This window comes from Lytechinus pictus, chromosome 8 (assembly GCF_037042905.1).
Source record: "Lytechinus pictus isolate F3 Inbred chromosome 8, Lp3.0, whole genome shotgun sequence".
Taxonomy (NCBI): domain Eukaryota; kingdom Metazoa; phylum Echinodermata; class Echinoidea; order Temnopleuroida; family Toxopneustidae; genus Lytechinus; species Lytechinus pictus.
The window spans coordinates 15,073,891-15,196,615 of record NC_087252.1 but is presented as its reverse complement, the minus strand read 5'-3'; the positions used below and the strand labels follow the sequence as shown (position 1 = coordinate 15,196,615).

Here is a 122,725-nt window from a genome sequence, read left to right as displayed (position 1 = left end):
ACTGATCAAATGATGCGTGCCGAAGCGCGAGCTGAAAATTTTTGATATTTAGACCTAAAAAGGGACATAATAAGCAATTAAAAAATAAATAAATATACGTATCTGTCTCGCTAAACAAACAATGCGAGCGCGAAGCGCAAGCTGAATTTTTTGTATTCATTGACCCCAAACAGAGACAGTAAAAGGACTATTTTTAGAAATCAAATAAGAGAATACATATCTCACCATACTCATCTAATTTGAGTGCCAAGCGCTTGCTGATTTTGTTAGAAAACATGAAACACTTTTTGTAGTCATTGTAATCATGATTAAAAAACGCATCTCACTAATCAAATATTGCGAGCGCGAAGCGCGAGCTGAAAATTTAGGAAATTCAGACCTGAAGAGAAGCATTTTAAGGCTTGTTTGTTACGAAGACCATACGTATTTCACTAACAAAATGATGCCAGCGTGAAGCGCGAGCTGAAAATTTTGTATATATTGACCCCAAACAGGGACGATTTTAAGGACTATTTCTTTTTTGGAATCCATTAAGAGTATACGTATCTCACCATAGTCATCAATTGCGAGTGCCAAGCGATTGCTGATTTTGTTAGAATCACATCCAAACACATGAAGAGCTTTTTGAAGTCATAGTAATCATGATTATCATACTCATCTCACTAGCGCAAAGTGCGAGCTGAAAATATAGGAAATGCAGATCTGAAGAGGGGCATTCTAAGGCTTGTTTGTAGGAATCTATAAGACCATACGTATTTCACTAACCAAATGATGCGAGCGCGAAGCGCGAGCTGAAATTTTTTGATATTTAGATTAGAAAAAGAGACATTTTAAGGACTGATTTTATGACTTCATGAAGAGCAGACATATCTCATCAATCCACTAATTCGAACGTAAGCACGGACAGGAAATTTTTATATGCAGACCTTAAAATGGGGCAATCACTTCAAGTAGTCATGAAAAAGAAGCATATGTCACTACATAATTATAAAACAATAATAACTCGAAGTGCGATGAAATATATTTGGTGCATATTGACTTGAAAACAGGACGTTAAATAGTACAACATGATTATATTTTTCGTTAAACAGACAATGCGAGTACCAGGAATAATGAAATAGGCCCTGAGCAAATTATGTTTCATAAAGTTATGAAAAATATATATTTCTTATGTAATATAACATAACATATATAATATAATATAACATAATGTACAATAATTTCTTCTTTCCCACTACGTTTATTTCTTCTCCCTCTTTTTCTCCTTGTTCTCCCATTTTTTAATTTTTTTTTTGGCCAGCCGATGGGGGGGGGGGGGGGCACGTGCCCCCCGTAGTAACACCACTGGTTATGAAACAATGTGTTGAGAGATTTATATATACAGTGCGTCCCAGAAAAAACGAAACCGAGATTTATCGATGATTTATCATAACTTAATCACAAATACAATAGACAAATGACCTACCATTGTAAAGCTTAGAATCTCCTTTTTCATCTGAAATTACTTAGATTATTTCTCATTCACGCATGAGTGAGCAAAAACAATTTGAAGAGGGGATACCAAAAAGTCATTTGGCGGGCTGTATCTGGTTTTCAAAAAGAAAACCACATTTTTAAAAAGTTCAATATCTGCTCTTTAATTTGATACCTCAATTACAGAAAATGGTCAAGAAATAACAAAGTTCTGGTTATTTGAAATAAGGCTGGAATTTCAATAATTTCATAAAAGGAAGAGGCTTTACAGGCTAGCGTTCAAACTCACTCGACACTCCGTTTTGTTGACAATCAGCCATGCATTAGGTCTTTTGTTAACCATTCGATAGCTTCTGTGGGAAACCGGTGAAAACACGTTTATTTAATGAAATTATGGAAATACAAGCATTGTTTCGAGGGAACATAACTTTTTTACTTCTTGACCATTTTTTTGTGATTAAGGCATCAAATAAAAGAACAGATATTGAACTTTTTAGACATGTGATTTTCTTTTTGAAATTTTTGAGATACCCCCGCCAAATGAGTTTTGGTATCCTTTCTTCAAATTGTTTTTGCTCACTCATGCATGAATGAGGAATAATCTAAATAATATCAGATGAAAGAGGAGATTCTAAGCTTTACATTGGTAGGTCATTTGTCTATTTTATTTGTGATTAAGTTCTGATAAATCGTCGCTTAATCTCGGTTTCGTTTTTTCTGGGACGCACTGTATATATTTATATTTTTTCTAACCCTTTTAAAGTGCGTGGCGATGCATGGGCGACACCATAATTGATCTGCGCATGCGCACTACTACTACACGGGTACTGATTTCTGTGTGATTGCATGAGATCGTACAAAATGACACTTTTTCATTTTGGAAATTGTGTGGCTCTTGCCTATATTCCATACTTCATAGTCTACAAGTGTTCTGGATTGTAAGTTGCCTCATACTGTTTTAAATTTCTTGACTATTTGCGGATTTGTAGGCTTGTGATTGCTAAAATATTTTTTAGGCCCGGTTTTTACTAGGCGGCGCGGCCGAATCACAATAGATCTAGCTTACCCGTTTGCTCTAGCCGATCTCTGCCCGACGCGACGGCTGACAAGACCGATGGCGATGCGACTGTGGTGTGAAGAGGGCACACTAGCGTGTGCGTTTAGCCAGGAGGCTCCTACTAGTACTAGTATTTACGTATGCTTACCGGTACTCTCAACGGAGCCAGGAATTGCTGGCATTCATCTACAAACACCGCCAAAAAACCTGAAACTTTCGCCCCCGAGATTTCTACTTTCCTTCTGGTTCTAAAACTAAAAGATACTAGATCTTAGTATGGGCCATGAATTGGATACTACTTCAAGTTCATTTCCGACATTTCTCATGTTTCTACGAACGATATTCATATTGACTTCAATTTAAAGAAGAATTCATTAAAAAAAAGAGAAAAATGTTATGAAAAGACGGGGAAAAACTTGCCACCTTGTTTACGTCGCCATCTTGATTTCATTGTCTTTCGCTTGGCGACAGCACGCAAATTGCGGGATTTCTTCTTTCCTGGTTTCTTTCAAAATCAAAGAATGAAGGAAAAGTTTTTCTTTCCTTTGTTCTTTCTTTCTTCCTCTTTTCTTTTTCCTTTCTCTCCTTTATTTTTTCTTTCATGCATTCATTAATCTCACCTTTCTTTATTCATTTCAAAGAATGATGGAAACCTTTCTTCCTTTTATCCTTCTTTTACAGGGCATGACAAACCCGCTTGCCCGGGGCAAGTGAAAATGACGTGCGGGCAAGCATTTCTCAAAGTCAATTGCCCGATCGGGCAAGTGGTTGTTTTGAAAATGAACAAGATAAATTGACAGTAAAGCTTAATGATTTTTTGATAAATTGCAATTATCTCTCATACAATGTCATACCAGTAAAAAAACAGTGGAAACATGTCAAATCAGCGCCAATTTACCGACAAAAGGCGACAATTTATCGCCAGCGGTCCCGTTCGATGGAGGCTGCCATCTTTACTTTCTAAACTACAATGTGCGCATGCGCTACCAATCGACGAAGGAGCTAGCTGGGGAAACCCCTCTCTCGCGTCGCCCTCTGAGCGCATGTACGGACGTACACGAGCGATCGAGCCAGCCGAGTCTCGAGCTAGATCGCGCTGAATGCATGCAAGCTTCGGACTGACTCGGCCAGGACCAGACGTCCTGTATTTTATTCATTTCTAAAACATTTTATTTTATTTTTTTTTCAAAAATATATAAAAGAAACACCAAATATCATTAGGAATTTTGTTATATGATTGGATTGTTTTTTATTTGCTTGAAGTTTGAACTTTTTCCTATTTCTTTCTTTTCTATCCTTCTATCTTTCCTTCTTGCCCTTTTTTGTTACATATCTATTTTTATTTCCTGATCATTTCTCTCTCTCTCTCTCTGTTCATTTTCTTTCTTTTCTTCTTTCTCTTACTTGCCTTCTTTATTACATTTCCTTTTTTTATTTCCTTCATTCCTTCTCTCTTCCACTCGTTTTTATTTTCGTTCTATCTCTCCTTCCATTATTTTCTTTTTTTTTCATTCTGGCCTCCCTTCATTCTTTCCTCCCTCTCTTTCCTCCTTTCTTTCTTTCATTATTTATTTCATTTTGTCCTTATTCTTTTCCCTTATACTTTCTTTCCCTTTCTTCCTTCCTTCCTGTTTTCTTCTTTCTTTCCAAGAATGAAGGAAAATTTTCATTCTTTCTTTCCTCCTCCTTTTTTCTTACTTTCTTTTTGTCTTTCTCTTCTTTGTTTTGACTTTCACACATTTATTCATCTTCCCTTTTCTTTTTTTTTCTTTCTATATTCAATTCAAAGAATGACAAACCTTTTTATCTATTTTTATTCTCTCATCCTTCTTTTATTAGAACTTTCTTATATTTTTATTATTTCCTTCATTTTCCCCTTCATTTTTTCTTTCTTTCTTCTCAATTCATCTGTTTTCTTTCTCTCCTTCATTCTTTCGTTCACCCTCCCTTCCAATTCCAATTCTGTACTTTTTTCACAAGTCTAACACTGTGCAGCCTTCTTTCTTGATCTTTTTTTTTTGTCGATTGTCCCGTATTTCATTTTGTGAAATCTGGTCACCCTGGCCAGGACTCGGCTTCAACTTCAAACCAAATAAACAATGAGTCGTCAGACTAAATTAGGCGACTTTTGTCGTCGTGATCGGCGGCCATCAGAACAACTTGAACAAGAGTCAAGAAAAAGAAATGCCAAGGGCAGCGCCAGTAAATCAAGTTCAGCCAGGACAGAAAAGAATAATTAAGAGCAAAAGAATTTTTGAAAAAAAATCGGGCAAGCAGTTTTTTCTATCGGGCAAGCAAATTTTGATGAATTTTTTTTTTGTAGAGGCCTGTTTTATTCTAACTTTTTTTCTTTTTTCCTTCATTTTCCCCTTCATTTTTTTTTCTTTCCTCACACTTCATCTCTTTTCTTTCATTTTTCTTTCTCTCCTTCATTCTTTCGCTCACCTGTCCTTCCTTTTCTTTATAATTTTTTGACAAGTCTAACGTTGTGTAGCCGTCTTTGTTGATTTTTTTAAAGACCTTGCTCGGTCGATCGCTCGTGCCTTGTCGATTGTCCCGTATTTGATTTTGTGAAATCTGGTCACCCTGCGTGTACGTGAGGTCAAGACAATGGCGGCCAATGCCAATGGCAATTTAGGAAACAGACATTTTGGCCATGCCTCCAAAACGATGCCGAGTTGTCCCGACTAGCCAGGAGGCTCCTGGAGATTATTTCATTTACTACGTAGGTTAATCTCCACTGAGCCAGGGACGGCATGCCATTACAGTACACGCACCATCATTTTTGCCACGAGGCACGATTTAAAGCTCCTCATAATCACAACTTTTATTTCTTTTTTTTTGCCCAAACTTTAATGTAAATGGGCTACAATATTCTTTTAACCCTTATGGCCAACATTTTTATAGTTTAACATAAAATTACACATGAAATTTATAAAAACTTTGTGAGAAGATAAGCATTTTACTCACAGATGTTAATGTAGCCATCTTGTCTTCTTTGTTATTGTAGCCTAGCTGCCAGACACGTGTTGAGGGCGGCAACATTATGATCGGTGCTAGATAAAAAATGTGTGCATTTGCCAATAAATATCATGAATCTCACCTTGATGCTGAATATTCCGCGTGCCAGATGAAGCGGGATTTAGCATCAAGGTGAGATTCGTGATATCATAAAATATAAAATTCTAGGGAATGACCACTGAGAAACAATTTTATTTTTGTTTAATTGTTTTCTTTCTAATTTCATCTTATTTCATCATTCAATGTTAAACACACCCAGAAAATATGGTAAACAGACAATTTTCTAGGATGTGTGTAAACAAAAATTGCTCAGTTTTTACAGGCAGTTGTATCATCGCCTAGTCTCAGTTGAAGTTGAAGTTCAGATATCATGTTTGATAGGAAGCTTTACAACAAAAGCTACCCATATGATATGTGTATTCATTCAGCAAAAAAATTGTATCCACACACTGCTGCACCAGACCCAGGTGAGGTGAATGGGTATCTGGCAGGATTTACATGTAAATGCACTGAGCGCTGCTCAACGTACATGTAGCTGGGGTAAATAGTTGCACTTTGTATCCTCAAAGCGCTTTTTTAAATTGAATCCAGTTATTATTTGATTTCTATCTTAATTTTTTAATATTGTATTTCAGGTCAGAATACAGTGCATTCTGGAAATGTGTTCAAGCGGGGACAGCGTACCTCTTCACTCAGCTATGCAAGGTATAAGTCATTCATAGTGAAAATAATGTACTGGTACTTTATTGTATAAAATGCTTCGTAAAAAAGGTTTGGGTGATGAAATCAAGATCAAATTACAATATTAATAATGATGCTACATTTCCCATGGAGAATCTTTCAAATACTTATTTATCCCCCAAAGTAAACACTGACAGACAGCAACTCACGATTTGAAGATATAGTGAATACATGAGAGCCGAAACTCTTCAAAGTTACAGGAAAAAGAAACTTTCGAAACAAGATATCTTGTATGAAAACATAAATCAAAGAAACGTATCATTCAACAAAAGTTTGAGAAAAATTGCACAATTAATGAGAGTTACGAGCATTTGAATATTTCGATCACTAATGCTATGGAGATCCTCCAATTGGCAATGCGACAAAGGTGTGGGATGCAACTTGTGAACAACTCTCCCATTTTGTATATATTTCACTTAATCTGCCTCTTTTATCACATCTATCAGTAGATCATGTGTTCTTTCTATCAGTAGATCATGTATTCTTTCTATAGACATTTTTTGGATATTTTATAGTCCATCAAAGGGAAAGTTGTTCACATGTGACATCACACATCTTTGTCGCATTGCCAATGGGAGGATCTCCATGGCATTAGTGATTGCAGTATTCAAATTGTCATAAATTTCTCATTATTTGGCAGATTTTTCTCAAACTTTCTTTGATATTATTCTCTGATGTTTCTGTTTCCACACAAGCCCACTTGCTCCAAAGGTTTCACTCCCCTTTAGAGGTTCACTCTGGGCTGGAAATAATCATATCTAAGTAAAATATATAGAGCTGAGTCACTGAGCAAAATACTGGACATTTGGTTCAAGTCTGATAAAGAATAAAAAGTCAGTGACTAATCTTGTGGAAACAGTTGCAAATCCTCATGAATATGCATTAGATAGACTGATGATATCATGTCCCCCCTCTCCTTTTTCGGTTTTTTTTTTTTTTACATGAAATCATAATTATTTCATGTTTTCATACCTGTTTTTATGATGTCTCAATTATAATGCAATAAGTTGCATCAATGATTATCTGACTTAATCATTTCCCAATCCATTTTTTTATTGTATTCTTGGAGGACAAAATTTAATTGAATAAATATAAACTTCATCCACAACTTTGCATTAAGAGAGGGGAGAAAATGTGCCTTTTACACATCAATTTGCACAGTAATTTACTGACCTCCTTTTCCTTTTATACTATAGATGATGATCTTAGCAACATTCTTCCCTACGTCAGAAGGTGGAGTCAACCATTTAGACATCATGGGGGTAAGATAATCATCAAGTTTTTAGGGATTTTATTCATTAAAAGTCAGTGGGGTGTGAGCATTTATGGGGATTGTATTATTATTTGCTGACCCCTGATTTTGTACAAAGCATTGGAAATGTCTGTAACAGAGACATTTTGTGGGGAAAGCAAACTTGGTGTACCAGTGAGAAATACTCGACCAAGCCTCATCTATGATAATAGTTTCGGGTAACAGTGTCAGGCCGCGGAAAGTGAGACAATGACATTACAATAAGACTTTTTCCATTGGCATTATGTAACGTCTGCTAGTTATAAATTTGGATGTACCATGGTTTTACTATGTCTGATTTATATCCAAATGGTGTCAAATTCAGCATGAAAGCGGATGCCCCACTGACTGTAAAGGATTGTACTGCTGCTAGGATAGAACTAGAAAATACAAAATATTTTTACAAAATGAGTACCGGTAGTTAAGCTAAATGTCAGTTGTAGCATGATTCAGGTACCTAAAAGAAGTAAAATGAGGTAAAAGAAAACCTGGGAAGAATTGATTCCTTGAAATGCAGAGCATGAAATGGCTGCTCTGCTTGAGCCAGCCGAAATATGCTGCTTAATTATTGTAGAGTGCAGAGAGACTCATGATAAAATGTCATGGTATAGTGGTTCTGATTCTCTTTGTAATCAGTGGTTTGTGTGTTCAAAACCCTCCGAGGCATTAGCATTATTTTGATTTAGCAAGGTGTCAATTCACACTTGGCCACCCATCACTTGGTGGTAAGTGGGTTCCTGGTAAGATGGGAACATTGATGTCATATTGTCATTGGCTTTGCAATTTAAGCAACTTATTTGCTGGAGTGCTCCTCAGGGAATAGAGATTGAGCAAGCCAGACGCAAATGAATGGCTTAATAATCTGTAAAACATATATAGAGACGTTGTTCTGACATGAGCATCAGATAATAAAAGGAATAATACAATCATTAGGCGATATATCAGGAAGTAGGGCATTGACCTGAACACTTGGGAAGATAATTATGATGATAAAATTAAACAGGGTATTTATATAGCACACATATTCACCTTATTTAGGTGTTCAAAGTACTCCCATATTACCCCGGCTAAGCTAGGCTTCCAATTATGTGGAGCGCTGTGGCCCAGTGGATTAGTCTTCGGACTTTGAAACAGAGGGTCGTGGGTTCGAATCCCAGCCATGGCGTAATTTCCTTCAGCAAGAAACTGATCCACACTGTGCTGCACTCAACCCAGGTGAGGTAAATGGGTACCGGTAGGAAGTAATTCCTTAAAAAGCTGTGTGCGCTATGAACGCCTAGCTTAGCCGGGTAATATAGGAGCGCCTTGAGCACCTAACAAGGTGGATATGTGCGCAATATAAATACCCTATATTATTATTATTATGATATAGTTGATAGTTATGAACTGCAAACATAGCTGTTAAGAGAACAGAAGCCACATGAAATGTTCAACTTTCCAACAAGGGAGCTTGGAGGAAGGCAAGGGCAGCAACTAATAGCACCAACCTTCTACATCTGTACATGATGTACAAATTTCTATAGGAGATTGGGTGATTTCAAGTTCAGTGTTGACCTTTTGGTGTTGGTGTTAGGTCAATTTTTACATGATTATAACACCAAACATAAAATGAAGATGGTCCCGAAAAGTCACTCACTAGTTGTTGAGATGTCAATAATGTGATCTGGATCAGTTTTACAAACTCGTAATAAGTTTTGGAGCTAAGGGAAGCAATCCAAATTTCAACACCAACACCAAGGCCAACACCGGACTTGAAATCACTCATTGCCACTCATGAGTAGTCTTCAAGCACAGACTCATATTTGTCACTTTAACCAAAACAGGGCTAGAGTGAAGACTAGACGCCAAAGGCTCTGTCTGTGTCAAATAAGCCAGCCACAGTACATAGTGCATCTAGTCTCACTACTTCAGACTCTGCATTATGCACTATGCAAATTGCAAAAACCAAGGGTCTGTGCCAGCAGACTAGCTTGTGAGTGGAGCTCTACAGCCACTTTATCACTACGCTGCGTCTCTCAAGACAAACGGATGCCGATGATATCAAGTATAGTGAGGATTATTAATCTTATCATTTATTTGTTACAGGAATTTATGAAATCAACGGTTGACCTTGGGGACCTGATAGGGTTCTACTTCATCCTGAACAGCATCTCGGCGAAGGGAGAGCTGAAGTTCTTGGTAGCGGGAGTTGGATGGGCCACTGCGGAGCTTATCATGACGAGGGTCGTTCCTATGTGGGTCGGAGCTAGGGGAACCGAGTTTGACTGGAAGTATATACAACTCAGCCTGGAATCTAATGTCAATCTGGTAAGACTGATGGGCATTGCAAGAAACAGTTCAGAAGCATTTACTAAATTTACATGTATAACCTGTCGAAGAAAAGACGAAGTCTATTCCTATTATACAGGGAAAATTGCACAGGGGCTGGGGGCGATTTTGCCCCCCGAAATACTCAAAAGAACCCTGGAAAATAATGTTTAAAAAGAGCCCTAGAAAATCCAGTTTCACTGACATATGTTAAAGTTTATCCATTGTTGCAGATTCATGCAGTAGCCTTGAAAACTGAAATATTTATGTTTTGCCTGCTACCATATCTGAAGCTCATCATGACCAGACGTGTCTTAAAGAGGGAGTGAACTGTATGTGGTCTCTCATTGACTGTGTGTTATAAATACATAGTCTTAAAATATACGTTTTCAGATATCTACTATTACTACAGAGATTAAATTGACATATAATTGTATTTGTTTAGAGAAACTAAAATGTTTTGAAAGGAAAAGTAATTGTTTTGCTACTTGGTAACATAATTATTGCGGTATAAATGTATTGAGTAGTTAATTAGCATGTTATCATTCAAGTGGGTCTATATTACTAGACTACACTAGCATTATGGGTCAGGAAACTGGCTAGGTATGAGTAGTTGAGGACTCGGGATGGCGCTATTGGTTCATATCTGCTTTAAAGCGTTCTCAACAATGTCAAGAATACTTGTATAAACTCTGCTATAAACATATACATGAATACTCAGTTATTAAACTGGTTTCATTTTTTTGGTGGTTTCTCAAATTCCTGCACAAAATCCCCCTCTATATTGATGAAAGCTTTTTTGAGAAACTAAATGATTTTATAAGAGTTTGACTTTCAGAATTCTGATTGTGCCCAAACAGGTGCAGCACATATCGACAGCCGCTTTAGTATGGCTTTGGAGTCGGCATGATTTAAACAAGTCTGTACAGCCGATTGTAGTGACGTTACTGGCCCTAAGTTCCTACAAGCCTCTCGTTATTGAGTAAGTATTGCTAAGGACAGAGGAACCCTATCCTAGAAACCCCAGTTTTCTGCAATACAGAAGCAGAAAAAAAAAGAAATTCACTTAAAACACATTTTTTCAGCCCCCACCCCTAAAAACATGAATCATGAAAAATACAGTGAAAATCATGAAAAAAAAAGGGGGAACCCCCCAAAAAAAACTGAGCAGTAAGTGACATGTTCAAAATTTTTAGCCGATCTGAATATTTGGCCTGCTGTTACCCCGTTGTCACAATGTCAGAGCTGCCAACATTGGGATGATAGAATCCAGTAGATTTCGTGGAGGTATGATTTTGTGAGGGAGCGGCGGAACGTTGTCCCACGGATGGGAGTTTTGGGTAGCAAAACACATTAAGAAACAACATTTGATAGTAACCGACAGCTGTCTAAACCATAAAAAAAAATTCGCATAGATTAAATGCACATTAGAGAGAATTCATGAATTGTCATTGACTAAAATATACACTTCAGGCAATACAGTAGATTTTTTAAATAATTCATAAAAGAATGCATTCAACATGAAAATACCTATAATTGGCCAGAGGGGGAAGGCCGGGGCTACAGTAGTGGTAAACATGGTAAATGAGCTTTATATGTGGACTGTTTAAAGTCTCTGAGGGATTCCTGTGAAAATTGTCACACAGTCCCATTCTGCTTGAAAAGTATCTTTATACTTCGACAAGTATTTTGTTGTCTTGGTCTTGGATGACTCCATCTCCATGATCTCCATGGTCACTGGCGATGCGATTGTAGTGTGGATGAATCGGGACGGGGCTTGCTTCGCACAGCTCAGCCAGCCAGCGCCAGGCTAGCTCACTCACGAAAGAGAAAATGTTCGAATCCGATCAACCCAAGTGAAAGTAGGCGAAAAAATCTCCACTTTGCTTCTAATTCTTCAGGATTGTCAATAAAATTATTCCTGAAACTGAAAGTCGAGGTGTAAAAGTAATCCACTTGTTAATCCCATCGTTGATTTACAGTTTCAGCTCGAATAAGGCGCAAGCAAGCTTACGAAAAATGCCTCGCAGTGCTCGTGAACTTTCCTTCTCGGAGCTTCCTGGCGCAGCGCGGCCGGCTGGAGCCGCGCCGGGGCGCATCGGGGGCCATGTGCATGGAGTACCGCTGAAGAGTTTTCATCACACACATTGCAGAACCCAGAAATAAAATGGCTTGTTAGACTACTTCACCAGTCGTTTAGTAAAATTATCTTAATTTACATGGGAAATCAATGTACGATTATACAAAAACTGGTAGAAGTTACTGGGTAAAATGAAAATGTGATAAGGAGGTTCCACGTGGGTGTTAGGGAGTTGAACATGCTAGACTCGTTAAACAGTCGTTTGTATAAATTTTACAATTTAACAGCTAAAAATCCTGATTATCCGGGAGATTTTGGCATGGGGTCGGGAGAACGGGAGATTGGATCGCAATCCAGTATTCTCCCGCAGGATCCGGGAGACTTGGAAGCTCTGCAATGTTGTAATTACGCTGCCCCCGATTTTAGCCGATTCCGTTCCCACTCTCCGCTGATCTAATGATTGGGATGGATTGGGGTTTCAGGTCTTGATAGAGGAATGGCTCCTTTACACATATAAACACTACTTGTCCTGGTATCTCTTTACTATTTTTTTTCTGATTAATAATTGTTCCCTGCACGTAAGATTCTTTATTCAGTTAAAGATCTTTATATGATTTCCCCAACAAATTTTACTTATCTTAATTACAATTATTTCTCTCTTGTTTTTCCCATACAGAATTTTGATCCATGCTGCGGGGCTTGGCTCGTGGACCCTCCTCGTTGCGAAGTCACTCTTTACATTCAGTGTTGGTTTTGTAGCATTACAGCTCTACGTGGGACTACAAGGAACAGCAAATCATTATACTAAATAATTAGTTAATCTAAGATATTCTTTGATTGTATATTTACAAGAAAAGCATTGATAGGCTAGATACCGAGTGTTATGGTTTGTGTAAAGCAATGGGAAGGTATGCCAGGGCCCTGTCTTACAAAGAGTTACGATTGATCCAATCAATCTCAACTGTATGGAAATCCATCCATACATTTTTTTCAACAGGAAATGAGCTCAATATCCTCAGTAAACAAAGAGAATCACACTGGATCTTCAAGAAAATGATGAATGTATGAATATACATCATATCTAGATTTTTTTTTAACAAACATGCATTTTATATGGTGACATTGCTGGCCTTCCGTAGTTGAGGTCGATCGGATCAATCGCAACTCTTTGTAAGACGGGGCCCTTGCGGGTGTTTCATAAAGCTGTTCGTACAGATACACATGACCTTATGACTGGAATATTTTCTTAGGTGCTAAGTCAGCTACGTAGGCATGATGGAGATGTATAATTAAGCACGAGAAAGGGTCACAAGTCGTTCGTAAAATCATTCATAACTTATAAACAGCTTTATGATATATCCACCTTGGGAGCGTTTCAAATTTTGTCTGACAAGTCGTCAGATCTGACAACTTTCCTTGATTTTGATTGGCTGAGAAGCACAGTTCCTGTGGTAACTGTCGGATAAAATAAGACTTGTCAGATTAACGTCCGTTCATGAAACACTCCCCTAGTAACATAATTATTAGCGATTGATCGTGGGGCTAATTTCTATGTCTGATTCATCGATTGTTGTGTATAATCCATCGTAAAAATTAGTTCCACGATCCATCACTCTGCTTCATGTTACAGGGACCTGTTCTGGCTGCAGGGAAGTTAACATGTTGTTAACTGGAATAGGGTGTTTGTAGTCTGCAGGCACACAGACCCTGATTGAAACTTTGATCAACAAGTGGGTCTTCGCACAAGACTAGCACATATGAAACTCGCTGTTTCAATTTCTGTAGGCTGGGCATCGAGGCCCGTTAGCTTGAGTGAAGGGTTTGCACAGCAGACTATGGCGCTTCTGTTCAAAGCCTATGGGAAAATACAGAAAACAATACTTAATTGATGATGAAGCCTCGACAATGTAAACATATAATCAACGATGATATTATTTACTGTAAGGGGGGGGGGGTGGATGGACTGGGGGGGTGTAGGGGACATGGGTTTTTTTACAAGGAAATATACTGTGTAATACCTCATAGGATATGTCATATTAAAGTGCAAATTAAGAAATGAACGTAGAATTGTTAGGTAACTTCAATAATGTAAGAATAAAATGGTTATGGAATAATAAAATGGTTCGACTAATCATCAATCTAATTCAAATCATTGCATCTTGAAAATGGTAAGATTACAAAGTATCAGGATTTCTGGCATGAAATATACATGTAATTTGTACTTTCTTACATTTCTGATGTCACTTTTGTTTACAGGAAATTGCACATGCTGGTAATGGTAATGTCCACATTTGTGGATTGGCTGTACATGTATGTCGACTTCACTCTATAATACTTGAAGAATTTGATTGTGACCTCAAGTTACAGAATTCAGTTGTGAATACAGTGAATGACCAATTATTGTTTGGATATTATGTACATGTATGGGTTTTTTGTTACATTTGAATGTATGTTTGTTATCTATCCCTATTAAAGGATTGTTCTTGTACTGTATTTATATGTGAGTTTCATCTGTTCTTCTTTGGCTCAAGTTATATGGGTGGAAATGGTTCATTGATTCCCACAATATGAAGTATTATTTGATTTCTAATTTCAACTTCTAATTCATGCATTGATGATGGTCTGGTTCTGGTAACACAAAGGTTAGCGATTGATTGTACGCTTGATTGTACATTGTAGTCAATGCAATCAGTCGTAGAAATGAGCCCCACAATAAGCTTTATGCTACGGAACCCTAATCAGAGTTAGGGGTCACAGCATCAACAGTCAAATTGGTCACTCATAGATATGGATCATTCTCATAAACTTTTTTAACTTTGCATGTGACTAAATTGTGCATCTATTATATAACTATTTTGTGAAAAATAACCGAAACTTTAAAATATAACTTATTTTACATCCGATTTTTTATGATATTTTCAGCATTATGCTTGTCTGATTTTTCCATGTTGATTCAAATCAATATTTTTTTGAGGTGGACTTGACCTTTAAGCTGCCCAGAACATTGAGAGTCCTCATCGCATCTACTCTCTACTGCTAACAATACACTCATTGCTCTGAATCAGTACCAGGGGCCCCCCTGTTTCATAAAGGACTTTGCCATAATGGCAACTACCATGGAAACCTTAATTTTGATTGGCTGCTGAGCCCCGTTGTCATGGTAATAATAATACACAGTTCTTGTTTAGCACATATCACAATTATGAATAATGTCTCTATGCGCTTCCAAAGGACTTGGATATTATTGCCCCAGCTGTAGCTTGGCAGCCGTAATTACTAAGATTACAGCCCACACACATTTCAAGGAATAAATTCCTGCCAGGTAGCCATTCACCTCACCTGGGATGAGTGCAGCATAATGTGGATAAATTTCTTGGTGAAGGAAATTACGCCATGGCTGGGATTCGAACCAACGACCCTGTTTCAAAGTCCGGAGACTAATCCACTGGTAGTTGCCATTACGGCAAAGTTACAGCAGTTGCAAGTCCTTTTATGAAACGGGCCCCGGGACTGCTCACCTTCTCAGCATTGTTAGGACTTCTCAACTCGTCTACTCTTCAGCTTTGTACCTTAAACCTCATCTGCTTTACAGTCCTTTTTAGGACTTCATCTTATATCACACAAGATACTTCTCACCCTCATCTTTCAATTTCCATCTCTATCCCTCTACCCTCAAACAGTCCTTCCCAGACTAAACCACATGGTGAACTGTAAGCCTCCGCAGACCGAGTTACTTCTACTTTTTCTGCTTTTATTAAAACCAAGTGAACTTCCCTTGAAGTTTTAATACAAATTTCTTAACACAATTTCTTGTTTGCGTCGCAGAAAGCTTTGGCGGCGGAGATTGTGGAACTTTCTCCTCACTTTTTTATATGGACAAAATTGTTCTACTTTCTTCCTTGGGGTAGACTTAGCCTTTATGAATAATACAAAATCAAAATGCATATATAAGATTAATATTCATTATCAATATTATTTTATTGAATATTTACCAAAAAAAACTTTAAAAAAATGGGAAAGTGCAAAAGTATCCTCACATAATACCTTTTATATTGCCCATTATGAGGGTTGTCACAGAAATTCGAAAACAGAATTCCATGACTTTTCCATGACTAAATTGCTGCTTTCCATGACGTCCCACGAGTTATGTAGATATTGGGATGTCACAAAACTGGGAAAAATGGAAATCATGAACACCAATTATAATAGAGTATGAGAGTTGCGACACACGACAAACTGGAAAGCTGCTATAGCCAAGAGGATAATGCAATTCCATGACTTTTCACAAATTTTCCAAATTCCCTGACTTTCCATGACCTCAAATTTTTCCATGACTGGGAACCCTGATTATTACAACATCCATTAAACTGAAGACTTACTGACTTATTCTCTGCAGTCCAGTTGAACTGAGGTCCTAGGCCCCGTCTTACAAAGAGTTACGATTGAACCAATCAATCATAACTATGGAAATCCATCTGTGTCAAAAAAATTTCTACACGAAATTTGAAAAATGTCCTTTGTAAACAAAGGCAAACACACCAAATTGTCAAGAAAATGATTAATTTATGAATATACATCATATCTAGAATTTTTTTGGAACAAACATGCATTTTTAGATATGGGCGTTGCTGGCTTTCCATAGTTGAGGTTGATCAGATCAATTGCAACTCTTTGTATGACGGGGCTCAGGAGCCCGTTTCATGAAGAGTTACAACTGTTGTAACTTTGCCTTTATGGCAATTACCATGGCAACCTTGATTATGATTGGCTGCTGAGCCCTGTTACCATGGTAGTTGCCATAATGGCAAAGTTACAACAGTTGTAAGTCCTTTATGAAACGGGGCCCCTGGTTAACTGCTAATATTATCATTTACAGTGTGTGTTTCTTATGTATACAACCTCTGTTCCCTGTGCTTTAATGGTGAAGAACACTACTTGAGCTACATGTACTATTCCCTCATAGTTAGGAATAAACTGAGCACCACATGTACTGACAAATCCAGCCTATTCTGTCTGAGATTAAAGTAACAATTGGCTTTCCATAGTTAAACCACAATTTTTTTTTTATCAGAGTATTTCAGACTACTCGCAAATAGCTCCATGATCAAACATAACATTGCATATGACCATTGTATTTATTAGTATACCATAATCAATAGAGATTTTCATAAGCATTTTTACTTTGAACGGCTTTCAATCCCATTTCAGTCACCATTGCTCAAAATGTGGAAACAATTTGCACCTACATAATATCTTGATATACCAGGGACTCATTTTATAAAGATTTTGGAATAATGGTAACTACCATATGACTTTTCAAAGAACAATACAATATAATGGCTACAAAATTAAGAAATTTATTTAAAAATATAAACCCCCAAAGTATGTAAATGCATTTTTTTTTGCAATTTTTCATTATGAAAGTGTAAAGATGACATTTGCAAAATAAAAGAAATCTCGAATGAAATTGGGAAGTGAAATATACCAATAATACTTTTTGTACATAAATTTGCATAAGCAATTCATATAAATTAAAAAACAATAAACAATAGGTTTATAGTCGATACTGTAATGAACATGCTCACTAAACCTTGGCGTGGATAGTGGCTGAGATTAGAAGGGAGGCCCTCATTGCCCCCAAGATCCTCAATACCTTTATAATAGCCCAGTTATTCATATAATGCAATCAGATAAATTTCCTTGCACACAAGTACTCTGATATAACTGCATTTGGAGAAAGACATTAATCTCCTATTTACAAGTAATCACAAAATGATTACAGCTTACAAATATCAAAGAGTATACTACAGTCACTACTGATACAAAATATTTAAGTTGCTGACAAAGTGAAATTGTATATATTATACTTGTACATGTAAGAATGAAAGAGTATCCTACACCTAACTGAACTACATTTTTATGGAGATTAAAATTCAAACATTTACCTTTTTAAATTTGTGCACCATGTGTGCGTTAATACAAAGCTGTAACATTATGGGAAGAGCTGTGGTGTAGTGGTCCTGACTCTCGCCTTGTAAACAGGGTCGTGTGTTCGAATCCCACCATGGTCTAGCGTCCTTTGGCAAGGCGTTAATCCACACTTTGCCACTCTCGACCCAGGTGCTAAATGGGTACCCGGTAGGATGCGAAAGATATTGTATGTTTGAATTTGCCAGCGCCATAATGAGGCTGCCATGAATGCAAGGAATGCTCCCCAGGGAGTGAAAATTGTGCACTTTTCGTGCGGAATTGAAATGAATCCAATGACCGGGGTAATAATATGCTGTAAAGCGCTTTGAGCCGTTCTGGGAAAAGCGCTATATAAAAATTGGCTATTATTATTATTATTAATTATTAATAGAGTATAGATGTACCGTATACAGCAAATATTTTGAGTGAAACTGCACAAGACAGTGCACAATAAAAAGACATTAAATCTAGTTTTGGTGATGTGAGAATAAACCATTAACTGAAAAATTGAAAAAAAAAAAACATATTGATTTTCAACCCTGTTTGGTGTGAAATTACTAATGACAATTTGAAAATACATTGGCTTCTTGGAATGCCAGATTTGACTTCATATACTGTTAAAACAGAACTGCAAATCATCAAACACTGTTTCCAACTACAGAATTGAAAAACACATTCATTTTGCAACTTTGGACTGTTTCAGAAATTGTTGATAGTGCTATCAGTCGCCAGTGGTGATCAGTAACATTTCATTAAGACATTATAAGAATAATTGTACATTTATTGCGCAATTTCTATATGAATATACTCAACTGCGCATTACAATAATGTTATTATTATTACCCTGGCTATAGCAGTGCTGCCTACAGGCGCTCTGGCTTTCGAGGAATTTCTTCCTGTCGGGTATTCAATCACCTCACCTGGGTTGAGTGCAGCACAATGTGGGTAAATTTTTTGCTGAAGGAAAACCCGCCATGACTGGGAATCGAACCCACGTCCCTCAGATTGAAAGACGAGAGTCTTACGATTGACAGCACTATGAAAGTTTAGTGGTGATCAGTAAAAAGTATTCAAGACGTTATCACCACTTGTGATGAATAGCGCTATCAATCCGCAGTGGCGATCAGACACATGTCATTCAGATGTTATCACTACTTGCCACTTAACCTTATTTTAGACTTCAATTTTGACGATGCCGACGGAAAAGCTGTGCCTGTGTCTCCCCTCTGCTATGCAGGCGAGACCATTAAATGATGAAGATCGTAGAATCACTCTTTCTATGATCAGCCTGAGCTCAAGTTCTAGAGAGGATGGCCTCCCATTGACTGCTTGCTTCATTTATACGACATGCAAGTTCATCAAAAGGAACACTATATATAAACTTAAAGTATAAATAGTCAGAGTCCACTGTCTTTGTCTCCATATTCATAGTGCTGTTACAACATCTCATTCCATCCCGTCTCTATCTTATTGGAATTATGTTGCATCTGCAAGAGATCGGATAAAATCAATTTCAAAGTAATAATGACTTCTGACTAGAAGAATGAATACAACAGAAAAAAAATACGATAGAGGGCTCAGGAATAATTTGCCCCCGAAATTCCCCCAATAACTCTAGAAGATTAAAACAGAGCCCCTGAAATTCGCATAGGGTCCAATATTAACAACAATACAAATTACAATGATGTCAATTTTTACTAGTAAGCTTAAAAAAGTAGCATGGAAAATTTATCATGAACTTTTTGCCTGAAATTTAAGAAATTATGTATGCAATTTATACAGCAGGATATTTTACGTCCTTGCTGAAGCCAGGGTAATAGTATGCAGCACTTAGAAACATTTGTATTAAGCACTATATGAATGTTGCATATTTTGATTTTCAACACATGCACTTGATTTATGATATGTAGTATAGGCATTAATTTTAATCCATAACTTGATTATTCATTCATGGATTTTCAATATGGCAACTCTTTTTGGTACAGTATGGAACTGGAATATATTAATCTGCCCTGCTTGCGTCAGTTATGAGTCCTTGTCATGGGCTCTCTATTGTTATGCATTATTCAATGTATAAAATGTACAGTATCTGTCTTGTTTTAGACTGTTCCTTTATACATTTTTTTTTAGCTATTCATTCAATTCATTATTTTTTATTCATTTTATTTCTGACAATAGGCTGGAAAAAAAATATGGATAAAATTAAAAGACCCATCGACCGGTGGCCAGCGACAGCTAAAAGGACACTAGTTTCTATTGACTGATGCAAAACAACAAAGTTTCATTAATTTATTTTTTTTCCTGCTTTTATTGAAGCCAAATTGACAAGATGTTAAACTTCCCATTTCAGTGTATTTTCTAATTTCAACAAAACTCACCCGAGGAGACCTCTACCATTCCAGGTTTGTGGAGTTAAGGAGAGGATCACTTTGTCCTCATCTCGCTGCACCACAACACGGATAGGTTTCTGGAGGAGAAATGAAAATCACAATCAAGATCTTGTAAAATTTTCATCCACTTTTCCAATAACATCGTATAATCCTAACAAGGTAAAAGCCAGATTGTATCTCGTCCAACCCATGACTGTCTACATAACATGAAGGTTTGATTTCACACGATAGTCTTGAAGGTAAATTGACATGTCTGACTTCATAAGTCATATGGTCACACCCATAATTCTCGATACACACCCAATGGCATACCCTTATCATCTTACCACACCCAATGGCATACATTTACAACACCCCAAAGTCATATCATTTTACCACACCTTATCATTTCCCAATGACACACCCCTTATCATAATGCCACACCAATTATCATCTTACCACACCCAATGGCCTACCCCTTATCATCTTACCACACCCAATGGCACACCCCTCATCATGTTACCACACCCAATGGCATACCCCTTATCATCTTACCACACCCAGTGGCATCACCCTTATCATCTTACCACACCCAATGACACACCCCATATCATCTTACCACACCCGATAGTATACCCCTCATCATCTTACCACACCCAATGGCACACCCCTTATCATCTTACCACACCCAATGACACATCCCCTATCATCTTACCACACCCAATAGTATACCCCTCATCATATTATCACACCCAATGGCATACCCTTATCATCTTACCACACCCAATGGCATACATTTACAACACCCCAAAGTCATATCATTTTACCACACCTTATCATTTCCCAATGACACACCCCTTATCATAATGCCACACCAATTATCATCTTACCACACCCAATGACACACCCCATATCATCTTACCACACCCGATAGTATACCCCTCATCATCTTACCACACCCAATGGCACACCCCTTATCATCTTACCACATCCAATGACACACCCCCTATCATCTTACCACACCCAATAGTATACCCCTCATCATATTATCACACCCAATGGCATACCCCTTATCATCTTACCACACCCAGTGGCATACCCCTTATATTCTTACCACACCCAATGACACACCCCTTATCTTACCACACCCAATGGCACCCCCCTTATCATATTACCACATCCAATGGCATACCCCTTATATTCTTACCACACCCAATGACCACCCCCCCTTATCATATTACCACACCCAATGGCATACCCCTTATATTCTTACCACACCCAATGACACACCCCTTATCTTACCACACCCAATATCACACCCCTTATCATCTTACCAAACCCAACGGTATACCCCTTACCATCTTACCACACCCAATGACACACCCCTTATCATCTTACCACACCCAATGACACACCCCTTATCATCTTACTACACCCAGTGGCACCCCCTTATTATATTACCACACCCAATGCATACCTCTTACATTCTTACCACACCCAATGACACACCCCTTATCTTACCACACCCAATGGCACCCCCTCCTTATCATATTACCACATCCAATGGCATACCCCTTATATTCTTACCACACCCAATGACACACCCCTTATCTTACCACACCCAATAGCACACCCCTTATCATCTTACCACACCCAATGGCATACCCCTTATTATCTTACCACACACAATGACACACCCCTTATCATCTTACCACACCTAATAGTATACCCCTCATCATCTTATCACACCCAATGGCATATCCCTTATCATCTTACCACACCCAATGACATACCCCTTATCATCTTACCACACCCAATGGCACACCCCTTATCATCTTACCACACCCAATGACACACCCCTTATCTTACCACATCCAATAGTACACCCCTTATCATCTTACCACACCCAATGGCATATCCCTTATCATCTTACCACACCCAATGACATACCCCTTATCATCTTACCACACCCAATGGCACACCCCTTATCATCTTACCACACCCAATGTCATACCCCTTATCATCTTACCACACCCAGTGGCATACCCCTTATCAATATTGAAAGTGACTTACATTTTGACTGTGTTGCACCACTGGAGCGATGTCTTTAATACTTCTAAAATTCATTGAAGCCACTGATCCAAATTCTAGGATTTTGTCACCGACATGTACACCCTGTATGTTAGAAATCGCAAATTAGCCCAAATTTCCAACATTCCTTAAACACAAGAACTACCATAGCATTGCAATTGTTTGTGATTGACAACAAATATATTGATACACCGCAATCCTGGGCCCATATCATATAGCTTAGTGAGTGATCATGGGCTGATTTCTATGATTGATTGCATTGAGTATTGTATGATCAATCGTAAAAATCAGCCCCATAATCAGTCGGCAAGCTTCAAGATACCAGGTCCTGGTTAGACGAAACCATGAAGATCATGATAAAACAAAGGTTGGTTAGAAAAGGTATATCCAGTTTGGAAAAAGCAAGTAATATACAGATGATAACCATGGTGATGATGATGGTATTGATGATGATGATGATAATGGTGGTGATGAAGATAATGATAATGATGATAATAAATTAAAAGTTACCTGAAATAGGCAAATATTAATCATGTTATACACAATAAACTTACAGCTTTCTCTGCTGGGGATCCTTGTGAAACCAGGTCCACTTTAGCAAATGGGATTGAAGCAGCTCCATTACTGGACCCGTTTGCAATGGGATTGTAGGTGCCCTGTTCCCGCTGTTGTCTCTCAATACCATGCAGTGTATGAAGAGCCTGCTCAACTTCTAGCATCAAAGCTTTGTGATCATTCTGTAGACCTGCAATGTTGAAGGGGCATACATTATCCAGATATTATCTACATGCAGATTCATTAGCGGTGAGGGGGGGGGGGGGGGAACTGGGTAGATACCATACTCTTTAATACATGAAAGGAAGTAATGGCCAGGTCATATGTACAGCAAAAAATTTCAAAATAACCAGAGAAACAGGATATACTTCCAACAGTCCTGTACACAGGCCTACATGTAAAAGAAAGGAAATGTGTCAGATATTATTTGGAGTGGGAAAGTATATGAAAGAACACTTAAGATTGCTTATTCCTGCTTTTGCTTAATTTAAGAACCAGTGAAAGTGATTGATACCCCTGCCTGATCAGGAAGCCTTATATGGCCTTACAGCATTATATTTCATTACCATAGCAACACAGTTTCTGCCACATTTGGTAATGTATTCTGCACTTTTCACTCTAAGACCATTGTGTGTACCAAGTATCATGGGCATTGGGTAGGAACTTGAGGAAGTAGTTCATTCTACAAGATTCATTGCCATAAAATGTTATTATAATTGCAACACAGTGCCTGACACAATGAGAAATGAATCTTTAACACAAGCATCATGGGCACTGGGAAATCACTGAGGAATTTTTTTTGCATCACATTCCCCCAAAAAACCTTGATCATTTTTTTTCATTATTCTACTAGACCTGCCAGTTATTATGCACTGTTACTCACAGATAATCTTGTGTCTGGACGTTCGCACTGAATACACATCGATGTCATTTCTTGGGTAGCCCTCTGCATCAATCAACGGCCCTGTCATACCAACTCCATTTTGCTGAAAAACAAGGAAACATAGAAATCCAATATATTAAAGTATAACAAGGAAAGACTTAATAAGTCATAAGTAATAATCAGTTTATAGTTGATTGCGGTTGTTCAACAGGAAGAAAAATTTGGTTCTGTTTTCCTTCTATCAGAAGGTTATACAGGTACATGCAGAAAACAAACTCGAGGACTAGTCTTCTTCTGTTTGCCTGGTTTTCAACTCACGTTTACACAACAAGTGGGTTTTAATGAAAGCAGAAAAAATAAGATTAAAATATTGGTGATGGATTGATGAAAAATTGTAATAGAAATACAAAGTTATGAATGTTTAATTTTGTGATGTCACAGACGAGAAACTCCTCCATATGTTGTGTGATATAAAGTCCCCAAATGTCATTTTCTAAAAATATTGCAATTTTATTTGTGGGATGAATATATCACCAGCACATAACTTTCTCTGCCGATACATATCCCCTTTTTATTTAATTCATAATTCAATTCAATTCAATTCAATTCAATTCAATTCAATTCAATTCAATTCATTTATTTTCTCTTTCAATCTTTTTACATTTACAATGATAGTTCAATGTACATATTTATAAAATATAACATTTAAATCATTTTTTTATAATACAATAATACCATGAAATCGAAAGGGAAGGAGACCAACTAAAAAGCAGAGCTTGTAGGGTGAAGGCCCCCTTTTATAAGTAAATTTTATGAATAAAAAATAAGATAAAATGAACAATATATATATATATATATATATATATATATATATATATATATATAATGAATAAAAAATAAACAAATAATAAGAAAAATATTTTCATTTTATCATGGTTCGTTTAGAAAATGAAATTTATGGGGGAGCTGCATGCATAATTATGCATAAATGAAGTCACTAATCAAAAACTTTGAATTTTATCAAACTTTGAGCTTGGTTTCACCCATATTTTTCCACTCTAGGCAGCATTGGGACCTCAATAAGGTTGACAAAAGCTGCCGGAGTAGTCAGACTTTCAAGCATCATTGTACAAACTCCACAGATATTTACTCAAACCATTTACTTTAGATATAATTTGTGATATCTAAAAAGCAATAAACAATAACTGATTTCACTCAAAAAAGTTCATAACTAAACAAGAAAAAAAAGATCATGAGACACTTCACCCCACCGACAAGCTTTGTAGCCATCATTGAATTGTGATCTCCAACTTGCTACAATTTACTAAATTTACCAAATTATTACATGCACCACCCTGTCTCTGAACTATTGTCGCCTATGACAATGAGAGGGAAATAATGTTATTATGTTTTGTCCTCATTGACATTGATACTTGGAGTAGACTAGGAGTGTAATTTCTTTAAATTTTATCTTTTTTAAAATCAAGTTTTCAAAAAAAAAGAAGAAAATAGCAAATTTAAAAAGTTAGCCTACTGAAAAAAATGTACTGCTACTACTAGTGACTCAACCACCCATGGTAGTCGATTTGACATTTTCCGAACCTAGAAATGTTCTTTCCGATGAAGTTTTTTTCTTGATTCATGTTCGTATGGGGTCCTAGAACAAATTCAGCTTGGTTGCCCAAACGGCAACTTTGGGCAATTTTGCTAATTTGCATAAATCCAAAATGGCCGCCACATGCCATCTTGAAAACCTAAGTTTTGAACCCCTTGCCCCAAAATGATAAGCAATAACTCAGTTTAGGGGTTAAGGGTTGTGTAGAATCAATTTCTATTATTATTTTTGCATTATAAGGTCATCTTCAGGTCAAATCCAAGATGGCCGCCAGATGTCATCTTGAAAAATTAAATTTGAACCCCTTGCCCCAGAATGATGAGTAATACCTTTGTTTCGGGGTTTTGGGGTGTGTAGAATCCATTTCTGCTATCTATTTTGCAATATAATGTCATCTTCAGGTCAAATCCAAGATGGCCGCCATATGACGCCATCTTGAAATATTAACTTTTGAACCCTTTGCCCCAGAATCATGAACATTAACTCTATTGGTGATCGATTGGTATGTTGCTTCAATTTATGTTTTAATTTTGCATAAAGGATAATCTTCAAATCAAATCCAAGATGGACGCCAAACGCCATCTTGAAAAAACTACTTTCCGATGCTTATACGTGTGAGAGCTAATGTAAAGGGATTTCAGTACGAATACTCATTTCTTTTATTTATTCTCAAGTTTTAGGTCAAGGTGAAGTCACATCTGAGATGTCAGATTTGGACATTAGCTGCTCACCTTAGAATGAATCCTTTTAGGTTTTGGCCAAGATCCATTTCGTGTGTATTTTTATTTGTTTTAATGTCCATCCATACTTTTGTACTGATTAGGCTTTTAGAGTGTTATTTGAAGTCGAAAGTGTTTTCTCCATATTTTTCCTATATCAATGTGTCCAATGATTGGTAGGCATCAGTTTGTTTTAAAAGACGATGGTGTAGCGCTAGGTCTTACATTTTGAGAGTGGCTGTAGAACTCAGCTCTAGAGTGGCAGTCTGTAGAGCAAATTTGTACAGGTGAAGGAAGATGGCGCTGAGACAGGTATAGATAGAAATGCTGCCCTAGCCTTCCTCCTAGGTCTTTGGTCTGCCAATTTAACATTCCGATTATTTTCTGACGTCTTGACACCTGTCCTTATTAGCTCTCCATAGAATGGCGCCTACATCTTCATAAGTGTTAGTGTCTATGCTGGCAAGTTTTATGTCACGTTTGCAGGTGTCTTTATAACGAAGGTGTGATCTACAAATGGGGTGAGACCAAGCACACAGCTCACCTCATCTTGGCGAATCCCTTCTGAGATTCGCCAAGGTTTCATGCGGCGAACATGCCTCAACCACTTGATGCGCCTTTGACTATAAAGGAGTGAGAATAAGCTGGGGATGCCAGAACATACGCTGAAGGGCCTCTGTATTTTTCACTTTGTCCTGCCATTTAACGTGCATGATACATCTGAGGCAGCTGATATGGAAGGTGTTTAGCCGCTTTTCTTAGTTGGGGTACGTTTTCCAAGACTTACTTCCGTACAGGAGCTTTGTCATGACTGTGGCAGATTTTCCTACCCTGGTGCTTATCTCCTTGTCCAGTGAAAGGTAGCTAGAGACAGATAGATGATCCAATCAGGGACGTGAGAGGGAGATCCATTGTAGGTGAGGAGTCCACCACAACCAGACGAGTGCGTGCTGTTGATATCTGGAGGACAGTCAGTGTCTTGAGTCGATCAGGATTTCTGTTTCACAGGCTGATGGGTGATCCAAACATGCACAGGACAGGCGGCTGTATGACTAGGTCTTGTACTCTTGCTTATTGAGAGGCAGGGGCGACATCGTTTCCGTGCAATATCTCATGAATGAGAACCATCCTGACCATTGTTTTGGCAGGTACATGTAGTCGGTCGATGTTCAGTTCCCCATCTGCGTTGGTACGGATATAGAAGTCCTCTGTGCATTCGCCAAATGCAACTGGGGAAGCTTGGAAAAGAATATCCCAAAGAGTGTCAGGGCCAGGCGCAGCCTTGCTCTACGCCGCTCACAGGAACGGAGAAAAGGTACCAGGTGTTCCAGTGTTGTAGCAAACTGTGCTCATGGAATATGACCAGGGAACAGTCTTGGGGAACATATCTTCTGCAGGAGGCTAAATAGTGCACTCCTGCTGACCAAGTCAATGGCTCTTGTCAGGACAAAAGGTCCAATGATAGTTATAAAGGAAGGTAATGACTTCACTATTTTTCTGAAAAAAAATATGGAGAAATCACTTTTTAATTCAATAATAGTCCTTTCTCTAAAAAAGTACGGTTGGACGTAAACAAGCATTAGAACTCCCGAAATACATCGTAGCTAAAACCTTGAATGGTTTCATTCTAAAGTAAGCAGTTAATGACGAAATCTATCATCTATCATCTATCATCTTAGACATGACTTGACCTCGAACTAAAAATGAAGTGATTAAAAGAAGTTAATAATTCTTACTGAAATTCCCTTACATGATCTCCTACTACTAACCTCTTCAGGACAGCGTGTACGCTTTTAGAGAGAGTACTTCTTCAATGTTCAATAGTCACGGGAAGTAGTTTTTTTTTTATATTGCATTTAGCTGCCATCTTGGACATGTTAGATTTGATCTGAATATGATCTAATATTGCAAAATTATTAACAGAAATGGAATCAACATACCAAATAACTCACGGAAATGGGTATTAATCATATGATGATTCTGGGACAAAGGGTTCAGAAGTTTATTTTTCAAAATGGCATCTTCTGGCGGCCATCTTGGATTTGACCTGAAGATGACATTATATTGCAAATAGATAGCAGAAAGAGATTCTACACACCCCAAAACCCAATAACAGAGGTATAACTCGTCATTCTGGGGCAATAGGATCAAAAGTCAATTTTTCAGAATGGCATCTGGCGGCCATCTTGGATTTGACCTGAAGATGACCTTATAATGCAAAAATAATAATAGAAATTGATTCTACACAACCCTTAACCCCTAAACTGAGTTATTGCTTATCATTTTGGGGCAAGGGGTTCAAAACTTAGGTTTTCAAGATGGCATGTGGCGGCCATTTTGGATTTATGCAAATTAGCAAAATTGCCCAAAGTTGCCGTTTGGGCAACCAAGCTGAATTTGTTCTAGGACCCCATAGGAACACGAATCAAGAAAAAAACTTCATCGGAAAGAACATTGCTAGGTTGGTGTATTGAGCCTATGTGACTGTCAAATCGACTATGGGTGCTTTATGTGCGGCCCGTGTACAGGAAAATTGAAGGCACAGCGCATGCAAAATTGCAACAATTGCATGGCCCTTCCGCGAATTTAAGAAGAGGTTTTATAAAATCAAGTCTTTATACGAAACTTACTGAACGATGTGAAGCCAATTCCCCCTAATATCATGAATATCCCTCAAATAGCGTTATCTAAAAAAAGCGCTGATTTTTCTTCTCATTGATAAATACGGAGCTTTCTTCTACTTCCAACATTTTTCGTCTAATTAGCTAAAGAGGTCGCGCGATTTATCTTCATATCAAAGACACTACAAGGGAAAGACTAGTCACAAAAACTATTGTACACGTAAATCGATGCAAAGCGTTACGCAAAGTCGGCAAAGTGTTCAATTTTTTTACTGTAAAGACTTTGGTGGAATGTTTCTTGACAAACCAACGATAGCATAGCACTGCGGGCTTCGTTTAAGGTACATAGAATTTTCTATTTTTTGTTTAATTTGTCATTGGGGAAGATACCCAAGATCTGGAAAAGAGAAAACAAAATATTCATACCAAAACCAGGCAAAGAGTCGTACCATACTGAGAAATCCTATCGCCCACAAGGACTTACCTCTGTTGTTGGCAAACTATATGAAAGGGTCATTACCAGAAGACTGTTGGCAGCCCTACATGAACAGGCCTTCTTTGAACCTGAACAGTTTGCATACCTACAGGGACGCGACATCACTCAAGCTTTGCTCAGTATGACTCTCCCTATACTGAGTGGTTTCAAACACAACCACGACACTGCTGCTGTTCTGATCGACCTTGAAGGTGCCTTCGACAACGTATGGAGAGAAGCAGTCCTCTATAAACTGGCCAAAGCCGGTATCTCTGGGAGACTGTTGTTGTCTATCTCCAGTTTTTTCAGAGACAAATACTGCAGATGCCTTGTTAACACTGTCAGAACAGATTGGCAAGAGACAAGTGTAGGCGTTCCTCAGGGTTCGGTCATTGCTCCGATCCTTTTCATCATTGCAATCAATGATGTTTCTCCACATCTAGGCAATCACATCAAGTATGCTGATGATATCACCCTATGGGAGACAAGCAACTGCCTGCATACTGCGGTTGCGAATCTGGAAGTCAAGTTGCAACAGCTAGAAAAGTGGTGCAATACCTGGCGTTTCTCGGTCAACACCTCAAAGACTAATGTCATGTGCTTCAGTAAAAGAGGTCACAAGGACATTGCAGTACACATGGGCAGCCATCGCCTCACCCAAGTAAATGAGTGCAGATGTCTAGGTGTCATCTTGGACGAGAATCTGCGTTTCAGTAGTCAGGTTGAAACAGCAGCTTCAAAAGCCATGAGAGCACTTTGCAAGATCTCTGCCTTAACATCACACACTGCTGGTGCCAGCATGGAACTCATGCTTCTATTGTACTCGGCATGTATTCGACCGCACCTGGAGTTTGCCTACCCTGTATGGTGTACAGTCAGGTCCATCTTGGCGCTGGAAAGAGTTCCAAATCTTGCGCTTCGAATGGCCACAGGGACCTTTGTTCACTGCTCTTCTGATGCTGTGGAAGTAATGTCTCACACTCTTCCTCTTGACATAAGACTACGTGAAATACTTGCGAGAACCTTGTGCCAGTACATTCTTAGTAAGGAAGAAACAGATAACTTCAGGGTATTAGTCCAAAGTCTCTTGGGTGATCCAGCATTCTCACGTGGACCCAGAAGCACCCCTCTCTGCTTGATGACCAGGGCCCTTAAAGATCTGAATGTCAGCCTACAGGTAAACGATCCTGGCTCCCAACCTATCGAAGATATGTCTGACATCCTCTCGTGCAGAATGGAAGAGGTTCGCATTGAGTGGAGAAACCTTGGAAATAGTAGAGACAGAAGTAGTGAGCAGAAGGACCAGGCTCTGAAGTTGGCGACTGATTTCATTCTAAGTCTCAATACCGATACTATCATCTTCACAGATGGGTCTGCATTGTCAAACCCAGGTCCTTGCGGAGCAGGCATTGTCATCTACTGGACAGGACTGAACTGCATACCAACCTGCATCGGCAAGCCTGTTGCTAGAAATTCGAGTAGCTTTCATGCTGAAATGGTCGCCATAGAAACAGCTGTGGAACATGTCACCCTGAAGAAACCAGCCCTAGTCGATCAGGTAGCGCACATTCTCACTGACTGTCAAAGTGCTGTCATGGCCATGACCAGTTCTCTCCACTCTTCATTGTTCCCAGAGGTTGTGTCTCGCACTAATAAAAACATCACTCTTCTAAGAAGTAGAGGCACTACTGTCACCATCACATGGATCGCTGGGCATGCAAATATCATGGGAAATGAACTTGCTGACCAACTAGCCAAGGATGCTGCTTTGGAAGCTGCAAGCTCATCATCATTAGCTTCTGCAATTACTCTGCACAAGGAAAGTGCCAAGACTATCCGTAAGAACACTGAGAAGCTCTGGCAACGACGATGGGACAGATCTACACAAGGAAGATGGACATACCAACTCCTACCTGGACATGCCCACAGTTGCCAGGAAGAATGCACACAGCTCTCTTCCAAGATCCACAGAAGTGAAGCTGATGAGGATGCTCACAGGACATACCAAACTCAATGACAATATGCGCAGAATTTTCCCTCACAACCACCCTTCACCTAACTGCAGTTGCAACAGAGACAGGGAAACTATATAGCATGTCCTTCTCCACTGTTCACTCTATGAGTCCAGTAGACTGAAGATGATACAGACCATAGAGATAGGATACAGCAAAACTAACACTCCATACCATCTCAGAGAGATCTCGGTGGTCACCCTCCTGGGCTTCAACCCTGCAATGACCAAGCAAATGCAATGTATTATTAGAGCATCGGTGGTAGCATTTGTCTCATCTACCAGCGCTAACATCTAGCCAAACTAGCCAACAAAACAATTACCTAGCAGTTTTTCTACCTTTGAGTTCTCAACACTAAGTGTCTACCGAGGAGACTTCTAGGGCGTGAAACAGGCCCAAAACGAACAACAACAACAACAACAAAATTTGTCATCACTTTGAATGTTTTCCAAATGTTTTATCATCAGCAAAAATAATATAAAAAGTATGTTTTTTAAGTTATTGCATTTATTGGTGTCTATATTTTATCAAACAATCATGGGAATTGCGCAGTCATAGACTTAGAACCCTTCTACATTGAATCTAGTTTAAAAAATACTGACAAAATGAATTAAGCTTGTGAATTGTTTTTGCGCCAACAACGACCTTCCTTTTATTTCCATGGAAGAGACATGCGAAGCTACTTTCCAGGTCGTGGTCACTCACACGTATTAAGAGGTTAGTAAACTAATTTCGCACCATGTCCATGAACCGCGTTTGGTAGTGCTAGTGGATTTCTAACTAGTGTGGGTCACGCGTGCTGGGATCTACTTCTGCCTATTGTAACAAAACTGCCTATTTAGAGTCTGGTAGTAGACTACCTCTGTTATTCTTCTCTCTCTCTCTCTCTCTGTCTATCTCTCTCCTACTATCCCCATCTTCCCTATGCACAGTAGTGCAGTCTCTCTGTGTACACTACATGTGTGTATCTTTATGTAAGAGTGCCTTGTGCACTCATGTGTTTAGGGACTCCCCTACACTCACACTTGAAGGAGGGGGTTAGTTAGTTGAAGTTTGGCCCTCGATGGGTGCAGTTGTTGTGTAGCTCTCGTACTGTGAGGAGTGGTTGTAGTTTGGCTCCTGTATCATGTGTATTGTTTCGCTCTAGCTCTGAAGTCAGAAGATAATCGATTGGGAGCAGATATTTGTGTAACCACTGCTCCAGTTTAGTGTTAATAAAGGCCAAGACCAAGACTTGAAGGTAATTTCAAATTGAGTTGATTCTTATTTTATTTCTAATTAAGTTAGTCAGATGACCGGGAGCAGAGATTGTGAAAACGTGAGTAGACTGAGGAATGAGTGCACGTGAGAATGTGTTGAATCGCAATATATTTTTGTGGAAGAACCTGGTGAGCTAAGTTCAAAGGTGATTTCGGTTACAATTGGTGGCAGCGGTGGGATTTCAACACATTTTCCAGCATGAATTCTGTCAGTTTATTCAGTTTTCTATAAGCTCAGATATTGAAGCAAAATATGTCCTGCTACCGTACACAATAACACATGTCCCAGACCTTCATTTTTGAGGAGCGCGATCGCGCCGGCGCTCCTACCGCGCTCCTTAAAAAAAATAAGGAGAGCAAAAAATCGCGCTCCTAAAAAAAAAAAAAAAAAAAAAAAAAAAAAAATGAAAAAAAAATTGTTAAAATTTCATATTTCACATCTTTAAATCCTTGAAATGGTCTTCTTTTTTCCATGATTCCTTGAAATTACTTTGATTTAGTTGAAAACTATCAGAAAAATGAAGAATATTCATCTCTTTCCCGACTCTGATTTTAATTTAAACTCGGTAAATATTTGCAGTCCCATGTAGTCCCATATGTAGATTTTCATGGCAGCACCATGGAAGTCTACATGTGGGACTACAATATTTACCGAGGTAAGTTCAAATCAGAGTCGGGAAAGAGGTGAATATTCTTCATTTTTCTGATAGTTTTCAACTAAATCAAAGTAATTTCAAGGTATTATGGAAAAAAGAAGACCATTTCATGGATTTAAAGATGTAAAATGTAAAATTTTAGCAATTTTTTTTTTTTCAATTTTTTTTTTTTTTTTTTTTTTTTTTTTTTTAAAGCAGTAGTGCATACGACATCTTGTAAACGTATTGACGTGACCCAGGCCTAGTTTCACCACAGATTAATTAATAGCTAACACAGCTATTGCATATATATACAATGTTAAGAAAAATCTACAATTTATCATACATGTATTGTAATGAATTGATTTGAGCTCCTCACGGAGAGCGATTCTGAGGAGCTCAATTGAGCTCCTCAAAAAAATAAGGAGAGCGATTTATTGAGCTCCACGAAATTATAAACGTGAAGGTCTGATGTCCATTCAAATAGATGCCTATGTGGCTCTGCATGAGTGAGGAAAGTAAACAATAGAGCAGGCTGTACGTGTCACACACAGTGAGCAGTGCAGATATTACTACATGAGCAAGTATTAACTTGTGAGCAATAGCCTACTCGTGAGCAAGACTCATGAGCAAAATTTATGAGCCAAACCCACATGAGCAAAACCCACATGAGCGTACTCGTGAGCAAAATTTATGAGCCAAACCCACATGAGCGTACTCGTGAGCAAGACTCGTGAGCAAAATTTATGAGCCAAACCCACATGAGCAAATCTCACGAGCAATGAAACCATGCTCATAAAATCGTGCTCACGAGCAGTAGATCAATATATAGAATAATAGCGAGCGAATGTGCTCATAAATACACTGTAGTGGTTGCATAAGGCTTGCTCAATCAATGCTCGTGATAGTTTGGAAATAGAATGCATTGAAAATAGATAAAGATTTTGTAGAATGAATATTGTTCAGTTGTATTTGATCAATTTAGTATAATATTAAAAGGAGATCATTTCCAAATTCAATCATCCATAAGCACATTCTGGATGTGTGAACTTAAGTAAACTTTGCTACTTGATACATACCTCAATTCATATAGAAATGGCAAAGAACATAAGTCAAAGGAGGGATATTGAGAAAGAATTAGATCAAATAAATGAGAAAATCAGTCAGTGTAGACTAGAAAAAGAGTTGTTGGAGTGGGAGAAGACAAAGGCAGAAGAAAACTCAGAGAAAATGGAAGGTGCTAGGGAAAACCTCAGAAATGTGGGGGAATTCTCAGAAACCCCGAGAAGACCTGAAGAGGCGATGCGGTCGCGATATCAGGACATTGAATCAGAGGTTAGATTCAAAGCGCCCAGAAATAGGTTTCATGAGGAAACAACTGGCTATGTTTCCGAGACAGAAACTATTCCAATTAGGAGGAATACTGCTTTTGCTCCTCATACTCCGAAGTTGCCTACAACAAATCCCTTCTCGTCTACACCCATTTGCCCCCATGACATTCACAGTGATGTAAATAAACAAATACATGTACCAAGAAATTCAGGATCAGGACTGACACCTGTCATGATGTCACATAATTTGACATCACCAAATACGAAAAGACAGAGACCTCTCCTTGTACCCGACAGGTATAATGGTAAAACTTCATGGAGAGACTACCATCACCACTTTGAAGCATGTAAAAATGTGAACGGGTGGGAGGATGAAGAAGCAGCCTCATATTTGATGGCAAGCTTGCAGAATGAAGCACTACGGTGTGTAAGCGGTTTGAGCAGCACTGTTAGAAGCTCCTACCAGCAGCTGTCTCAGGTACTGAGACAAAGATTTGACTCCAGCCAACAGGCTGAGAATTATCTCATGGAATTGAGATACAGAAAGCAAGGACCTAGAGAGTCTTTGCAAGAGCTTGGTCAAGCTATACATGAACTGGCACTGAAAGCCTACCCTGAAATTCCATCAGCGCCCCGTGTAAGGCTTGAAAAGAATCACTTCATAGACGCAGTAGAAAGTCAATCCATTAGAGAGGGCATTCACCGAGCTCGACCATCTACTTTGGATGAAGTGGTTCAAGCTGCACTTGAAACTGAAAATTTTGAAAGAGTTGAAATGCAACGAACAAATGACAGGCTCAGGTCAGGACGACATGCAAGGGGTGTTGACACTGATGCCCGTCTACAACAAGTAGAAAGCATGCTAAATAATCAAATGCAGCACATGCAGACTCTCACAGAAATACTCCAGAGAATGGAAGGGAGTCGAGCAGAGGCAGGCAACTCTCAGACCCCATCACCTCCCCCTCCTAGCCCTGCCAATTCGGGTCGTCGACAAAGGGCAGAAGATAGAGCCTGCTATAGGTGTGGAGAAGTTGGCCATTTATGTCGCCAATGCCCGCACCCAAGAAGGAGCAATACACAGTTGGGAAACGACAGACAGTCGGCCATGAGACCCGCAGGCAGGCTGGAAGACGAGGGTCAACAATTTCATCCAACTCAAACAGGAATGAACTACTAGCTCCAAATTATTCCTTCATGATCCCTAATAGGCTATCCAATGCCAAACAAGGCCTATATGTTACTGGGACACTTCGCTCCACAACCTGTCGGTTTCTGATCGATACAGGTTCGACTGACACTATCATTAGTGCCACCACTTACTACAGAATGACCAGAGAATCAAGGCCTGACCTAGAATCTTTCATGGAGAGAATCCAACAGGTCGATGGAAGTCCATTGAGTGTGCTAGGTACAGCATGGGTGGACCTTTGTATTGGTCGAACCGTTCATTCTGTCAAGGTCATTTTTGCAGACATCGAATGCCAAGGGATACTTGGTATGGATTTTTTGCTCCCAACACATAGTGTCTTGAACTTTCAGCGTCGCAGTCTCCACATACATGGTGAAGAGATAACCTGTACTACACAGAGTGGAGAACCTTTTGTTGGTCGGGTTGAAGTAGCATGTGCTACAATGGTGCCCGCCGGACATGAAGCTATCATTCCGGGTAGAATATCCAACAGGAGCGATAACATGAAAGGAACTGCGATTGTTGAAGGCTTAGAACCCGAAGGCAAGGTCACAACACAGGGACTAATGGTTGCTAGGACTCTGGTTAATGCAGAGGAGGATATCATTCCGGTCCGAGTATTTAACTCGAGTGACTCACCATGTGATGTCGAAGCAGGTGTAACGCTTGGAATGATATCTACTGCAGAACTTAACCCTGTAGCAAATGAAGGTTCAAAGCCTAATGATCTCCAACCACATTTAGAGGATCTGTACAACCGTGCAATAATTAATGTGGATTCCCAGTATCTTGAGCAAATAAAAATGTGTTTGATAGACTACGCAGACATATTTTCCAAGAACAGCCAGGATATTGGATGCACAAATATTGTGCAACATAGCATCAAGACTGGGGATGCAAAGCCCATAAGGCAGAAATCTAGGAGACATCCACAATGTAATCAACAAGAAATAGATAGACAGGTACAAGATCTACTTGACAGAGGGGTGATTGAACCATCAGAGAGCCCATGGGCGGCAAATATTGTTCTTGTTAAAAAGAAAGATGGTACCCAAAGACTATGTGTTGATTATCGAAATCTCAATGAAGTGACAATAAAGGATGCCTATCCTATTCCAAGGATAGATGAAACCCTTGACGCACTTAACTCTGCGAAATGGTTTTCAACACTTGATCTTTCTTCAGGTTACTGGCAAGTCAGTCTTGATGAAGATGCACAGGACAAGACATCATTCATTGTACGAAATGGTCTCTACAAGTGGAAGGTGATGCCATTTGGGTTAACAAATGCTCCAGCAACATTTAAACGCCTAATGGAAAAGGTACTCAAAGGTCTCCAGTGGGAGGTACTTTTGGTGTACCTTGATGACATCATCGTCTATGGACGCTCTGTGGAGGAAGAGATACATAGACTGAGGCTGACATTCTCGAGACTGAGAGATGCTAACTTGAAGTTAAAGCCAAGTAAGTGTAATTTGTTTTGCAAATCAGTGACCTACTTAGGGCATGTGGTATCAGATGAGGGAGTGTTGACTGATCCAGCCAAGGTGCAAGCAATAGTAGACTGGCCTCAGCCGAGATGCAAAAAGGAGGTTCGAAGCTTCCTAGGCATAGCATCTTACTATAGGCGATTTGTGAAAGGGTTTGCAGAAATTGCAAGTCCCCTGCACAAACTCACGGCCAAATCAGCAAAGTTTGAATGGGATGAGAGCTGTGAACGCTCATTCCAAGAACTCAAACTGAGACTACAATCTGCACCTATCCTCACGTTTCCAACGCCAGATGATGAATTTGTACTGGACACTGATGCCAGCTCAGAGGCAGTTGGAGCAGTACTTTCTCAAGTACAGGGTGGTCAAGAAAAAGTAGTTGCATACTACAGCAGGAAACTTCACAAAGCCGAGAAGAATTATTGCGTAACTAGGCAAGAATTGTTAGCACTAGTAACTGCTTTGAAACAGTTCAGGCAATATCTGTACGGCAGGAAAGTGAAGGTCAGAACTGACCATGCATGGCTCAAATGGCTACTGAACTTCAAGGACCCAGAAGGCCAACTTGCACGTTGGTTGCAACAAATTGCAGAGTATGACTTACACATCGAACATAGACCAGGCCGAAATCACGGCAATGCCGATGGTTTATCTCGTATGAAATGCAAACAATGCGGAAGAGGGGATGCAATTCAAACTGATCATAGAGACAGTTCAACCCCTGACCCAGATGGAGAACACTCCAGCAGAGGCATTGCTTCTCAACCTTCCATGTCAAGCAAAAACATACGAGAGGCTCAACTATCTGACGAGACTATCCAATGGGTATTACTCGCAAAAGAGGACAATCAACCAAGGCCGAAATGGAAAGATATTGCCCAGAAGTCTGGAGCGGCTAAGACCTATTGGTCTAAGTGGAATCAGCTAGAAGTTGCTGATGGCATATTATGTCGTCGATGGGAATCAGATGATGGAAAGACTATCAGAAAGCAAATAATCATGCCGGAGAAGCTCCGTAAGGACGCTGTGAGTGATGTGCATGATGGCCCACTAGGTGCACACCTAGGGCTGAGAAAAACACTGGCTAAGTTGAAGCTACGTTTTTACTGGTGTGGCATGATTGCCGATGCACGTTCTTTTCTAAGAAAGTGTGATTTGTGTGCAAGAAGGAAGAATCCTCCACGGCACCGGTGAGCTCCATTACAGCAAAGTAGAGTGGGAGTGCCAATGGAAAGAATAGCACTTGACTTGATGGGACCGTTGCCCAAAACAGATTCTGGAAATCGAGGGATTCTGGTGGTAGGGGATTACCACACCAAATGGGTAGAAGCCTATGCTCTGCCTGATGCTAAGGCAAAGACCGTGGCAAGGAAACTTGTCGAGGAATTTATCAGTCGGTTTGGTGTCCCAAATGAAATCCACTCCGACCAGGGATCAAACTTTGAGTCCAATCTATTCGCAGAAATGTGCGAACTGCTTGGAATAAACAAGACTAGGACAACAGCTCCAGTTTTATTGACACCGATGATGACACTATCTCAGATGCCCCGGACCCAGTTGCGCCATTAGCGCAAACATCACTATCGTTTCCAACCTCGGACACAGAAGTACCCCCCAAGACTGCCCCAACAGAAGACACTATACTAGCCACCGTAGTTGAGAAGACCACACGTTATTATATTGATGGAATTGTGATTCGACAAACTGATATTACGAACACTTACCCCGTATCGATACCAGCCTCATGGAATAAGGACGTTGTCTGCAATTATGGAATGCAGAAAGACTAATTTGTTGAGTTATATTTTGTTTTTGTAGTTGAGTATATGGTATATGTTATTTCTTGTGTGGAATTCTCCTTTCCTTTCTCTCTCCTTCCTTTCCTTCTTCTATCTCTCTTTTCTAAACTATTTTCTAGTCTGCTCTTGTCTATTCTTAACTCTAACTGATACTTTTTCTTTATCTTTCTATTCTGCGAATTTCATTGCTATGTGACATTTGTATTTGTTACCTCAATTCACTTTGCCTTGGTTTTGTCTGATTGGACTGGATATTTTAACTCATTTATCTGTGTACGACTGTTAACTAGTTTTTGTAAGAAAAATGCAATTATATTTCACTTTGCCTTGTTTTATGCATCATTGCCAGCTGATAGTCAATCTTGCGGAAGATATGTCTTTTTAATATAACCTCAGATGCTGTTTATATTTTTGCAAAATGTATAAAGGTACATTATTACTGAACGTATTCTTGGATGTGCTAGGATATTGTCGTTTGTTGAAATTTAATGAAATGTATTCACCACTTATTGTTGTCTCTTTCTTATTTTCCTATCTCTCTGATTCTCCCTATGTCCTTCTTTATCCTTACTCTCGTTCTTTTAATTATCTTCTTTCTCTTGTTTCATTTCGTATACTTCTCTTTCCTTTACTTTTCGACTAGCGTTTTCTCTAAGTATACTATTTTATGTAATGTTATCTTTAAGTTTGTTTACATTTTCTACTTGAAAGAGTTGAATTTATTGGCTGATATATGATAATATCTCGTTATGTTATGCATTTATCTTATATGTTTTTATTTTTATATGTATGTGATGATTTTTTTAATGCATTTATTAAGCAATATCTCGTATTTGAAATCATGTCTTTTGCTTGGAGTTTACATTCCAAGATAGTGCCTTGAAGAAACAGTATTCCTTATACCTCAGTACTGCCAGTACTAGTGTTTATACTTATGTTCAGATATATTTATGTATTTTATACTGTGTGTTTTTAGGAGCTAGTTTTATACTGAAGGAGTTATTTCATGAAGAGTTTGATCTTTACTAAGAGTACTGTTTTATGTGATTGATTCTTTTGCCAAATTTTACTTCGCTTTTACAGTTCGTTCGTTTAAATGATGCTTGATTGATGACAGTCTTATTTGATTTCTATGCTAATGTTTTCCTAAAATTTGTTTTGAAGTAAGTTCAGAGATAGGACTTGATAGATTTCTACATTCCATTGTATGTTGTACATGTGTTAGGCAATTGTTAGCCTCTTTGTTTTATTTTCAAAGTTTGTTTTATACCTTCAATCTACAGTTTTGTTATTTTTGTTAACTAGGAAACGAGGACGTTTCAATCTAAGCATGGGGTAATGTAACAAAACTGCCTATTTAGAGTCTGGTAGTAGACTACCTCTGTTATTCTTCTCTCTCTCTCTCTCTCTGTCTATCTCTCTCCTACTATTCCCATCTTCCCTATGCACAGTAGTGCAGTCTCTCTGTGTACACTACATGTGTGTATCTTTATGTAAGAGTGCCTTGTGCACTCATGTGTTTAGGGACTCCCCTACACCCACACTTGAAGGAGGGGGTTAGTTAGTTGAAGTTTGGCCCTCGATGGGTGCAGTTGTTGTGTAGCTCTCGTACTGTGAGGAGTGGTTGTAGTTTGGCTCCTGTATCATGTGTATTGTTTCGCTCTAGCTCTGAAGTCAGAAGATAATCGATTGGGAGCAGATATTTGTGTAACCACTGCTCCAGTTTAGTAGGCCAAGACCAAGACTTGAAGGTAATTTCAAATTGAGTTGATTCTTATTTTATTTCTAATTAAGTTAGTCAGATGACCGGGAGCAGAGATTGTGAAAACGTGAGTAGACTGAGGAATGAGTGCACGTGAGAATGTGTTGAATCGCAATATATTTTTGTGGAAGAACCTGGTGAGCAAAGTTCAAAGGTGATTTCGGTTACACTATTCTGGTGTCCACAACACACGACTTGTATGGCTTGATTTGTCTGAGCGCGGCGGCATGTAATGAACCCTTGAGTGGGTCGAGATACGCGATTTTGCTCTTTTTTATGTGCAGTTTAAGTTTAATTTTATGTAAAAAATAATAAAAAACTGAAAATGGAACTATTTTCACCAGAAATGAATTTAACTAAGCCCTGGCCTGGTGAGCCGAGTAGCTGAATGAGTTTCGGCTAACAAAGTTACACCCATTATGAAGTGATGTGTTAACCGACAAAAAAAAATATCCACTGCGTAGACACGTTCGTAGTGCGAGATTAGTTTAGTATACTAACCTCGCAATACGTGTGAGAAGAGTGCGTACAACGTGGCCATGACACATGCACCAAAATGAATGAGTGGGACTGAAGTAAGCACAGTGGTCGAATAAATATGTTTTTATAAGCATAATGGAAAGTATGAGCTCACAAAATGACTAAATTTCATACACATGTCACTCACAGATTCCAAAACTTCGAACAAAGCCTTGATCTCTGCCTCCATTTCATCTTTCCTGGCGATCAAACCCTGCACATGCACCCTAGCGTCAGCAGAAATGGGGGCTGCCATTTTTAAAAGTCTGGTGAAACACGTCGCTGATGGCAGCAAGCTAGTACTTTTTTGCGACCGACATTTGTTTACGTTTTGCATTGTGGATTTTGGTAAGTCGGAAATATCCTTAATTACATGCCTGATTGATGTTGTTTATTATGTGGTGTTCTTAACTCATGATTGATCTGATATCTGATAGCATAGTTAATGCCAATGGTGAGTAGTGTATTTTGATTTAACGACTTTAATGAATTAAACATGATGCCACTCATTCAATGAACAAGGACAGGTTATGCATGATGCCATGTTTATCCCTTGCTAGTCGAGTCACAGACGAAAAAGTTGGCTAGACTCGGGAGCTCGGCCCGGAGTGATCAGTGACTTATTCATGATTTCATTACCGGCTTGTGCGATTTCTGTTGACTGTTGTGCACACGCAAGTCACAGTGCTCCACATGCATGATGGAGCACAGCAAGCAACATATATCGTATAGATTCTATTTCATTCTTTTTTATCTACACACCGCCTAATCTTCCTCAGTAGTCTGGACTTGTCTTTGGATGTCGGATGAGTATGGCTATGATCTCCGACGCAAATAATCTAAGCGAGGCAAAGACAGAAGTCGGATGAGAGAAAGAGAGAGAGAGCTCTAACGTTACTGAGCGTTGGAGCATTGAGAGAGTGCCAGTTATAGGAATGGAGGGTTAGACATTCTGGTGAGTGAGTGTCTGAGCTGTTCATATGATGTTCTACCGTGCACCATTCGTCAGTTTTTACTTCAGTTTTTTGCCCCCCCCCCTCAAAAAAAAAATTAGACAGATGGTGATGGAGGTCCGGAGGGGGGGGGGGGAGACTAAGCCCTCACCTGTGAAGTCGAGGGGAAAAATTATGTGAACATTTTGGAAAATAATATTGTTTGGGGAGGGGTTAACCAGGACCATCAAGAGGAGGGGGGGGGGGGAAAGGAAGAACCTTTTATTTTTGCTTCTAGAAAATTATTGTTATGGGAGATCTCCCAAAAGATATGAGGACTTTTTCTTGTAAGCTACTTAGAAATTTTTTTTATGGGAAAGTGCTTTATCTCCCAATGGGGATCGAGGACCTGTTTTTTTTTTCTAAAATAAAAAATATGATGAGCCCTTGAGAGAAATATGTGGAAATGTTGGGAGCAGCGGCGGATCCAGGATTTTCCAAAAGGGGGGCACATGAAAATTTGACAAGCAAAAAAAAAGGTTCTCACATTACAAATTTTGATTATGGCTCTCAAAAGGGGGGGGGGGGTACGGGTCGGATGTGCCCTCCCCCCCTCCCCGGATCCACCACTGGTTGGCAGTGTTTTGTCAGATATTTTTTGGGGTTGGTAAGTTCTTGGTAAGTTTTCTTTTCTTTTTTTTGCCTGACATAGAATTTGTTGTTGAACATTCCTCCTCCAAGAAAGATGAAGATCTTTTCTTTATTTTCATTTTTCTATGTTTAATGCTTGAATCACAAAATGTTGAAAGAAAAATTGGGCCTGCCACACTAAAGCTCCAATATTTACAAGCTCATTCAGAACATTATCCTAAAGCTGTCCCTAAAATTTTATCTCACATTTCTGGGAATTGTCAGATTGGAATTTTCTGGAAGGAGTTGTCAGGTGGGTGTTGTCCTAAATCGGATTTGTTAGCTGGGAGTTGTCAGGTAGGAGTTGTCAAGTAGGAGTTGTCAGGTGGGAGTTGACAGGTGGGAGTTGTCAGGTGGGAGTTGTCAGGTGGGAGTTGTCAGATGGAGTTGTCAGGTGGGAGTTGTCAGGTGGGAGTTGTCAGGTGGGAGTTGTCAGGTGGGAGTTGTCAGGTGGGAGTTGTCAGGTGGGAGTTGTCAGATGGGAGTTGTCAGGTGGGAGTTGTCAGGTGGGAGTTGTCAGGAAGGAGTTGTCAGATGGGAGTTGTCAGGTGGGAGTTGTCAGGTGGGAGTTGTCAGGTGGGAGTTGTCAGGTGGGAGTTGTCAGGTGGGAGGTGTCAGGTGGGAGTTGTCAGGTAGGAGGTGTCAGGTGAGGTGGGAGTTGTCAGGTGGGAGTTGTCAGGTGGGAGGTGTCAGGTGGGAGATGTCAGATAGGAGTTGTCAGGTGGGAGTTGTCTGATGGGAGTTGTCAGGTGGGAGTTGTCAGGAAGGAGTTGTCAGATGGGAGTTGTCAGGTAGGAGTTGTCAGGTGGGAGTTGTCAGGTGGGAGTTGTCAGGTGGGAGTTGTCAGGTAGGAGTTGTCAGGTAGGAGTTGTCAGGTGGGAGTTGTCAGGTGGGAGTTGTCAGGTGGGAGTTGTCAGATGGGAGTTGTCAGGTGGGAGTTGTTAGGAAGGAGTTGTCAGATGGGAGTTGTCAGGTAGGAGTTGTCAGGTGGGAGTTGTCAGATGGGAGTTGTCAGGTGGGAGTTGTCAGGAAGGAGTTGTCAGATGGGAGTTGTCAGGTAGGAGTTGTCAGGTGGGAGTTGTCAGGTGGGAGTTGTCAGGTGGGAGTTGTCAGGTAGGAGTTGTCAGGTGGGAGTTGTCAGGTGGGAGTTGTCAGGTGGGAGTTGTCAGGTGGGAGTTGTCAGGTGGGAGTTGTCAGATACATGTAGGAGTTGCCGGGTAAGAGTTGTCAGGTGGTAGGTGTCAGATCACTGAAGGGTTCATTACATGCCACCGCGCACAGAAAAATCAAGCCATAGAAGTCGTGTGTTATGGACGCCAGAAGTGGCGTCGCAGCACATGCGACCCACTAGGAAATCCTAATAATAATAATGATAATAATGTTTTATTTACCCAGGGTAGCCACTTCAGTTAGGAAATCCACTGCCAAATGCGATTCTTTGTGCGAGGTTAGTATACTAAATACCAACCTCGCACTAGTGTGAGTGGTGTCAGATAGGAGTTGTCAGGTACATGTAGGAGATCTTTTCTCATTTTATTTATATGTAGACAAAATTAGCATATTTACATTTATGTAGATGAATAGAGCACTCACTTGGGGGAAATTTGTGAATAAGAAGAACATCGACAGGAAGCTTCATGTATGTAAAAAGGGTTTTCGAAGCTGTTCATCTAAATGTATTGCAGATATAAGTTGCTCTGAAGATTACATGGGCTGTATGAATGGTATTGAATAATCACCATTAATATCTTTCTATTCTTTTAACTAGGTATTGTAATCAAGGTGTGAAGTAGGGTCGGCGTGAAGATGGCAGAAGACTCTGGATTAGGAGATAAACTGGAATCCTCTACGTCAGAAGGGGCTACCAACCATACCAGTGATCCAGTGGACAAGACAACTGATGAGGAGAGGCAGAATGCAGGTGACAAGAGCAACAGCAATACTCAGAATGACGTCCATACTGAGAAGCCTGGAAACGCCAGTGGTGAGGGGGAAGGAAGCCGTGTCACAAAGTCATGTGCAGACAGAGATTGCGGATGCCAAAGCAAAAGAAAGGAAGGAGATGATGAGAGGGAGGCAGAGACTTCTTCAGAAAGGACAGAAAACAAGGGCAGTGACAGGAGGAAGCGGGGGGAAGAGGGGAGGGACGATAGATCAAGGGTCTCGAACAGTAACACTAGCAGTGACTCAGAAACAGAATCCGACGAGGAAGGATCGAAGCAGGGAAGCGATCATGACATCTGCAGCGACATGGAGAATGAAATACTCGGCAGGCATCTTCCTGCGCCCAAGTCGCAGGCGCTTCACGAGATACGCGCGCGTGAGTTTGGACACTACCAGAGGTGCCCCTTGCCGTACTGTTTGAAATTCATGGGGAGTATTCCACTGGTGGAAAGACTTGATAAGTACTGTGAACTGAAACACCACGAGGGTTGTGTGAACACCTTGCATTTTAACCCCGGAGGTGACCTTCTAGCGAGCGGTAGCGATGATTTGGAGATCGTGCTGTGGGATTGGGCCCAGCAGAAACCCAAACTCATCTTTGAAAGTGGGCACAGGAGCAATGTTTTTCAGGTAAGTTTGCTCCATTCGTGGATGCATAAACCGATATTGAAGCTTTACGATACTTGGCCCAGATTTTGTGAGTGGTCTTTGAAATGCAAGGGCGTAGGCTGGTTTGAGCATGGGGAGGTGCACATCCTTTGGAGGAGGAACTAAAGTGGTATGGGGGTTGCACATCTTGGGGAGGTGGAACTGAAGTTTGGATAATCAGCTGTTGAAAGCAGAAGAAGGGGGGGTGCATGTGCATCCAGTGCACCCCTCCCCCCAGCCTATGCCCTTGAAATGATGTTTTGCATGCACATATGTTTTCATGTACATGTAAGACCACTTTTGTCAGAGTATCGAAGTGATGACCTCACACAAAAAATTGTTTGCATTTCAGCGTTTTTTATACCAATCTTGGCAAATGAAAAACATCCTCAACCAGAAAACATAGTCACCAAGAATTTATTCATTTATTTGAATGAAATATAACAGAGTGCCTTGCTCACGGGCATACATTTTTAGGTGCCATGGCCGGGGATAGAACCTTGGACTTTCACATGGATACTCAGGCTCCTTAATAGACCACTCGGCCATGATACCTCAACTCAAAGTTGGTGAGAAGTGCTCCTTTGGGACCCAATATATGGCCAATCCCCATTGAAATCACTATAAATTGGCCTGGTTCCAAGCAGTTATAAACCACATCATTTTACACTGATTTGAATATTGCCTTTTTCAAGGCCACTGCACGCCTTATGACTGGTCCACGATCCGATTTTAAACGAATCGCATTTTACTATTTTTCTGAAAATGTGAATGAAAAGTATCTTTTTTGAGGTTCATATTTAGCTATAAGGTTACTAGTATAACAATTTTGGATGATTGCAAGCCAAATTGGTTTCAAATCGTAGCCAATTGTACAATTGCTATGACGTCATTACCACTAGATATTCAATTCGCTTTATCATTCTAATAAGGATGATAGCATAGTCACAGGCATAAATATTTGTACGACAAATAAAAAACTCAAACAGTACTATGTTCCATGTCTATTGGATCAAATTTTATTACGTTTTATTTCAGAATCGGGTCGCAGTAAGGTTTGCTGTGGCCTTAAGGTATTCATTTGACCATACTTGGGCCACCATGATCTACTTGTGTCAAATTTGTGATATGAAGGTTTTCATGATCTACTTCAATATTTTCATGAAATTGCTGAAGTTTAAATAAACAGAAAATTAATGAAGTCAAACTTCAATACTCTTTAACCTTTAATTCGTTTGTGCTGATGATACAGGCTAAGTTCATGCCATGCAGCGGTGATGCGACTCTGGTCAGCTGCGCCAGAGATGGTCAGGTTAGGGTCGCTGAACTCTCGACCACCGGGGTCTGCAAAGAGACTAAGAAGATCGTGCAACACAAAGGAGCAGCACACAAGGTAAGTGAATGCTGGGCCCTGTCTTACAAAAGTTGCGATTGATCTGATCAATCGCAGAGCTGGAAAGCCAGCAAAGTCAACATATAAAATGCATGTTTGTTTAAAAAAATTCTAGATATGAATGTATATATCCATAAATTCATTGATTTCTTGACAATTTGATGTGATCTCCTTTGTTTACAAAGGACATTTTGCAAATATCCTGGAGAAAAATTATGACTCTGATGGATTTCCATAGAGTTACGATTGATTGGATCAATCATAACTCTTTGTAAGACAGGGAAAGCCAGCAACCTCAACATCTAAAATGCATAGATTCAAAATATTTCCTCACATATTTTGTATGCATCATTGTTTAAGTGACAATACAGTGTGCTTCTCTGTGCTCTAAAGCAATGTTGTGCCAATCTACTATATGAAAATTATGGCATCGATGGATGTTGAGATTGATCAGATCAATCACAACTCTGTAAGGGACTCCCGAGGCCCGTCTTACAAAGAGTTACAATTGATCCGATCAACCTCTCAACTGTATGGAAATCCATCAATGTCATAATTTCTTTATACTGGAAATTTGCACAATGTCCTTCATAAGCAAAGAGAAGCTCACGCCATTTCTAAGAAATTGATGAATGTAGGAATACCCAACATATTTAGAAAATATTTTGAACAAACATGCATTTTATATTACATGTATGCTGGCTTTCCATAATTGTGGTTTATCAGATAAATTGCAACTCCTTGTAAGACACGGCCCTGGGCCCCATCTTACAAAGAGTTATGATTGATCCAATCAATCGTATCTCTATGGAAATCCATCAGTGTCATAATTTTTTCTATAGGAAATTTGCAAAATGTCCTTTGTAAACAAAGGAGAACACACCAAACTGTCAAGAAATCAATGAATTTATGGATATACATTCATATCTAGAATTTTATTAACAAACATGCATTTTATATGTTGACTTTGCTGGCTTTCCATAGTTGCGATTGATCGGATCAATCATAACTCTTTGTAAGACGGGGCCCTGATGTCAGTGGAGGATCCAGAAGACCCAGTAGCCCCCCCGAAAATGGATAAATATTTTTTGCCAGCCATGGCGTAAATTCTTTCGGCAAAAAATAGTCCACATTGTGCTGCACTCAACCCAGGTGAAGTAAACAGGTACCTGGCAGGAATTTATTCCTTGGAATGCCACCGTGCTGTAAACAGCTGCGGGGCTAAAGCCAGGGAAATGATATCCAATTGAGCGCATAGGGACGCAAGCATTTGGCAGTGATATGCGCTATACAGTGCGTCCCAGAAAAAACAAAACCGAGATTTAGCGATGATTTATCATAACTTAATCACAAATAAAATAGACAAATGACCTATCAATGTAAAGCTTAGAATCTCCTCTTTCATCTGATATTACTTAGATTATTTCTCCTTCACGCATGAGTAAGCAAAAACAATCTGAAGAGGGGATACCAAAAAGTCATTTGGCAGGTTGTATCTGGCTTTCAAAAGGAAAACCAGTTCAAAAGTTCAATATCTGCTCTTTAATTTGATACCTCAATTGCAGAAAATGGTCAAGAAATAACAAAGTTCTGGTTATTTGAAATAAGGCTTGAATTTCAATAATTTCATAAAATGAAGAGGTTTTACAGGCTAGCGTTCAAACTCACTCGACACTCCGTTTTGTTTACGATCAGCCATGCATTAAGTCTTTTGTTAACCATGCAATAGCTTCTGTGGGAAACCGGTGAAAACAGTTTATTTAACGAAATTATGGAAATTCAAGCCTTATTTCAAATAACCAGAACTTTGTTATCTCTTGACCATTTTCTGTAATTGAGGTATCAAATTAAAGAGCAGATATTGAACTTTTAAGACATGTGATTTTCTTTTTGAAATTCAGATACACCCCGCCAAATGAGTTTTTGGTATCCTTTCTTCAAATTGTTTTTGCTCACTGCGTGAATGAGGAATAATCTAAGTAATATCAGACGAAAGAGGAGATTCTAAGCTTTACATTGGTAGGTCATTTGTTTATTGTATTTGTGATTAAGTTATGATGAATCATCGCTAAATCTCAGTTTCGTTTTTTCTGGGACGCACTGTATAATCATGTTGGTCTGTGGAACGTCATGGCCCAGTGGATTAGTCTCCTGACTTTGAAACAGAGGGTCATGGATTCAAATCCCAGCCATTGTGTAATTTCCTTCAGCAAGGAATTCATCCACAGCGTGCTGCACTCGACCCAGGTGAGGTGAATGGGTACCGGCAGGAAGCAATTCCTCAAAAAGCTGTGTGCACCTGAATCGGTAGCCTAGCTTAGCCGGGGTAAAAATAATAGCAGGGCCCGCTGGGAGAACAGTTTTCGGAACTGAAGTGGCTACCCTTGGTAAATATACTGTTGTTATTATTATTGTTATTATTACATTGCTCAAATGTTTATACATGTAGATTACTGTAATGTACATGTACTGTGCATCTACAGCCTACACCATGATTAATGATACACATGATACATATATGTTTTAATACATAAATGTCCTGTACTTTGTTCTGTGTTGCAGGCAATGTAAGGTGATACATGTACATATCCTAAATACCTTGGTCTTCAGCCAGAAAGCTTAGCAATGCCTTTACCTAGGCCACCACATGCACCGGAGATGGAATACACTGACTCCTAGGTCCCGTCTTACAAAGAGTTGTGATTGATCCGATCAACCTCAATTATATGGAAATCCATCAATGTCATAATTTTTTTCTACAGGAAATTTGCACAATGTCCTTTGTAAACAAAGAGGAGCATACAGAAATGTCAAGAAAGTGACGAATGCATGAATGTAACTCATATCTAGAAAACATTTTAATCAATCAAACATGCATTTGATATTTGTGTATATATTTTTTTGTAATTGCACTATGTATAAAACATATTATATTAAAGAACGTTATAAACTTTGTTTATTATTACTGTTATTTATTTAGCTTGGTCTTGAGCCTGACAGCCCAGTGGTTTTTATGTCATGCGGAGAGGATGCTGCAGTCTTTAACATTGATCTAAGGGAACAAAAACACTCCAAGTAAGTACCTTATTCTTTGTCAATTCTCGCTCTTGACAATTAACAAAAAAGTTCCTGGATGTAGCTCATCCCATTTACTTATGTTACCAGGGTGGTGTTTCACAAAGATTTAAGTATGACTTAGAGTTCACTTAAATGCCTCGTTGCGGGCGCTTCAAAAGTCATGACCGCATTGGTCAGATTATGCCAAGAGGACACGCACTACTGCGCATTAATCAATTAGATTGCACATTGCAAATCATGTAAATGTCGGCATTTAAGTGCGACTCTGAGTCATAATTAAATCTTTGTGAAACACCCCCAGGTAACTTCTGGTAGTTTGAAGGTAAAAATAGTATACAGCAAGAGCGATAGCACAAGTAACAAGTTTTACGATGATTCCTCCTCAAAATGTGAAATGAGATTGCGAAATCAGATGCTACCAGACTAGCGCTAGCTATGGAACAAGCAGACTAACAGTTGTTAGGTTACACATCACTGAACAAGAAGTAAAATTTCTCCTTCAGTGCACAGAGTGAATAGCAAATCCACACCATGTGCTACTTCGAGGAACTTTTATTCATTGTCGATGCGAAAATTTAAAACTTTTAATGCAGGGAAGTTTTGCCAGGGCAATTTGATATGGGTGGGGGGGGGGGGACAAGGGTTGCATTGCAATTCATTTCAAAACAAATTTTCAGTAATTTACATTACAATTGTTTAATAAAAAATTAACAAGTTAATTTCATTGAAAAGGGATTAGCAAAAATGTTTACTACCTCGTGTAGGATTACGACATCATTGGCATCTGGATTCATTTATTAATCAAAATCAAAATCAAAATTTCCATCACTGCAAAGAATACGTCCTGGTCATCCAAGCGTTAACACATACCACATAAATATGGTATCAAGTTATTTAGGAGAACATTACTTTCTCAAGCCATATATGATAATTATGTGTTGATGTCATTTTTTTCTTTAAATTGAGGATTTACTTGGTGTCAACTTTTTTTTACTCACATGGTATGCTTCAATTCATTCTATGTTTGTATTCTCCATCTCTTTTCAGGTTGATGGTAGTGAAAGAAAATGATAGGAAAGTTGCCTTATACACCATCTTTGTCAATCCATCCAATATCAACCAGTTCATAGTTGGTGGAAGGGACCAGTATGTCAGGTAATTTAGTAAAATATAAACCAGTTCATTGTGGTGGTATAGACCAGTATGTCAGGTAATATAGTAACATATCAACCAGTTCATTGTGGTTGTATAGACCAGTATGTCAGGTAATATAGTAAACTATAAACCAGTTCATTGTGGTGGTATAGACCAGTATGTCAGGTAATATAGTAGAATATCAACCAGTTCATTGTGGTGGTATAGACCAGTATGTCAGGTAATATAGTAAGATATAAACCAGTTCATTGTGATAGTATAGACCAGTATGTCAGGTAATATAGTAAAATATAAACCAGTTCATTGTGTAGGTATGTTACAAAAAAAATAAAAATCATGGAAACATCTTGAAACTTATCTCATTGAATAGAGCTTGCAAAAACCTTTAATTTGATACCTTACTCATCCCTATATGTTTTAGATTAAGGAAGTTATGCTAATTTTATACGAAAAAATTTGCATATTGACACCGCATTCATTTCCTATGTAGATGACCAAAAACTGTGATCGAGAACACACTATTGAAGAATGAAAATGGTCATAACTTTCTTCAGGATAAAGAAATCCATCTGAAATTGTTACCATTAGTAGAGTGAAATAACTGCTACCAAATACATTTGTCTGTCTTGATAGATTATTTTGGGAAAGACTGTTGATACATAATTAATGACTAATCATGACTAATGAATGATTAATATGTGACTCGATAAACGGTTATTTCACTCTAAAAATGGTAGAAATATTGAAAGAAATCTTTGAGGTGTTAAACATACTGTACTTAAGTGATTAATACAACTAAAACTTATATTCAATTAGTTATTAACATTAATTAGCAATATATTATTGAGTTTGCTCATTAAATATTAACTAAATTGTGTTTAACAGGGAAAGGTGAAAATTTACCGTACGGATTATCTAACAAAAAACCAAATCGCCATATAGAACATCAGTTGCAAGCTTGAACTTTGACATATCATAGTCTGTTGCATCCTCATAGTTCTCAGACTGTGACCAATAACCTACTCTGTATGTTCCCTTCCTTAGTCTTTCTAATTTGGCATTATACAGCACCTCCTTTCCATCCTCGTGCCATACATGACAGGCTTTTCTTCCAACCACCATGCCACTCAGAACATCATTTACAATATCACATTTTTCTTTTGAGTATTCTAAGTGTGGAAAGGAATTTTGAACAGTGTCAAAGTCAGTCTCTTTCAGTCTCTTCTCAACCTTTTTCCTTTCTTTCTTTTCTTGCAAATGTCTTTTCTCTTTCTGCCTCCTGATGATTTCTTTCCTCAACTCTTTTTGATTCCTTTTCCGTCTTGCTCTCTGCACCTGTCCCAACTTCACAGCCTTTTGGATAATATCATGCCTTCTTGCTTCATCCATATCATCCAGATATTTTACAGTTTTATTCTTGCAGGACCTCATCCTGCATGACAGATAGCACATTGTAGCACTTGGACTCTTTTGCTTCATTGCACTGAACATGCCCATAATTTCCTCAGCATCTATATTATGGGACCTTGCTGATTCTGTCTCTTTTCTCAGCTCTTCTGTGATGTTCATGGCAAAGTATTTGCTGTACTGCCTTTCAAGGACTGTTATGACAGCTTCAAGACATGCCTTCATCATTGACTTGTACTGCGGCTCTTCTGGAAGTTCCTGAAGTATTGACAATGTAGCATCAGGTTGAATCTCCTCACCAAAAAAATCCTTTTTGGTCGTAATTAGTTCCTCAGGATTCTCTTTTGCATCCTTGAGGGCAACGATCACCTCCTTAACCAAGCCGATGCCATCTATATGATTAATCTGCGTCTGACTTGGGGTATAGAACTTCTTCATCCAAGGTCCTGTAAGCAGTTTTCCGAGTAAGCCCAGAATCTGTAACTCGACTCTAGCTGTTGGCAGGGTGAAGTCATGGAGAATGGCGCTTCTTAAACCACCGCAGGATACTCCATTCTTCAGGAAAGTAACAAAGCTCTCGTAGTATTCGACGAGTTTCCCACTGATATGGAACAGAACATGTAATCTGTTTCCGCGATAACGAGGCAGCACACCTCTAGGAATTGACTCCTCATCTAAGAATGCAACAAACCCCTTTGGGTCACCTTTTCCATTCTTGTATCTCAGTTTATTCATTTGCAAAACAATATTTGCAGCAATGCAGTCCTTCCCATACACTTTTCCACTTGCCTCTTCATGCTTCTTGAGAGCTGACCGTACAGCAGATGCTATGCTATCTAATGGGTGCAAGTGACAGTTCAGCTCGTTCAAAGATTTCCCCCACTCGCTGTTAACAATCCTTATAGCGGCGTGGTTAGCTGCACATCTGTCACTCAAGCTGTTTGAAATGTTGTTGATGATTTTCTTTCGGGTATCTTGGAAGTCTGCTCCTTCATGAAAGTAAGTGTATGTTTCACTTAACTTGTCAACTGTGCTGCAAATATGGTCCGCATAATCTTCTGCACTTCCTCCAGCTAACTCATCGCAAGCTGCCACAAGACATTCATCTTTTGTGGTGAAATGAATACTGTTTACGTGTGTCTCTTCCTGTGTTGTTGCATCAAAACCCAGAGTGATATCTTTGGATGACAATATCATTTCAACAGTCTGAAGCTCACTTATTGCCCCCAACTTAAGAGCCATTAGCTCAACTGCACTTCGTTGTGGAACACTTTCAACCTGGATACCATGTCGCTTTATACATCTGGCTCATGAGGACTGGAATATTTGCAGTTGGTGTTTTGTTTACTATGCAGTCATAAACAGTCATTCTTGTGGATGATGAGTAGGTCTTCTTGTCCACTTTAGTCTTAATGGTACTGGTAGCCTTTAGATCTTCAATTTCTTCACTGAGAATAAGATTGTCATATTCCAAGCCTTTCAACTGCTCTTCTTTGTCTTTCAGTTTCCTTTGTAGTTTTTGGTACTTGACTGACTTATTTTTCAACAACTGGTTGTGTGCTTTTCTCAGTTTTAAGTACTTTGCCCTTTCTTCTGCAAGCTCTCTTGCCAATGAATCTCTACGTAATCTAGCTTTTAGTTTTTGAACTTTCCTATTCTTCAATTCAATACTGTGTTCTTTTCTCTTCAGAGTTTGGTTCATGACCCGTTTGGGAGTTTGTAACTGCACTTTAAGTTTATTAATTCTGGATTTATACTTCTGTGTAAGAGCAATCTTTGATGTGGACACAAAGTCTAATCTTCTCTTCAGTAATTGTTTCCTGGGCGTGAGGGCTTCACTCGCACTTCTTGTTGATACAAAAGAGGACTTTGATGTTGTTGGCTCCTGAAGAGCAACTGTTGAGGGTGTGGTCACAGGAGAGATGCTGCCACTAGTCCAAGATTCACCAATGCACAAATCTCCATCCTTCCTGTTCCCATTGTCAGAATCTTGTTCTTGAGAAGGTGGACTGTCATCACTGCTTTGAGGGAGATGAAAAGTTTCATCACAGATCATTTCAAATGCCTGGAACTCCTTTTTATTGCTCAGCTTCTTATACTTCTGCAATGTCTTATTTACAAGAACCTTCACCTTCGAGTTGATGGCTGAGCTGTCTGATTCCTTCAAATGAAAATGGAACCTCAGTTTCCTCTCTGTTTCAGCACGACTCTTTTCAGAAGTCTTGTAAATATACAAGATGTGTCCATTTTTCAAATCCGCTGCTGCATTGGGAATGACCGAAAAACATCTGTCTAGATGAGATTGTGCGATGCCAGGCTGGGCATTAGGATTAACAACTTTTCGCCTTTTCTTTGGTGGTGACATCTGAAAATAAGAGCGGTTAGATACAATCGGTTAGCAGTCAAGGTTTATTTAATATTTTTTAAAAATCATATAAAAAACCCCTGATTAGTCTCATAGAACAATAACAACAATCTCTAATTAATGATGGAGAAAAAGAATGGGAAAATTAAGGCAAAATATAATTAAATTTAATAAATAACATACATGGCCATGGTGGTGAAATCAAGGTAAGAATTTCTTTTGAGAATGGTGAGAGAAGACAAGAAGATGAGGCCAAATTTAAATTGAAATTATGAAAAATCGTGACATCTAAAAATATCAATGAATTCTTAAAGATCAAGGAAAATTATGAATTATGGTACTGGAAAAAAATATCAAGATGCCATATGAACTCATAGTTATACTAGAGAGAAAAAAAATCTTGCGAGAATAAGGGCTAAATTCTACACAATACTTAACCATTTACTTCCTTTTCATAATTTTTAAGACAGAAAATGATTAAATGAATGTCATTATGGCTATGTTGTTTTAAAACTTAGTACTAAGCCAAGGTAAAAAATGACACACACCCCCTTTCATATAATGGACTATCCCATTAAATTCATTTAAATTCAACATTTATCTGACACATAATATGAATATTTACAATTATTCATAAATGAATTTACAAATCATGTTCAAATTACATCTAAATCAATTCACACAAGACTATGAAATTTGAAAAATGACTGAATTAACGATTATGTAGACGATGCCATTCATGAATAAGGGTTTATAAATGTCAATCGAGGGAAATCACCATGATCAAAATGATTCCATCATTCATAAAATCCCGAAAGAATAAGCTCACAAAATCCATCCGCATCCGCTTCATCGATGCTAAAGTGACTAATTATCTTTCATCTCATGTAAGAATGATATCTATATAATTCATTTTTTTACATTTTTCATTACATCAATCCATATTTGTGATGAAAATATTGCGAAGAAAATAACATAACAAGATCGTTCGATCGCCAGATTGCCACTCACAGCATAGTGTAGTACGGTACGTAGCGTTCGGGTACAGCGTACCGTAGTGACCGTACAAGAGTTACTGCCAATCCATGACATGCACAAATGTCGCTTCAAAAAATGATAGTTGGAATCGTCAAATTTCGATAAGATTTCACATGAGCACTAATTAAAAGATAAATAATCATCCTACATACCTTTTATCTCGGTCCAATACCCCGGTCATGGAATTTGAACGGGTTGAACTCTCACTTCACTTTGTCTTCGTCGACTTATCGCAAGCATAAATTGTCTCAATATAAATCGGATACCAAATTGAAGAGGAAGTTTTCAACATTCTCAAAAACTAGTATCCGATGTATTCTAAGTACATTTAACCACTGATAAAGCTCCATTTTCAGGGGATTGCCCGTCCATCTCGCACCCATGCACGCACACACAGTGACAGAAATTTCGCTGTCGCGATGCGGGGATTGCAACATACCTACATTGTGGTGGTATAGACCAGTATGTCAGGTAATATAGTAAAATATAAACCAGTTCATTGTGGTGGTATAGACCAGTATGTCAGGTAATATAGTAAAATATAAACCAGTTCATTGTGGTGGTATAGACCAGTATGTCAGGTAATATAGTAAAATATCAACCAGTTCATTGTGGTGGTATAGACCAGTATGTCAGGTAATATAGTAAAATATCAACCAGTTCATAGTTGGTGGCAGGGACCAGTACGTCAGGTAATATAGTGAAATATCAACCAGCATTGCTGGTAGTCGAGATCACTATTTAATTCAATATATTGATATATCAACCAGTTCACTATTGGTGACAGAGACCAGAGTATCAGGTAATGTATTAAAAAATATCAACAAGTTTATATTAGTTGGCAGAGACCAGCATGTAAGGTACTATATTGAAATATCAACCAAATTCCATGTTAGTGGCAGAGACAAGTATGTATTAAAATTTCAATCAGTTCATTTGTTTGTAGCAGAGACCAGTATGTAAGGTAATATATTAAAATATCAACCAGTTCACTGTTCGTGGCAGAAACAAGTATGTCAGGTAATATATTAAAATATCAACGAGTTCATTGTTGGTGGCAGAAACCAGTATGTCAGGTGATATATTAAAATATCAACCAGTTCACTGTTGGTGGCAGAAACCAGTATGTCAGGTAAAATATCAACCAGTTCACTGTTGGTGGCAGAGATCAGTTTATAAGGTTAATATATCAAAATATTGCCCAGTCCATTGTTGGTGGTATAGACCAGTATGCAAGGTATTTCTCCTCTTTTTTTTTTGGGGGGGGGATTGGGATAGTTAATAATACTTATATAAGATTGCTTTATTTCATGGAATTCCACTTGTTAGGGCTGATATTGGCTCTAACCCTTGGATTATATCTCTGGTAAAACAAATTGTAGCAGGCAAGGCATGTCAAAGGTTACACTTTTTGAGGAAACTCAAGGAGTTTAGTGTCGATAATAGGATCTTGGTTCTTTTCTACCAATCTCTTATTCAGAGTATCCTCACTTTCAATTTTTTGTGCATTTTTGTTAATCTCTCAAATAAAAATCTGAAAAAATCGAAAGACCCAGGAAAATCGCACAAAGACTGATTCACTCGGATCTTCCCCCCATCAGTACTTTGTATGAAAAACGTGTGTTACTAAAAATACATACAATCATGAATGATTCATCACATCCATTGCACAGTTTCTTTGGATTCAACCGCTCAGGCATTCGCCTCCGTGCACCCAAGAGTATCCGTTCACGATTTAGACAATCGTTTGTACCCAATGCAATTCATATGTACAATGACAAAGTTGAACGCTGAGAGGCTTTTGTAACCACGCATGTCAGCATTCAATCCTTGACAACGTCTTTGCCTGTCTACCCTATATTATTATTGTTAAGTAATTCAATTCGTACACACTTGTAATCGATCTCCAGCCCATTCTTGCCTCTGTCCTTCCCAGCTTGTTATGCACTTCAAAGTCGGTTTTAAATGTGTTCTTTCTTATGTAATTACTTTTAACGTATGAATACAGCTGTGTATCTTCGCTGCAATTTTGTAATGCCTAATTATCCTTCCGTTTAAGCTTTTTTCTCTCCCTCTCTATCTCTCTCTGTCTCTCTCTGCTATGATTTCCCTCTTTCTTCTTCGCTCACTTTCCTTCTCCACTGCGTCCACTTTTGTTTCTATCCAACTAACTCTTTCTCTTCTTGCTTGCATGGTCTCTTCCATCTATCTCTTAGTCAGCCATTTCTCACTCTTTGTCTTTAATGGGTAAATTATTTGACATCTCCCTTATATGTTGTATTGCAATATATGTTTGAATTGTTTATGTATATTTTCTTTCAATATATTCGCCCAATGTATATGTCGTTTGTGTTTGTATATATGCTTTATATCATTTGTATGTACAGCCAGTGGAGGCCAAATTTCTATGTATTTTATCATGGATTAACAATAAATGAATCTAATCTGAATCTGAATGAATCTGGTATTCCATTTTGAGCCATCCTGTATAATGTAAATATCAACCAATTCATTGTTGGTGGCAGAGACAAATATGTTTGATGAGATATTGAAATATGATACAGTTTTGTTCTATCGCCTTAAATCTATAACGATGACGTACATGTATCTTTGTACAATAAATAAAATAAGGTTTTGTTTTCGGCAGGGTTTATGATAAACGCAAGATAACGGATGAAGAAAACTCTGGTCTTGTGAAGAAATTTTGTCCAGATTCTCTGAAAGACAATGACCAAGTAAAGGCCAATGTAACGTGCTGTCTCTACTCCTACAACGGTCAAGGTAAGTTGAATAAATGAGATGGATAAGCTCATACAGTGTGTCCCAGAAAAAAGGAAATTGAGATTCACAGTAGTGTCAAAGTTGGTTTTAAAAAAATTTAATGAAAGTGATATTAGTATGTGAAAACAGGTTTCCTTTTTTATGGGATGCACTGTACATAGCTGTCTTCAAGTAATGTTAGATATATATGTTAAAATGGTATTAGCACTGACATTATTATATCTGTGCAAAAAAAGTTTGAAGGGGTATAAAGGAATCTACAGTTGGTCGGTTTGCGTTGGATACTGTATTACCATGGTAGCTGCATATTTCATCAACGAATGTGTAAAAATCTTGCTCATCGAACTTTGTTTTCAGTTTATGACCTGTGCTGATGAAATTCAGTGCACGGAGCTTGACATGAAGATGTACGAGAAACATTTTTCGTAAGTGATGTGTAGGAAATGGTGTTGCCATAATAATTGCATGTTATGCCCCCCCCCCAAGAAAAATAAGGAAAAGTCACTGCACAATCCAACTCCGTCTGTTTTTGACCAGTGTTCATGAATTGTGGCACAAGCTGTAGTCTTGGGTAAAGACATACCAAGACCTGTTTTCCAAATGTCTTGGAAAATGCATTGTAGTGGAAAGGCATGTGGAGGGGTATACATTTTCAATGATATTTCTTGTAACTTTTGTGCTGTTATCGAAAATATATTATTAAGTTGTTTCAATATGTAGTTGAATAAGTTCTGTTCTTCATTAACCCAATTTATATTGATACAGAAATCCTCGCAAGCTACAACGATGAGGACATATACTTGTTTGATAGTTCCCATAGCGATGGAGCTGACTTCATCCACGCATACAGGGGCCATCGCAATAACGCCACAGGTAATATTAATGATAGTGCATGTATTTAAACACCTATTATGTATATTTGTCTTTTAATGACACTATGTAATGACACTATAAGACACTCCTTGTTTTATCATGTATATAGAAAGTTTGGGGATGGTTTTCCAAGCGTTAGTTGTAAGGAAATGCGGGTAAGGGTTTCAAGTGTTAGGTGTATATGATGGCTGGGATTTTGAAGTGTTCATGTGTTTGGGTTGAAGTGTGAGGTGTAGATGAATGCTGGAATAGGGTAAGAGTGTTAGTGTTGCTATTAGGTGTAGGGAAGGTTCAAGATAGACCTGTTTCAAAGTGTTCAGTGTAAAGAAATGCTGGAAGGTGTTTTGAAGTGTTAGGTGTACATGTATACGGTATGAAGTCTGGGAATTTGATAGGAGTGTTACATATGTACATGTAGAAAGACTGGGTTGGTTTAGAAGTTGTTGGTGTAGAGGGAGAAAGGGTTATAAGTAAGAGTGCCAGGTGTATGGGAAGCTGGGTTGGGATTGAAGTGTTTGGTGTTAGGGAAGGCTGGAATGAAGTAAGAGTATTAGGTGTAAATGAAGACTGGGATGCAGGTTGAAGTGTTAGGTGTAAATTAAATACTGTGATGCGGGTTGAAGTGTTAGGTGCAGAGTAAAAATTGATTGGGGGTTGAAGCTATGGGTGTAAAGGAAGACGAGGATAGCGTGAAGTAGGTATTCAGTGTAAAAGAACAATGTGATGCGGTTGATGTGTTAGGTGTAGAGTAAGGATAGGGGGCTGAGGTTTCAGGTGTTGAAGAAGAATGGGATTGGGTTGAAGTATTTGGTGTAAAGGAAGAAGAGGATAGGAGTTGAAGTGTTAGGTGTAGAAGAAGGCTGTAATGGGGGTGAAGTATTAGGTGTAATAGCAGACTGGGATGGGTTTTGAAGTGTTTGGTATAAAGGAAGGCTGGGATGAGGTAAGAGTGTTGGGTTTATAGGAAGAAAAGGATTATGACCACCTTACATGGCAAATGGCTGGAATACTCCCTGGGGAGTCAGTGGAGGATGTGCATGGACTGTGTGCTAGAATGACTGATTGGATCCGTTGACTGGTTGACAATGTACGTCTCATGCACCTTCTAAATAACTGAGGGAGCATTTCATGAAAGGACTAGTCAGACGTTTTTAATCTGAGAAGTCGGTTTTATCTGACAGTTGACTTAGTAAAACTGCTTTTCAACCAATCAAAGTCAAGGAACGTGGTCAGATCTGACAACGTATCAGAAGGTAAATTTTGATGAAACACTCCCCTGACTATTGTTATTTTTATTTTTGAGGTTGAAGAATTTCCCATGTGACAGGTTGAATGCATTCTTGTTATTTCTCTTGTTTCAGTGAAAGGAGTGAATTTCTACGGCCCCAAGAGTGAGTACATCGTTTCCGGGAGCGACTGCGGAAACGTCTTCCTCTGGGAGAAAGAGAGTGAGAAGATTGTCCAGTACATGCAGGGGGATGTTGGAGGCGTGGTCAATTGTCTGGAGCCACACCCCTTACTGCCTTGCCTAGCAACCAGTGGGCTGGACCATGATGTGAAGGTGTGGCTGCCGACAAGGAGTGAACCGACACCGATGGATGGTCTGAAGAAGGTGCAGACAGTCAGAATTTATTTAGAATTTTATCTTCTTTGGACTAAAGCATTCCAGGCTTTAACCCTATAGCACCTACAGATTCCTATGCATAATGGCAATTACTCACTGGAGGAAACAATAAAGCTGGTAATAAGTAGGCATTGTTCCAAACAAATTGAAATAGTTTTTTATAAATTTACTTTTGTTCATTACAAGTTATATTTATTTTGTGGCATAGGACCTGTTGAATAGAATGGTACATGGCAAAGTTCAATCAGATGTACGAATATTGACCTTTGACAATCGTTTGCAGAGCGAGAAGAAAAAAAACAAAAGTTCGGGTTTCAGCCGCCCCAGTCCCACGCCTTCAAAAAAATGTAAAGTATCACTGACAGAATACTAAAGTTTTCGCCAAATCTTGGATCAAATATGTCAACAATTAATTCGAACTCACATCTAGATGTCACTCTGTGTGATATCCAACGTTTTGATGAACATATAGCAACGCCCGAGCTTCTTCGGCGAAGTAAGTGGTTTTCCGAGACATGGACGCAGCCATCTTTGCTGAGATCGACTGCGCAACAGTCTGGAACTTGCTACACACCGATGCATGTCAATCGGTTTTTCTCTATCATACTCAATAGGAGCATACACTTTTCTATGCAGATCTATATAGCAGCCAACCTATACGGTATGCACACGCAATATTACCACGGTAAATCATAGACAAGAGATACTATAGCGCAAAGAAAACGTACGGGCGGTTAAGGGCGGTTCAGTGTGAAATAGGAAGGGCGGTCTCGGGCGGTTCAGGTGCTAAAGGGTTAAATATCTATATTTTAAAAGCAAGACCACTTCTCAAAAGGGCACGTGATTGTACATAGTAAACAACTTGACGTGGTGTGTATTTTCTCTCCCTTTTTGTTGTCTTTTTTTTGCCCTTTTGAAAAACGGCTAGAAAATGATGAATTTTGTACAGGTAGATTTCTCCATTTAGTTCAGTAAATGAAACGGCTACATAGGACAAATAAGAAATGCCAGCTTGGTTGTTGTGAGTCTCTATTGCCCAGATTTTGCCATTAGTCTCCTGTCAGACTCTTGGCATATGATATAAACATCGCATCAGATGGAGGGCCTTGTCCAAAGACTACTCAAAAGGGGATTTATACCTTGAGCCCAAAACATACAGTGAAAACAGAATAAATTTTTTAATGAATGCTGTTAAAATGCAAACAACAACATTATATTTATATGTAAATCATTGTTCATATTCATTATTTAACATTATCATTTTGTAAATTTTATTTAATTATTATCTGAGGCCTGTTTCATAAAGGAGTTGCAACTGTTGTAACTTTGCCATTATGGCAACTACCATGGTAACAGGGCTCAGCAGCCAATCAAAATCAAGGTTACCATCATGGTAGTTGCCATAAAAGGCAAAGTTACAACAGTTGTAAGTCCTTTATGAAATGGGCCCCTGAGCTTTACTTCATTTTGATGTTATTTCCTCTCTCATGTAGCTGATGATGACGAATCGAAGAGAACGTGAAGAGGAACGTGTTCGAGGACCAGAGTTTGAAGACAATGCGATGCTCAGGTTTCTTATGGCTCACCTAAGACATAGAGCAAGAAGACAGGTTAGTTTATACTACCAGTCATCTCAGTAAACATGGTAGTCCAACAAAAATTATGTCATTGAAAACAGACAGGGTAGTCCGTAAGTATATCAGAATACAGTCCTGGTAGGTCATATTCTGCAAATTTGCGAAGAACAGGTGATCGTTTCTTAGGAAATAAATCAACACCTATGAAAATCTGATCTATATCGTTTACCACAAAAAGGGAAAGTCACTCATAACTTACGGACAGCTTCATGAAACACCCACTTTGATAAAAATAATTTTTTATCCAAAGAAAACTGATCAGTGTGGGTTGGTTCTAAAAACATGACATAGTAACCCAATTATACAAAATGAGTATATTCTAGCCTTAAAACTATAACCCTCATGAAAAATAGAAGATTTTATCAGGTTATTAGTTACCTTATGCAAATTTGGAACACTTTGGTCTGGTGGATGTTTCATAAAGCTGTTCGTAAGTCAAGAGCGACGATGAGAACGACTGATGAACCTTTCTTACACCCTAAATAATCACCAATGAACATTTAATGGTGAACATCATTTATCACAAAAAGGATCACCAGTCGTTCTTAAAGTCACAGTTAACTTACGAACAGCTTTATGAAATGGCCCCCTCGTGGTTCTGGCTCATACCTTTTAAACCGAGGGTCATGGGTTTGAATCCCAGCCATTGCATAATTTCCTTCTGGAAGAAATTGATCCATGATGTGCTGCGTTCAACCAAGGTGAGGTAAATGGTAACTGGCATAGCTTAGTTTGGGAAATGTAAGAGCACCTTGAGCATCTAACAAGGTGGATGTGTGCACAATATGAGTAACCCTATATTAAAAATGCCCAATGTAGAAATGAATTTTATACATTTTATATGTATTTTTATAGTGTATCGGGTGGTTTAAAGTTCAGTGTTGACCTTTTGGTGTTGTGTTAGGTCAACTTTGACATGACTATAACACCAAACCAAAAATAAAGTTGGTTCCGAAAGTCACTCACAAGGACTGTGTTGAGCTGTCAATATTGTGATATTGTGATCAGGGGGCTGTTTCATAAAGCTTATCGTAACTTAAGAGTGACATTAAAAAACGACTGGTGATCCTTTCTTGTGGTAAATGATATTCACCATTAAATGTTTATTGGTGATTATTTAACTCGTAAGAAAGGTTCACCGTCGTTCTTAAAGGAAAATGAAAGGATAGATTTATTATCTGATCATAAAGTGATTACATTTCACTGATTAAAATAAAATTAAAATGAGGCAGAACGGTTTCCTATTTCCCATGATATGCCAAGTCAAAGTTATCAATGTTTTGATATTTGAAAGACCCGTGGAGATCGCCATTTTGCTCATACTCCCTATATCTCTGTGGGGGGTTGTGACGTCAGCGACGTACAACTCGGTGTCCGACCTCGGCACTCGCCTTTGATTGCTAGCATAAAATACATGGGCCAGAGTGGTCAGAAAGGGGCACAAAATGCAGCTTTTGCCAAATTCCTGATCCGCAGAAGAGGCCAGAAATCTCTTTAAAAAATGAGTGGCTGCACTAAAGGTCGAGAAATACAACAATTCTTCCAAATTCACGAGGAATGATGTTATTCGTAGCGAGCATTTTACCGATTTCTTTGGCCGAGTATTGGGACTCGAAGTCGTAGGCTCTCGGGCCTTCTAACAAAGTTCTATTTCAATACAAACGTCCGATAAGTTTTGTTTTACTTAAAATCGACGGTAACAAATAATAAACAACGTTAGATATATTGAAAAATAGCACAATTAACAATTTAACGATATTCAAACGGGATAGACAACCAAACTTCCAACATAACAGTTAACACGATCACTCGGTTCGTGGGCCGGCGGTCGGCACTCAAGGGTTCATTACATGCTGCCGCGCACAGAAAAATCAAGCCACAGAAGTCGTGTGTTGTGGACACCAGAAGGAAGATCCCAGCACGCGCGACCCACTAGATAGAAATCCACTGCCAAACGCGGTTCACAGCGCTGGCTTATAATACTAACCTCGCAATACGTGTGATGAGTGGGCGGCCGGGGACGGCTGTACTGTCTATGTACAAATTTAGCTTTGTCAAATTTGCCAATTTGGTAATAGTAAATAAATGTGTAAACATTTTCATCAAAACTCATCAATTTGTGTTTTAAACCATAAAATAATTTGAATAGCTTTTTGATAATATTTTCAAGTGTTTTTATGTGTATATTATATTTATTTCTTGTAAAAAAGGTATCTATATTATGCGAACTCGGGGTTGGTTTCAGCCTGTGACTAGCTGCACATGGAAGCTAGTACCGAGAGCAGTTGTACGTCGCTGACGTCACAATTTTGAACGAACCTCGCAACAATGGCGATCTCCATTCAGAGACTTTGAACGTGAAGAAGTCTAACTTTGAAGAGGTGGTACTCCACTCTGGGAAATCGGATATGGGTATAAGTGGATTCATTTTGATTATCATTTACTTATCAATGATATTATGTGATATTACATTTTGGGTTTCATTCTCCTTTAATGTTGCTCTTACCTTACGAACAGATTTATGAAACGGCCCCCTGAATTTTATGTGTAAAATCAGAATAGGTTTTTGTCTCACCTGCATAGCAGAGTGAGACTATAGGCGCCGCTTTTCCGACGGCGGCGGCGGCGGCGGCGGCGGCGGCGTCAACACCAAATCTTAACCTGAGGTTAAGTTTTTGAAATGACAGCATAACTTAGAAAGTATATGGACCTAGTTCATGAAACTTGGCCATAAGGTTAATCAAGTATTACTGAACATCCTGCCTGAGTTTCATGTCACATGACCAAGGTCAAAGGTCATTTAGGGTCAATGAACTTAGACCATGTTGGGGGAATCAACATCAAAATCTTAACCTAAGGTTAAGTTTTTGAAATGTCATCATAACTTTGAAAATATATGGACCTAGTTCATGAAACTTATACATAAGGTTAATCAAGTATCACTGAACATCCTGCATGAGTTTCACGTCACATGACCAAGGTCAAAGGTCATTTAGGGTCAATGAACTTTGGCCGAATTGGGGGTATCTGTTGAATTACCATCATAACTTTGAAAGTTTATGGATCTGATTCATGAAACTTGGACATAATAGTAACCAAGTATTACTGAACATCCTGTGCAAGTTTCAGGTCACATGATCAAGGTCAAAGGTCATTTAGGGTCAATGAACTTTGGCCAAATTGGGGTATTTGTTGAATTACAGCCATAAATTTGAAAGTGTGTTGGTCTAGTTCATAAAACTTGGACATAATAGTAATCAAGTATCACTGAACATCCTGTGCGAGTTTCAGGTCACATGATCAAGGTCAAAGGTCATGTAAGGTCAATGAACTTAGACCATGTTGGGGGAATCAACATCAAAATCTTAACCTAAGGTTAAGTTTTCGAAATGTCATCATAACTTTGAAAATATATGGACCTAGTTCATGAAACTTATACATAAGGTTAATCAAGTATCACTGAACATCCTGCATGAGTTTCACGTCACATGACCAAGGTCAAAGGTCATTTAGGGTCAATGAACTTTGGCCGAATTGGGGGTATCTGTTGAATTACCATCATAACTTTGAAAGTTTATGGATCTGATTCATGAAACTTGGACATAATAGTAATCAAGTATTACTGAACATCCTGTGCAAGTTTCAGGTCACATGATCAAGGTCAAAGGTCATTTAGGGTCAATGAACTTTGGCCAAATTGGGGTATTTGTTGAATTACAGCCATAAATTTGAAAGTGTGTTGGTCTAGTTCATAAAACTTGGACATAATAGTAATCAAGTATCACTGAACATCCTGTGCGAGTTTCAGGTCACATGATCAAGGTCAAAGGTCATGTAAGGTCAAAGAACTTTGGCCACGTTGGGGGTATTTGTTGAATTGCCATCATATCTCTATAAGTGTATTGGTCTAGTTCATAAAACGTGGAAATAAGAGTAACCAAGTATCACTGAACATCTTGTGCGAGTTATAGTAGTTTTCAAAATCAGCACTGCTGCTATATTGAATCGCGTGATGCAGGTGAGACGGCCAGAGGCATTCCACTTGTTTGATCTAGGAAACGCAATCCAATTTGTGCTTCCAACACCATCACCAACCCCGGGGGCCGCTTCATAAAGCTGTTCGTAAGTTAAGAGCAACTTTAAGAACGACTGGTGATCCTTACGCGCTAAACCGTCACCAATGAATATACAACTTACCACAAGAAAGGATCACCAGTCGTTCTTAAAGTCGCTCTTAACTTTCGAACAGCTTTATGAAACACCCACCCGGACTTTAAATTACCCATTGTCTTTATTTATGTCTTGCAGGCAAGGGAGGCCGGTGATTTAGATAGCAGTGATTCCGATGATTCAAGTGAATCGAGTGAAGATCTCCCAACGGCACAGTGTGCAACATCATAGGGGAAACAATCACACCAATAGACATAGCATCTGCTCATTATCATCACCATCATCATCACCATCATCATCATCACCATCATCATCGGCACTGGTCAACTCAATAGATGATAGTCTGTGCCATGAAATGGTTCCATGATATTTGCTCTGGCGACTATTGCTCTGCTGTTAATTCCACACTTTAATGGAGTGACCAACTTCAGCCCTGGATTTAACACTATACCCTATTCTATAAAGCCAAACCCTAAACCGAACATTAAACCCTATTGCAACCCTGACCCTATATCTTAGATGAAATAAAACCTGGAGTTATTGTCACCGGAGCAAATGTCTTGTCAACCGTGAGACAGCTCACATGGAAAGAGTTTATCACAGTGCAGAATAGAACTCTTTATTCTGGGCGCTTTACGATCATGAAGTGGGAAACCATGTTGATTGTTGGCTCTTTTTGTCAATTCTGTTTGAATTAAACATTTTGAACCAGGGTTGGCGCAATGGAAATGCTTTGTTTTAGAAAGCATTTTTAAAATGATTAACACGCGATTTAAAATGTTTTAAATGATTCAAAGGGATATTCCAGGCTGAAAATAATATGGTTTTGAAAAGATAAAATAAACACATAATATAATGTAATCAAAATCGAAGAGGGAATAGCAAAGGTATGACATTTTAAAGTTTTGCATTATTCCATTTAAACAGTTCTATGCATGTCTTCATGAATATGCAATGAGTGAGCCAATGATGTCATATCCCCACTTATTCCTATGTAATTCATTATATGAAATTATGTTTATTCAAATTTTCAAAAATAATACTTGGGGATAATTGTATTTTTCTAAATCATAGCCTTCGTTTCACAGGTTTGCTTCATTTTAGAGAAATGCCTGATAATCTCAGAAACCAAATGTGTGGTTTTTATTACCCCTTTGTGGATAAAATGAAGTTCTTAGTTTGAAGAAATAACTTAATAGGTGTCTCTTTATGTTTTTTCTTTGAGTGACCAAAATGAGCTTTTTGATGAAAACAAAAGGCAAACAAAAGTCAAGCCCTCCCCGAATTTATATATAGGCCTGAAATTTTCAGGATATTTCTCCCCCCCCCCCATCAGAATTTGATGCATGATCATCTTGTGTTATTCAGAGATCTTATACCCTTGTGTCACATGCAAAATTTTCCTTATCTTAGTACTATTAGAGGGGCTAAATGTAATGTAAGCCCCACCTATATTCTTGGGTTAAGCTTAGCCCAATTTCTTTGCCTGAAGCATTTTTGCAAAATGGGCTATCCCTACCTATAGTGCAGGATTTATTTAATGCTGCTAAATAGCAGGGTTTGCTGAGCGATTGTGTTTAGCGTGAAAGTCCAGGGTTAAGATTCTCTGTGAGAATACAATCTGAGCCAACCCAAGAATGGTGCTCGATGTATGCCCTAGAGTAGGGTCAACTGAACGGGCGCTGTTGTCCAATCAGAGATGAACGCTCATGAATGACTACCAATAGTCTGTGATTACTGAATTTGAAGTGAGAAAAGCAAGCATTTCCTTAGCAGGGATTAGGCAGAACAATTGGGCCTGTGAGAAAAGAGAAAATTATAGTACAGGGTTAAAAATAATGTGGTGTTTAGTCTAGGGTCGAGAGAACGTTGTGAGAAAAGGGCATTGGTAAACTAAAAAGAATACAGTGACACAATGACAGAATTTAGTTGTTTTCACGATTTGCTTTATTATGTTATGATATTATTCAAGAGAAAAAAGTATTTAATTTTTTTGTGCAATAATGAGGTCGAATTATACATATTTAATTTGTAGGTCCATGGGGAAATTTACTCTGTTGGCATTGCATAAGCCACACACACATACATTCTTGTAGTTTGCCAATCGGGGACTCGTGTATCATTCACCGCTAAAAGTGGGGACATGCTGAATGACCAAAGCCGTGATGGCCTTTGAAACCTTGGTCATATTATTGTTTCTAAAGGATTTGAACTTTTGATTCAAAATGAAGAAAATTGGGGTAATTTTTGTGAGTAGTACCAGAAACTTGAAATATTCTACATTTTCTATAAGCCGAGGAGTTGAAGTCAGTACAAAAGCCCTGGGACCCGTCTTATAAAGAGCTACGATTGATCCGATCAATCGCAACTATGGAAAGCCAGCAACGTCAACATCTAAAATCCATGTTTGTTCAAAATATTTTCTAGATATGCTGTATATTCATACATTCATCACTTTATTGAAAATTCAGTGTGCTTCTCTTTGTTTACAATGGACGTTGTGCAAATTTTCTGTGAGAAAATTAAGACAGTGATGGATTTCCATACAGTTGAGGATGATCGGATCAATCGTAACTCTTTGTAAGACGGGCCCAGATCAACCTCAACTATGGAAAACCATCAATATCATAATTTTTCATACCAGAAACGTGCACATCTCTTTGGAAATTTGGAGGAGCACACTTCATTGTCAAGATAACGATGCATGTATTCATGTTCTTCCATTTCGAACACATTTTGAGCATACACATGCACTTATAGATACTGGGGTTGCTGGCTTTCCATGGTTGTGATTGATCGGATCGATCACAACTCTTTGTAACACTAGGACCTGGGGTGGAGGTATTGTCTACACAGCAGGTAGCATTTCAATATAGAGTCTAGATATGTTGGAATAATTGTGGGCTTGCAAGTGTTCCTTTATTGCATCAGTTAGTGCATGTCACACTAGTGCAACAAGGCCCCGTCTTACAAAAAGTAACAATTGATGTGATCAACCTCAAATGTGTAGAAATCCATCAGTGTCATAAATTGCGCAATGTCCTTTGTAAACAAAGAGTAGCACCCTCACTTTCCAAGAAAGCAATGAATGTATTGTTGAACAGCATATCTATCAAATATTTTGAACAAACATGAATTTTAGGTGTTGATGTTGCTGGCTTTCCATAGTTGAGGTTGATTGTATCAATCGCAACCCATTGTAAGACGGGCTCCAGGGCCCCGTTGTACAAAGAGTTACGATTGATCCGATCAATCGTAACTCTATGGAAATAATTTTTTCTACAGGAAATTTGCAAAATGTCCTTTGTGATCAAAGGAGAACACCCCAAATTGTCAAGAAATCAATGAATTTATGGATATGCATTCATATCTAGAATTTTTCTGGAACAAACATGCATTTCGTATGTTGACTTTGCGGGCTTGCCATAGTTACGATTGATCGGATCAATCGTAACTCTTTGTACAACAGGGCCCTGGAGTCTGAAAGGATACAGATAATTTAAAAGTCCTTAATTCCCAGTGGAAACCAACTTAAACGTGTCATGGGGACGCTCGAAGCGATCCTAAGTGGTCTTCCAAACCAGTATGGAAAAACAACCTCATGATGTGGTTTTCAAGACCTCTCTGCCTTGTTAAACTGGTTTAAGTGTAGGTGAGGATACCGCCGGTCTTAGGGAAGCGATTATTGCACGGAATTATGATAAATGTTTGCACGTTGGGCACGCTACTCGGTTCACACTGGCCTGTATTCTGAAGTCAGGTTTAAGTTAGACCATGGTCTAACTCTGCTAAATTACGGAAAGCACAAAATGTCAAATTTTTTCTTACATCATATGTTTCTTATGTTTACTGTGCTCTTTCCTAACTTGTGAATGGTGAAGAAAGCTATCTTATTTGTCCTTCGGAAACAGTCTGTTAAGAATGATTTGAGAGAAAAATGAGCCTATACATTGAAGTTCTACTGTTAGAGATTTATGCCACTATTGGCTACCCATACATGTAGATAAACCACAACTTTAAACCAGAGTTTGAATCAAATCTGAGTTTGGAATACAAGCCACTTTGTGTAGAATGCCTGCCCTGTGATTTCAAATTTAGCGCAAAACATGTGACTCCAATAGAGAGTGTTCCCACGGAAATAAGACCACTTTACATGAAGTGGTTCTGAAAACCAAATTCAGGGTCCCATTACATAAAAGTTACCATTATGGGTATACTTTGCCATCCAATGTTAACTTGCATGGAATCCTTGATTTTGATTGGTTGGTGCTCAGCGTTACCATGGTAGTTACCATTGGATGGCAAAGTTATGCAATGGGGCCCAGGAGATGGTGATGAGGACGCGAGTGAAGCAATCTTCTAAACTGGTTTTCTTTACTGATTTAAGGGAAACCATGTTCAAGAAAAGTGGATGAGAATGGGGTAATGTTCTCATCTACTTATTACAATGACACTGGTCCACTGCTAAGATCTTATATGTAAACAATGCTTTATTATGTCTCTAAAGAAAAGGAATGTTATATTTTTGTTGTTATTCTTGACAGTTGTACATGTAGGTTGATAATGGTATACGCTGGTTATTCCAAAGTTACCTTATTTCAAAACAGCAAATTGCATATACCAAGATGTTAATTTGTTAGTTGGAAAAAATTAAAAATTGTTTGTTAATCTGAACATTGGTGGTATTATTCTGAAGGTTTGTTAATCTTACAGTGGAATAAAGTATCTTGGTCCTCAAATGAAATTAGGTTTATTTTCCTAATACCTCGGTCACATTTGCTCTACCGCAGCCGTACGGCGAGTTGAAAACAGCTGTTTTAAAATTTTTGTACCAGCTGCATGTACATTAGGTGGTTTGAATAAAAATGAATAAAACGGCTGTTTTCGACTTGCCTCAGATCAAATGTGACCGAGGTATAAGATTTGATAGTCCGAAAAAGAATAAGTTTCATTTCAATAAAAATAAGTTATGAACTATGCGAACCTTACTACACTTTTGGACTATCAAACCTTTGGAATATTGAACCTTATTTCGTGTTTAGTCTAACGAAACTTCAGAATAAAACGAACCTTATTTCTTTTTAGGATTAACAAACCATTGGATTAATGAATATTCAGAATATCAAAATTTTGGAGTATTTGTAGCTTCTGAAGAATGAACCTCCAGAATAACAAGTTGTAAACTTGATACCAATGAATGTAATCATTTATCAAATAATTTGCATGGACTCTTTTTTTTTGACGGATTGTTCATATTCAAGGCTGTACAGACTAAAATGAATTTGTATCTCCTTAGTTGTTTGTAAACCATTTGCGCCAATTTCATAAAGATGGACAATGTTTATTTGAAGCATGTACAAATTATTTTTGCAAAGATTTACGAATGGCCAATTGAATATTTATACTATGTTATTTCTATACTATCTACGCTGTTTCAGTTTTGGACATTTAGTAATATTGAACATACTTTACTTTCATTTGTTCTTCATATATTTCTTTCATTCTGAATGAAAAGATAAAGAAAGTGATAATGTTCGTGGAGTGAAGGAATTCACAAAATATTGATTAAAATCATGATTCAGAATTCGCACATTAAGAAAATGTACAGAAAATGATAAATCATGGTGTTCAATGATAGGATTGTTTTTTGGTGATTTTGGAATGTTATATATATAGATGTTCACGATGCTTGAAATGTCATATTTTTGATGTGTACTTTAGATCAAGAATAAATTAAGGAAATTTGTTCTTTTGAAAAGGAGTCTCTTTCCCCGAGTGTTTATTTGAAAGCAGCGAGTAAGTGCTGTGACATTTTCCCTACGGTCGCCGTACGGCGAGTCGAAAACGGCTGTTTTAACATTTTTTGTACCAGCTACTTATGGATGGATTGCATAAAAAGTAGATAAAATTGCTCTTTTCGACTTGCCATACAGCGGCTGTTGGGGAAATGTGACTGCAGCATAAGTAATGGTTTAGTGGATATTTTCCACCTGATTGCAAGACCCTGTTTTCATTGGTAAATTGCCAATTCATCTATTGCAAACTCGTCCACTATATAGTCTACCTTCATTTAGTCTAATGCCATTACATCCATCAACTTTTCGTCTAACAACCATTTGGTCCAATCATCACTTTGTGTAATCACAAATTTGTCTGTGACCATTTTGTCTCGTAACCAGTTGGTCTAATATCCATTTTATTTTAATTCATTTTGCCTAATTATCACCAACTCCAATTGGACCAAGTGGAATATGAACTAAATGGCCATTGGACCTACTGGTTATTAGATAAAATGGTGAGTGGACAAAATGGCATTTAGACCATATGGATAGTGGACGAACTGATGGTAGACCAAATGATAGTAGACGAGTTGGTAATTGGCATTAGACCAATTGAAAATAAACTACATCTACCAGGGGAGTGAGAGTTCAGATTTTTATCTGATTTCAGATTTTTTTGTTTTGATTTTCAGTTTAATTTCAGCTTATTTATGGCCTTCCTCTGTACAAAAAGTATGGGAGCTCTTTCCATTTCAGACTTTTTCAACACTCTTCAGCTTTTTTCAGATTTTTTTATTTGTAACCACTCACACCCCTGACATCTACTTTCTTAAACCAGTTTGAAAGAATGTGCAACTCAAAGTGGGTTTGGAAGCAATCCTGCTGGAAAAAACACAGTGTCACATACACAGTGTGTTCACAGGACTATGTGAAAATTATGTACACACTGTTAAAATGATCAAATTCAACGGTGTGGAGATATAATTTCACACTGTGGACACCTCGACGGTGTGACTGTTCACAGCGTGTTCACATGGTCGACTATGTGAATACTGTATGTGATTCACACCTTTGAAATGCTCAAATTTAACTGCATGTGAAGGTGATTTCACATCATGTTCCACACTGTGGCGCACATTTGCGAGACACTGTTTTCTTTCCAGTAGGGATCTTAAAATGGTCCTCTATATAACTAGTTTGGATATCTGAGAGCATTCCATTAGCCATGCACAATACCACTTACTCGCCCCATAAAAATGTGGATATTAATAGAAAATAATCAAGCAAGCTAATGCTGAAAATGTCATCAAACTCGGATGTAAAATAAGAAAGTTATGCCATTTTAAAGTTTCGCTTACTTTTCGCAAAAATAGTTATATGCACAACTCGGTGATATGCAAATGAGAGAGTTGATGATGTCCCTATAGCTCACTTACCATTTCTTTTGTTTTTTATTGTTTGAATTATACAATATTTCAAATTTTACAAACTTGACCATGAGGACCAACATGACTGAACATAAAAAGTTACTATTGGTAATTTCCAATTTTCAGGGAGGGATAAAAGTTACTAATGGTAATTTCCAATTTTCAGGGAGGGATAAAACTTCGTTTCATATCACGATTAGGACAAAATTCGAATATTTCATATAGTAAAATACAAAAGAAATAGTGAGTGAGTGACGTTATCAGTCTCCTCATCGACATACCAACCACGATGCGCATATAATTGTTTGTGACATTAAGCGAAACTTAAAATTGTCATAATTTCTTATTTAACATCCAATTTTGCTGAAATTTTCAGTGTTATACCTTTTCTCTCTCTTTTTATTCATATAAACTAAATGTTGGGATCGATTGACTTGTCCTTTAGTGAGTCTGGAAACCAGTTCAGTTTGGAGGTTGATGAGGATGGTAGCAAAGCAAAACAAAGCAAAATTAAGCAATCTTCTAAACTGGTTTTGGGAAAAGAAAGTACTGAGAACGGGGTCCAAGAGAAACCGGGGGGGGGGGGGTGGTGGTGTCTTTACAAAATGGACATTATGCTTATACAGTGGACTTTCAAATGGACCCTAAACAAAATTATTCTTCCTTCCATCTGGGATTACCCTGAACAAGTATTTTCCCATGTTTTTCCAAGCCTATAAATAATGCCTCAAATATCTGATATCCATGCATGTCTTGGCAACTGATCCTAATTGGCCAAGCCACCTCCCCCAACACCCGGCCCCCCCAAAAAAAAAATATATATACCATCTAAACTTGACGATATTGTGGTTTTGATGCATCTTTTCCTCTTCTCTCTCTTCATTTCTAGCTTCCTTTTCACTCTTTTGATTTCTTCCTCCCGTTTCCTTTCATGTATTTTCCATTCTCCCGGTGGTTACTATAATGAAGAAGAAACACAATGGAAAAGGATTGAAAGCCAGACGCACCCGCTCATCCCAGCAAAAAGTTCCTGGCATTCCTCTTCAGCTAGCCCCACCCCAACTCCTCCCCCAACAACACCACTCTCTCCTTCCTGAGCATACTCCCGCAATCGTAACTTAAGTGTTACGACCAAGAGAAAAAAGGGAGAAAGGGACAGAAACAGAGTGAAATATTTCCTTTAAAATTCCATTTTATTTCTATTTTCCTTAAAAATATTGTCATCATAATTAATTTTTCATATAGAAAATGTCATTTAAACTAAAGAGTGTTAATAATAATAATAATAATAAAAGCATTTCTCGCTCGAGACGTTTTAGACACTTTGCCTCATAATACTTGGTTATTCCTCCGGAGTCAAATAGTGTTACAATGTTGATATATCCTCTTTATTTCTTCCTTCCGCTTTCTATCTTTCTTTCTTCCTACCTTTCTTCCTTCCTTCCTTTCTTTCTTTCTTTCTATCTTTCTTTTTTTCTTTTGCTAGTGCATACTTTTGATTCTACTTTCAAGAAAAATATATATAGTAACGATTAGATTCAATAAACACGTTTTTCCGATATACACGTGGGCCTATGCAGATGAGGCACCAAATGGACCTTTGCTGTAAAAGAAGAACATGTTGAATAAATGGTGATTTTCAAGATTCGCTAAAATGTTGGAGGCGTTGTTAAAACTTAATTGGGTATTATATAAAAATAAGTCATATTTTAACGTTCAAATAATGCTCAAACTTAAAAATGTTTTTGTTTAAAAAAATGTCGACCTTGGTAGACTAGTATTATTATTTAACGATGTAATATTTTGCATTAAAACTGATTTCATTGATCAATTAATTAAATATACTAATGAGATTTGATCCTGCATTCGGTAAAAGATATACTTCATGAGTTTTTAAATAATCGTTGAAAATTACAAAAGTTACTGATTATTTTCTCCCAATATTTCAAATGTGGGAGCTCAAACATATCGACTTTTTCACAATGTAAATAAATGAAGAAAACAAAACAAAAACTAAAGTTGAACTACTCGAGTGAGTTAAAAAAAACAAAATTCACACCTCGCACATCCCCAACTTAAGGAATTTTTTTTTTATGAACACCTATTTATCATATGTGACCTGCAAAGAGTATCTGATCTCCCAATGTCCAATGTGGTATTGTAATGACGCTTGGAAAAAAGTTCGACCCCAAGTTACACCAAAGTAAAGGCATGGCTGCACAATGAATCCAGGGGCCCGTTTCTCAACACCGCCATAAGTCTAACTTCTTGACTAAATCGGAGATAGTGAGCTACATGTCCGCTAAAGAAAGAAATGTTCAAAATGCCTAGAAAATGGCCACCACTCATCGCATTGCACAAATGATATCAAGTGTAGAATTTGCAAACAACCTGGGCATAAGAGCACTAGCTGTCATACCGTCGATGCTAACAACGAAGCTACATCAAACGATACTCAGACCAACACAAGAGATCAACCACTCATCGACCACCTTTCAACACAACCAACCACTTCAAGCAATCATCAACACGTAAGCACATCAACACAGCACGCAACACAAAACAAAACGGATGAGCGGGAAATCCCCGGGACACCAGCGGTGATGACTCATCGTAGCGATGACGCAACTACTGTTCGACCGAAGATTACTCGCCAACCAATTCTTTCACAATTTCTACGTCCAAAATCAACATCGCCATCAAGCTCCGACTACGCCACTGATGACTCCAGCACACTCTCATCAGGTCAGAATACCCAGGAAGAACGGATAGCTTCTCCACAAAAAAGCACACCCCAGCAGAAAGTTCAAAAGAGGAAATCGGAAAGAAAGAAATTGACCAAAGCAAAGTGAGTAAACTGAAACTCAGATCACCAAACACGGACATGGAAAAAAAAAAAATCCTCGGTACGAGTGAACGAAAACAGAATATGTCTTTTTTATCCCTCAATGTAAGAGGGATCAGAAATAAACTGAAACGAAGCAAAATTATGTTGTGGATAATTAAACAGAAAACAGATGTAATAATGTTACAAGAAACTTTTTTGACCTCTGAAATGGAATCGATAGTGAGTCGAGAATTACATTACCAATGTTTCTTCAATCATGGCACAAACCACTCTAGAGGTGTGGCTATTTTTGTGCGTAAAGGTTATTTTGAACAGATCGAAAAGTTTTTGCACCTTGATGGTCGAGTTCTTGCGATAAGATTGAAAGATGATAAAAACTCTTATCTTGTTGTAAATGTCTACGCACCAACAAAAAATAATGAAAAAGAATTTTTTTATAGTCATTTAACAGAATGGTTACGAAAAGTGTTACAAGTCAATGATTCATTGGTGCTAGGCGGAGATTGGAATTGCGTTCAAAATGCCCAACTAGATACGCGAGGTGTGTCTTATGCTTATAAAGAAAATAAGGTGTTTAAGAAACTAATTAAAAATTTCCATCTGATTGATGTTTGGAGGAAAATGTTTCCTTACAAAAAGCAATTCACCTGGCGTCAATTGTCATTAAACATATTTTCCCGTCTTGACTATTGGCTGTTAATAGATTCTTTATGCTGCTGTGTGCAAACGGTTGAAATTAAACCTGCTCCAAATTGTGATCATTGTGCAATTACTTTAAAATTGACAACTAATAGTCCTCGAAAAGGATGTGGCTTATGGAAAATGAATAATTCGTTATTAAAAGACGATTATTATACAAAAAATGTGAAAAGTTTGATTAAAAAATTTATATTGGAAAATGTTATTATGAATCCTCAAATGAAATGGGATATGTGTAAAATAAAAATTAAAGAATACACTATCAAGTATTCGAAACAAAAACAGAAAGAAAATAATGAAACTTTCAACCAATTGCAATCTGAATTCGATTCAATGAGTTATAAGACTGATGAAAACTCATCTAATGAAAATAAAGCTGAATTAGAACGAACAAAAATTAAACTAGACCAATGGTTAACATATAAATGCAAAGGAGCTTTCATCAGATCCAGACAAAAATGGATAGAGCATGGTGAAAAGTCAACCAAATATTTTTTTGAAAGTGAAAAGAGAAACGGAAAGAGAAAAGAAATTAATTCTATTAAAAAGAATGGAAGGGTTATTACAAACCAGGAATCTGTTCTTGGAGAAATATTTCAATATTATAAACATTTGTACTCTAAAACAAACAATGAAGTTGAATCGTCTGATATTGATGACTATTTAGATTCAACTGTATTACCTACGTTAACAGAACAAGAAGCATTGTCATGCGAAGGTATACTTACTGAGGAAGAATGTCGTAATGCCTTATTTTCTATGAAAAACAATAAGTCACCAGGTAGTGACGGTTTATCTGTTGAATTTTTAAAATATTTTTGGGACGATGTTAAATCCCTTATAATAGATAGTGTTAATGAAGGTTTTATAAAAAAGCAGTTATCAGAAACTCAGAAATTAGCTATATTAACTTTGCTGTACAAGAAAGGTGATAAACAATGTCTAGATAATTGGAGACCTATATCATTGCTCAACACAGACTATAAGATTGCAGCAAAAGTATTGTGTACAAGATTAAGAGGTGTTATAGATAAATTGATTTCTTTTGATCAATCAGGTTATTTAAAACAGCGCTCTGCTATGCAAAATCTACGTTTGGTTAAAGATATTATTAAATATTGTGAATATAATAATCACCCAGGCATTTTTCTTTTTCTTGATTTTCGAAAAGCTTTCGATACGGTTACCCATCAGTTTTTATTTCAAATATTATACAAACTTAAATTCAAAGAATCTTTTATTACATGGATTAAGGTCCTCTATGCAAATGTTGGAGGGAGTGTCATGAATAATGGTTGGATTTCGAAAAAATTTGAAATAAAAAGAGGAATTAGACAGGGTTGCCCTCTGTCGGCTCTATTGTTTATTCTTGTTGTAGAAATTATGGCATTAAAAATAAAGCAGAATATTGATATCAGTGGTATCACTGTAGAATCTACTGTAACTGGTATTTCAAAAGAATTTAAGATATCTCAACTTGCAGATGACACTGTTCTCTTTTTAAACAACATTCAGTCTGCCAACTTATGTCTTGGAGAAGTAAAACGTTTTGGTTTCTTTGCTGGGCCAAGCCTAAATGTAATGAAAACAAATGCTGTCACTATGCAACAACAACATGCATTCATTGAAGGTATTCAATGGAATGATGAACCTGTCAAGTACTTAGGAATATATCTAACAAGTGATAAAAAAGAGTCTGAACGACTAAACTGGTTTATGAAACTTCAAAAAGTTAAATCAATTTTAAATTTTTGGAAAATGAGAAATTTAACTTACTATGGTAAAGTTTTGATTCTTAAATCATTAGTAATTTCTCAATTTGTTTACGTTGCCTCTGTATTACCCATCCCCCAGAAACTAATTGTTGATCTCAATAAACTAATGTATAATTTTTTATGGAATTCAAAACGAGAAAAAGTCAAGAGAGCAGTCTTAATTAATGATATTATAAGGGGAGGACTGCGAATGATAGATCTGAAATCTAAATTCCAATCCTTACATTTATCATGGTTGAGTAGATTCTTTGAAAATGATAATGATGCACCGTGGAAGTTTATGTTTAGATATTGGATTGAAAAAATATGTCCTATTTTATTAATTTTGAAAACAAATTGTTTCAGTAAAGATATGTTGAAGTTATGCGTAAAACAAAAGGTACCCGACTTTTATATAGACTGTCTCATAACTTGGAGTGAACTTAAATATATTCAGTTTCCAGATATTGTAAATGTTAAAAATCAAGTTTTGTGGTACAATAGTAATATCACACATGATAGAAAACCTTTATTTTTTAAAAGATGGTTTGAAAAAGGCATTATAACGATTAATGACATTGTAGAAAATGGACGATTTCGGCCAAGAGAACATATTTGTCGAGTGCTTGGCTTAAATTCTTTGTTAATTGACTTTATGTATTCGAAACTGAAAAATGCGATACCAAAAATTTGGATCGAAAGAATTCTAGACATAAGTTATGCAGATAACGATGAATCAAATTCACAATACGGAAGCGACGTATTCGAAATTAGAACGCTTGATTTTATTAGACTACGATCAATGAAGTCTCGCAATTTCTATAGTTTATTGTGTGAATTTAAGAAAAGAGAACCGGCTGCTTTAACATTCTGGGAAGGTAAATTGAACCTTGCAGTTGATTTTGACTGGAAAGACACATTGAAATTTAAGTTTAAGACGTTGAAAAATAATAAAATAAAGCAACTCAACTTCAAAACTCTTCACAGGATTTTACCGTTTAGATACAACTTGTGGAAGTGGAAAATTGTAACAGACAACTTATGTATTTTCTGTAAAACAACAGAATCTTTTTATCATGTCGTTTTAGAATGCCCAAGCGTAAAGCTTTTCTGGAAACGTATTGTGAATTTGATTAATTTAATGTTTAAAGAAAAAATTATATTAAACGAAAAATTATTAATAGTTGGTTTTGATTTCACACATGAAAAAGCAACAGATATAAATACAGTCCTTGTGTATGCTCAATATGCAATCTATTTGATGTATATGATTAACTATTTCCAAGGTAAACCATATAACAGTTATTCTATATGGCATGTGTTTAAATATGAAATTCTTTTAGACAACATCTCGGATGTTGTCTCTAAGACCCTGGATGTAAATACATGTTAATTTGGCAATTGAATGAATAAATACCTCTGACACGAGGAAAAGAAAAAAAAAAATGTCCGCTAACCGTTTCACGAAGCCCTCTTACCAAGATCGGGTACAACAACCTCACTAAATATTTATGACACCTCCGAACCTGTCATAACTTCTTTCTTAATGACGTAGTGGCATCACGTGGGTAGACTATGACATGCAAAAGTGCCTAGAAATTTTAAAATTATAATCTTACGTAATCAATCATAGAGGTTGAAATTACATCACAAAACAAGTGGGATAATGCATTCAATGATAATTGTAATACAAAGAAACTATAAAAACTGTTGGTAAAACGCCACAAAACCATTAATTTTGAAATAGTAAAATGATTTAATCGATAAAGATTCTACCACGTCAGGCCATCCATAACTGAACTCGTATTTGTTGTTTTCAGACCCCTATTAAAAGTTGGATAATTCTATCTCTAATTTATGCATATAATTTGTCCAATATCGTATATTTCGGTATCAATGATTAAAAATGTTTTGTTAAACTATATTTTGATGACGTTTGGAATGGTAAAATTCCGTATAATTATCATCATTTTACAAAGAAAACCGTTATGGTTTACTTTCGTAAACTATAAAAATCGGGTCTCCCGGGGGCGCGCGTACCCATAATGTCCACAAGTGATTTTTTGGTCATGAAATGAATTATTCATAATTTAATTTTCTCTGCAATTGAATGCTCCAGTCTTCATGGTCTAGGTATGTATGATGCATAATTCACATGCGCTATTATTTTGAAAAGATTTATTTCCCAAATCATCATAATATTTGCAATTTTGTCATAATTTTTCTTTTTGAAAATTATGCTATTTTGTGACTAAGGCTACGTCTCGTCTGCTTTTTTTTACCGATAGTATCGATATCAAGGTATTCTAGTTAGGAAGCCTTTCGAGAAACAGGTTTAGTAGTCCAGGATAGGCCCCATAGACAAGGGGTCGAACCTTGTTTTTTCAGATATACAATGTTTTTTGATGGTTTCTTGTCAATTCGAGGGTGCTGATTCCGAATCTGAATGATGCCACTCTTGTAACCTTGAGCATTTTCCGCAAATTGGCAAAATCCAATATGGCCGCCAAAATATGCAAATTACCCATGAAAATCATAAAATTGCCCACACATTAGCTATAAAATGCATGTAGTTGTTGTGCAGAAGTGAAATACCAATTGGAAAAGCGATATTTGACAAAATATTTATTTTATTGATATTCAAAATGGCCGCCATAACCCCTGTATACTTTATTATGTAGAATATGAATGGGGAAAATTTTTTTTTCAAACAAGAGCACTATTATTGCATGTGATTGTGACCTGCGAGTGGACTACTGTCTGAAAACATGACTATTAACAAAACTATGTCATTTGTATACTATCTAATGTGATAAATGCTGTATTATGATATTCAAAATGGCTGTCATAGACCCCTTATACTGTGTACAATATATAAAAGGGGACAAATAATTGTCACAACCTTTGAATTTGTTTGATTCTAAAATGCCAATAACTGCGAAATATTGGTGTAACACTGTCTGACAACAAGGATTTCTAACGAAACATATAATTTCCCTTGCAATTTCGGTAATTATGCTGCATGTTGACATTCAAAATGGCTGCCATAGGCCCTATCTGTATTATGAACAAAGCGAATGAAGAAACTAATTTTCACAAGAGTAAAAACAATAAAATGAATGTAATTGTAATCTACGAGTGAAATATTGTCTAAAAACATGTTTTCTGGCGAAACATATCATTTCCTTTTTCACGCATGAGATAAATGCTGTATTGTAAAATTCAAAATGGCCCCTATGGGCCCTTACAGTATTATCTACAATGTAAATGGGGACAAATACTTTTGAAAGAATTAGGATTTGCCTGACTATGAAATCCATATAATTCTGTTGTATAAGGAAAATATTGTTTGAAAACGTGATTTTTTAATGAAATATAACATTTCCTCTCCCATGTAGGTGATAAATACTGTATTTTGACTTTCAAAACGGCCGCACAAGCCCCTACAAATTCTGTAACATGCGTATAGGGAAACTAATCATCACCAGAATGAGAACCAAAAACGCACGTAACTATGTGATGTATAGGTAAAATTTGGTCTTGAACATGATTTCTGACTAAATACATCACATAATGGTTGAGAAGGTAATAAAGGCCTTACTTTGAAATTCAAAATTGCTGCCATAACCCAAAGTAGTATGTAAATTGTAACTGGGGACAGATAATTTTGACAAAATTTTTACAATGAAAATGGCTTAATTTTGATGTAAGTGTTAAGTATTGTCTAAATCCAATGATATCTAACGAAATATATCATAGCTTGTGTCATAAAGGTGATGAATGCAGCCTTTTAAAAATGAAAAATGGCCGCCATAGTCCCTTATCTTAATATGTAAAATTTGAATGGGGAAATATAATTTCCACAAAGAAACATATTGCAGCCATTTTGAAATTTAAATATAGCATTTATCACCTAAATAATATAAGAAATGATCTATTTGGTTAGAAATCATATTTTCAGACGATATTTCACTCATACATGCAATACCATTTAGTCAAGCAAAGCCAAATTCTGTTAAAATTACATGTTCCCATTCACAAAGTATAATAGGCCTACCGTTAGGGCCTGTAGCGGCCATTTTGACTTTCAAAATACATTATTTATCACCTACCTGGCAGAATGAATGATATATCTTGTTAGAAATTATGTTTTCAGACAATATTTTACTCTTAAATCACAATTATATGCATGTTATGGTGCTGACTCCTGTGAAAATTGGTTTCCCAGATCGATTGTACATAATACAGTCAATGTCTTTTGGCGGCCATTTTGAAAGTCAAAATACAAAATTTAACACAAATATGAAACCCGAATAATATATTTCGTTGCAAATTATATTTGAAGACAGTATTCCACTAATTTACCACAAAAAAAAAATACGTTTTAGTGCTCACCTTGTGATTGTTTTTTGTCCTCTCTCACATCGTAGATCATAATTTTAGGGCCTTTGGCGGCCATATTAAATATCCAAATACAGGGTTTATCACATACATGGCATGTTAAATAATAAATTTCGTTAACAATAATGTTTTTAGTCAGTATTCCACTCGTTTATCTTAACAAAATGCATTTTAGTGCTCACTCTTGTGATTTTTTTGTGTCACCATTCACATTGTACGTAATAGCATTAGGGCTTTTGGAGGCCATTTTGAATATCGAAATACAGGATTTATCACATAACTGACATAACAAATGATATATATCGTTAGCAATAATGTTTTCAGACATTGCTTCACTCATAGATCATAATTACTTGCATTTCAGTGCTCAATTTTGTAAAAATTAATTTTCCCCATTCATATTGTACAGGGGTCTATGATGGCGGCCATTTTGATATCAAGAAAATAAATATTTTGACAAAAATCATTTTTCAGGTATTATTTCACTCCGGCAGCACAATTGCATGTACTTTATAGCAAATGTGTGGATAATTTTATGATTTTCATGGGTAATTTGAATATTTTGGCGGCCATATTGGATTTTGCCAATTTGCAGAAAATGCTCAAGGTTACACGAGTGGCATCATTCAGATTCGGAATCAGCACCCTCGAATTGACAAGAAACCATAAAAAAACATTGTATATATAAAAAAACAAGGTTCGACCCCTTCTATCCTGGACTATAGTAAGATTGGAACTTATGCCTAGTTGACACTTTCACGATTTTCGGTTCCCGCATAGTTCACGCACTGATATTGCGTCATGCGTGCCAATGCGTCGACACTTGCGGGAAGGGGCGGGACGATGAGCGGCAATGCGCAGCAATGCGTGAAGAGCGAAAAAATTTTTTCAACATGTTGAAAATTTTGCCACGCACTTCCCGCATTGCAGCAGTGCGCAAACTATGCGCAAACAAGTCGTGCCACTGCGTACCACTGCGTGGCATCGAAATATAAAATTTGTGGCGCAAAGAATAGTAGGCACACCCCCGGGGTAGTGGCACGCAGTTCACGACTAGTTCACGACAGGGTCGCGCATACTTTGCGCATAGGTCAAGCATACTTCACGCATAGTTCACGAATGATATGCGCAAATTGTGAGTGCAGACCACGTGATCAGTAAGAGTCGTCCTAATAAACGAACGTAGAGGGTGTCAACACAAGAACGTTGAATATTTAAATTTGCGCTAGATACGTCACAGAATAGGGTGTCGAATATATTTGCTGAAAGCACGTCGGGACAGTGCGTGAACACTGCGTGAACTATGCGCGAACACTGCGTGAACTATGCGCGAACTATGCGCAAACAATGCGCAAACATGTCGTGAACGTGTCGGAACATTGCGTGAACTGATATAGCCAAGTCGTGCCATGAAGTGTCCCGCACTGGCACGCATCAATGCGGGGCAATGCGGATACCACAATGCGTGCAAGTGTCAACCAGGCATAACTCCGTGGTTGGTGGATAAAGATATGACTAACTTGTCCATGTGTTGAGAAACGGGCCCCAGGTGCCATGGCATCCTATTTGAGTTAGTATTACTGTATTTGCAAACCCTTTCCCAATGAAATCAACTTAAGAATTAATACACAAATTGTTTATTAAACAATTCTAATGTTAATGATTGAAATAGTGTCTTGCAATGGATTTTAATGCAACCCGTGTATGATTATAAAATCATTGACATCTGGATTAATAATATTGGAGTCATGCTTTTAATATTTTGGCGCAAGTCAAAATTTACATCACTGCAAAGAATGCCTTCTGATTATCCAAGCGTGAAGACATACCACATAATTTAGGTATCAAATTATTTGGGAGAGAATTCTCTTTCGGGTGGTATTCTGAAAGCTCAATTATAATGATTATTATAATGATTATGTGGGGATTATGTGCTCATGTCATATTTTTCCTATACTAGTATTCGGGATTTGCGAGGTGCAAGTTTTTTTTTGTCGTTAGCGCCCTCAACGTGCGTTGAAACATTGTGTCTTGATATTGATATTGAATCGGTCACGATCTGTTTTGAAGATATTGACGCTTCGAACACAGGTAAAGTGAATAATATTCAAACAATTTGAAAGTGATGGTAGTAATGGTAGTGATTTTGGCGATTTTAGTGTGTTTTGAGTGTATCTTATATTAGTATGAATTACCTAAGTTTTCAAGGGAGCAAGAAAATCAGAAAACCAGCCCGGCGCGCCGGACGGGCCAGTCGGGGCCGCCGCGCCAGCGCCAGGACTTATTTCCGCGTAGGGCTAGGGTCATTGCAGGGCAGGGGCCAGGACCCAATCAGCCGGACCCTGCCACCCATGGTCATGGCCCATGCCACTTGCCAGGCTTCGGCTTGCCCAGGGGCTCCGCTGCAAAGGCCAGGCACAGTTGCACAGCGGTGGATCCCAGGCTAGGTAGGACAACAAAATGCAGTTTTGCACCAGCCGATTCGGCGATTGCGAGTAAATTTCCCCACCAGAATTTGTTTGCAAATGTTTGCCAGGGGCCGATTGCACGAAAGGGTCTTTGCAAGGACCGTCTTTCGTGTCGCCCATCTTTTATGATACGCCATGTGAAACGCATTTCAAATAAATTATCTGCAAATATATTTTATTTGTCCGTTAAAATAAACAAAATATTTGTTTATAAAATGAAGTGATATCTCATGAAATTGTATAAAATTTGATTTAAAAGCAATCTTACAAATTTTATTTGTTTATCATAAATTTCAGAAACACCCCGCTTTAGCACATCATAAAAGATGGGCGACACGAAAGACGGTCCTTGGAAAGACCCTTTTGTGCAATCGGCCCCAGGCTCTCACTCAGTCTCAGTCACATTTCAACTTTCAATTCAAGACAAGGACAGGTCGAGTGGTCGACAATATGCCCACCGCTTTTCCAAATATTGCAATCGGGAACGGCTCTTGGCTGTTATATCGGCTTCGTTGATCTCAATGACAATGTCATTCGAATTCTCAGTCAGACACCGCGCTTCCTTCCCTTGGCCTCGCCGTAATTTTGATATGGACTAGGTCTAGCTCGATTCCAGATCTAAACTAGTTACCCTAGCGACTAAAACTCATGGCCATGGGAGTCAAATGGGTGAGCTGTCGCAGGTAACTCTTGTTCGCTCACTTCAGTCTATAACAAAATTACGGCGAAACCAAGGCAAGCGATGTTCCTAATTAGATTGAAAAATCTGCTGTTTCCGGAGCTGGAGAGAGGAGTTTTTAAACATTTTCAGATTTTTCTCAGTCCTATCTATGCCTATGAGCTACACTGGCTACAGTCAGGAAGAAGACTCGGTACTTTATAGTAGGACTTGTAATTAAAGTCATAGTGGTCTCTCGACACAGCAACTACAACTACAGAGTCTATGGCAGTATGGGGAAGAGGGTGCGCCACCTCATCCTCTTTGATTTCTCTTAATAGTTTAAATGCCTCTTTAACATGAACTGATGTACCTTGTAATATTCTATTGTTTTCAAAGTGATTTTATCTTGCCTGCCATGACTGAAGTTAGTGTCAATATGACATTTTATGAATTTTCTGTCATACATTTTCTTGTACTTTTGTATATATGACCATGATATGGCACAAAATAAAAAGGAGAATCACTTAAAATAATTGTAGAAGAAAGAAAGAAAGAAAAAAAGAAAAAGAAAAAAGGAAGAAAAAAGGAAGAAGGAAAAGTAAAAGAAAAAAACGGAAAGGAAGGGAGGATGAACAAATGGGTGGAAGAAAGAATGGAGGAAATAGATAAAAATGGAAAGAAAAAAAACGAGATGAATGGAGAAGAAAGAAGGAAAAATTAAGGAAAAGTGAAGAAAAGAAAAAGGAGGAAGAAAAATGAAAAGAAAGAAAGTGAGAAAAAAAGGAGGATGAAAGAAAGAATGGAGGAAATATAAAAAAGGTTTCATTCTTTCTTTGAAATGAATAAAGAAATAAAGAAAAGGAAAGGAAGGGAGGATGAATGTATGGGTGAAAGAAAGAATGAAGGAGAGAGAAAAAAAATGATACGAAAGAAAGGAAAAATTAGAATGAAAGAAAGAAATTTTTTTTTCTATCATTCTTTGAAAGAAATGAAAGAAAAAAAATTAAAAAAAGAACATTGAAAAGGGAGCTGTGAACTTTTAAAGATCGTACTTCTGACGGAGATCATTGTGTTACTCTCTTACATCATTTATGATGATCTACATCTTCTCTTCAACCTCGTGGTGATAGCGGACGCTGCCGTAAACTTATTATTGACGGAGATCACTGTGCTACTCTCCTACCTCCTTTTTTTAAATGATGATAGACATCTTTTCTTCAACCTTGTGGTGATAGCGGACGCCGCCGTGAACTTTTAAAGGTCGTATTACTGACGGACATCACTGCGCTACTCTCTTACATCGTTTATAATGACATCTTCTCTTCAACCTCGTGGTGATAACGGACGCCACCGTTAACTTTTAAAGGTCGTATTACTGACGGAAATCATTGCGTTACTCTCTTACCTCCTTTATGATGATAGACATCTTCTCTTCAACCTCAATTTATTTGTCTTAGCAACTTCATCGGGAGATGCTTTTATATTTCTTCTTCTGGATATCAAAGGTTCATTTCTCAAGATAGTAATAAATTGATTTGAAAACGCTAGCTCCTCAAAACATTTTAATAACATGTTCTGAATCATCGTGTGTGCTTGCGTCTTCTACTACATTTCAATTGCACTTGCGACTTTAAGATGATGAATCGTACGAGATCAAGAGATCATTCCAATAATTCTAAATCGCTAGCACCTAAAAAAATACTTATAAAAGATGTCCCGCCGAATGTTCATTAACCTGTGATCTACATGTGTGAGAATTATTTTCATTTTAATTTCCTTTGCGACTTTGCTCGAAAGATGCGTCATTCGTTTATCTTTATAATAAAAATCACTCGGTTTATTTTAAAGCAGTAACACCTCAAAACCCTTTTAAACGTGTTCCAAATGATCGCGCAATTGGCGACTTCCATTCCAATGCACTCGTCTTTGTGACTTTGTCAGGAAGATGCGCGCGACCGCAAACAAAATTTTATTGTATTCCTTTGTTTTTAAACATCGCCGATTCGATTTACGATTCAATTTAGATTTTAGAAGCTTAACTGCCGATCCGATTTTCGATCTGATTTTTTTTTTTTTTTTTAGTGGACCCCCCTTATTTCATTTATGCTCATTATTATACTGTTTTTTGTTTTACGAAGTACAATGTAAGCATGCTCATCTGTAAATTGTACTTGATTTGTATTACTTTATATTACGTTTTGAATGGAAATGGAATAAAGAATTGAATTGAATTGAATTGATCCGATTTACAACATTAATACATGTGCATGTACATGTACATGTACATATGAAATTTTTTGTGCCATGTACATGCAGCAATGTTGACCCATCATGTACCTGTACATGTGGTTCAGGCTAAATTTGCCCTGTTTGCATGTACAGCAAGTGTCCCTCTTGTGTTGGACCCATTTTTATAGGGATCTACATGTACTGTAGTTGAAGCGTACATACATGTACATGCAACATGTTTGTTCCTGTCAAGCAGAAAGGCGCTATGATTTTATAAGGTAAGCTATGCATGTCAATTTCCCATTCCTGTTGGACAAATACATGTAGAAGACAGAAGACAATGCTTGTGGAACAGCAAAGATTTACATGAGTTCTCAGGGCGATTTCGCCCCCAAAATGCTCTAGAGCCCTGGAAAATGAAAAGAAAGCCCCCGAAAGTCACCACTCATTGCAATGTTGCAACAAACAATCATTTCATGAGAAAGTCTTTTAAATCAAGGTTAATTATCAGATCTGATACATATTGTAAACTTATCTTTCACTTTGTAAAATCATGAAATCTTAGCTCAAAATCGATAATTCTGATGATCACTAAAAAAACACAGAAAATCATATGTGGGACAGTGTACTAATATTGCTTTAAAATACTGTATACCAGACATTTGATGGAAATCTGTGCTTATTTTATTAATTTCTCTGCAATTAAGCATTTTCTTCTAGAGCTATTTGGCACGTATTTTTTATTTTATATACTAACACGTTGGTGGTACGGTGTAATTTCATTCGATTCTGTTCAAACTAATTTTGAGATCGTTACCACAACTGGAATAAAGCTAAATGCAATGTTGCAGATTTTATAGGCAGTAGGTTGTGGAAATTAGCCTCCGAAAAAAAATTAATGGCATGCGTGAGCTGAGGCCCTTTGCCAGCTGCACAGTAATTTCAGATTGCCATGAACATGTAACATACTGCCTTTTTACCAGTTAGCTAGGCCATGATATGTTTCTGTTTCCGTTATTGTAAACTCCTTGAAGAAATCTTTACAGGCTGCGTTCATGCGACCTTATAAAGTTAGAATCGCAAACATGAATCGTGATTCAACCCACAATCATAAATTCACGGTAACTGCGGAATGTGGGTTTTATTGACCCTCTCGCCAACGTCGTTCCTCCCTCACTTTAATCCTAGCCAGTGCGCATTGTAGTGTGCAGTACCGTATTGACCAAGGAAATATATTCGTAAATTGCTATGTGGGTTTGAAATGCAAAAGATACACAACGTCAATTTTCAAAACATCGTGTATGGCTGCTGTCAGAAGTAGAAATGAAGAATACAAATGGCAGCGCGCAGTTAAACATGAACACGGAAGTAGGCTGACACAGTGACGTACATTTTGTAATAGAATCATCCTGCAAATCACTGTTACGTGAACCTTTTTTTAACATGTTTCTGTAGTATAAACATATCTAAATGCCCCCTTTTCCATGTTTCATGTTTGTGATTTGAAACGTTTAAGTTACTTTTTGACAAAACGCAACCGCGATCCTGCAGAAACGTTTTTCCAAACGTGTTTCAAATCATGATTCTAGGGTAAAAAGAGGCACATGAACATTTATCTCTCTTTATTATTAATGTAGAAACTTGCTTCACTGAAGGTTTAAGGAAACAAAACCAATCTCAAGTTTTGTAGAGTACGTTGTATTTTCAGATTGTGGTAAAATCCCTTATCAGAAAATACCATGAATTTTCTGGAATTGCGTGGGTATCGAAAACACCATATTTTGGTATACCATGTAATTGTATGGATTCAGTTACCGATAATTCTGGATTTCTGAAATCTAGATACTTCCAAGTTTACACCAAAAGAAGAAGAAAATTATTAAAATGCAAAGCGAACTCTCAGTGTTTAATTATTACATGTATGTATTGTATTTTTCATTCGTTCATATTTTTCTATCGTTTTTTTTTTTCTTTCTTTATTTCTTCCTTCCTTCCTCTCCTAGAGTCTCCCTTCTTTTTTCTTCTTTCTTTCTCTTTCTTTTTTTTTTCTTTCTTTATTTCTTTCTTTCGTTCTTTCTTTATTTCTGTCTTTAGTCTCTTTCTTTCTTTCTTTCTTTCTTTTTTTCTTTCTTTATTTCTCCCTTCCCTTTCTCTCCTGGAGTCTCCCTTCTTTTTTCTTCTTTCTTTCTCTTTCTTTTTTTTTTCTTTCTTTATTTCTTTCTTTCGTTCTTTCTTTCTTTCTGTCTTTAGTCTCTTTCTTTCTTTCTTTCTGTCTTTCTTTCTTTCTTTCTTTCTTTCTTTCTTTCTTTCTTTCTTTCTTTCTTTCTTTCTTTCTTTCTTTCTTTCTTTCTTTCTTTCTTTGTTTTATTCCTTCCTTCCTTGCTCTCCTAGAGTCTCCCTTCTTTTTTCTTCTTTCTCTTTCTTTTTCCTCCCTTCTTTCTCTCTTTGATGGTTCATTTGTTTATTTGTTATTAATATTATTATAATTTTTGAGGGGGCTTCTCATGAAATGTTTATCTACAAGTTTGGAATGCATATATTAAAAATCACTCTCCATTTCCGGTTTTATATTAAAATGAAAAATTGAGACTGCATACATTGTTTCAAAATATGCACACTTTTATGATGAATCCATGGTGTTTTTTCCCCATGGTGTTTTTCCTTATTTGTTGACACTAAGTTTTGTTTCCTGTTTTCCCAAGGCAATTTATTGTATTTTTAGCATATTTGGAAGCTGTTGTTTTTATTTCACCAAGGAAATGTTGTTGGTAGTGCAAAGTGTTGCATTTGAGATGTAAAGCATTATTTTTCATAGTTTACACCTTGTTTGGTTTTTCCCAATAATTTGACGAAGGATAATGCTCCAGTCCTATACTGTACGTGTACATGTAAAGAATCATTGGGGAATTTTGCAAAAGTAATTCCCAAGTTTATATTTTTTCTTTAAAGGACAAGTCCACCCCAACAAAAAATTGATTTGATTAAAAAGAGAAAAACCCAACAAGCATAACACTGAAAATTTCATCAAAATCGGATGTAAATAAGAAAGTTATGACATTTAAAAGTTTCGCTTAAATTCACAAAACAGTTATATATGCAAATCCTGGTTGGTATGCAAATGATGATGTCATCCACTCACTATTTCTTTTGTATTTTATTATATGAAATGTGAAATATTCTAATTTTCTCCTCCTTGTCAAGTGAAACAGTGATCAATTCCTCCCTGAACATGTGATATTAGCATTGCTTAATACAATTAATACCATATGATTCAGTCAAGTCGGTCCCTATGGTCATATCTGTCAAAAATGAAATATTAATTCAAAGTCAAACAATAAAAAACTAAAGAAATAGTGAGTGATGGACATCATCGACTGACTCATTTGCATGTCACTGAGTTGCGCATATCACTGTTTTGTGAAAATAGGCGAAACTTTAAAATGTCATAACTTTCTTATTTTACATCCGATTTTGATGAAATTTTCAGTGTTACATGTATGCTAGTTTGATTTTTCTCTATTCAATTCAACATTTTGCTGGGGTGGACTTGACCTTTATTACATGTATTATTGCATGTGAAATTTCCATATATTGTATGCAACCCTCATTGGCATTGATCTAATTTCACAATTTGAGCAAATCAAAATAATAGTTGTGTTCAAAAGTTTATACATACATGTAATAACCCCACTCCAAAATGCACTCCTTCATGCTGAGTGCTGAATTTCGACAACAACACTACAATGTTCGGCGAGCCCAGAGAAACAAACTCTATTGAATTTACATGTAATATTTTATCACCTGACTTCACAATGATATAAAACATGGCAGAACTTGAACGTTTTAAATATATTCATTTCTGGTGGGGTTACAGAGCACTATTTTGAGCATCACTGTAAATAAACAAATATATTAAGTTAATTATAATTGTAACATTTAATTAGAATTTTCCAATTTAAACATAGGAATATATTAAAAGACTGTTCTGCATTGCCAATTTAAAGAGTTCAATGATTGGTTGCAATTAGTTGCAATCAAACTGCGCTAATTCAAGAATGCCATGCCACACCGTGCTGCAAAATGGGCCCAAATTATTTCCTGAATTTTTCTGATGTCCAGAAATGTAGTGCCAAGCATTCTGCAAAATGTATTCAGAGTCATATACTACAACAAAAATATTACTTAGTATATGTCTTTGTCTGTGTTCTTCAGATCTGTTCATTAAAGTAAAAGAACAAGTCCACCCCAACAAAAAGTTGATTTGAATAAAAAGAGAAAATTCAACAAGCATATCACTTCAGTCGGATGTTATGACATTTCTAATTTTCACAAAACAGACTTTGTATATCCTGGTCAGTATGCAAATGAGAAAACTGATGACGTCACTCACTATTTCTTTTATATTTTATTATCTGAAATATGAAATGTTCTAATTTTCTCCTCAATGTCCTACGAATCAAAGTTTTATTCCTCCCTGAATATGTGAAATTACCTTTGTTTAAACACTTTATGGTTTTGTCAAGATGGTCCTCATTGCCAATTCTGTAAAAATTGAAATATTGTAATTCAAACAATAAGAAACCAAAGAAATAGTGAGTGAGGAACACGCGAAATTTGAAACCGCAGCATAGGCATTGATTCCACATACAGTGCATGGAGTATAGCACGCTCGAAGATCACTTCCCGAAGAACGCTTGTGTCCTCACTTATTAAAGCTTAAACCAGTTTGACGAGGCAAAGTGATCTTCAAAACTGCACCTCGAGGTGGTTTTCTGAACCGGTTGGAAGATTGCTTCCAAGACGGCTTTGACCGTTCTCATCACGCGTTTCCACTATTTTTTAGGACGGTAGTGAGAACGGCGTAACAAACAGGACACAGCTTTATGAAACGCCCACCAGATACTGTGTTTCCTAGGGCCCGTAACACAAAGCTTAGCAATGATCGTAGAACATTTTTTTATAATTGATTGCATTGACTTCAATGTACAATCATAGTACATAAAGAGGCTTTTAATAGGAGGTAATAATAATTTATGATCAAATTTTCGGCATTACTCCTATGTGAGCATGCAATCTTAAACACAGGAGTAAATGCCGAAAATTTGTTTACAAATGTACAATCAATCGTAAAAATCAAGCATACGATTAATCGCTATTTAAAAAAAAACCTTTATGTTACGGGACCCAGGTCGTAAGATCTCCTCCACATACGCACTGCCCTCTAATGGGGAGAGTTTTGCCAACTATAGATGTGGCTGAATTGCCATTTTTAAAGTATTATCTTTCAAATTGCATCTTGCTTCCTTCTGGAACTATAGATGTGGCTGAATTGCCATTTTTAAAGTATTATCTTGCTTCCTTCTGGGCATAACATATATGTCATGGGAAAATATAATTCACACCACATACTGTATGTCAAGGTCAGGAGGAAATGATGTGAAATATGTAAAATAAGGGGAAAATCTGAAAATTTGTGTACAAATCAAATGTAAGGTTGCCCAAAAATTTAGCCATTTTGAAGCATGTTTACCAATTTGAGGATATCCATAGATAGTACAACAATACATTTTAAACGCCCATAACTTGCTTATTTCACAACCGATTTTGATGAAACTTTTTAAAATGGTTCCTCTTGTTTTCCTCTTTCCAATATTAAGATTGCTTCTCTTCTTGGGTTTTGGTTTCCTTTATAAAGGATAGGACTACTACACGATAGTATGTTGTTGAGAAAATGCAGCACTTGAGAAAAGCATAATAGGGATGCATTGCATAGCCTTACCACAGATATTCATTTTAGCTCAGTGTTCTCTTTTCTGATTACCAAGATGCAGCAGAAAATTGATACCTGTCATTTGTGGTTAATGGTAGTTACCGGTAGGTATCGTCAGGGAAATTCTCTGATTTCACCATTAAATAAAAAAAACATGAACACTCTCAGCTTAACATGATAAAATTCATCTTGGAAAAATGCTGCATGTTTATGAAAGCATATCTAAATCTCACTGATGACTTTCTTTTATTGCAAAAGGTGCCATTAGCTTTTACTGCAAAATCAAATTTATTATTGATATAATTTTGCAGCAAACCCGTCTGATGAAAGAAAATATAGTACCAAGATTTGCGGGGTCTGCTAGCTTTTCCTTATATTGAGCTGCAAGTGGACAGTTTCGCAATTTCAGCTCCCTCCAAAAAAAAGAAAAAATTACTCTACGATGAATTTTAAATAAGAAGAACAGTTTGTATAGAATGGTACAAAAGGGCAAAAGTGGAATAAATTTATGAAATCATAATACAAGTGAAGATTGAATAACTTTGATCAAATTTATGAACCAGATTGATGGTAGACATATTAATGGTAAAACAAAATGTTCATGCCAAATGAATTATTAAAGTTTGTTATAATGAATTCAAATTTAAATTCAAATTCAAACAACATTGAATTTATTGCCTAATATATTCCACCAAATGGCATCAGACAAAATGGCTCCTTGTAAAACCAGAAGCAGGAGAATCAGAACGGAAATTTTGTTTCAGGAATAAAAAGAAAAAGAGGGGTTTCGGTTAATAGTCTCCACATACATGTACATCAAACAAGCCATTAATTTTTAATCAAAGTTTGTGGAATAATTTGTAACATCACACCTCTTCTGGTTGAGCAGAAACCGATAATGCATACATCAGTTTATAGGTGATGGCGAGAGTGAAACCATATACATCAGTATAGTACTTGTAGTTTCTCTGTGGAGTGGTTTTCATCCATAAATTGGTGGTGCGTTTCAGTATCATATTCTGCTTTTTACTGTCTGAATAATGCATTCAGACTTTATAGGAATGTTGTCTTCTTTGCTGTCCTGGAAAACAATGACCTTTTTTTCTGTACTGAAATAAAAATGTGAGGATGAATTGAATAAATTGGGTGGATAAATCATTGAAAATTGTTTCTATATCCAATTTTATTTGAAATTTGTATTCCTTCAAGCAGTGTTGATTATTAGCAACATATAGTATCATCGTTTTTGATATGGTAAAAGTTAAAGATGAATAATAATCTACAAGTTCTCAATTTGTATCAACTCATGCAGGAGCAAAAGAGTGATGATGTACTTTGGATCCAGTTTCATACATGTATATGACTTGTTATAAAAATTAATTGACTATTAATCAATACATGTATATCCCTATTTTATTAGCTTGTGACTTGCATTTTAAAGCAATGCTCCTGGCTGAAAATATTTATATGATTATATCTATTAAATAGAGTAAAATTCACAGTGCAAAATGCTGAAAATTTCATCAAAATCTGATAACAAATACTAGGGAAGTTATTGAATTTTGATGTTTAGCAATATATTGTGAAAACAGTTTAATATATGCACGTCGTCATTAAATATTCATTAGATGGACTGATGACATCACATCCCCACTATCCTTTTTCTTATGTTATTCCATGAAATCATAATTGTTTCCTTTTTTCATTCAGGTGTGAATGATATGTCTCCCTTGTATTTGAGTTGTAGCAACTAGCAATGAATATGCACTTTAAGTTGTTATTCCAACATTTTTGGTTCTTGAAGGAAAAAAATTGAATAAACCTAATATCATATACATGTAATACAAAAGAATGAAATTAGTTGGTTCAACAACTCTTCATGAAGACATGACTAGAACTGTTTTACCGGAATAACGCAAATCTTTATAAATGCCATAACTTTATTATTCGTTGTCTGATTTTGATCAAATTTCAGTGTTTTGTTTGTCTGATTTTCCTTCATCTGTTCAAATCATTTTTTTTTCAGCCTTGAGTACCCCTTTATAAAATTGATTCAAGAGTGTTAAAATAAATGTCACTACAGTTGTATTTCATGTCAGGCCTATAATAAATTTTCTAAGAATTTTGTAATTCTGCGCTTGCACAAATTCTGGAAAGTCATACCAGCAAAAATGAGCCTCTCTGCAAATTGTCACTAAGAACTACATGTTAAGTCTTAATTTTTCCCATCTACATGTATGTTCAGAAATAAATAGGGGCCTACAATTATAATGTACTGTCCGTTCAATGGCAAGTTGAATTGGCTAGTTCACAAATTTGCAGGATAAACAGGAATTTAAAAAAATTGTCAAAGAAATGATTTTAAAGAAGCAATATTTTTTGTGAAAGCAGTCTTCCCACTCAGACAAATCAGGAAATTTATTATTTTTTTTCCAGTAAGGGAAAATCAGGGAATTTGATAAGCACTGCCTCGAATCAGGGAAAAGTCAGGAAATTTTGAAGTTCCTGTTGATCCAACTGTTACTGTACCTGCAAAATCAATTGAAATGATTTTGAGACTTTATTCAGGGAAAATCAGGGAATTTGTTTTTTTTATTGAATCCTGGGAACTAGGCCTGACTTGAAACGGATATTTCAACATTCGGATACCCGACACTGAAAACCGGACGGCGGACGGGTATCGGAAATTTTACCCTGAAATAATATCCATTTGCACTTATTTGAGTTATATTTAAGATTTTCAGTTATATTTGAGTTTTGAACCTATCCGATGATGGCGAGAGTCAGCGTGCGCTAATTAAAATATTTCTGAAAACCACAAAATTACGAGAAGCTGAATATTTTGGGTTGAATCTGTTTTGCAATCGGATTTGACTAATGTGAGTTAGCGTGAGGCTACGGCTACAAATGTAGATCGTATGACTGTGTAAGCTATTAGTAAATGACTATTATTTGAGTTATACAAGTCGGGCCTAGTTACGATCCCATTTAATGGTTGCGAGAGTATGTGTGTTTATTTTTTAGTTCCGATCGAATGAAATAAGATGCAATGAATTTGACCGAGGCGAGTGTAAGTGCGAGTCTACTATTACTAAAAGTCTAAAACCAGACAGGTCTACATCATTCAGCTCACGCACGTGCTGTCCTGTCTGGACGTGTCTGGAGTGAATCGTCCGATATATATTTGGTCACATTACACTCGCTACACCTTCAAATGGGATCGTACTTGGAATATTTTCATATTCATGTCGGGTTTCTCCCCATTCCCCAAATTATAGCCAAGCTTCTCATTTCTCAACTTCTGAAACATAATCACACTTCTAACAAAGATTCAAGACAAGATTTAATCACAGTAACTAATCACTTACATTCATCACCAGTAAGTTTTACTGCAAAACACGATGATTCACAACCAACCACATACTCGGCGGGCACACATCATAAACCTTTCTGGCACGATACCGCCTTTTAAGTATTGTTGTTTACGACAATGGACAGTTTCATTCTAATTAATCATTATTAATGACAGTTCAAGAAAGAAAAGGGATGATTCATTATTTCGGATTTGATAAATAAATCAAAAGAAACAAAATAAAACGGCCAATCAACTTGTATTTGATGTTTACATGATTTCAAAATTATCTTCATTCTTCATTCATATCGAAAGTTGATGTGAGAAAAAAGTACTGAAAATGAATATTTTGTTACGCATTTCAATTTAAATAAAATACAAAAAACAACATGACACACGCAGCCAACATTCATTCGACGTTTTCATAATTTAAAAAATAATCATCTTCATTTGTAACGAAAGTTGCCGTGAGAAAAAGTAGAATTCATTTTGTATTTGATGAATAAATCACAAAAACAACATGACACACGCAATCAACATTTATTCGACGTTTTCAACTTTTCATAGTTTCAAAAATAATCATCTTCATTTGTAACCAAAGTTGCTGTGAGAAAGTAGAATTCCTTTTGCATTTGATGAATAAATTACAAGAAACAACATGACACACGCAATCAACATTCATTCGACGTTTTCAACTTTTCATAGTTTCAAAAATAATCATCTTCATTAGTACATGTAACCAAAGTTGCTGTGAGAAAAAGTAGAATTCATTTTGCATTTGATGAATAAATTACAAGAAACAACATGACACACCCGAGTAACCCGATCAACATTTATTTGACGCTTAAATGGTTTCAAATTATCTTCATTCTTCACTCGCATTGAAGTCGAGGTAAGAAAATATACGATGAGTTACGCATTTGAAATCATCAAAACATAAGACGGGAAAGAAAAACGATCTTAAGCGACACCATAGTAAAATCGCCATCGTTGTCAGAACGGAACTTTACTCCATTCACTGACGGTCATGCTCGAAAACTGATTTAAGGTCATGTTTTAAAACTGATATAAAAACTATGTTTTTCGGCGGGAATATATTACCGAAGAAGATTAATTGATATTGGTGATTATATTGGCGACTAAAACTCATAAATTTTGTTGGTGAGTCTTACTAAATTTAATGAGTTCTTGTGACAGGAAAGTGGTGAATCAGTGTCCACGGATACCCGAACCCGAAAAATGAAAACCGTTATCCGTCCACGCGGGCGGAAACCGTTCGGATATCCGTTTGGTGGCAGCACTGGGAACTGTGCAGTTTACACATGCCGTCATGTAATAGGTGGGCTGATGATGCCATGTCTCTACACTTTCCTTTTCCTTAATATATTTGTTTGCAGGAGTTGCTGCATTTTATTCATAAATCAATAATAAATTACATGTTCACATGTATACAGTAATAACAAAGATATTAATGAATACATTTCTATAAATAATACTGGCAAAGACTGATAATTAAAATTATACATGTATATTAAAAGCATGTGATGTAGTAAAATTCAGTAAAATACAGGGGCCAGCTATAATACTTGTAAAGCACAAAAATGCTTGAAGCCATAGCAGCTAGGAGAGGAGGCTACATGAAAACTGTCATGAAATATAATTTGACAAAATGATGTCACGAAATAGAAAATGTTGAAAAATAGAAGCTCGGTTGGGAAGAATATAAACTCGATACATGTATGGTATTAAAGAAGTGCAAGTGTTTTCATGTGGGTGAATGCAGGTGATACCTAGAATTATTTATGTATATGATATCAAACACGTAGAATGCAATTTTCATATGTGTTTGTAAACCCATGTCTCTCTTGTAACAAAATAAAGTATCAGCATTGATAATATTACAATACACAGTACCTGTTTTCATTTATTTAAATACTATTGCAGGGTAGATGTTGAATGTAATTTCACATAATAAACAGTTTTTAGATGATTTCACTTTCAGCTTGTTGTTGCATACAATGTATATATATCGAGGAAAAAAAAATTACACCTAGGTTCTCGGGGCGATTTCGCCCCTGAAGTTCTCAAAAGAGCCCCCGAAAATCCCCACTCACTGTGCAGTGCTAGCTTATCTCCGATTTTGGCAGTAGTTGAAAAAGTTTCTGTTACCCATATGTATTGTGAATACCAACTGTTTCACTGAAATTCATGTATTTATGCAAAACTTTGAATTATCAAAATCATAATTTTTGTCAACTCCTTGTCCAATTTTGATTTACTTTTTAGTGTTTTGTTTATATGATTTTACTCTAAAATGTGTTGATAAAATCATATAATTTTCAGTCTGGGGAATCCCTTTGACGACTGCCAGCATTCATTCATCTATTGGTTTGTGTGGTTGACAAGACATCAACAGCCCTTTGAGATCTCGTATAATAATAATAAGATTTTATATTAATATATTCAGCTGCGCTTGTTCAGAGCTCTTTTTAGTAAATTTCCTTAACTAAAGAGATATGTTTTCAATTTTGATTTGAAGATAGTCAATGATGGCGAGCTTAATATAGAAATGAACTTCTTCATTCCTTGTACGGTACATTATTGTAAAAACTTGTACATCTCTCCCTTTACCCTGGCCTGCATATTATCACCCTGGCTTCCGTGTATTAACAGCCAATGATGGCTTTAATAGGGAACAAATCTCTTACAGGAGTACTTATTTTCCTCACCTGGGTTGAGTGAGGCAAGTGTAGATTAACACCTTGCCAGCATTTTGATGTAATAGTCCTGATGAAGGAATCTGTCTCAGAACCTTGTGATCTATTTAGTATGTACCTTTTGTACATTCGTAGACTGTGTACTTGTATATGTGTAGTTTTTCTGTGTCTATGAAAGGAACTGTTGCTTGTCGAGTGCCATGAGTGTCTGGATGATGTGTGCATCATTAAAAGACATCACCATAATTACTATTACTATTGTCATCCAAAGATACCTGTTTTTAAGAGACCATATAGGTGATGTGGCTCAGTCTGCAGACTTTGAACCACAAGTTCCAGGGTTCAAATCCCATTACAGCACCTGTGTCCTTTGGCAAGGCATTATCTGCCTTTGCCACTTCTAGCCTTCAGTACATACTTTTCTCACAGATATGACAGTGTGAACATGGTATTAGGACTGCAGTAGTACTTTCTCACTATCTTTAATACGCACACAGCAATTTCACTTTAAACAGTGTGAACAGGGTCTAATATCAGTTGTACATGTATGTCTTATTCTCACACACATTAATATGAACAGTGTGAAAAGGGTCTACACCTACCAGCTGTTTGTATTTAATATTCTTATACACAGAGAGCAACACTAGTGTAAAAAATGTGAATATAAATACTACTATTATTCTCACACACATGTCTCAGAGAGAGAGAGCAACATTGATATGACACTTTTAACAGGATCTTCTATGTGCACTACCAGCTGTTTGTATTATTCTCACACATATTGATTTAAACAGCGTGAACATGGACTAATACTACCTTTCACCTATATACATGTACATGTATATTCTGTCACACGTCAATATCAACAGTGTGAACAGGGTCTTCTACCTGCTGTACATGTACAAGTATGTAGTATTCTTACACAAACACATTGAGTGTGCACACGATCTACATGTACAGTACTATGCAATTCTCTTTCTCTTATTCATACACAGCAACATTGAAATAAAAGTGTGAACAAGGTCTACTTACTACCAACTTTGTGGCTATAGGTGTTCATGTATTATTCTTGTACAGAGAGAGAGTACCGGTAACATTAATACAAACAGTATGAACAGGGTTTACTACATGCTGTAGACTTTATTCTCACACAGAACAGAGTTAAACATGATCTAATCTTAAATACCAGCTGTTTTTACAGTCATACAGTATTATTATTCTTACACTGAGCACGATATTGTTTTTCACACATATTTTATTCTCATACAGAAAGAGCAACAGTATGAATAGGGTCTTCTACTACTTGATATTATTCTCACACAGAAATAGTGTGAACAGGGTCTACTACTACCAGCTGTTTGTATTATTGTCACACACAAAAGCACACAGAATGCAACATTAGTATGTGTGTGCGTTGTCTTGGCACAGCTCAGCTTGATATCAGCCTGGCACTCATACCTGGTTCATGTGTGCGCACACATATGAAGAGGAAGCTGGCTGCCCCTCATACAGTCATCACTACTTGTTGTATTCAGCAGCTATTAATGAGCCTATCGCTTTCTCATGTCTGCTACTGTACCATTGATATCAAGGATGGCTACTCAAAACATACAAATTTGCAAAGTCCTGCGTTGCAGCGTACGATCTGCATGACTGTAGTGTGAACATGTAGTATGTACCGGTAAGTAATTAGTACACTATACATTCATGTTGTGTATGTTCATGTGTTGGGCAGATAATCCCTTGTTTGGTTGGTCTCTTTGACTAGTGCTGTACGGATGATTGTTTGCATAATAACGGGACAGCTGTTTTCCCTTTCATTTATTGTTGAGGAAATGGATATAAAAAGAGGATCAGACATGTAGGTCAGTGATCAACCTACATTACATACTAATTACAAATACGTTGGCCAACTTGTACGTGTAATGACATAATATGAATCGGTATTCACTTTCATTGCTTTGAATACTGTGTACAGTAATAACAATATATACATGTATATATAATGAGATGAGGCGAGGCCAACTCAACAGATGACGCAGGACACCATTATTTGCTTCAGCTTTCGTCTTTTAATTGAGACTTCGTCAGAAGCGTCTGAAAAATATAAGGAGATACATATATATATATATCTGATTTATACATGTAATATCATCAAATCCAATCTGCAGAGAGTGCTTAAAGTACAAAAAGCTATGAGAATTATGAATTCAGTTCCCTCCTGTATTTTTTCCCTTTTTGCTTTTTTTACAACCTGAAGCTATTAGTAAATTAAAACTTGTTTGTTTAATGTACAGTACATGTAAAGTGTATGCCTGAAAAATGGCAACCCCTGCAACCTTTATATTCCTTTATGTTATATAAAATACAATGCTCATTGTGTAGATGTACCGAACAAACGCATATATTTGACGTTTAAAGTTTCCTCTGAATCCGGATTTGAAAGACGTTTACTTTTACGAATGGGAATGGAGGACATTGAACCCACCCTTTTTTCTCAAAAAAATAATTTTATATCGTGTTTTGTAATCATGTATTCAATCATGATTCATGTTGCCATTTAAATTTGGAAACTGACATTGAACACACCCTAAGACATATCAAGCAAAACTGATATAAAATAAGAGTTTTTACAGCATTTTGAAGTATGAATTTGTTTCCAAATAAACAGTGCACAGTGCTACATGTATGTCAATGAATATGAGTAGGGTCATGACGTGAGGAGACTAATAAAAATTTCTTTGATAAAGTCTGATATGAATATTTCAATTTTTAAGGTGCTTGAAAAACGTTGTATAATGTGTGCTCTTCATCACTAGATGTGATCAGAACAAGAATATTATAAAGTAATCTTTATTTCTTTTTTTTTCTTCTCTTGATGTAGGTATGTTGTGGAGGTCTGATAGAATTATAAAAAAATATTGTGTGTGATACGAATGAATAATTACGAAATCATATGTTTCTGTATCTGTTTTGGCAGGTCCTGTATGGCTGTAATGTAGGAATCGACAGCTTTTATTTGTGTGGTACATGTGTATGATCCTTCCCATATATGGTACTACATGTATGTTTGGATCTAGCATAATTACCCCAAATCCTTGAAATAGAAAAAAAAAGACTGAATGAAATGTCAGGGGTTGGTTTAAAAAAATTATGAAAATATTTTGCTCACAATTAGAGAAAATTCAACATACATGTAGCCTATATTTCTCCTCCAGAAGGAATTTTAAAATAGTGAATTCAGATTTTTTTTCTACGAATACAACAAGAAAATAGAAACTGATGTTCAAAGGACTGAAAGTTCACGTGGAGTGATAACATATTCATAATGGCTCAGATTCTTCACTTTTTAAGACTTCTGATTCTGGTCTTTAACTCAATTTAACTACAATCCATGAAAAGCTTTTTCGGGATTTTCACTGACAGATACTGCAAATCCTTGCACAGTACGTTTTTGGCGTATTTAGTACGTTTTTGCAACCAAAATACTACAGTATGTTTTTTCTTTAAAAAATACGATTTTGTAAAAAAAAAACACAAAAAAAACAAAACAAATATGGTAATATTGGATCAATGTAATTTCAGGTATTGTTATTTTTTTCAATCATTTGTTATAAAACCAGGGTGAGATATACACATGTCATTTTTTTTCCATCTGCAAGAGCAGTGCGCATTTTAGCTTGCATGCAGCTTGAGCGCCGCGATGAGCGTGCGCGCCACGCATTTTATTATGAAATGCAGCTTTTTAGGGAAAATGCAGTTTTTTTAATCACAGAATACAATTTTTTCATTCCCAGAGGTTGGCAGGTCTGCTTGCATCTGATTGGCCAGTGAAAATCAGTGATAAAACTTTTCATAATAATGATATTTAATAATTCTAACATTTGTAAGGTGCTAAAACAGGTGTACCATTAAAATTTAAAAGCGCTCAGTTTTCTGACTATTTACTATGAATTACCGGGAAAAATAAACATGTTATATTGATAAATGAAAAAAAAATATATGAAATGATGAAACGATTACCGGGTATCATAATTTTACCAAGATGAGAATTGTTATGCTCAAGGATATTACAGATTTTTCTCACTCAATGTTTTCTTGTATTCTTTCTGTCCCCCCCCCCCCCTGTAGGTCCTACCGTGGAAGCCTCTTCAAGCTGAAACCATGATTTACCATGAAGACAACTTCAGAAGATCACCCTTGGGTCTGTGTTGATGGGTTTTTGGGGGTTGACACACACATCGCAGTAGAATGACTTCCGACGATGATAATATAGCAAATGATAGCAGTACGGACCTTGCTGCGATACCTTGATGTAAACATCTTCCGCAGAAGAACTTGAAATTTTAAAATGTGCAATATGATCAAAGTAAAGGATTGTCCAGTTGGTGCTCATCGTTTGCAGAGTTTGGTGTAAGCTTTATTAATGACACAGAAACTGAGCATTAGACACATGGTCAACATGCTGCACTTGCCCTCCATCCGTAGTTCTCGGGAATCCCCGGGCACACCCAACGGAATGGAGCCAAATGTTGTCGACGTCCATACCTACATGCGAGGTAATCTGGTGATCCCGTGGCGTGAAGGGCTGACCGTGGAGCACATCTGCACCAAGGCAGCAAAGGAATGTGGCATTCTGCGGCTGACAAGCAATCTCTTTGCCCTTTATGATAAGACCAAAAAGGTGTGGCTGTGCCCAACGGCTCGCATCCTTTCCAAAAGGCAGAACCCGTCCCAGGAGCTTGAGTACCGCGTGAGGTTCCACACGGCCACCATGTGCCCTTCGGGCGATTCGCAGAGGTTCATGCTTCTGGAAGAGAACGTTGTGAACTACATGTTTCACCAGTACAGAGAGAGTTTCCTCAACGATGAGGTTTTGGGACTGAGCACTGAGGAATCGCTGGGCCTCATGGTGTTGGACTTCATGCAGCATGTCAAAGAGGATGGCAACACGTTGACCAATATGAACGGAAGAATGCGCTTTGGACGCTTCTTGCCCAAGTCCCTCAGTGAGGGACTCTCATGGTGGGACAAAGTAAAGCTGCGAAGAAAAGTACGGACTGCTCTCAAAGACTTCCGCGATGACCCGCGAGAGGCGTTTGCTTTCCGGGTGATGTTTCTCGTGTCGCTGAGCGAGGAGATGAAATCAAAGTGGGGGATCGAACAATTTACAATGGTAAATGGGGACATCTATGAAGTCAGTGGTATCAAAGGAGTCACGAAGAAGAAGTTAGCATATGGGGTAAGAAGAAAAATTGCTTTGAAAATTTTTCTTATTTTGTTATACATGTAGTTTTACCTACTGTAAATTTCATTCAGTCAGAATCCTAAATTCAAAAGCCCTGAAATGTTCAAAAGAGCCCTGTAAATAGAAAAAAAACCCTGGAAAATCCACATTCACTGTAATGTTAAAGGAAAAGTAGCTCTGAAAAAAATTACTTGATGTACTGTATTTTGATGTGAAAGGCAGTTAAGGGTTGGAGAACATATAAAATTAAAGTAGAAAGGAATTGAATCCCTTTCCTGGAAACCTTCCAACTGTATCAAAAATAGTATTTTAATCCATTTCCTTCTTTATTTTAAATCACTGTCTGTTCTAAACCTTGATTGTCTTCTACATAGGTATAGGAAGGCTCAGTCACATTGTTCCGTGCAAGTCTTGCGCAACTCACCGCAAAGTTTTGAGCATGATCAAAACTTTTCTGCCTGCAAATCAGACTGTGCGCTTCTGTGGGCAACTGCGTGTGAAATATATATGTTTTGAAGTCCTGGGTAATCTCCCTCACTAGCCACTGGAATGGGAGCTTTTGGATCATAAGCTCTGTGCAAGATACTGTCAATGTGGGTGACCTGCGGTGAGAAAAAAATAGTCAACTGCAAGTGACATGCATGGCTAGTACGGAACGATGTGTTTAGGGTCATTGACATGGTCATGTGGGTGACAAGTTTTCAAATGAGCACGCTATTTCTGATCCGGCAAATTATCCCGATCTGAACAGTCACAAGATTATTTGTATGGTTCGTGTAGGATTAATCTCCAGATTGCAATCCCAAGTCAACTTGGGATTATTTGCAAAATAGCGTGCTATTTTTAAATGAATTATCCTGCTAATTCGCAGGTGCAGACGCACTCGGGATTATTTATTCACGGCGTCAGACCATAATGCATTGATGCCTCGCTCGAGCAGGAATCGCTCTTCTTGAATCTCGAGATTGATTGCGAAGAGGGCTGATCGGGCTAAAATCTAGAGATTGAGCAAACTCGGGCTGGTGCAGCACCACCTCTTGTTTCCTTTGTAGTGGACCACACCCTGAGGTGCTAAATTATACACCCTAAAGTTTAAACATAACACCAAAGAGCGTTTACAGATTGACAGCCAAAGGAGTCGCATAGCATCACTGTGTGTTAAACTAAATTGTAACACCACAAATTTAACGCTAATTAGTGTATTATGTTGTCCTCCACACTCATCTACACCTTGAATCAACACCACAGTTTTTGCTCTGTATAGATCCCTTGAAGGAGAGCAACCCCAGGGGCAGTACATAGCAGAAGACCTCCAGTCCTGGGGAGTTGTCCCTGAACCCTTGTTTGACTTCATTAAAAAAAATGTTTCAAGGTATACATGTACATGTAGCTGTTTAAATAACAGAATAGTTGATTGTATACACCTGAAATATTTTCATGTGGTAATCATACGTGTATGGACCATTTTCAGTGAAAATACGAACAGAATTAGGCCTCATTCATAACATCGTCTTCTGAAAATGTTTACCCGGTAATCTTATTGGATGGTTAGGGTTAACTGGTAGGGTTTTAAAAAAAACTTCCCCAAAAGTTGCTGAAATATTGCATTTCACATCCTTACAGGCAACACGTACATGTATTTTCCACATTTCCTAGAAATTGTTTTGTTTCATTGAAAGTTGGAAACTATCAGGAAAATAAAGAATATTCCCTTTTATCTTTTGATTCCCTTTTATCTTTTGATTGACACTTGATCATGTGGCACTAATGTTCCAAATTCAAAGAAAGGTAGGATTATTTCTCATTTTCTAGATCAATAGTTTCCAACGTGAAATGTGAAATTTTAGTATTAAACTTTTTGGGAAGGTTTTTTTTCATACGGTCAAACTGTTCTCAAAAAGGGAAAAAAGTCTAATATACATGTACATGTATGCTCAACAGGTGTTTGAAAGGGTTTGATGAATCTTTTGAATCAGCCCTCATGATTTTTTTGTTAAAATGTGATTTAAAAATTCATGCTTTCAGAAATCTTTCATAATTTCTTGATCAAATTGGTAACGAGTTTGCAAGGTGTTAATAATTGTCTTTTTATTTTTAAATTTCAGAATGAAGATGTTGTGGAATCCTTTGCATTTGATGACATCATTGATGTCATCATCTACCCTCCTACCATAGAGAGAGTGCATACGATGTTACAGATCAATCGCAGATCAACACCGCCTATGGTGAGTAAAGCTTTTCTCAATGATAAAAGCTACTGAAATCCTTCAATCTGATTGGCTGATGGTAAATTTGTTATTTTGCATAAATTTGTTAATTATTATAACAATTCAATATGAAACGGGACCCTGATTAATCTATAAAGTGAGTCAAGTTTTTGTGACCTTTTTATTCTGTTGTGTTTTGTTTTTATGATTGAATGTGTTTCAGAATTCAGTTTCTAATTAATTTTACACGGGAAAGCATCATTGAAATGTCTTGTGACATAGCATCGGGTTATCGCGTGAGCTCGGGCAAACTCTTTATTCGACCATTTGAAAAGAGGGCCCCCTAAATGCATGAAATATTGGGTGCAGTTTAACGGACGCTTTGCAAAAAATATCAGTCAAACATACAATTGTCGGGGTCCAATTTACCTGATGATTTGTGAAAATGAACCAAATATACAAATAATATGCGATTTCTCGACCATCCATGATATTAAACGTGATGTGATGGAACAAGCCGATTGATTGTGTTCAAGAATATTATTTCTACCAATTTTACATCTAGGGAAATCTCATTCATTCAAATGTCTTTGGATGCAAAATTCACAGCGTTTCGTGCAGTTCATGAAAATCATTTTCTAGATGTATATATATGTTTGTAAACAAATACCTAGTCTTTTTTTATCTTACAATTTACATGTACATGCGATTAATACAAAAAGTGCTGACCTCGCGGCCCCATGACTGATTCTTAAAATTTGGTACCAAAATACCAAAAGATGCGCAAGGCTTTAAGCCATAAAACCATGTAGTTGTGGATTAGTTAAAAAAAATTGAAGGGGGGGGGGGTGGTTGGGGTCAAATTTTCCCCAGTTTAAAGGACAAGTCCACCCCAATAAAAGTTTATTTGAATAAAAAGAGAAAAATCAAACGAGCATAATGCTCAAAATTTGATCAAAATCAGATGTAAAAGAAGAAATTCATGACATTTTGAAGTTTCGCTAAATTTCACAAAACATTTATATGCACATCCTGGTCGGTATGCAAATGAGTAGACTGATTACATCATCCACTCACGATTTCTTTTGTATTTTATTACATGAGATATGAATATATATTCTAATTGTCTCCTCATTGTCAAGTGAAACAACGATTAATTCTTCCCTGAGCATGTGGAATTAGCATTGTTTAATATTATATGGTCCAGTCAAGTGGGTCCTTACTGTCATATCTGTAAAAATGAAATATTGTATAATTCAAACAAAATAAAACAAAAGAAATAGTGAGTGAGGGACATCATCGGCTGTCTCATTTGCATATCACTGAGTTGTGCATATCACTGTTTGTGATGGATAGCTAAAGTTTAAAATGTCATAACTTTCCTTTTTTACATCCGATTTTCATAAAATGTTCAGCGATATGCTAGTTTGATTTTTCTCTATTTATTCAAATCATCATTTTTCTGGGGTGGACTTGACCTTTAAGGGTTAAAATTAGGCTACCTGTATATTGGACACATGCATGCCTTTATATTGTACTGTACATGTACATGTTCACTTTTAATAGAAAAAGATCCATCTTTTTTATTAGATCTTTAAAAAATTTGTGGTATTTTTTTTTATTAAGATCTTTATACCGAGTTTCTTATAAAGTTCCAGTACCTGTACATATAAATTCCAAGAAGTGTACATCCTAGTACACCGTGACAATATTCAGATCTTTCTCTGGAGAGGTTTCATAGATCTCTTTTTCCTCTTTCCATGATATTGCGTTGTATTTACATTTACAAACTGAATGTACATGGGTAGACATGTAGTAGGGTGGGGTAGCTGCTGCCCTCTAGAAAAATATTGAACGTTTTTTTTTTTTCGTATCACATTTTTTTCAGTATTATATAATTTTCATCAAATGCAGCGCATGTTTTTCAGGGCTGATGTACATATTGCAAAATTGATATAATCTTAGAATTACATGTATGACTTGTTAATAGGCTCGCTTGTGATCTTTTCCCCCAAATTGCACAATATCCCGTGGTCAGCCCCCACAAACGACTTCTGCCGTATGATGATAGGAAATGTCCCATCCCCCTATTGAGGACAGTACAGTGTACATGTACCATTATAAACCATGAATATAACCACATATATGTAATCTTTTAAGGTCTGAACAAATTCTTGTAATCTGTATTTTTTATGGGACAAGTGTGACTTACATGTACATGTATGACAGTGTTCTGAGAAGTCTAAGAAGTTTTATGTATGCTATTTAATGTTCTTTTGACGTGCGATCACCCAACACGCAATAGCAATTAATTCCGTTCTTGAAACTAGGTATATGGTACTGGGGAACAGGGAATGGACTATCTTTGAAAAGATGGAAATTCAAATCAATCTAAAAGAACTTTCGGAACCTGGCATCAATCAATCAAGAAGGCATGCATATTGTCCAGAGTGAATGAATTGATACCCAGCTTAAAATTGACAGTTTTATAGCCAAAGTTATTATTTTTTTGTAACAATATACATGTATGCTTTGTAAAGTACATCGTAGCTTTATAATTGATAAAACTTTAAACAGGGCCTGAAAAACGGCATGTCCCTGTACGGTGTACCACTAATGTGCCCCCCCCCCCCCGCCTTCACTCGCCAGTCCTTTGAAATTGAAGTTCTACTATTAAAGATTTATGCCACGATTGCCTATAAAATTGGCTATCCAGAGTTAAACCACAACTTTAAACCAGTCTAAATTGACCTTGACTTCAGCATACAGGCCTCTGAATTTTTGTATGATTAGAATAGAATGTTGTTGATTTTACATCTGTTGATATGTACATTGTACACACCATTATTAGAATAAAATGTTGTTGATTTTACATCTGTTGATATGTATATGTATTGTACACACCATTTCTTCTTTGTGGGAGTTGTTATCATATATTCGTGAACGTGAACGGGACACACTTGAATCCATACTTCCTACTGTATCGTGATGCTGAGGCATACTGACTATGTATCCTTGCGACCCTGGTTATCCAGGGTATTGGTTTGCACGGGACCCTATTCACACTAGTAGGGATAGATATATGTGTGTTTCTGTATGTAGAGTAGAGTATGTAGGTGACACGACATTTGCTCCTGCGACAATTGCTCTGGTCTTAATATCTCAGCGGGCATAGGGTTAGAGCTACATGTACATGTAGGATTGTGATGGCATTTTTGGTTCAGAATAATGTAAAATAAAGATTAAAGTTTATTCAGTTTTGGAGGTTAGGTTTTATGTTTTGTTTAATGTGCAGATTTTCCACCGGAGCAATTGTCGCCGGAGCAAATGTCATGTGTAACCCAGTTCACACTACCAGGAATCGATACATACATTGTACATGTATTTGTGTTTCTGTCGTAGTGATAACAGGGTCATATTGGTTACTACTAATACCTGAATATCCATTTTGTTCTGTTTGCTTGGAATTGGATTGCGACTTTACCACTGTTCTTTTTTGCAGTGGAACATCCAAGGTCAGACTCGGGGAGACAGTCGGTTGATAACATGTAACCCTTTTTAATACATAACATGTACATGTACATCTATTATTCAAAAAGAGAAGTCTTATCTGAGCTTTTAATGAATTTTTTAAAATGGCGAAATTCTGAAAGCAGAAGAAAGAAAACTTTATAATCAGAGCCTTATACATTAAAGAGAAGGGATACTTACATGTATGTACAATATTGCATACATGTAATTACATATTTTTACACTGCTGGTAATGTTGCATAATCAAACCTGGCCAGATATATGAATAGTTAAGGACTTAAGGGGGGGGGGGGCTATTTTTTATACGCTGCGAGTTGGTATGCCTTTTTAGATGAAGATGGGTTATTTAAATCAAAACAAAGATTTACTTTCTGGTCATATCATTTTGCTTCTGCAGTAGAATAACTAGTCCAAAAGTTCCAAAGGTACATTTACCCATGAATGCACTTGACAATATTTATGTGTTTTATTTCTATAGGCCTCCTATTTTGAGAATTTTTTTATTGTTGATTGGTCTATATTGTTCTGTATGTAGGCCAGTTCAATGTCACCTACTGTACAACATAACAGTTTTGTGTCATGTCTCTCTCATCCTTTTGAGAGATGTTTTCTCATGTCATCTAGGTTGAAACCGGAGAGGACGAATCCTGAATCTTTTCACAGGGGCAGACAGCTCAATTTATAACTTTGACAGCTTCCCGCTGAGTATCGCTTTCAATTGCTCGTAGGGTTTTAACCCTTTACCATCCTTTTAACATGCCATCAACAATTAGAAACCTTCTTAGACGGGAACCACCATCTACATGTTCTTGTACACTCCTTTTTTTTAAAATAACAAACGCCAATGTAAAATGTGAATTGACCAACTTTTGGTAAAATAACCCTATTCACTTTGCATGCAAATTTGTTTATTGTGGGCCAGTTCAAAAAGGGATTAGTTTGTGAGATCTCTGGTTCAAATATGAATAATTATCGACTTTATAAAGTAGGTTGGTTTCCGAAATCATGGAGAGTAGTAGGTCCATGCTGACATTAAATGATTTGAACTCTTTTTATTTGTTTATTTCAGCTTTTCGTCCTGCAAATTGCTATGGTGGAAATCATCATGCAATCTTTAAAGAAGAAAAAACATAAAAATCAATGGATACAAACCTTGTAGACTTGAACGTGGATGTGTTTTATTGGGCGTGAATGAAATCTATACTGCCAGTTTTGATGACATTGTCTATGGTTCTCCAAGTACAGACAACATTTTATGATTTATCGATTGTCCCCAGACACTGTTTTTTGCTAGGTGCTTTTTTGTTGTTGACATTTTGCCTGTGAGTTTTATTGATTTTAAAAACAACTCCTCTTTTTGCATATTATAAACATAAGGACAAAATCAATTTTGAACTTGGCAGAGTTAAAATTGTTTTTTTTTTTTTTACCGATGAAGGTAGTCAGTACAACAGGGTTCCCAGCTCATCAGGGAAATAAGGGAAAATTATTTAACTTTTTTTTCCAGTCAGGGAAAAATTAGGGAATTTGATAAAAAATACCTCAAATCAGGGAAAAATGCCTCAAATGAGGGAAAAATCAGGGAATTTTGACCAGCCCAAAAGTCGAAAGCACGGTAGTCAGTCCAACTCTGTTATATTTTGTTGCATGTACCAAAACAACATCCATTGAATGACTGGTAATATGGTGGTACTAATTAGTTTTACATTATTGTTTTTATACTGAAAATAGATGTAATTCACTGCAACGACTTTAATAGGAAACCTGCGAAACTGGGAATGGGTTTAAATAATTATCAGGGAATTTTTTAACTTCAGGGAAAAATCAGGGAATTTCGTTTTCTTGAAAAGCTGGGAACCCTGTACAATTATATAAAAAGCAGATGGTTAGAGATTGAAATATAAAGTAGCTACCTACAATGTATGCTGCCATGTGTCATCTCCACATCTGCGTTATAATGACAAGCTGCTTCAATACTACCACTAACCAGTGTTTTTATTCATCAAAATCATTGTACATGTAGGTTACAAAACCTTTACATCTAGAGCTTTATGGCTGGCCCAAACATTTTGCCCAGCCAAAACAATATTTTTGGGCAGCCTATAAATTTAGATGTGAAAGTTGGTTAGGCAAACAGATCCTGTCGATTTCTTTAAGAGTTGCAACTAACTTTGCCATTTACCTTGATTGTGATTGGCTGCTGAGCCATGTTACCACGGTAGTTGGCTAGTTGCCATGATGGCAAAGTTACAATAATTACAATTCTTTGTGAAACGCACCCTAGGTCTGACAAGTCTGCTGTGCAAACCCTTCACTCGAGCTAAGGGTCTGAATTGCAGCCTACTCATGCCTTGTGTTGTGAAGGCCCTCTCGCTCAGAATTGAAACAGCAAGTTTTGTATGTGCTAGTCTTTGCATGGAGACATGCTTGTTGATCAAAGTTTCAATCAGGGTCTGTGCCTGCAGACTATAAGGTCTGACCAAGTCTGACATGAAAATGCTATTGCCTTGGCCAGCCCAATTCCCAAGTCACACCACATGCATGTCAACATGTATATGGGTGATTGTGAAGAGTGTTTTTGGACGGAACAGGGCCCGTCTCACAAAGAGGACTTTACGATTGATCCGATCAACCTGAACTTCATGTATGTACGTGGAAATCCATCAATTTCATAGTTTTTTCTTCGGAAAATGTGCACGATATCCTTTGTTTATTAAGAGTAGCATACATGTACTGAATTGTCAAGACAATGAATATACATCATATCTAGAAATCATTTTGAACAAACATTCATTTTGAACGTTGGCATGGTTGTTGGCTTTCCATAGTTTGTGGTTGATCGGATCAGTCGTAACTCTTCGTAAGATGGGGCCCTGGGCCCTGTCTTACAAAGAGTTGCAGTGATTCGATCAATCACAACTATGGACGGCCAGAAAAGTCAACATCTAGAAATGTCTTCAAAAAATTTCCTAACTATGATGTATTTTCATGCATTCATTGTTTTCATGAAAATTCATTGTGCTTCTGTTTGTTTACAAATGATATTGGGCAAATTTCTTGTAGAAAAAATTATGACACTGATGGATTTCCATAGAGTTACGATTGATTGGATCAATCTTTACTCTTTAGATGGGGCTCTGATAAAGCTTGACGACTGTAATAGAGTTGCTTTTATTAACCAGGCTAAACCTTTGCAGTGTGAGTAGTCTAGTAAAAATTGGCAGGCCAAAATATTGAGCTACATGGAAGACAAGTAGAATAGAATAGAATAGAATAACTGGAATTTTAGTGCTAAAAGGTCATTAAATCCCCACTGAGTGCGATAACCTGAGATGCAGCAACGGTATGTGAATCCCTCAGGGTTTGTGTCATGTGATGACTTCGTAGGTCATAGGTTTTGTAACCAGAATACATGGAAGATATTAAACTAGAATAGAATAGAATATAATAACTGGAATTTTAGTGCTAAAAGGTCATTAAATCCCCACTGAGTACGATAACCTGAGATGCAGCAACGGTATGTGAATCCTTTAGGGTGTGTGTCATGTGATGACTTCCAAGGTCATAGGTTTTGTAACCAGAAGGTAAAAGTGTAATGCAGTACAAAAGTATTGTCATGTCATATCACAGGAGAAATTATTAAAATGAAAAGTTGGATAGGTCTTGGATAGATACCAGTATTATTTCTTGGTGCCTGGCAGTAGTGTGCACACTATCAAAATTTTGTCTCACAACCATTGATCCAATAAAAATTTGGTTCAATCATCACTTCGTCTAATCACCATTTCGTCTCCTATTAAGGCAGTTGGTCTAATATCCATTTGAATTTAATTCATTTCGCCCAATTAATACTTCCAATTAGACCAAATGGTACGGGCTATTAAATGGCTATTGGATCAACTGGTTAATGCCTAAGGGGCCTTTCCCCTTAAATTGTAGGTGAACAGCCACGCCCAGTCATATCTTTATTTTTTTACACGGTAGTTTATATGTATTTTAAGTAGATTCTGGCTGGGAGATGGTGGCCTGTGAATAATGTGCCTACCGGGCCTTGCCCCTTAAATTGTAGGTGAACGGCCACCTACAATATTCATTTTGATTTCATTCAGTTCGCCCAATTCATACTTCCAATTAGACCAATTGGTACGGGCGAAATGGCCATTGGATCAACTGGTTAATGCCTAGGGGGCCTTTCCCCTTAAATTGTAGGTGAATGGCCATGCCCAGTCATATCTTTATATTTTTTACACTGTAGTTTACTTCTGGCTGGGAGATGGTGGCCTGTGAATTATGTGCCTACTGGGCCTTACCCCTTAAATTGTAGGTGAACGACCACGCCCAATCGTATCTTTTTATTTTTATTTGTATGGTAGTTTACATAGTTTAGGTAGATTCTGACTAGGAGATGGTGGCCTGTAAATTATGTGCCTACTTGTCCTTGCCCCTTAAAATTTAGGTGAATGGCCACGCCCAGGCAGACTTTGTTATGTAGTAGTTTACATAATTCCATTCGATTCTTGCTGGGGGACGGTGGCCTGTGAATTATGTGCCTACCGGGCCTTGCCCCTTAAATTGTAGGTTAACGGCTATGCCCAGTCACATCTTTTTATTTTTTACACTGTAGTTTCCATATTTTAAGTAGATTCTTGCTGGGAGATGGTGGCCTGTGAATTATGTACCTACCGGGCCTTGCCCCTTAAATTGTAGGTGAACAGCCACGCCCAGGCAGATTTTGTTATGCAGTAGTTTACATAATTCCATTAGATTCTTGCTGGGAGACAGTGGCCTGTGAATTATGTGCCTACCGGGCATTGCCCCTTAAATTGTAGCTGAACGGCCACGCCCAGTCATTTTTTATTTTTACATGGTAGTTTACATATTTAAAGTAGATTCTGGATGGGAGATGGTGGCCTGTAAATTATATGCCTACTGGTCTTTGCCCCTTAAATTGTTGGTGAACGGCCACGCCCAGTCATATCTTCCATGGTAATTTAAATATTTCAAGTAGATTCTGTCTGGGAGATGGTGGCCTGTGAATAATGTGCTTATTGGGTCTTGCCCCTTAAATTGTAGGTGAATGGCCACGCCCAGTCATATCTTCCACGGCAATTTAAATATTTGAAGTAGATTCTTCCTGGGAGATGGTGGTCTGTGAATTATGTACCTACCGGGCCTTGCCCCTTAAATTGTAGGTGAACAGCCACGCCCAGTCATATCTTTACATCTTTAATTTGTATGGTAGTTTACATTTATAAATAGATTCTGGTTTGGAGATGGTGACCTGTGAAAAATGTGCCTACTGGGTCTTGCCCCTTAAATTGTAGGTGAACGGCCACGCCCAGTCATATCTTCCTTCCACGGCAATTTAAATATTTGAAGTAGATTCTTCCTGGGAGATGGTGGTCTGTGAATTATGTGCCTACCGGGCCTTACCTCTACCTCTAAAATTATAGGTGAACGGCCACGCCCAGTCATATCTTTATATTTTTTTTACACAGTAGTCTTACATATTTAGATTTTGGCTGGGAGATGGTGGCCTGTGAATTATGTGCCTACTGGGCCTTGCCCCTTAAATTGTAGGTGAACGGCCACGCCCAGTCATTTCTTTACATCTTCCATTTGTATGGTAGTTAAATAGATTCTGGCTGGGAGATGGTGGCCTGTGAATAATGTGCCTACTGGGCCTTACCCCTTAAATTGTAGGTGAACGGCCACGCCCAGGCAGATTTTTTTATACAGTAGTTTGGAACGGTAGATTCTGACTAGGAGATGGTGGCCTGTGAATTATGTGCCTACCGGGCCTTGCCCCTTAAATTGTAGGTGAACAACCACGCCCAATCGTATCTTTTTATTTTAATTTGTATGGTAGTTTACATAGTTAAAGTAGGTTCTGACTAGGAGATGGTGGCCTGTGAATTATGTGCCTACTGGGCCTTGCCCCTTAAATTGTAGGTGAACGGCCACGCCCAGTCATATCTTCCACGGTAATTTGAATATTTGAAATAGATTCTGGCTTGGAGATGGTGACCTGTGAATTATATGCCTACTGGGCCTTACCCCTTAAATTGTAGGTGAACGGCCACGCCCAGGCAGATTTTTTTATACAGTAGTTTGGAACGGTAGATTCTGACTAGGAGATGGTGGCCTGTGAATTATGTGCCTACCGGGCCTTGCCCCTTAAATTGTAGGTGAACAACCACGCCCAATCGTATCTTTTTATTTCAATTTGTATGGTAGTTTACATAGTTTAGGTAGGTTCTGACTAGGAGATGGTGGCCTGTGAATAATGTGCCTACTTGTCCTTGCCCCTTAAAATGTAGGTGAACGGCCACGCCCAGGCAGACTTTGTTATAAATGTAGTAAATTACATAATTCCATTAGATTCTTTTTGGGGGATGATGGCCTGTGAATTATGTGCCTACCGGGCCTTGCCCCTTAAATTGTAGGTTAACGGCTATGCCCAGTCATATCTTTTTATTTTTTACATGGTAGTTTCCATATTTTAAGTAGATTCTTGCTGGGAGATGGTGGCCTGTGAATTATGTGCCTATCGGGCCTTGCCCCTTAGAATGTAAGTGAACAGCCATTCCCAGTCTTATCTTTATGTTTATTAACATAGTAGTTTACATATTTCGAGTAGATTCTGGCTGGGAGATGGTGGCCTTTGAATAATTTGCCTACTGGGCCTTGCCGTTTATAAATTGTAGGTGAAAGCCACGTCCAGTCATATCTTTTTATTTTTATTTGTATGGTAGTTACATGAAGTAGATTCTGACTAGGAGATGGTGGCCTGTGAATAATGTGCCTACCGGGCTTTGCCCCTTAAATTGTAGGTGAATGGCCACGCCCAGTCATATATTTTTTTCTTTTACACAGTAGTTTACATATTAAAGTAGATCCCGGCTAAAAGATGGTGGCCTGTGAATTATGTACCTACCGGGCCTTGCCCCTTAAATTGTCGGTGAACGGCCACGCCCAGTCATATTTTTTTATTTTTTACACGGAATAAACATTTAAAGTAGACTCTTGCTGGGAGATGGTGGCCTGTGAATTATGTACCTACTGGGCCTTGCCCCTTAAATTGTAGGTGAACGGCCACGCCCAGGCAGATTTTGTTATGCAGTAGTTTACATAATTCCATTAGATTCTTGCTTGGAGACAGTGGCCTGTGAATTATGTGCCTACCGGGCATTGCCCCTTAAATTGTAGGTGAACGGCCACGTCCAGTCATTTTTTTTTTTACACGGTAGTTTACATATTTAAAGTAGATTCTGGATGGGAGATGGTGGCCTGTAAATTATGTGCCTACTGGTCTTTGCCCCTTAAATTGTAGGTGAACGGCCACGCCCAGTCATATCTTTACATCTTTAATTTGTATGGTAGTTTACATTTATAAATAGATTCTGGTTGGGAGATGGTGGCCTGTGAAAAATGTGCCTACTGGGCCTTGCCCCTTAAATTGTAGGTGAACGGCCACGCCCAGTCATATCTTCCACTGTAATTTAAATATTTTAAGTAGATTCTGTCTGGGAGATGGTGGCCTGTGAATAATGTGCCTACTGGGTCTTGCCCCTTAAATTGTAGGTGAACGGCCACGCCCAGTCATATCTTCCACGGCAATTTAAATATTTGAAGTAGATTTTTCCTGGGAGATGGTGGCCTGTGTATTATGTGCCTACCGGGCCTTACCTCTACCTCTAAAATTATAGGTGAACGGCCACGCCCAGTCATATCTTTATATTTATTTTACACAGTAGTTTTACATATTTAGATTTTGGCTGGGAGATGGTGGCCTGTGAATTATGTGCTTACTGGGCCTTGCCCCTTAAATTGTAGGTGAACGGCCACGCCCAGTCATTTCTTTACATCTTTCATTTGTATGGTAGTTTACATTTATAAATAGATTCTGGCTGGGAGATAGTGGCCTGTGAATAATGTGCCTACTGGGCCTTGCCCCTTAAATTGTAGGTGAACGGCCACGCCCAGTCATACCTTCCACGGTAATTTGAATATTTGAAGTAGATTCTGGCTGGGAGATGGTGACCTGTGAATTATATGCCTACTGGGCCTTGCCCCTTAAATTGTAGGTGAACGGCCACGTCCAGGCAGATTTTATTATGCAGGACAGTGTAGTTTACGTAATTCGATTAGATTCTGGCTGGGAGATGGTGGACTGTATTAAAATGTGCCTACTTTGCCTTGCCCCTTAGATTGTAGGTGAAAGCCACACCCAGTCATATCTTTTCATTTTTATTTGTATGGTTGTTTACATAGTTTAAGTAGATTCTGGCTGGGAGATGGTGGCCTGTGAATAATGTGCCTACTGGGCCTTGCCCCTTAAATTGTAGGTGAACGGCCACGCCCAGTCATATCTTTTTATTTTTTACACGGTAGTTTACATATAGATTTTGGCTGGGAGATGGTGGCCTGTGAATGATGTGCCTATCGGGCCTTGCCCCTTAAATTGTAGGTGAATGACCACGCCCAGGTAGATTTTATTATGCAGTAGCTTACGTAATTCTAATAGATTCTGGCTGGGAGATGGTGGACTGTGAATGTGCCTACTTGGCCTTGCTGCTTAAATTGTTGGTGAAAGCCATGCCCAGGCATATCTTTTTATTTTTATTTGTATGGTAGTTTGCATAGTTTTTAAAAGTAGATTTTTACTAGGAGATGGTGGCCTGTGAATTATGTGCCTACTGGGCCTTGCCCCTTAAATTGTAGGTGAACGGCCATGCCCAGTCATATCTTTATTTCTTGTATTTGTATGGTAGTTAATAGATTCTGTCTGGGAGATGGTGGCCTGTAAATAATGTGCCTATCGGGCCTTGCCCCTTAAATTGTAGGTGAATGACCACGCCCAGGTAGATTTTATTATGCAGTAGCTTACGTAATTCTAATAGATTCTGGCTGGGAGATGGTGGACTGTGAATGTGCCTACTTGGCCTTGCTGCTTAAATTGTTGGTGAAAGCCATGCCCAGGCATATCTTTTTATTTTTATTTGTATGGTAGTTTGCATAGTTTTTTAAAGTAGATTTTTACTAGGAGATGGTGGCCTGTGAATTATGTGCCTACTGGGCCTTGCCCCTTAAATTGTAGGTGAACGGCCACGCCCAGTCATATCTTTTTATTTTTTACACGGTAGTTTACATATAGATTTTGGCTGGGAGATGGTGGCCTGTGAATGATGTGCCTATCGGGCCTTGCCCCTTAAATTGTAGGTGAATGGCCACGCCCAGGTAGATTTTATTATGCAGTAGCTTACGTAATTCTAATAGATTCTGGCTGGGAGATGGTGGACTGTGAATGTGCCTACTTGGCCTTGCTGCTTAAATTGTTGGTGAAAGCCATGCCCAGGCATATCTTTTTATTTTTATTTGTATGGTAGTTTACATAGTTTTTAAAAGTAGATTTTTACTAGGAGATGGTGGCCTGTGAATTATGTGCCTACTGGGCCTTGCCCCTTAAATTGTAGGTGAACGGCCATGCCCAGTCATATCTTTATTTCTTGTATTTGTATGGTAGTTAATAGATTCTGTCTGGGAGATGGTGGCCTGTAAATAATGTGCCTACTGGGCCTTGCCCCTTAAATTGTAGGTGAACGGCCGCACCCAGGCAAATCATTATTTTATTTAAAAAGCAGTTTGTTTAAATGATTTAAGTTGATTCTGGCTGGGAGTTGGTGACCTGTGTATTATGTGCCTACCGGGCCTTGCCCCTTTTAATAATTATAGGTGAACGGCCACGTCTAGGCAGATTTTTGAATATTTATAATACAGTAGTTTACATAGTGTATTAAAGAAGATTTGAGCTGGGAGATGGTGGTGTGCCTACTGGGCCTTGCCCCTTATTAAATTGTAGGTGAACAGCCAAGCCAGGCAGATTTTGTTATGCAGTAGTTTACATAATTTTCGATTCTGGCTGGGAGTTGGTGGCCTGTGAATAATGTGCCTATGGGGCTTTGCCCCTTAAATTGTAGGTGAACGGCCACGCCCAAATATCTTTTTTTCTTTTACACAGTAGTTTACATATTCTAAGTAGATTCCGGCTAAAAGATGGTGGCCTGTCAATTATTTGCCACTGGGCCTTGCCCCTTAAATTGTAGGTGAGAGCTACGCCCAGTCATATCTTTTTATTTTTATGTGTATGGTAGTTTGCATAGTTTAAGTAGATTCTGGCTGGGAGGTGGTGGCCTGTGAATGATGTGCCTACCGGGCCTTGCCCCTTAAAATTGTAGGTGAACGGCCATGCCCAGTCATATCCTTTTATTTTTTACACGGTAGTTTACATATTTAAGTAGATTCTGGCTGGGAGATGGTGGCCTGTAAATTATGTACCTACCGGGCCTTGTCCCTTAAATTGTAGGTGAACGGCCACGCCCAGGTAGATTTTGTTATGCAATAGTTAACATATTTCCATTAGATTCTTGCTGGGAGACGGTGGCCTGTGAATTATGTGCCTACCGGGCCTTGCCCCTTAAATTGTAGGTGAACGGCCATGCCCAGTCATATCTTTTTATTTTTTACACGGTAGTTTACATATTTTATAGATTCTGGCTGGGAGATGGTGGCCTGTGAATTATGTACCTACCGGGCCTTGGCCCTTAAATTGTAGGTGAACGGCCACGCCC

General features: G+C 37.7%; 4 protein-coding genes and 1 pseudogene across 5 annotated transcripts; 3 read left to right on the top strand and 2 right to left on the bottom strand.

The window, feature by feature from the left end:
* The first annotated feature begins 2,261 nt into the window (after nt 1-2,261).
* Nucleotides 2,262-14,463, top strand: LOC129266291 (BOS complex subunit TMEM147-like). Its single transcript, XM_064103640.1, has 6 exons — nt 2,262-2,411; nt 6,187-6,256; nt 7,489-7,554; nt 9,669-9,890; nt 10,751-10,872; nt 12,647-14,463. The coding sequence occupies exons 1-6, from the start codon at nt 2,320-2,322 to the stop codon at nt 12,780-12,782; spliced, it is 708 nt and encodes a 235-aa protein (XP_063959710.1). The 5' UTR covers nt 2,262-2,319; the 3' UTR covers nt 12,783-14,463.
* Nucleotides 14,464-15,918: 1,455 nt separating this feature from the next.
* LOC129266769 (26S proteasome non-ATPase regulatory subunit 9-like) lies at nt 15,919-41,555 on the bottom strand. Its single transcript, XM_064103638.1, has 6 exons — nt 41,416-41,555; nt 23,839-23,941; nt 22,955-23,145; nt 22,383-22,484; nt 20,319-20,407; nt 15,919-19,427 (listed from the first exon to the last, which is right to left on the bottom strand). The coding sequence occupies exons 1-6, from the start codon at nt 41,521-41,523 to the stop codon at nt 19,403-19,405; spliced, it is 618 nt and encodes a 205-aa protein (XP_063959708.1). The 5' UTR covers nt 41,524-41,555; the 3' UTR covers nt 15,919-19,402.
* On the top strand, nt 41,506-72,763 carry LOC129266292 (DDB1- and CUL4-associated factor 8-like). 2 transcript variants are annotated; one of them, XM_064103636.1, is made up of 10 exons: nt 41,506-41,615; nt 44,658-45,463; nt 46,734-46,874; nt 49,855-49,949; nt 51,000-51,107; nt 58,565-58,698; nt 59,464-59,571; nt 60,933-61,183; nt 62,689-62,805; nt 67,141-72,763. In XM_064103636.1, the coding sequence occupies exons 2-10, from the start codon at nt 44,696-44,698 to the stop codon at nt 67,231-67,233; spliced, it is 1,815 nt and encodes a 604-aa protein (XP_063959706.1). In that variant the 5' UTR covers nt 41,506-41,615; nt 44,658-44,695; the 3' UTR covers nt 67,234-72,763. The 2 variants fall into 2 exon arrangements, with proteins under 2 accessions (XP_063959706.1, XP_063959707.1); XM_064103637.1 differs by lacking the exon at nt 41,506-41,615 and adding an exon at nt 41,632-41,721.
* LOC135154828 (uncharacterized) lies at nt 52,023-54,879 on the bottom strand (annotated as a pseudogene).
* Nucleotides 72,764-102,544: 29,781 nt separating the features above from the next.
* Nucleotides 102,545-109,387, top strand: LOC129266770 (tyrosine-protein kinase JAK2-like). Its single transcript, XM_064103635.1, has 3 exons — nt 102,545-102,789; nt 105,240-106,350; nt 108,462-109,387. The coding sequence occupies exons 2-3, from the start codon at nt 105,535-105,537 to the stop codon at nt 108,615-108,617; spliced, it is 972 nt and encodes a 323-aa protein (XP_063959705.1). The 5' UTR covers nt 102,545-102,789; nt 105,240-105,534; the 3' UTR covers nt 108,618-109,387.
* Nucleotides 109,388-122,725: the final 13,338 nt, after the last annotated feature.

Coding starts and splice junctions, on each gene's coding strand:
- LOC129266291 (XM_064103640.1), top strand. CDS start 2,320: ATGAGATCGTACAAAATGACACTTTTTCATTTTGGAAATTGTGTGGCT. Junction 7,555..9,668: donor ACCATTTAGACATCATGGGG/GTAAGATAATCA, acceptor TATTTGTTACAG/GAATTTATGAAATCAACGGT. Junction 10,873..12,646: donor TACAAGCCTCTCGTTATTGA/GTAAGTATTGCT, acceptor TTTCCCATACAG/AATTTTGATCCATGCTGCGG.
- LOC129266769 (XM_064103638.1), bottom strand. CDS start 41,523: ATGGCAGCCCCCATTTCTGCTGACGCTAGGGTGCATGTGCAGGGTTTG. Junction 23,942..41,415: donor TGTTCGAAGTTTTGGAATCT/GTGAGTGACATG, acceptor CTTGTTTTTCAG/CAAAATGGAGTTGGTATGAC. Junction 23,146..23,838: donor GTCCAGACACAAGATTATCT/GTGAGTAACAGT, acceptor TCAACATTGCAG/GTCTACAGAATGATCACAAA.
- LOC129266292 (XM_064103636.1), top strand. CDS start 44,696: ATGGCAGAAGACTCTGGATTAGGAGATAAACTGGAATCCTCTACGTCA. Junction 45,464..46,733: donor ACAGGAGCAATGTTTTTCAG/GTAAGTTTGCTC, acceptor CTGATGATACAG/GCTAAGTTCATGCCATGCAG. Junction 58,699..59,463: donor CTACTCCTACAACGGTCAAG/GTAAGTTGAATA, acceptor ATATTGATACAG/AAATCCTCGCAAGCTACAAC.
- LOC129266770 (XM_064103635.1), top strand. CDS start 105,535: ATGACACAGAAACTGAGCATTAGACACATGGTCAACATGCTGCACTTG. Junction 106,351..108,461: donor AGAAGAAGTTAGCATATGGG/GTAAGAAGAAAA, acceptor TTTAAATTTCAG/AATGAAGATGTTGTGGAATC.